Source organism: Aplidium turbinatum, chromosome 13, assembly GCF_918807975.1.
Source record: "Aplidium turbinatum chromosome 13, kaAplTurb1.1, whole genome shotgun sequence".
Classification (NCBI taxonomy): domain Eukaryota; kingdom Metazoa; phylum Chordata; class Ascidiacea; order Aplousobranchia; family Polyclinidae; genus Aplidium; species Aplidium turbinatum.
The window spans coordinates 11,632,620-11,751,460 of record NC_137484.1 but is presented as its reverse complement, the minus strand read 5'-3'; the positions used below and the strand labels follow the sequence as shown (position 1 = coordinate 11,751,460).

General features: G+C 38.5%; 5 protein-coding genes across 9 annotated transcripts; all 5 read right to left on the bottom strand.

Moving 5' to 3' along the window:
- Positions 1 to 6,978: 6,978 nt before the first annotated feature.
- Positions 6,979 to 43,143, bottom strand: LOC145782116 (kinesin-like protein KIF21A). Its single transcript, XM_082593865.1, has 40 exons — positions 42,966 to 43,143; positions 37,781 to 37,856; positions 36,985 to 37,131; positions 36,610 to 36,725; positions 36,201 to 36,324; positions 34,738 to 34,827; positions 29,195 to 29,332; positions 28,421 to 28,482; positions 27,721 to 27,853; positions 27,260 to 27,375; positions 26,259 to 26,454; positions 24,528 to 24,641; positions 23,929 to 24,068; positions 23,560 to 23,672; positions 22,961 to 23,084; positions 21,714 to 21,777; positions 21,541 to 21,625; positions 21,134 to 21,322; positions 20,609 to 20,706; positions 20,160 to 20,261; positions 19,742 to 19,849; positions 19,286 to 19,445; positions 18,858 to 18,916; positions 18,697 to 18,786; positions 18,030 to 18,167; positions 17,747 to 17,851; positions 17,235 to 17,375; positions 16,659 to 16,794; positions 16,009 to 16,190; positions 15,524 to 15,721; positions 15,197 to 15,321; positions 14,676 to 14,801; positions 13,914 to 14,053; positions 13,652 to 13,728; positions 13,331 to 13,434; positions 12,750 to 12,914; positions 12,393 to 12,504; positions 11,867 to 12,043; positions 11,184 to 11,392; positions 6,979 to 10,142 (listed from the first exon to the last, which is right to left on the bottom strand). Exons 1-40 carry the CDS (start codon positions 43,004 to 43,006, stop codon positions 10,100 to 10,102), a joined length of 4,863 nt encoding a protein of 1,620 aa, XP_082449991.1. The 5' UTR covers positions 43,007 to 43,143; the 3' UTR covers positions 6,979 to 10,099.
- LOC145782117 (uncharacterized) lies at positions 29,369 to 33,404 on the bottom strand. Of its 4 annotated transcripts, none has more exons than XM_082593866.1 (5): positions 32,684 to 33,397; positions 32,089 to 32,208; positions 31,606 to 31,767; positions 31,267 to 31,456; positions 29,377 to 30,944 (listed from the first exon to the last, which is right to left on the bottom strand). In XM_082593866.1, exons 3-5 carry the CDS (start codon positions 31,748 to 31,750, stop codon positions 30,923 to 30,925), a joined length of 357 nt encoding a protein of 118 aa, XP_082449992.1. In that variant the 5' UTR covers positions 31,751 to 31,767; positions 32,089 to 32,208; positions 32,684 to 33,397; the 3' UTR covers positions 29,377 to 30,922. The 4 variants fall into 4 exon arrangements, with proteins under 4 accessions (XP_082449994.1, XP_082449992.1, XP_082449993.1 ...); XM_082593867.1 differs by having other exon boundaries at positions 33,185 to 33,397; XM_082593868.1 differs by lacking the exon at positions 31,267 to 31,456 and having other exon boundaries at positions 29,369 to 30,944; positions 32,684 to 33,404.
- A 14,585-nt stretch (positions 43,144 to 57,728) lies between the features above and the next one.
- LOC145781860 (mannose-1-phosphate guanyltransferase beta-A-like) lies at positions 57,729 to 72,921 on the bottom strand. The gene is made up of 9 exons (XM_082593543.1): positions 72,765 to 72,921; positions 72,487 to 72,567; positions 71,959 to 72,007; positions 71,651 to 71,802; positions 67,773 to 67,843; positions 67,592 to 67,679; positions 66,089 to 66,295; positions 59,826 to 60,008; positions 57,729 to 59,342 (listed from the first exon to the last, which is right to left on the bottom strand). The coding sequence occupies exons 1-9, from the start codon at positions 72,891 to 72,893 to the stop codon at positions 59,211 to 59,213; spliced, it is 1,092 nt and encodes a 363-aa protein (XP_082449669.1). The 5' UTR covers positions 72,894 to 72,921; the 3' UTR covers positions 57,729 to 59,210.
- Positions 72,922 to 77,638: 4,717 nt separating this feature from the next.
- On the bottom strand, positions 77,639 to 95,867 carry LOC145781646 (sushi, von Willebrand factor type A, EGF and pentraxin domain-containing protein 1-like). The gene is made up of 9 exons (XM_082593321.1): positions 95,819 to 95,867; positions 93,614 to 93,793; positions 92,696 to 92,860; positions 92,193 to 92,358; positions 91,824 to 92,053; positions 80,912 to 81,103; positions 80,517 to 80,729; positions 79,637 to 79,867; positions 77,639 to 78,864 (listed from the first exon to the last, which is right to left on the bottom strand). Exons 1-9 carry the CDS (start codon positions 95,865 to 95,867, stop codon positions 78,329 to 78,331), a joined length of 1,962 nt encoding a protein of 653 aa, XP_082449447.1. The 3' UTR covers positions 77,639 to 78,328.
- Positions 95,868 to 108,606: 12,739 nt separating this feature from the next.
- On the bottom strand, positions 108,607 to 118,484 carry LOC145782047 (uncharacterized). Of its 2 annotated transcripts, none has more exons than XM_082593778.1 (6): positions 118,334 to 118,484; positions 118,167 to 118,259; positions 117,567 to 117,645; positions 112,221 to 112,317; positions 111,754 to 111,831; positions 108,607 to 111,579 (listed from the first exon to the last, which is right to left on the bottom strand). In XM_082593778.1, the coding sequence occupies exons 1-6, from the start codon at positions 118,413 to 118,415 to the stop codon at positions 111,484 to 111,486; spliced, it is 525 nt and encodes a 174-aa protein (XP_082449904.1). In that variant the 5' UTR covers positions 118,416 to 118,484; the 3' UTR covers positions 108,607 to 111,483. The 2 variants fall into 2 exon arrangements, with proteins under 2 accessions (XP_082449904.1, XP_082449905.1); XM_082593779.1 differs by having other exon boundaries at positions 118,176 to 118,259.
- Between the last annotated feature and the right edge of the window lie 357 nt (positions 118,485 to 118,841).

Genomic DNA, 118,841 nt, shown 5'->3' with positions numbered 1-118,841 from the left:
AACCACGTTTCTTTTCCAAGCCTTAGTTTATATTTAAAGTAATAATATCAATGTATGAAAACAGGTTAACAATTGTTCCAAGAGTCGCTCGTAACTCAATGTGCATATAAAATAATGAAGGTATTGCTACGGCATCCAAATAACACCATTTCATTATAGCTTGACCACGTTTATGAGCTTTTGTTGAGTTTTATGTAGTTCAAAGATATTTATTGGACCGTAAACAGACTTATTCAAAGGCTGCAATCTATGTAAGGTGTGTGGAGGTATCGTAAGCTTTGTTTGTTTATCTTTATCCTGCATTGCGGGAAAGCGGACTTGAACGCTATGCATCGGTGTACGCCTTCCGACATACACCTGACCCACGCTGCAGCCGACGGCAATGTCTGTTTCCGATTGTCTACTGTACTTATGACTTAAATTTGGTGCTACCCATTACTCGAAATCGATCACTAGGTAGAGGCAATTATCGTAAAGTTTCTTGCCCAGAGAAACAACAGCAAGTGCGGGTGGCTGGAGTCGAACATGCAGGCTCTCGACTGCGAGCCCAACGCGCTAACCACTCGGCCACGGCTGCCGACAATTATAACTCCCTTTATACACTGGCTCAACTAACACCGAAGGCAGTGGCTCAACTAACACCTTAACTATACTGCCATAAAAATGTTAAAACTACAGCAAAACTTCATGGCACACCATGCCGCTTTTTATTCAGAACGTAGCTTGTTTGGTAAGCTACACCAAACAAATTAAATGAAACTGTCTCAGTAACCAAGTATAAAAAAATATTATTGGACATACCTCTATTTTCAAAATCTATTTTCCAAGGCCAAAACACAACTTTTTAACTTCAGCACCACATGTAATATCAATCGTCAACTCAAACCAGACGGGAGACCACAAGATGAGAAACTTTAAGATCACGTGATGATAAAATGTGGTTACCTCACCACATTTAAGAATTAAAATGGGTGGATCAACTAACCCGAGCTTCCCCTACCTCCACTTATTCTTTTTTCCGGACGTGAACTATTGATCGTAGGCTATATTCGTATTATCGACAAGACATAGCGAGAAACAACCATTACTTTTCTACTGTAGTTGCAAGTCCAAATTTTGGAAAACCGCTGGAGAAATTTGGGGTACCGTTTCGGTCCATCAAAACATCTTAAACAAAACACTGCACATTAATACAGTGGTTATTGAAGCTAAACACAGATGACAGTTTTAAAAAATGCATTTTTTCTTTAAGCTATATTCACGTAACTGTTCGTTATGTCGTAGTTTTTATTCGATAAAGTTTGCTAAAATCAATTTCATGTTTGAAGTCACAGAAAACCTAACGGACGTTTGGATAACTCGTAAAATGAGAATAAACATTCCACATTGCATTCGCTTTTTCGCTACCACGCGTTTTGACTTTGAAGTTGCGCCTCACGCGTGGGAAGAAAAGCAGTGTGTGACTGTGAGCGTGCAATTCACTTTCCCAGAGAAAGCCTTGCGATCAGCGGACAAGAACAACGTAGGCTGTTTTTCGCTTTCGGCATTCTTTTAGTCCGTTTAAATGATCTAAATCTATTTAGAAAAATATTTTATCTTTAAAACACCAATTGTAATAGCAATTTTTTGTTGCCCCTCAATCATAAATTTACGGGGGGCACCGCCCCCCGGCCCCCCCCGGAAGTCGGCGCGTATGGTCTTATCCGTTGTGCAACCTGCACATTAAAGCTAATGTAATAAATAATAAAACACATTCCTGAGTTCGAAACTACTTCTGCTGATCCTTATTTTTGACGGTAAACATTAGCATGATCATTGATCATCAACAAAGAAGAAAAGAAGCATGAGCTGTGACGAAAAAAGAGTGCCATTTTTTCTGTTTATTTTTATATTTCTGAAACGATGATAGTTGCTCATTTTGTTTTCTGGTTTTCATCAACCACACTCTTTTCTTCCCAAAAACTTGTGTTTTTTGTTCTTCTTTATTAAATCTATGATTACGTTCTACGGCTACGTTACCATTTTTGACTGGGTCGCTCAAGTAGCCTCAAACAGCACAGCACATTGTACATAATTGTTTAATTTCCTGACCTATAGGACATGTGGAGCAAACAGAGGTGGGCACTGGGCAGTAGCTCGCTACTTTTGTAGAAGTAGCGCTGCTACATGTTTATTGGAGTACTGTAGCGGTGCTAGTTTTTTTCAATGTAGTGGTAGCGGAAAAGCGCTATGTTTCTTTCAGTTGCACTCTCGCGTTACCAGCTAGGCCTACTTTCCAACTTAAACCGAAAAAAATAACTCGTTTTTGCAGATTTTTTACGAAAACAAATCTAAAATAAATCAAAGCAGAAACCATTTCGCCTATTGTGGAAAACATCAAGCCACGCTGTTACTGACAAGAGGGACATCAACACTTAGAGATGGGCATTTTTAAATAGTTGAGGAATCGAATCCATTCCAGAATAGTTTTTTAATAGTTTAGAATATTTTTGTGAAAGAAAATGATTCAAATGCCAAGTAAAGTCAAAGTATAAAATAAATGCTGTGCTGTGTTGATAGCTTTTCCAAATCTTTTCCCGTTAAACGTTGTTTCAATTTGATGATGGTTATCACTCCGCATTGGAAACTATAATAATGTGGAGACTTACGCAATGCAGTCGCTGTACCAATACTCATGCGATTAACAGTGTGACATGCATTGACAAGATTTTATTTTGCTCTCATTGATATATTCAATCGCCATGTCTGCTTGAAGCAGATTGCACATCAACCATTGGCGTATTCTCTATGCAATCACTACATGCCTTACAATTCTGATGAAATCAGAAATCTTTCAGGAACAACGAATTTATGCGTAGAAATCGAAAAAGAACTGTTCGTTTTTCAAAATTTAGCAACTTTGCTGACCCTGCATGCTGAGGAAAGTTCAGCAATCAGCATGCGTTGATAATACGATTTGCCTATTCGCCGCTCTTTTACCACAGTGTGGCACAAATGGGACCAAGGCATGCTGCTGATTTGAAATTGCGTGCATCACAAAAATTGCTATCTGGGGATAACTCCATTATGAAAGTTGTAAGTTATTACTGACACTATTTTTTAGAATATTCCAGTATTAGGTTATAGATAAAAAACAGATAACCTAAAGGTGGCATTAACTAAGTAGAAATGGTCAACTGCCAGCTCATCTCATTTACTGATAAACTATTATTTAAGTGTTAAAAGGCAATCTATGATTCTATATCTATGTTATTATTCAGTTGTTGAGTAATTTTCAAACTTCATTTTTTCAAAACAGTTTAAATAATTATCAGCTAAGTAAGGCTCAGATTGCAAGAAAAGCTATAAAACCTGAGGCAAATTTGCAAAATTTTCTTGGGGGATCCCCCCTAGGCTGGCTATGACCCTCTCTCTATTGCATGCCTAGGAAAATCAACCAGGATACACCGCTGGCATCAACATGAATTAGTTTATCTGTTTCCATCAGTCACAGTTTTTAGCTAGTTCGCTCAGTGTCGTCAAATTGAGTTCGGTCCATGCCTGGATGTTGTCATGCCATTGCCATCATCTTGGTGGTCTGCCTCTTTCCGTTAACTTTACCTTCCATACAGATTTTGCTGACTCTGTATTTTGATATTTTAGTATAGCCCAGGAGTTTTCAACCTTTCTTCTACCGCAACCCCTTCAGAGAAATCATCGTAGCCTCCGCTACCCCCCATAGCCTACAATTAGCCTATTCAACAAATGCATATTCAATGCAAAATTTAATCAAATTCGATTTATCCAGATATGTTTATTTTTGCTGTTCCAATGTAAACTTCTGAAACCAAAAACGTTTTTTGTGATGTTATGATGGCTTTTATTACATTTCCTCCGATTGTTATTTCCATTTTCTATCAAGCTTGGTTAGATTACAGGAGAAAAAAATAATGAGAATAATCTACATTTTCACTGGTTGAATTTATTGCAATCTTTTATAGATTTATTCAAATAAGTTTCAGTGAGATGGTTGGTGCTGCATATTTTTAACTACCGGTACGTATTAAGTTTGTCAATGCGTAGTTGCGTAAGCTACACCTTGTTGCTGAAAGAACTTTCAAACTAAATAGCCGACACTAAATTTTGTTAATACCATTGGAAACGATAGGCCTACTGAGAAATCTATATTTTGCATAGATTCTAAACAATCTTGCTTTTTTGCTGTAGTTCAGTTACACAATACACATTTCTTGGTTCTTCTGCCGAGAGTGAGACTGTAAATGTCATGCATGAACGCATAGGTATTAAAAAATAAATTTTAATTCGCTTTTTAGAGAGAGAGAGAGAGAAACCTTTTATTTTGTCTGTTGCGAGAAAAGTATACGGTACAAAATATAGACAATGCAAATAAAATAGCACCATAACTAGAATCTACAACAGACAGGAAGCAGCGAAAGACTATATTAGTCATCGAGTCAGCTGCTTCCCGTGTTTTTAATGTGACAAATGTCAAACATCGGCATTACGTTGAAACCAAGATATGCGTTAAAATAGGATAAGCTTAAGTTCCGTAAAAAATGAAAACAAAAAGTTGTTTACTGCTGCGACAGTCAAGTGAATTGCTGTGATTTTATTCAAATATCAAAAAATATCATGCCCTACAAAAGTAGTAAGGTATGAGAAAAAAAACAAACAAAAAACTATGCATAAACAACAACTTCTAACTGCTAGCATTTTACCCTTTGCAAAAGTTTTTAAATTTAGTTTTGGGAAGAACCGAAACATTTCAAGTTATATAAAATGATAATCGCCAATTGATTAGGCCTACTGTAGGTGAAGAATGTGAATGCTCATTCTTCGAGAGTATCTGTCAGCGAGGCTTACTCTCAAAATTTTGATCTAAAAAAATTAGCCAAAAAATGTAAAATTCCATCAACTAAACGCAATAAAATTACTGCTAAGTGAAGAAATTCCAGCTCATATGGTGCCGAACTCGCGGGCAAATACTCGCAACTCCTAAATAATATTATCACAGTTTTGCCGGAAAGCTTTGAAACTGGCAACTACGATGCCAATCAGCGTGTGTGCGCTCTTCAATTAAATACAACTCCGTATTCCTTTTAGTGTTCCTGTGGAGAGTTCTATTTCTGTTGAAAAATACGTGAAGCCCAAGAGGGGCTCAGTGACTTGTAGCCTACTTCTAAATGCTCGTGTTTTTGTAAGATGCGTAGCCTAACAATAACTTTCACCTAGGACGAGTTTTCTATAACGATGTTGAAGTAACAGTGTAGGCTAGCCTACATGAATGTTATCATTTGTTTTCAAGGTCATGTTGACATCACAATAAAGTATTTTCTCTGTCAGTTAAAGGCAAAAGTAGCGGTATCATGCACTACTTTAGTCCGAGTAGAGGTAGCGCGCTACTTTTAAAGTGGTGGATGCTCACCTCAGGGACCTAATGATCTCAACACTGATACAGTGCACTGGTTGCAGCAGTTGAGATGCCGGAATTACTGCCTCACAAGTCTTAAAGAAGTTTCCCAATGAAAATTAAGTTTGCAGCAAAATCAGTTCGGTTTATTTTTATGTCGCAAAGTTTTGTTTTCCATCAGTTTGTGGGTTTGCCTATATTTTATCACTTTCGGACTGCAACTTTAGTGGTGTTGCTAATTAATGTTCAATCGCTGTAAGGGCGCAATTCACGTGGACGGCTAAAATAACAACCAAACTAAGAAGGCACATGATCTGCATGTTAAAGTTAGTATAGGCTACTCTAACTTAACCTAGTACGCTAACAGAGGTGGGCATCCGCTGCTTAAAAAGTAGCGTGCGCTACCTTCTGTGACGTCAAAATGACCTTGAAAACGAATAGGCTATCACAGGGCTACTCAACTAATGTTACCAAAGGTCCATTTTGACAAGTTGAATATTTCATATGCAACCACGAAAATTAAACAACCGGTAGCCTACAAGCACCGAAACACTTTTCAGGAAGTATGTAACACGACTTGGATTTTTGTTTTACACAAAGAAATAAAAAAGGAAAAAATATATTGTGTTTCTTTGTAGTGTAACTGTGTGGATCGCACATCAAAAAAGACGGCAAAGCTTTGGGGGGTCTGGGGGCGAAGCCCCCAGCTCCTTGGATAACCACAAAAAATTGCTTTTCCCTTATGGAAATCTGTTTAAAGGGGTCCTAAAATGTGGCAATGGGGTTATCCTTCCAGAAGCCCGAGGTCCACCTTCAACAGCCAGAAGGTCCGGATTCGGACCGCGGTCCGCCAGTTGAGTATAGCCCTGGGCTATCATTTTGTTCACACTGCCATTGCAACGTCGTTATAGTTCATGTTCTATGTGAAACTTATTGTTACGGTACGCATCTTTTAAAATGCGAGTCGCTGAATCCCTTTGCTTTGGCTTCAGCACGTCTTTTCCAACGGAGAAAAAAATCTCTCCAACGCAGCACTGGAAGGAATGGGGATGTTGTATTTAATAGAGACGTTATAAATAAGCACTAAAAAGGTCAAGGATCTGTTTTTGTCAAAAAAAGGCCTTCACAATTGACTTTTCTTTCGTTACCGACGAAAAGGAAAGTGATGTGATGACAACTTTCATGTGATGACACCAACAAATTTATCCTCGGAGTCGTGACTGGTGTTGGACTTGGTGTCACTCTTGTCGGTATCAATGTGGCTCGATGACTTCTGTTTCAATTTTTTTCACGCATTGTTTCCATGAAAAATTCCGAAAAGGGCCCTTTTTTTATTTTAAATTAGAAAGTAGCAAGGGTGAAACTGAACGAAATGTAGCGTTACTCTGCATAGGTAGCGTTACCTCTGCATTACCGCTACATTGGGGAAAAAAGTAGCCCCACTACTCTAACAGAAATGTAACGACGCTACAAAAGTAGGGCGCTACTGTCCACCTCTACTAGCAATAAGCACCTTGTAGCCTACTTCCGCTCAAATAGCGTTGAGACAAGCAGGACACATGTTTGGTTCATGCTTTTATCGTGACACGCTAAAGCATCAGCCCTTTCACAGGCAAGCATTGATAATAATAATACAGTAGTAGACAGTAAAAATAAACATACAGATAATATTTTGAGAGCTGCACCAACAAAAATCTGTCCATCTGTTAACACAAGGCTTCCAAAGACGTGAGAGTAAAAATTCAAGCAATTAAATATCACTGTTTATATAAGACGATAGTAAATTGTTTATTCCATTACTGAAAATTATCAAAAAGCTTTCAACAACTGTAGGCCTATACTGTCTGTGCAGGGGCTACTAACGTTTCCGACAAAAAATCCCACTGTGGGTAGATCTTGATGTTCGGCAACAGAGCAACATGGTTTCTGATGTGAACAAAAACTTGGTGAAACAAAAACCTCGGCACATATTCACAGTGAAGAAGACCCATATCAGAAACACAAGCATGAAAGAAAATATCGTTTGCGTTAAACCATGAGTTGCCATCTTTAACTAAAAATTACTAGATTCGGTACGCTTTCCGCTTATGTTCCAAGAATGCAAAGATATAGCAGTGAAACAATGTCATTGTCATCAATATATGATGAAAAGTTGTGCTATGTTGAAGCTGGACGCTAGTCACGACAAGCCAGCTGGCAAATCAGTCCTTTTTTACTGATTTGCTGTCTGGGAAGTGAAAAGGGTCTCGCAAGAATAAAAAAAGCGATATCAACTACAATGGGAATAAAGCTCAATGAAATATTCAAACTGCTTCAACAAAAGCAATGTGACATTATTGCACACAACAATACAACCAATGTGAATGGCAGTAAGACCAGAGATGTGACGATTCAATATTAAAGATACTTTTGGTCAGTGTTTTGTCAGGAAAGTAGCAAGCTGACACAATTCAGGTTATTATTGGCACATTAACCGGTCCCAAAATTGTAAGAACATAATACAGCAATTAGCAAACACATTGCGGTACGTTGTGAATCACTGTAATAGTGTAATATTTATCACCTTTTAGCAGTCGGCTTAGTGTATGTGAGTGCACAAATGCTTATGAAAGCCGCTACGTTATAAATTTTAAAAATTCAAATTGAAAAAAAACTTTTCAAATTAATGAAGTCGGCTTAATTCTACTAGCAGTATCAGTGCAAATCAAAGTGTCGTGATGTTCAACCAATCGAATAATTTTGAAATGAAAACCATAATAATTAGACAAAAAAATAATTCATTCACGTGCAAATGGCAACACTGACAAATAGCTTGCACCAACAGGTAACGTCTAGATTTAGAACATCACACAACTAAGGCGAAAGAGAAAATTGAAAAAAGAAAACTAATCGGGAAAAAATGATGGTTTGCGAAAGAGAGTTTTTTGGCGCTAAAAGTAACTACTTTCAATTCTCTCATTTTCGCAAACAATCATTTTTTCCCGATGCAAACTTCAATTCAATTTTCTCTTTCGCCTTAGTTGTGTGATGTTCTAGTCGTTACTGCACCAACAAGGCATTCGGCCAGTGCTGCACTTCAGCTACTTGTCCCATCCCATCGCTACACAAAGCAGAGCATGCAAGTGTCCGAACCTTCAGAAATTAATAAAATTAAGAAGCATTCGTCAGTTCTTTCCTGTGTACTTCCATACGCAGACGGAGCGGTCGCTGAAGAAAATATTAAAGGTTAGTGAAGCTGCTGCTGTATTACTCTAGTGGTGGATTGAATTGGGTCCATCAACGTTAATATGGCGTACATTGTTTTGTGACCAAATACAACATGTTTCGTGTAAGGCAGCGTTAGTTTGCATTTACAACGTTATTTAGGATGTTCAATCACCACAGTGAAAAAACACGGTGAATTCGTTACGAAGTAAATAGATGAACAATTTCTCCATTTGGAATGTGCTTTCTGGCGCCGCTAATGACGTTGAAGCCTATGTGGAAAAAGTCATCCACAATCAGAAAAAAAAACATCGCCTTGTCAGTCATGTGATATCGAAACAACTCTGAAAGAAGTTGATTTGAAAAATCATTTATAAACCTACTTGGTATCGATTCAACGGTTAACAGTGTAAAACTCAGTAGATATGTATGAGGCTACTGATATTCAACCGTGGTTGGCACCTTGCTAGATGACAGCGAGTAAAAAGACTCCCTAACTACATCTACTTTTCCATCTATAGCCAAGCATCAAAAACTTGGCTAGGAAACTGCAGTTTGATAGAAAAGACATCGAGTTTAATCAGCATCTAAACCATTTGAATCATTGTCGAGATTTAGCACGCTGAAGGTGTGTCAATGCGCACTGAAGGTCGGCATGCAGAAAAAAAAGACATGCAAAATAAATAAAACTAATTTTAAAGATAAAATTAAAACAAATAAATAAAATTATCGCATACTAAGCTACTGTTGACGATGAAAAGCGTTTTTAAATTCCCAGTGGGTATATGTGATGATTTGTTTGCCTGCGTGCAGTGTTCACCAATATCGGTGGATACATAGCAGTGTAGAAGGGGGTGCTGTGCCTGAAGATAAGTCTAACGATTGATAGCAAGCATAAAAGGTCAGTGTGTGAGTTTAATTTGGTTGGCGGGACAGTGAATTAAAGTGGAGATTAAACATTAGGTTTGTTGAGCCAACTGATTATCTTGTTAACATGGCCCAAAATCTTTGTTAAATTTTAATCGTTCAACCTCGTATTTTTACACCAATTAGTACGTAGTTACGATGAGAAGATTCAGTAGTGCAGGTAAAAACTACTTCCTCTTTGTTACATTGCCATCACTAAAAGCCACCTTCGAGCAGAAATCTACAAATTAGAAAATTGGCTGAAAGCAAGTTCCAAGATACCCCCAAAAGAGAAATTAACGGCAAAGCTGTTTGCTGCCAATCTTCTTCAAAATACGTTGGTATCATGTTAATGATAAAAATGCGTGGTGGCATTTTCAACTACTGTACTGATTGTTTTGACACCAAAAAAAAAAAAAAATTGAAATGAAGAAACCGTTGAACCACTTTGCGAATTACGTCATTCTTGACATCACCCTGTGTCACAATGAAGTAGCTCGCATCTCGGTTATAATACTGACAACGTGAAAATAAAACTAAAAGCACTTTGATCTAAACTACGACCACAACTTTACGGCGTCATCTTTCTGGCTTTCGCTTCCAAACTTTTACTTTCGAGTCGCTGTTCAGAAAGGAATCGGTTAGACATAAATATAGAAAGACTAGGATGAGCCCAAAAACCAGAACCCATATACATGTATACAATTTACACATATTAGCAAGATTATGTTTGTTTTGATGGACAGGGAGCCTGTATCGTTAAGTTAATTTACACAAACAGTTAGATAAAAGTAAGAGGTATGCGCTAATTTCAGTGGCCAGCGTGTACGATCAAGTATACTGGAAAAAACTGGACAGCACAAACGCAAGACGATTTTAATGTGCCACGGGAAGCTAAGTTTGGTTACAGACCGGGCAAGTGGAAAGATCTGGCTGACATGTAACAAGAATAAGATCACAAGGTCTCCATTTACAAAGAATGAGCCGATCCAAGGTGAGATTGCAGCATTATTTCCATCGCACTGTAACTTCACATTTGTGAGAACAGGCGTATTATGTACTACGGAGTATGTAAGCTACAGACAATTTTCAATTCCAACAATAAAGCCCAAACACGTTTCATACTTAAACGCTTCCAGATAGCACAAGTCAGTTTTAAAGGGAAACGTCGCATGTTGCAAGCTCGGTTGAAGTCAATCACGCAAATGTGTGTTTGTTAATCTGTCACCTTTACATAGAATCTTGTGCAAGAAAGATTTTCACCTCAACAGTTATCAAGATTTACAATTTAGTACTCAAATATTAATTGCACACCCCTGACTTAAAAATAGAAACAACGGCTTTGTATTTTTTTGATATACTGCAGCATATGGTCGCTGTGAACATATTTCATATTTAGATTCGTTCTTCAAAGTAATTTTGCTGCAATAAAAGACAACTTTAACTGTCATAACGACGACAAAGTTTGAATCACACTCTCCAGCGATAAAATTACTTTTTTTCACATGAATTTAACGTTTGCAGACACAAAATCAATGCAAAAAACGACTAACTTGCTGTCTGCATTAGTATATACCACATTACTCCGGTTTAAGTCTACGACATAAAAAGTATAATTTTAATATATTGTTTTCACATTAAAACAAGTGTAAGACATACGCACCTCGAGGCGGTGAAAATGTGCGTCTTGTTTGACGCAATGTAGTTGATTGTGTCGGAGTGGGCGCGGATGGAGCCGATCGAACCGAAACTGTGGAGATCCCAGAGCTTGAGGATCCCACCACGTCCTCCGGACACGAGGACTTCATCTCCGTCGTCGGAGTTGATGATGTCGAGAGCGCACACCCAGTTCGCGTGAGCCTGGTATTCCGACTAAAAGGAAGAAGCAACGTAAATTTTGTGAAGGAGAGCAACAAAACTGAAGTAAAGCTTGGAGATACAAAAAAACCTAGAGTATTTAGAATGACGTGTATGCTTTGTATATGCTGCTACCTGTACGCATTGCATAATGCATAGCCATTAGCCATGCAAGTAAAGTCATTTTGAAGGAAAAATAGCCAATCCTAATCTAATATTGTAGTCTTTCGTTCAGTGTGCCTGTATAAAGAAGAATGAAGAAAATGTATCATTATTCACTCGCCATCTCCGCTTGAACCAGATTGCGCATCAACATGGGTTATCTGTTTCCATAATCACCATGAAGCTATCTATCCTTCTTGAGACAATTAATTTCGAAAATTTAGATTATAACATTTCGTTTCCGCACTAATGCCGTTCCAAATACATCACAATGACAGCGCAAGCTAACATCCAACACAAACCAACAACGTATACAGTCCAATCTACCTTCAGCAATGCTTTTGTCGTCATGTCCCATTTCTTGATCGATTTGTCGCGGGAGCCAGAGAATAGAACATTCTCGGATGAGGAGAACGCGAAAGCCTCCACGCCATCCATGTGTGGTGGTTCCAGGGTCTTTGAAGGGCTCACTATGCCATGGACATCCCCCGGTATGTCGTATACCTAAAAGGTGGATTTCAGCCGAAAAAGCACGTTAAATGACGGTGAGAAGGCAAATGAATAGGTTTCTTAGGAATATCTCGCGTGGCTTATTGAAACAAAAGTATAACCACCGCGTGCACGCAAATGAAAGCTTACATTTTTCTTTATTTCTAATAAAATTAAACCATCTTTCAATTTTAGCTAAACGGTATGAAACATACACTTCCTAACAACCAAATCTATTAAATTTCTACACTTAAAACAATTACAGATGAAGAAGATTAAAAAAAACTTGATGTTAACAAGTGCAAGGCTTCATTCGGCCAAACCTGCGCAAAAAAGTTTGAGTTTTTAAGTGTATCCAACTGACCTTTACAAAGTGGTCTTTAGCGCCGGTTATCACAGTGTCGTTGTTGTTGCTTGGAACGGCCATTGTCATGATGTTGCCAGAATGTCCAGTCAGTTTACCGATGACAGAAAACCTGCGCAGTGGAACATGCGACTAAACAAAGTCAAAGATTGACCAAAACATCTTTCTACACCAAGCATCTTATTCTGATGATTGACAAATTTATGGTATCATGACAAGCATTGATTTCACTGAGTACTTTACCGGTATACTGATAAAAAAGCAGATTTTATCTGTTAATGGTTCAACAAAAGTTACCTCCTTATGTAGTAACTTAAATGCATTTTTTTCAGCGGAAAATAATATTGTATTTCGTACTTATTCAAATCCCATATTTTCACTTGAGTCGTGCTGGCGCAATACATGGTCTTTTTGTCTGTGCTCAGTTTGACGTCATTGATTTGAGATTCGTTGTCAGGCATGCGATTGGTTCGTGAGACATTGCTAAGGAAGTTGCTCGGGAGCTGATGACCACCAGAGGAGCTACAAAATAAAACAGTTTGTTTTCGAGTCTAGAAAACAGAAATAATAAAATTGATTCTTTTTGCATTGATTGGGGGTCTGGGACGTTGAATTAACGTAACAAAGAGCAATTTTTTAGCCAGAAATGTGCACCCGAATGTGAAGACGAACTTTCCAGCAATACGTTATTAATAAAACAACTTTCCACTGGTATGTTGCATAGAAACTTGTCAGCTTGAAATAAAGACATCCGAGGAGACATTCAACCAAGGCTGTGGACTTGGACCAAAAATAACCACCGACACTTTAAAACTCAATCATCATCCAGTGGAAACCCAGCTATGTTTAGATAGAAATATCCGTTACAGAAACTTTAGTGAATCTGACACATTTTAAGCTACAATGAACTCATGGAGTCATCACTGAATCAAGCTCACCTGAGCACTCGCACACATCTGGCGTGGCTTCGAATGTCCCATACTTTGATGTAGCACAAGGACACACTGTACACCAACCCCGTCAGCGGACAGTAACGGACAACCTGAAAAAGGTGACTTGGTTTTATCCCCTGTTGAGACACTATAAAAGTTCAAACATAAAAAATATTCAAGCTTTTTTGTTTGCCATGTAAAGCTTTTTACATCAAAGTACTTACAACATTTTGACCATTGCATCTGAAACATCGTTGTTATCGTGTATAACCGTCTATAACCGACCGAACTCAATAAGATTTTTAGAGTAGAACCACTGAAACTTACATTGACATTATTAGGATGTCCATCCAGCGACATAATTTCTTGTCCAGTGACCAGGTTCCACACCTTCACCGTTCGATCTGCAATGTTAGTTGATTAGATTGTTATAACGTGAAATCACATTGATATAACATAGGCAGTAAGCCAAAAATACATTCAAGATTTGTACAAACATGCATATTGCATAGGCAAAATAAATTGTAACAATATTCAAACAGGAATAAAAACAACCAAAAATTATGTCAGGAATAAAAAGAAACCAAACCTTTTGACCCCGAAAAAAGCAGATGATCACTGGCTTGTACGCACAGGACCGCCTTGTGGTGACCCTCGGCAACTTGAGTGCAGACGAGAGGTTCTGATCGAGGTGTCGCTGTTTTGCTTGTGTATGGATTCATTCGACCCCTGTCCAGTTAATCGTGGGTTAAAGTTGTTCTTCTCTATTCTATATTTCAGCGTAAACGCCAAGCTATCAAGTTGAAGTAAATACTAGACAGCAAAATTGCAACGACTGGCGGTAACGCAAACTTTGCATCCACACGTGCAGCGCTGAATTGATTTCCTGCATTATACAAGCAGATATACATAACATACATAGCAAGCAGAACACACATAAAATTACAAGAAACATGACGTTGACCAATAAGCGCAAGTTTTGCATAATTTTTTTAAGTTGACAGTATCAGGAAAAAAACGTTCAACAAGTCGACACAAACAAAACATCGCGAAACAAATCTTCACCTGAAATCCGGAATAATGCTCGCAGTGCAGCTAGCAATATAAAAAGGATGATTTTTTGGGGTTCAACATAAGTTTCGTGAAAATATAGGATTTGCAAAAATAAGATCTACAATCGTCAGCGCGATACGAATTATGGCAAAACGAGTTGGTAAAATCTATCAAGTGTCTATTTTCTCAAAACACGAACCTGTGATTTTTATAAGACGATTTTCGTGAAACGAAAGATCAGCACTTTCAGAGAATTTTCATTATGAAACCAAACCTTAAGCAACACAAAAGCACTCACTTGTCGCTTCTAGGTGAAGAGAACGCGTAAGTGGTGAGGCGAGAAAAGACATTCACAGGAATGGCGCCTTTCGACCGGCTAGATACTGGGGAACCGGGTGGTGTCTCTGTGCTTGGAGACTGTTGGCTGCCAGAAGACAAACGAAAGAAATATAAAGAGGCTAAATGTATTACTAATCCATGGATTAGTGGCAGAAGAACTACTTGTCTAAACTCGTGGTTAGTAACGAACTTGTAGTAGTAACATCGCAAAATGCTTTCCAAATTTGATTCGATTCGAATATAATACAACACCACCACAGGTCGGTCGCAATACATGCGAGAACAACCATTCTTCGCTTGTAAGATAATATAGTTTCATTTTATTTTCCTCCGTGTGGGACACAAAAATGTGAGTACTAGAACAACAAAGCAAAATCATTATCGATGAAGTAGAGGTAGATATATATGATGAGTTCTTTCATAAATTAAGCAAAAAAAAACAACACAGAAACGTTGCTTGTACGAAAACATTGCACGCACCTGGAACTGACAGGGGCACTATTTGATTTGGCAACTGTGGAATGGAGTGAGTTTTCAGCAACTGGCGCGGAGGAAGCAACATCCAGCGTGTAGGTATCACGTCGACTACGTAGAGAATCGTTCTCCTGAAAATGCAACAGGAAATGTTGCTTTTGTTTAACATCGTAGTACATCCAATCAATGTAAATCTGAAACTCAGCTTGTCAGTGTAATACTGCGAGATAATCAAACCATAGCACAAAGCAGATCGAATTGCGGAAAACAAACGTTGTATACATAACATTTTCTTTCAATGTCGCGTTTTGAAACAGAAGTATTGGCTCGAACCTGTTCCTCAGCTCTGGCAGCTGTCCTGCCCGCAGGAGATGAAACCGGAGTCAACGTTTTATCAGCAACAAGCTCTGGTGTTGAAGTGATTAGGCCAGTGTTGGGGGGGTCCTCGCAAACAAAGGTTTTCTCGCTGAGTGGGGAGTCGATGGGGGATAGTGCGGACCGTATGGGGCTCGTCATTCCATGGAGAAGTTCCTTAAAAAAAGTTTAAAGCAAAACTGACTTCTTTTTTCCTGTACCTTCATTACATCTTACAGCTAAGCGCACTGCTGAGATGCAACGCTTATGTAAATTTAAACTTTATCTTGTTCGCATATAAAAAATAAAATAAAATAAGACTGATGAAAAGTAGAGATGTTATAAAAAACAACCCTTCAGGTCCTCATTTTCAACTATCTTTTTGATTTTTTCTTGGCTTCTATAATATTTGCAATCATTTCATGCAGTTTAGAGATACGAAGAGAGTTATTTTAGTATCTCACTTGGGGTGTGGCAGTTCTCCGGCGAGCTTTGATTTCCTTCGCAGAAAGTCTTGAGCTGTCGCTGTTATTTAACTCTTCAAGCTGAGTAGAAAAAGCAAGGACCACGGTGGCATCTTGAAATCCATCCTCCTCTCTTCCAGGAGAAGACTCTCGAGAGCTGGAGCTACTTTCACTGTTTGTTGCTGCAACAAAGATGGTTAGATGAGGTGAAAAAGACTTCTTCACAAACTAAAGTGTTATCGTTTCGCGTAGAAGCATACATCGCTTCACGCATTATGTCCTCAGTAACTTCCTTGCTATGCATGAATGTTTTTTGACACATTGAAAGCATAATTAATTACATAAAGTATCGAAACGGAAATCTTGAGTAACTCTACTTTCAACGTTTCCTTTTTAATAACAATGTGATTTTATACAACGCAGCATCCATCGCAGATATACGTTGCTATCAGAGTTTCACAAAACAGACAGTGTCAGCCCAGCGGTGTGGAGACACAACCTAGTACAGCTACACCAATCACACTTTGAAAGCAAGATTTTTGTATCACTTTTGACATAACGTGAGTGAATGACTGCATACTTATCGACATTTCGCGTAGTGTCAGTAAATCATAAACACTCGCTTCATGCACAGAAACATTATCCTATACCTTTCATATAATCGTTGAGGCATTCGGCAATACTTGAGTCCAAGTTGGGTCGCTCTTGAAGAATATATCTCATTAAGTCGTGCGCCTGCTTGGCGGATTCCTCGCTTACTTCCAGACGAGATTCCGCATCTTTAAGCTTCAATGGAGAACAACAATGACCGATTAAAAATCGAGCATAAGTTTTCGTCTACGCGATGTAGGATAGAAGCATCACCTTCAGACAAGGCTGAAACTTTCAATATTCAGCGGAGTACAACAACAATGTAGAGATGTGAACTTCAAATCTAACAGATCTCCCTTGATGTAAAATGAATAACGCGGTACATTATATGACTCCTAAATTTGAGAAGGTACAGTGAAAAACATTTGCTGCGGTAGATTAGCTTTAGCTTAATATATCCCACTAAAAAAAATGATTTGCACAGTACCCGTTGAAAACAATATCACGGCAACGTACATCAACGACTTAATACACAGAAATTAGTTAACAGTTTTAAAATGCTGGCAAGATAAACAATAAATGTCAAGAATTTCTTGAAACCTTCCGGTTTTGTTCCAGCCCTACACAGCACTCACTCTGTTTTGAGTTTGCACATTGACGGCGGATTTACTGATCGCCGTTCCAATAAGGTTCTCCAACATGTAGCGAGCTTCGTTCACAGAGCAGTACTGGACTATGCTTGAGATGACGCCATTGTCCTCCATGGCTTCCTCGACCTGAATAATAAATTATTATCACATTTGAATAGCTTTTGAATAGTTATCACATTTGAATAGTTATCACATTTGAATAGTTATCACATTTGAATAGCTTGCTAACATGGTATGAGACTACTTTACTACTTTAAAGTCAAGAAATAATATTTTTTAATTAACAAAGCATTCTACTCTCATTTATTAATGAAATTATAGAACTCTATTTATACACAGTATATAAACTTTATTAGAAACTCTACATAGGAACTTATAGTGGACTTTTATTTATATTAGTTAGAATAAAACAAAACTTTAAGGTGGTTAAAAAAGAATTCAAGTCCGAGATATGAACTAAAGGCAGAAACATCGACTGTCAACCGTGGTATACTGACCTGCATAATCTCCAACTGGCATTCTTGAATCTGCTCGTTCACAAAGTCTATGTTTTCTTGCAAGCTGTCCTCTTCATCCTTCAGCTGATTGAGAGAAGTCGTATCCTGAGTCGGAGGAGCAAGATGAGCAAACAAAGCAGAAACTTTTATCAGATTAACGTTTAAAAACAGAAAATTAATTTCAACGCAAAAAAGTTTTATAAACCAAAATGGGTTAATAGAAGTAACAACGCTTCAGCATTGCTGATCGACGAATAGAATAATTCCAATCAACAGAACCTACTTTATTGACAAGAGCTTTTGTTTTCTTTCGATGTAAGCGCTCCAAGTCTCTTTGCATTCGTTCGCGATCTTTGAGTAATCGCTCCATTTGTCGATCGATTCTCGATATGGTCTCGCGCTGCACGACAGACTCGCCTATCTGTTAAAAGCACGTCATTCGTCATGTGATATTACGTCATTGGTTGCGTTTGACAAAAGTATAAGGAAACTGTAGTTTTGTAACTATCTTTGTCTGGGTGAGCGTTCATGTTTCTGTTTGAGAGAATCAAGACAGCGCAACATTGAACAAGTGTTGATCACCGGAGTCGTAGAACGAGAGTTCACGTTCACGAGAGAACGAAAGTTCAATACCCGACCACAGAACTACACCTGCATTGCTAGATATTTACCATTTTCTTCTTGAACTGCTTTCAGAGGTAGTTGCTTTGTTGTAGAAAACGGTTTTGGTCAAAATATTTCAAGTATCACATCGAATTATTGATGGTGTAGAATGAAATTTTTCAATTTTTTTTTTATTTGTAGTGACATTGAAAGAAAAATGGAGTAACCAAGCTTGAAACAAAGACACAAGTTGAAACAACTTTCTTTGTGAAATGGAAAATGCAAAGTTGCTTTGACGTTATGTTTAAATTTGTACATGTCCAATTTGTAACACAGACTGCACTTACTTTCTGTTGAATCTTTTGCATCTTGAGCCTCGCCGTCTTTGATGAGAATTCACTTGATGCCTTGCGCGTTCTCTTCGTGGCATTCTTGCTCTGGGGGAAATACTCGATATGCAAAAGATCGAAAAAGTGAAAAACAGTTTATAGCAATAAGTACCCCGTACCTGGTTGTCAGTCATTCCATTCTTATCCACAACGTACGTGGAATCGAGGGTGCGAGGACCTGGAAGGGAATTAAATTGTTTAATTAAAAACAATGGTACTGGGTAAGAAGTTAATCGACTGGCAAAAGCAGCGATCGAGAACTTTGCGGCAATAGATTAGTGGTGCGATACTGGTGAGCCCAGGCTCAGTGGCAAAACAGGTCTATATCGCTGTCAATTCTTGCTACACTTGGCTGCCAAAAAACAACATATTGTATTGTTACTTTGTGGTTATACATCAAAAGTCTTCACTTTTACATTGATTCAACGTCTACAGACGTAGAATCAACGTAAAAACAACAGATTTTTCTGCTTGGAAATGCATTACACTGTTGCTTTATGAGCAAGAAGTATTAAAATCAAAATCAGCCGTGGTGTCATTGCAGTACCTTCTTGTTGCGGTTGCTTGAGTTCCTTTACTTGTTGTCTTTTGCCGTACTTTCCCGATATCGGCTTGAGTTGTCTCCTGAGGATCAGTACTTCCTCCTGCTTCCTCTTCATCATTAGATCCTTTTGTTTGTTCTTGGAATTTAAAGTGCGGACCTCATTCTGCGGAAAAGGAGGAAGTGGATGAATCGAAAAGTTCAATTTGTCACCATGTGATCATACCATTTGCCTATCCTTAAACTGCAAAACGGCCAAAATACAAAAAACTTCAAACTTGCTTCAACCAATGGCATGGGTTAAGCGCATCCATCTAAAGCGTTTGTAATTTTAAAACGCAAAACTACTTTTAAAACACCATAAAGTTACAAGTTTTGGATGCCTTCATATTGCACAAGAGTGAATGAAATCAACACGGTGATTAACGCAATGTTCTGATGCGCTGCTTTTAAGTTTCTCACCGATTTCAATTTGAAGTCACGTTTGAGTTTCATGATCTCTTTGGCGTGTCTGGATTCGTGTTCTTTGCTTTTCTTCTGGTCTTCTTTCATCTGACGCATGAGCCGAACCTGTCGTGGAATGTTGTGATTAAAAAAGAAGCGGGAAATCAGATATCGTCATTAGTTGCCATCAGCAAAATCATATTTGTTAGTGATGTAAAACTGAGCCGTTTTGTCTAGACTTTGACTGTTTTCAATATTACACATCACAAAACCTTTCTCAAGTCTAAATTGTTATTTTTGAGAGCAAAATATAATTTCCCAAGCCAAGTTAATATCATTGAAATGCATTACAGCTCTAAACAGTAATCAACGTTAAGTTATCAAATGACTTCATGAGATATTCTAAGGAAAATTTGCAATCCAGAAGCAAGAATACTTTGGATTTCTTCAGTTGATCCAACTCAGAACGCAACGCCTTCAACTGGTTGGTGGACTTTGATTGTTCACGAACCAACCGGTCGTGGCTCCTCTTCGCTTCCTAAAACCGGAAGAATCTGGTTTATACTGGACGTACAAAAAGGAGTTAGTTGGTCTACAACCCTATTCACTAAACTTGGCTGCAGAAAATATCGTACGTCATATTTAAGCTCTTTATTGAATTTTAACATTTTTCTAAACTTGAAAAACATCCGATAGTAGAATCAACAATGTGGCAGAAAAAAGTGAAAAATACTCAAAAACCACTGATTGTTGATGTGTTTTCACTAATGCGCTAAACTTATTTCAGTTATTAACACCACGTATTAAGTATATAACTACTAATATAACCCACGCGTATAGTTCAAATTCGCTTGTCAAGAAAACTGAACAAATACGGATCCTGACCTGCAGCTTTCCCATGTCTTTTTTCATCCTGTCAATCTGCTTCTTGTACTCAGCTTTTATCTTGTTTGACTTCTCGACGCCCCCGCACGATTTCGAATCTTTGACAAAAGTATTTCCACTAAATTTCTGACTTTTTATTGAGAATTTAAATCCAACGATTTAATGCTTAAAGTCGATGATTTGAGATCAGCGCAACATGAAATATTGAATAAATAACGTAAATCAGAGGATTTCAGCTTCACACTCACTCGAAACCTACATTGCAAGTCACCGAAGATCATCAGCAAAAGTTATTAAAAATTGCAGACATTTCCATTAGTTCAGTTTAGTTATTTTTTCTGCTGGCAAATAAAAAAAAAAATACACGCAACACAATAATTAAAAATAATTCGCACAGCAAAGATGGCAGCGAAAGACCAAAAGGTCACCACAATCAGCTGCCACATATTTCTGCAGCAGGATAAGGTGGCAGAGTGAGAATGAAAATAGCGAATCTCTGCTATGCACAACCCATGGATTTCTTACCTAGATTCTTTAACACTTTGTCCCTCTCCATTTCCGTGGCTTTGATCGTCTCAGCCATCAATTTAAGTTTGTCTTCATATTGCCGCTGCATGGCAGCCATTCGCCTCTGCATGGCCTCCAATTCATTCACCAGACCTTGCTTCACATCAATCTCGTAAGTGATGGTCGCAAACTCCTCTTGGTGAGCGGCTAATGATTGATATAGAATCGTTATGCTTCTTAAAGATCAAGCTATTTTAAGTCGGCATAGCCCAGTTTTACCCTATTGCGTAAAGAATATTCCATCATCATTGGAAACCAAAGTCTCACGACCGAGTAACTAATTTAAAATCAATAGGACTAAGAACGTTCAAACCAGATGGTCGAGTTTTAATATCGAAGCGAAATAAAATTCATAAAAAACTCACCAGATACAGCATCGTCGCTTTCATCTTCGCTAGTGGTGACGTCAATGTCTTCCAGTTCGGATAAGTCGTCATCTTCTGATGCGCTCTAGGTAAACAAACGTCTTACGTTGGTTCAACGTTACGCCATATTGGAGTTAAGGTTACAAGACGTGCAGCAATGACGTCACTCTTACCTGTTCCGAAGCGTCCTCGTTGATATCTCCAGAACTCGCGTTTTCATCTTTAGTTTTATCCAATCTGTGACAAAAACACAAGAGTTCGCATAAGGTAACTTGTCAATTGAAGTGACGGGATTGGCTTTTGCGCTTCTTCACTTAATGGCAGGGTGGTATAACAGTGGACGTGTTTGTAAAACCTATCGCGGCACCATTAGGCTACTCTATCCCAGACAGCAAGATCCGTCACTTTCACATTGATTCAACGTCCGCAGAGGTTGAATCAATGTAAAAATGACGGATTTTGTCGTCTGGGATGTCACGCCAACCGTGGTCATGGAGTGAAGATGAGCATTTAACAAAGGCTTTTGTGGCGCCTTAACTTTAGTTAAGCTTTTAAGAATCTCAGTCAATATGACCAGGAAATAGTCATGCAGCTCACTCACAACAAAAAGACAGTCCAATGAATGCTATTTTTTCCCGAGGCACTTTCATTAAGATCAGTAATGAAGCAACAAGTCACGTGTGTGAAGTGATAATAATTGCAAAGTTATGATAATATTAATCAAGACATTGTCACTGATGCAAGTGTTCACTTCCGTTGCTTTATACAAAATAAGCAGCATTTGTAGAAAAATCACTAAGGAATTAAAGACAATGAAAAAAGCATGAACGGAAGTATCGACATTCTAGCGTTGTGTCGAACACCCAAACCGTAATTTATGAACGTATTTCACTATTTCACTCCACCACTGTCAAATGATGTTGATTCAACGCAAAACTTAAGACTTTTTCAGGCAAGAGAGAGAGAGTACTTTCAAATAACTTCCCGACACTTGTAGAGAGTATGTGCTCCTTGTGTCAATAAAATAATTCAAATAGCCAACACACGTCTACTTGTTGCAATGTTTGAACAAAACTACGGTGTATGTTTTAAAGCATTTGATGCAATGTCCATAAATCCAAACAGAAGAACAGGGGGGGAGCAAAAGTTATACTGCAGATGGTATATGGAACTAAACAAGCAGAAATTGAAATTTTACATCGTCTCTAGACATTGAAACGATGTAAAAAATTGCAACTTTGCTGGTGAAATAGTCTTTGAGGGCACTACCAGCATCATACAAGTATCCCAGACAGCAAATCAAACGTTTTTTACATTGATTCAACGTCTGCAGACGTTGAATCAATGTAAAAAATGGTTGATTTGCTTTCAGGGATAAGCCCTTCTGAAAAATGTTTAAGAAATATGAACAATTTCTCACGGTCGGGCGACTTTCCGCTTTTTTAAATCGTCTTTCTTGACTCCCAACTTTTCAATATCTTCCTTGGCAAGGTCGAGTACTGACTTGCCGTTGACCAGGGTTGTGCTCTCATAGGTGTACGAGCCTACAATAATAAATGATTGAAATTCATAACGCGGGCCGTAAACTGGACAAACCGTCTGCAGACGTTAAATTAATGTAAAAAGAACGACTTTTTGTCTAGTTAGGAGATGGACAGTCGGGCGCAAATAAATGACAACAAAAGGCCTCGTTGTTTTGAAACACACAAAGAAACATTTTACGACTAAAAAAATTGTAACTTGGTAGCATTACTACGTTCGAAGACGTTATAATGAGGTCGCCACCGCTACGGTATGACAGCGGAGCCAAGAAAAACATGAAGCTAATATCATAAAATTTGATAAAAAAACATTTACAATAACATCATTCGCAGCGGCGAAATCAAGGAAATAATAACATAAAATACAAAACACTGAAATCACTGAATAAAAACGAAAATTCACACAAACATTATGATAAAGGCTTCAATATAATTGACAGAATAATAGCGTTTACAGTAACTGGTGTTTGAAACCAACCTGCCATCATCATCGGTGTGGGGGATCGATGCAGCATTCCCCCGTACGGAGACATCCCATCGGATTTTCTTCGCAAACTCGAGCACATCGCTTCACTCTCGACCAGTTTCGATCTGGAGATTAATCGGTGATAGTAAAATTATGATAATTTAAAAGTCAACCTGGATTAAATACGACCCAAGCGAAATAATTTTACCACATATTAATACATAGAATAAACAAAATGAAAGATCATGTCTCAAGTGTTTCTGGCCGATTTTGTTGCCTGGGAAGTTAATTTATCCACCTTAGATTAGAAATCTAGTTTCTTGCAACAAGTAATCTACGGTACTTTATGGAGTTATTTTTCCACGTAGATGGCCCCCCCACCTCAGTTCTTCTATTTCTTTGATGTAATTTCCAATCATCGCTACAGCGTCTTCGCTGTTGTCTCCCGCGTTTCCTATTCTCGCTTGAACGAGTTCGGTTGTCAAAGTGATCACCTTCTGATTACGATTGTCCAGTGTTTCCTAAAAAAAAACATTCAATACATCACATGCTCTGCTCTGAACAAATGTACAACAATAACAACGATGATTGACCTACCAGCCGCAGTGGTTTGATGAACTCACAAATTCTACAAGAATATTTTGATGGCTTTGGACGTTTGTCTGCGTGTTTTTTTTTTGTTTTGTATAGGTGAAAGCTGCCAGTGAATATTTTTTACTCAGTTTGAGAAAAGAGCAAAACAAAACAGAACTAGTTTTTCTAATTGAAAATAGCAAAATGATAACATAGATTTGCTGAAGAAAATGATGCGGTTCTTAACAAAAACTGCTGGTAAAAGCAAAATGTTTCTATATACGATATGAGCTCTTTTAAAAAATGAATAATTTCCCAGTGAGAAAATCAGTGTAAAAAACGAATGATTTTCTGTCTGGGTAATAGCACAGTGAACACTGAACAGTGCACAACTGCACATGCCTCACCTGCATTGCTTTGATCTTCATACGAAAGTTGTTGTTTTCTTTCTGTAGCATACTGTTCTCTTGAAACATGTCGTTGTAAGCCTCTACGCCGTCCTCGCCAACTATGCGTTTGCCCTGAACGAGTTAGATCACTTTAAATGGCAAGTTAAATTCCATCATTAAGGCCATTATTTGTTAAATTTTGACGTAATTTTGAGATGGATTTTTTCTGCTAAGCATTGAAAATTTTGATGCAAAAATTTCGGTTAAATGTTACAGATAAGGCAATTTAATGACGTTTCGAAATATGATCACTAACACTTCATGGCACTATGCGCATTCATGCACCAAGAATGCAGTTTGAAGTCACTTTTATAGCGAAGACACACAAAGTGACATATTTAAAGTTAAATCACAGAATTTCATTGCGATAATAAAGTCAGCAATATTTTGATTTGAAAGACTTCTTGGATCAGAACTTATATACCGTAATTCCTTTGTAAGCAATTACCGAAGAACAAAGACATTCAATATTTTAACTTTACTTTGACCTACGGTATACAACTTTTCAAGTCCTGAGCAAACATTGGTACACGTTTGATGACGTAACAAAGCTCAAAGAATTTTTGACCTTATTGGTTTATTAGAAGTTTATTTGCTTCACTCACTGAACTTGTTTGACTTTTTATTTACATTGAATTAACGTTTGACAACGTTAATCGATGTAAAATCATTTAATTGCAGTCAATACGTAATTTTCCATTGATATAACTAAGCACTGAAGAATATCGCCCGTGTTTTCGTGAGTCGAGTACTGCTGTGGATTAAATGATAGTAAACGTTAGATTTTTATCAAAATACTGAGTATATTGCGCAAATGAGGAGTTAAAGCGCGTTTCCTAAACGACAAAAGAATTCGAGAGATATCATCACAGACCTCACATAATACTGGATGCAAAATTCAATAAAAAATCGTTCTATGTTGATAGTTGTACTTGCAAGAAAAGCAAGTGCAGGTCATAACAATGCATGGTCAAAAAAACAGTGAAGTAAACACAAGACCAGGGCTCAACGACTTATGTAATGAGCAGGGCGCATTTTGTAGATACAGATTTGTCACCATGCTGAACTTTGGCCTGGTGTATTTTTTAATTGGTATACATTCACTAACACGTCGCAACGACTTTGAAAGCTACACACCCGAAAACTGTACCAGGGGCACAAGGACTAAACGTTAATTGCGGAATTAAGTTTATACCGAAAAAAAACAAAACTTGTAATCATACTGTAATCCAAATCATCGCAAATCGCTTTCTCTGAAAGATACGGTTACAAAATTTTTCATCGGTTTATCTGGCCTGAAATTCTGAGATATTAAGTCGAACTGAAAGAAGATGCGATGGACAGAATGAGGTGGAGAATAGGAGTGAAGACAATCGCTACAAGGAAAGTATTGGCCGTTTAGACATAGAAAAACAGAAAATAGAAATCAAACATATTATTGAAAACTGACAATGCATTGGTCATTGGTCAAAATCTCGGCAAAACATGCATTCACAGTAGGTAAACCCTGAAGTAATATCATCGCGTTTGTATGGAGTTACAACCTTGCTTGAAAAAGGAATTAAATCAAGATATCGTTTCCCAGACATCAAAATCCGCCATTTTTACATTGATTCAACGTCAGCAGACGTTGAATCAAAAGGCGGATTTTGTTGTCTGGGATCCTATGTCACTAACGTCAGCCATTACCGTTTTATATTCAGTCAGTTCCAACTGGAGAGCAGCGATTTGTTGTCTGAAGAATTGCATTTGTTTGCTCGCTGAATCCTGGTTGGCCGTCACCTTGTTCTTGATGTTCTTCGCCCGGTTGGCGTACTTTAAAGTGCTCAACGTCTCCATGAAGTCGCTGTCAGAGGGACTGATGCAGGCAACCATTAAAGTACAGCTGGAAAAGAGATGCCAAAATGAACTCAGGGTTGACACTAAACGGTGGGGTTTTCAAAAGCTTATTCGCTGTGTAGGACAACAAAGATTAAGGAAAAAAGAATAGACGACGAACATGTCCGTATGAGCAATCACATTCACCAAAAACCTGATTAGATGCAGTTGTACGTCACGCGAGTGCCCACTCTGTGCAAAAAACAGTGCCCTAAGCTACACAACAAAAACCGTTCTAGATCAGAAGGAACTGAATATTTAGGATCATCAGAATACAAAAACGTAGCAAATACTAATTGACATTTGGTTTTCCGTGAAAAATATAACCTGACACATGGATTAAAGTTCTTTAAACGTTTCTTCGCATTGAAACAACTAGAATAGTAAACAACGGATTATATCGGTGCCAAAACACTCCTAATCTAATGGCTCTAAATAAACGTTTTGTTGTAATTACTTGAACACGCCCGAACCCAACTAGCAAAAGTTGCCAATTTTCATATCATTACAACGTTGGCTGAGGGTGGCATGGCAACTTTTGCTAGCGGGGAAGCTATTAACTCAGTGTATTTCATTCCTTTAATTGCTGCTCACAGAATAAAAGTTTTTTAAACTCATTATTTTGTAATTTACACCAAATTAATAGCTTAGTGTTAACTGCTTAAGAAGAAGTTAACAAAATATGCGTTCCAACGTCGTTCAAACGTCCCCAAATCGCCGTTCCAGTCGCAATTTGAGAAATGTCAAAACATGGCTTTTACTGGCGGACGCGGGAAAAAGAGAACGTATACACAAAAGCAACAGCACTGTACCTGTTGCCACCAAGAGAATCCTGAAGCAAACGTGTCAGCTTTGAATCGCGGTAAGGAACGTGCGATGACTTCTTGGTTGGATCGCCCAGTGCGCTGATGACGTTGCCAAGAGCGAGCTGAACATGAAGCAAGCTTATTCAATCAGTTCATGATTCTACATCTTCCCCAGACAGCAAAACTGTTATTTTTACATTGATTCAATGTTTGCAGACAAAATTTGCTGTTTGCGTAGTATCTTAGTCAGCAAACCTCCATCGTTCAAACGATGGTACTTGGCAACTTTTGCTTGCTGGAGTTATCTTTAAACAGCAAAAAATATCTCATTACTCAAGGCTTGTCCGTTTATTGTTGGTACAACAATAGCCAAAGCAAAAATAGGAGAATAGCCTACCTTTAAAAAGAATCTTATTTAAAAAAATAAAAAATCACAAAACAACCGTCACGCATTGGAAGTAAGTTACCAAACCACAGTTAATTGATATTCCCTCTTTAGCCCGGTCGCCAGTTGCTCCGGTTCGCTTGAGTCTCTCAGATCCAGCCAGGTCGGTGAAGTGGAATTTAGCCGATAACGTCTCAAACTCCAAGGGCTCATTGCTAACAATACGCAACACAAGCATGTTAGTTGCGTTTATGGAAGCTGCATCAACTCTATCTGGCATCAATATTCAATACCTATGGTGTTAGTTGTTTGGCCAGAAACACGTTTGCGCAATGAAATACAGGGTGACCCAAAAAGATTCGTACCCATGAAAACTTCAATTGTGACTTTTATTGAAAAGCCATTTATATCAAATTACAACCACACATTATTCAGTTTATGGAAGACCATTGACCAGAGTTTTAGCTTTTTCTGTCAATTTTTAGTCAATTTATGGCTTTCCCAAGATGTGTTCCAAATGTGAAAAAATCGAATAAAACATGGGTGCGTATCTTTTTGGGTCACCCTGTACAAAATTTAAAAATACACTCGGTGTCACGGCTGCGATCTTTCAAAAGTTTAGCTTGACGCGACAGTTTCACATCACTCATTTACTCACAAGCGTATGCAACTATGCGTCGTTGACAAGTACGACACAATTCCACTACTCACTCCACACATTTTTTTATGTGGATCGAATGCATCATAATGTAATTTAAACACCATTGGAAATCAAAACAGACCTTTGTGGTGATGGGGCCTTGCCTTCGGTTTCATTCTCCAAATTCTCTACAGCAGTGTTGCTCTAAAATAAGTATAAAAATTCTTGCGAGCTACGAAGTGATGATAAAAATTCTTAACGTTTAAAAATAAAATGAAACGGCTTAATATTTATTAACCGACTTATGGAACTTTAGGCCATGCTTGCTGTAAAATAAGCTTGGGTGGAAAAATACTGCAAAGTAACTATGGCCACCGGAAGAACAACTAATCCCCGTCTTATATCCTTTTTAAATTGTGCAGAGTATGCGAGTAGCAACGTTACTATACCAAGGAAGCATTTCATGTTGGCCTAGGTTTTGTTCGAGAAACTAGCTAAATTTTTTAGGCACAACTTTAGATTAAAAATTTACTATTTATTGGTGCATTTAACGTCTCAAAATATAAAGCTCAAATTATATCAAATATTCAGTTGTCCAACAAGCCTCAAAGTTACGTTGGCATAAAGCTTTCACTTTGTTAGATTTCAAATTTAATCATACGCATTACGCGACCTCCGGTAATTTTTCGTTTGTTGCAGAATGTCTTGGGTGTGGTGCTTAATCAGAATTTCATAAATGAGTTAGGGTAACAAAAACCAGTCGCTTGAAAACTCCAAACAAAATATTATTAAGTGATTCTAATCAGTAATGCACTAACTTTGGACAAAAACATTGATTAATTTTAAAGTGAATACAAAGAGTAAGTAGAAGAATAGCATGATGTCAACTGCAAAGTAACAAAGGAATGCACGGAACCTTAGAATCTTTAACTTTACGTGGCCTCGTCTGCTTGATGGTTACAGTGAAGATGGCGTGAGAGCGTGAGCTTTGCGAGTTCATTTGCGTTGCTGCAGTGGATCTGTTCAGCGCACCCGAGTGAAGGCATTGCAACGTCTGAGACAATAACAGATCGACAGTGAGTTATTGCGCCGTGCAAATGACGGCCGAAGGCTAAACATCACAACACAATGTCTTTGGAACACCAGTGCATTGAAATGCAACGAGGTACTGCGTTATTACGCCTTTTACAAGACAAATTGGTGCTTAAACTGCATAACTTGCAAAACGCGATTATCGAAGTCAGTTCATGAAGGAATGAATAGTGCTGGAAAAATTTCAACAAGCAAACTTCGCCACAAAATCAAGTGACTAATTAAATAAAGTTTTATTGTAATTTTAAAACGAACAAAAGTACTGCTTGCAAGTCAAAGCCTTTGAAAGAATCATGAATAGATGTAAAACTTGCTAGTTTTACATCGTGCTGAAAAAAGTTGTTGTCTGGGAAATAGGTATATATAGCTTTACACAATCTGTTGCATTGAAGTATTGTTTGACGACGATCTACATTTTAAACAAAGACAAATTCGTATACAAAAAATGGCCATCATTGAGACAAAACAACCATCGGTGATAGAAAAAATATTTAGGTCAGAAGACCTCAAATTATAAAACAATTTAAATTAAGCTTTGGTGGTCGAAACAGCACAGTATGGCAAACCCATTCAACCTACAAACAGTTGGTCACGTAAAGAAATCAGTTGGTCTAATTCGCATGCACAAACTTATGTTCTCAACCTGAAGCAACGTTCTATTGTTGTTAAAGTACTTAAAGTGCAACTGCACGATTGAATTAACATAGGCTAGAATCCATTGCCAAGACATCTGGAACCTGTTGAATAACTTACTTCCTTACAATTGAGGCCCACAGTCGAGAAACCGACCCTTTTCTCACGCTCTCTAGCGCTTCTCTCTCACGCTACCTGGAAGTAGCAAACTCGTCAACGCCACCTAGCGATATGACGTCAGTTGGAGTCGAGACCAAACTAGCTGAGATAGGCTTGGTTGCTACTGAATGCGCAAATTTATAAGGCATCCATAGTGAAGACGCATCTTTCAGCCAGCATTATACAAATTTAGTTGTTCATGCTTGTGTGCCAGGAGTGGTTTGCGAAGCCCATCGCCGAAGGCTAGTTTCGTAGATTACAACAGCCAAACTTGGTTATATCGAAAATATGTTGTATTGTACGGTATTGCAGGACATAGTAGCCTACAGTCGACTATCATGCGATAACGCTTTAGCATTCATTGGGACTGTCTTCGGCGGTGTTGACATCTCCGTTCTTTAAAAATAATCTAGATGAAGCTAAAAAAATACCAGAATAAGCCAAATTGAAGCAGAAATAAAGTAAAAGAATAAACCAACATACAATACTGATGATAAATCGCATTGCGACACACAAATCGAAAACAAACCAAACCAAAAAACACCAAATCGAAAAATAAAAATAAACGAAACGGTTGCAATAAACCAGGTTAAACCAAGACTAAAATGTTAACACTGGTCTTTGGAACCCAGCATAGTCTCCATCGTCACTGGGATACTTTCTGCGGATAAATGACACAATGCAGGATGGCAGCACGACTCTGTTGGATTTGCCCAGAACTTCTCCATCCAACAGCCACTCCAGCACCTGCCTATAGGCGTTAGGCGACCAGCCTGAATTGCCTGGGAAATGTAACAGCAAGTCGTTTAATAATGAATGGAACAATTACGCAACCAGCTCTTGAAAGGCTGTTGAACAATGAACAGTAAACAAGCTCAAGTGAACTCACTCATAAGAAAAAGAGATGTCAATAGAAATGTAAACCTAATAGCCTACAAGGCGATGAAGGAATATACTTTATATACTGGTTCCACCCATATGCAAATGGATATGTTTTAAGAGCATACTAGATATGCCGGTTATAACATGCAATTGTTACACTACTAAGGTAACTCTACAATACTCCACCAATCTTTTTGACTATTTTATTTCAAATATTGCTGCCCTTCAATTGTTGTGTCCCACGACTTCTCGGATAGTTCATATTCAGATGACAGATAGAAAAATGAAGAATGAGCAGATGCATCTCTAATTTTAAGTGGGGTAGAAGATGCAACTGGCTTAACCGGACTGGAAAGCAACATTGTTTCAGTGTTCGTGCCCACGGTATTTCGTCCAAACCACGTTTGGGTACCTGTTGAGAACTAATGCTGTAGTAGTGGCACAATAGACTGTTATGAGTAGTTGTAAATAAGCAAAAAGAAACATTTTAACATTGACTGCAGAATCAATCAAACTTTAAAAAAAAGATAGCAGATAAGCACTTATTGATAGGTGACTCACCAACAGATCGCTTTGTAGTCTGCTCCTGTTTTAATGAAACCTGACAAGCCTTGGATTGGAAAGATGCTGTTTCACACCGGGTGGAAACATCCGAATGACTCACTTGAAAACTCGCAGCTAACCATTTGTTTGTCAACATCCGCATTCCGCAACCTCCAATACCTAATATGTATTGTAAAGTACACTTTGCTTTATTAACAACCATTGAAGATTATAACGTTTTGAAATTGGTACCATGCCAGTATTAGATGCACTTGAATTGTACATAAGAGATTAATGCAACAGCATTATGCGGTGATTTTGACTACTGGGTAATTTACAAAAAAAGAATGAAATATGATAGAACGATAAACCCTTCGGCCACCACCAGAGATAAAGGAGGAGGACGTCACCCCTAACTGAATACAAGCAGCACATTAAATTGAACCTGTAGCCTATATTAATTATGTTGGTTCATCAATTCAACAATGCAAGGCTACATACTGTCATCTGATCATGCATAGCAACGTCAATGGAATCTTCAGCAGCAGTCGGCACAGCTTGTTGAGATGCAGTGGTTTTACTTTTCTTGGTCGAACCCGCACCCATTTCATCATTCATGGCCTACAAAAAATTGACAATTAATATCAGATTACTGTATGTCTCACACACCTCCTGAACACATATGAAGACCTGGGTAGCACAATTGTAGTTTGAGCAACATTGAATTATGATCAGATTATGAATCCCACTAGCTACATTCTGTAAAAGTTAGGAAAGAAAACAATCTGGGCATCAAATTTATATAAAAAATTGCTAAGCCACATATTCTGAGCCAAAATTTGTTAATCCCAATTGAGAGATAAAAGGTGTTATGTCAAAGTAAGTACCGTAAGCAACACAGTAAGTTTTGCAACCTTGCTGTTTTGCAAGGTTGTGATCTGTTGTAATTAGACTATAAGAGTGGTACCGGTATTACATAACTACTTAATCGTTTTGAGCAGATGGCACATTGTATGTTCATAAAATTTAAAACAAGTAGGCCTAAAAACATTACATAGGATATGCAGCCTATAGCTTCTATTGTGTAACTACAAACCTTCACAATTGTCCGCTTTTGCATTCGATGATCTCTATCCAGCTTAGATGCAGTAGCATCAGACGTACCGGTAGCAGAAGTACATTTTATGGTGGGAACAGCAGATTTCTTCAGAATGTAACGTTTGCAAAATCCCATATTAACTTCAAAATAATTTTCAAAATCCTGCTCAAGAAAGTGATTTGAGCAGATAACACTGGTAGGGAAGGGTCCATTCCATTTGCGGACTTGATGAGCAAACTTGCACCAGTTAATTTGCAAACGTTAATTGTTAGGGAAGGCAAAAAATGTCACCTTTGCACCAGAAACAAATTTTGTGTGATAGATAGAGCAAATTTTCACCATTTTAAATGTTTGGCTCAGAACTACAATAATCTAAGAAACGAAGTTGCAAGAGAAATGTTTTGTTTTAAAAGTTTTATATATTTGAACTAAAGACTTGAAGCTTACAAGAATGTCACATAACATTGGTTAAGATGTACCGTACGGTCCGTACCTTACCTTGCATGGCCTATGACAGCTTTGGTCTGTCCCTTCACCAACAATTTCAATGGATAAGTCAACAGACCTGGCTTATTTTTTTCAAACTCGAGATTGCAAAGAGCCTATACTACCTGTCTTCACATAAAAAGCACGTACAACAAGATCGAAGCAGCGAAAAAAAACTTCCTTCCTCTAGGTCTAGGACAAACACAACTAGCTAAACTAAAACTAGTAAAAGACTTGTAAAACCAGTTGTCGCTTCGATCTGACTGACTCCAACTGACGTCATAATCCGCGTGTTGCGCAATGCTGGCGGAACGTGGCCAAAAATACAAGCGCGTGGAAAACCATAGTTTTGATAATTTTTATTGAGATAATTATAGCCTTAAAAAGTAAGGGCGAGGTTGGTATTTATAGATTGAAACATGCTCTTTCAGATAAAGTGCGGTCAAAGTCATCGTGCAGTAGCACTTTAAGATTTGTGGTTAACAATACGAATCAACTGCCTTGTCTACCTCGTCTCTGCAACATCCAACTGGGGTTTAAACACATAAACACTAAACAGCTGTTGCCATAATCTATGATGTTTAAGATAAATGATCTTAAGTGGTTAATTATAGTGGGTTGATGCAAACCCAAATTGGGTCTTGTTTTACTCAATTACGACTGGATTGGGGTTTGTGACGATTTTTTGTCATTAGTTCAAAAAGGAAGCAAAAGCGCAGTCTCAGACAGTAAAACCCGTCATTGATTCATTCATTACAACGTCTGCAGACGCTGAATCAATGTAAAAGTGACGGATTTTATTGTTTGCCGTTCTACTTCAACACCAGCGATCAAATTCGACCAATGCAATCAGGCAATTTCTGCACCAATTTCTCAATGACAATCGACTAGTTATCGCTCTGCTCCACCCATGTCACGAGGTTCATGAAGCTACATATGAATTTGAAAACAAACGCCACCTTCTCGCAGCAACAACGTTAACTTAAAATTGCATCAGATTTTTTGCTTAAAAACTACATGTTGTAACTTCAATCACAACCCCACGCACAAGACACAACAAAAACGTATTGACCTCAAAGTGTTTTAATGATATCAAGAAGTTGTAAGAATGCAATTTAATGCTTTGGTTGCACAACACTTTACTTTAATATTTACGCATCTGATCTATCCCAATAGGGTAATTTTAGGACAAAAAATGACTGGTGTACAAAAAAGCTTTTACATCGAAACAGCTGTCAGTGGTAAATTTTTCCCCACAATCGATATGCAAAAGTATGCGTTGGCTATCACCAGCAATATAGATGGAAAAGTGGGAAATTGAACACTAGTCCTTCTAAAAAGCAAGAGATACACAAAAAATCACTCATATACAATTATACATCCATAAAACCGGCTGCGGATAAAATTCTTTACGTTAAGTTGTCTCTGTTATTCAAATGAAAGCAGTAGATTGTAGACTAAAGTGCTAAAAGTACATAAATGAACGTTTGGTATACAAGTCTGAGACATTTTCTTAAAAGACTTACCTTTGATAACTTTGACCATTGATAACCTTAAAGACTTACCTCTTCTGCACTAGCAACTTGTCTGCTCGTCACTCCAACCGTGTAAATATTTCCATTGGCATCTTCGTGGATGCGAATGTTTGAACGACCCTGATATGATTAAAGGACGTTTAATTTGATATAATTTTTTAAGTTTATAAGTCCATTGGCACTGGCAGACACCCAATGTCAGGGTTGATCGGTTTAAACCGCCCGGTTAAAACCGGTTAAAACTTGGTTTAAACCGGGCAGTTTTGACCACCTATGACTGGTCAAAACCCCTTTAGTGTATGAATCAAGTTGATTTTCAATTGAATTAAAAGTATTACCCTCCATGTTTAGTAATGATGTTCAACTATATTTTGTTTTGATCAACAATAACTTAAATGCTGGATTTGGAACAAAAAATATTCAATTTCTCTGTTTATTTTTGATATTTCAATCAGTTGGTTACCGTATTTTACGGACCATAAAGCGCATCCGATGATAAGGTGCACTGTCAATAAATTGCTTTGATTAGTTTTGTGTTCAGACATAAGACGCACCGGGCTATAGAACGCAACGTATTTTAAGGAGTATGGGTTACCGTATAAAGCTCATTAAACAAAAATACGTAATAAATGTAAGCAAGTCACAATAGTACAATGAGCAAAAAAAAAATGGGCCTAGTGAATATCACAGTTTCTAGTTGCTTTTACCGTAGTTTATTGTGTAAGACTAGTATCGGTACTGGTTTTGAGTGTAGGAAATAAAGCACTACTTGATCCATACATTAGGCGCACCGGCTTATAAGGCGCACAATCAATTTATAAGGAAAAAAAAGGATTTAAATTGCGTCTTTTGGTCCGTGGAAAAATACGGGTAGGCTATTTTAATTATTGAGAAAATTCAAATTCTAAACATACCTAAGTTTCTAATGAACCAAAAAATGCTTGGTAGAACAATGCAATTTGCACAGCCAACTGAAGTACAAGAATTAATTCCAACAATTTTTTTTTATGAAAAACATTTACCATCAAATTTTGCTTGACAGGTCGGTATTGGCGGCCATTAATGAAAGTTCAGGCAGCCATGGCCGCCAGCTGTTTCGACGCCTGCATATCAAAATGGTCGTAACTCACAACTGCTTTTATATTTCCTCAATAGCCCATAGCCCAGGTAGCCGACCTTTCACTACATACAAATATTTTTCTGGATTTTGACCGGTTTAAACCTAGTTTTCACCGGTTAAAACTAGGTTTAAACCGCTTAGTGGTCAAAACAAGTTTTGACCACTTAAAGATCAACCCTGCCCAATGTCACCCATCGACAACCGTTTCAAGTAATGCTTGAAGTATGAAGCAAATTGGAAATTAATTGTTTTCTGATGAAAACAGGAAAACTATCAAAGGAAAACAGGAACAGAGTTACCACGTTTTCTAAGACCAAGTGAGGTGTTGTTTTAAAATTTCAAAATTTGTAAAAATTTAATCAGAAAAACATACGCGATTATTCGGGTCTCTCGAGGTGTCAAATAAATCAATCAGTTCTTCATTATAAAGCTCCATAAACTGAGCAGTCACCACAAAATCGGGCTGAGGAAGACCATTTTCTATAGCTTCCTTTTTCCTGCAATAAAATGTTTTTAACAAAATTATTAACAAGAACCCTTTATTTGATTAAATTAATCAAAGTATTAGCTACTTCTGAACTAAAAGTAACTCAACTTGTGGGAACAGGTGAACTGCAACTTGTCAAATAGTAATAGTACAGAAGTGACGGAGAAGTGTAGTCCATCAAAATGATTTCAAGTATTGCAATTAAATACACGAGCTATGGGTTTCTGTTCGTGTCTGTTTGGACTTTGGTGAAAGAAGGTTAAGCGTTACAGGGTAAGTGGCAAGACGCACAAACCTTTTCATAATTCCGTTAAAAAGATGATCCATGGCTCTAGGAACAATCCCTAATTGCTCAGGAGAAGTAGTGACGTCAAATCCCGTACCCATTGTGTAGGTCTTTCCAGATCCAGTCTAAAGTGACCAAAACAATAGTCTTTGCAGCACAACAAGCTAACAAAATTTTAAAGCAAACTCAATATGAGTTTAAATTAATCAACTGTTGCTTACACTGTGATCTATACAGCAAACTTCAACGTCTGCAGACATTGAAACGGATGATTTTCTGTCTGGGGAGTAGCATGAAATGATATGCGTTGCCTTACATACTTGGCACAGAAACCTTTCTTTTAACTTTTTGATTACAAAAATTAAAACTTTAAAACTTCTTTACCTGACCATATGCCAACACAGTGGCATTGTATCCTTCGAAGCAGCCTTCAATTAAGGATGTTATGCAATCTTTGTAGATAGCATACTGCTCGGTTGGGGTATCAAATACATAATCATAAGTGAAGGACTTGTCTTTTCCCAAAGTAACCTTGAAAATGGTTTAGAAATTAGATCATGCTGATTACAGAGTATGAATAGTTGAATACGATCAAACATATATGCCTTCTAAAAGACAAAAATGACAACAATCTTCAAAATATAAAGTATTGCAAACAGTTTTCAAGACAAATCGAAAAGTAGACAAATTGTTTGTTTGTTCCATATACAACAACACCATTCATTCTTCCAGCAATTCACACTTTGAACTATAAAAAGTTGAAACAGCAACCACTCCAGGAATGCAATAATTGACACACACTTCATGCATGTATTATTGTGAATTCTTATAACAAATAAAGTTATTATTAAATTTCATGCTGTATTAAAGTAAGTTTGCTTTGGAATTCAAAATTTTTACAACAACAAATTTTTAAATAACAGTGAAAAAACATATATATATGCTGTACTTTTTAGAAAAACATATACAAGTTGTAAATACGGTAATCCATACAAATCTTATGTACTATGGTATCTATTGCAATAGAAACAAAATTAAAAAGGTGCACTAAAATTTAGTAGTTAATTAGTGTTAAAAAAAATTATGATACACATCATTAGTTTTAGGGCTATTGCATGTTTTAACTGCTTTCCCAAATTAAATATATGACAAAAAGCACTGACAGTGACATGACATTTACCTGTGGTTCACCAGGTGTAACATACGTGCAAATTCTGCAAGCTTCAATTTTTTCTCTTGCAAGCTGAGGCCGAATACTAAAAGTAAAAAAAAACTCTACAGTCATTATATTCATAAATATAAAATTATTTAAAATTTTACGATTTAGTCACACAAAGAGATGCTTTTTCAACTGATTTTGATTGCAACTAAGAATTCAGGAATGGTCACTCAATCTTATTCAAACATTTTTTTGGTTGTCCACTGAACAATAAGCATGTCTGCACAGCAAGCTATTTGCTGAAATAAACATTGTGCCAATGCGTGCAATAATCATTTTGACTTTATTTGTGTGAAATGGTAATAGGTCAGCACAAGGTGACTATTTCTTGTTCATAGTGCTCATCAAACATCAAAGTACGGCATTCCTCCAGATCCCATACTTCTCACAAGCAAGTTATCATGTCAATTGAGCTCTTCATAAAATTTTAAGTATTTGCATATTCTAAGATGCTAATGGTATAGCCTAGTCTTTAAGGCCCAGAACGAATAAAAATGGAAGACATCATGTACTCGAGTTTTAGCCTTGTTTGGAATCATCAGTGGTGCATATCGATGTGTCTTTGAGCTGGAGCAAGAATCAAACTTCCAACTTGATGGGTATTTTGGAATTTGGAATCATCAGTGGTGCATACCCATGTGTCTGAGCAAAAATCAAACTTCCAACTTGATGGGAATTTTGGAGTTTTGGGAACCAAAAGCAACTTAACTTGGGGGAACAAATGTGACGTCCTTGACTAGAGTGGGAATCGAATCTCCATAGAGATTGTACTATGCTGCCAGTATGCAGTGGTTAACTACTCGGCCACGTCTCAAGACAATGAAGCTGTTGTTAGTTGCAGCCATAGGCGCCGACTCCGGGGGGGCGGAGGGGCGGCGCCCCCCGTGAATTTAGCTCGGGGTGGCTGCCCCCCCGCAAATTATTAAAAAAATCCTAAATCAAATGTTTCTAAGTTCAGATTTGCATTAGTTTGACCTTCATTGCGGATCGATCTCATTTAAAAGATCTACTTGTTAACAAGAGCGCTGCTCCTAAGATAACAAAAGAAACAGAAGTACGGTAGCTGATAAACGCCAGCATGGTGACGTTGAAGCAAACAATGATTGAAAAACGTTTTTCTTGATTTCTTCCGCTTTTTTTTCTTGGGAGTGTCAATAACGAGGTGCAGTTTGCTCAGTTTAGTATCTACTCGTATTAAGAGCCAAAGTGATCAGCATATAATTCGAAGTAGCCTACAGGCCTCGAAATTCGTTTTTGTTGACGGCGAACAGACGTGTCCGATCTGAGCAGCTATCTCAGCGGACAAATTAAGTCTCACGGCGGACACACCAGTTTTAGCCGTCGATCGTTACACCGAACGAGGTCGTGTTGCTTATTGCGTCACAATGCTCTGGGCAGGAGTCGGAAAATTTCTACACCAACGCTATTTTCTGCTGTGCAAAGTTTTACAGGCTTTTTTCTTTAAGTTTATTTTTGCGTGTCATGTGAGCGAAAGTGAATTTTCTTTGGGTCTTTTCTTTCTTACTGTAATACCAAAACTTAACAAGTTTTGTTGCATCTTGCGGTTATAGCCTACTCGTATAATCTAATTTAGTAACCAACCTTGCCGTATCATTATTACTCGGAGATCAAAGCCAGACATTGTGACGTAAAACGTGAACTAAATTGCGCGTGATTAGTGTAGAAGTACCTGAACTCCTATCGATTCTTAGCGAAGAATTCACCTTTGTTACGCTGATTCAATGTCATCAATCGTTGAAGCAACGTAAGAATCGAAAGTTTTCCTCCTTGAATGGAAGCTAAGGGATACAGGATTCACATTTTCTAGATGCGCGCTAGAATGCGCTGGAAAATATATTATCGCAACAACTGTTCGAATGTTCGTGCTATGCAATGACGATTTGTATCGCTAGTTCTTGTGCTGTTTCTCTGCGGACAAATATGACCGATCTAGATGTTACTTCCCGCGGACATCACATGCTGTGACGGCGGACATGTCCGCTGTGAATTTCGAGGCCTGAGCCTACATTATAAAGCTTGGCGATATACAATGGCAGATAGACGCAAACAAACATCAATGCTGACAAACAAACATCAGCATTTTGAATGTAAGCAATCAGTCGGCTAGAAAGTTTGCCCCCCCGGCAATTTTCAAAACCCGGCGCCTATGGTTGCAGCCTTATTTGTTCAATGAAATATTCTTATTCTGTTCATTGTCAGCTTTGAGGAATGAGAATAGAGATGTACCGATACCAATATTGTGGCCGATACCGATCCCGATACCGATATCACTTTTTTAGGCCGATACCGATACTGATACCGATATTTTGGCCGATACTTTGGTGTTACAAAAAGATGCAATTTTGGTATTTGCAAGGTATTATATCAAATGCTTAGTTTTACCTTATTTGCATAAAACTATTAAAAAAAGCTTTTAATTGGTATAATTTATTAAAGATTCAAGAATCCAATCTCAACCGCATTTTTGTGTCATAATAGTAGGTTTTAGTAATGAAAGGCCACCATAATTGAGGACTAGGGTATAAGGGAAGAAACATTACATCATAATTGGGGTTTCTGAAAAATTAAATAAAGTGTTTGCGCAAACTCTCCAAATAGGCTATCATAATTGATAATAAGATGTAAAATGTAAACCAAGTGATTTGTGTAGTCGTACAAAAACTATTCGACAAGTAATATGCAACCTAAGGGCGCTTGTCGTTTGGTTGAAAAGCTTTTGCCAGGCCAAGACCACCCAGGCAGCAAAAATGCACAATCCCGCATCGCCCCCACGCTGCTAAACGTCCAAAAAAACTATGCAACCCGGCTGCCCCCAGCAAGCCGGCTCCACCAGTCCGCGACCCAACTTCCACCCCTCGCTGCAGCATACCCACCAAGCCCAAACAATTCTACGGCAGAACTAGCAGGCCCAACACGAAAGCAATGGGACCACAAATCCTCACCAAACCAATCAAAACGGTCCTGCCGCGCCCAAGACGACAACCCCACCGCAAAGAAAGGAGCGCCCCTCCCGGCCACCAGCACAAGGCCGAGCACCCACCAGCACAGCGAGCAGCTGCGACCCGCCAACCACAACGGTGCAGCTTCCACACTAGCCATTTCAATTCTTGCTGCAAAACGGCTGCCGAGAAACATATAGTTGATAGGATGGTCTAAATGGCTAGCGTGGAAGCCACACCGCTATGGCCAGCGAATTGCAACAGCCCGCCAGACCAGTGAGTGCCCAGCACCGCGCCGACAGCCGAGAAGAACGCTCCCCCCACAACGAGGCCGCCATCCCAGGTGCAACAAGACCACTTATTGACCAGCCCAGCGAGGACTCGCAGTCTCACCGCTCCCACCCACTCCGCCACGACATTGCCCAAGCTTGGCGAGTCCACCATAACTAAATGCGGAAACCAAATCACAAACCGACAGAACCAGCCCACCAAAAAGAACCAAGTTACACGGGTCCCCCAAACGTCCAGCAACGCAAAAACGATGCAAAATTATACACATTTCCGCCACCTGGGCAGTCCTGGCCTGGTTTTATCCTCTGTTGAGAGTAAAAACGAAACACAAATGATAAATATTGGAGAAATTGAGTCTCCTTCACAACTTAAGAATCGAACAACGCAAAACTTCTGAAACAAAACGTTTTGTTTGAGTGAAAGAATCACTGTAAGCAAACAATGCCAAAAGGTGTGCGCATGAAGTCATGGGAGTGTGAGGTATCAAAAATTTGAACAGGTTTTTATTTTTCTACATCAATGTGACGTTAGTTACTACTTTAAAAAATCTATATCTTTGCTTCTGCAGAAAATTCGCAGCAAACGCCTTTTTATTACATGTTTAGTATCGGCCACAGTATCGGCCAAATTTTGCCGATACCGATGCCGATACCGATACTCAAAAAATGGCCGATATCACCGATACCGATACCGATATATCGGTACATCTCTAAATGAGAAGATAAGATTTTCATCACACTCGGCCTTTGGCACTAATGAGTGTAGGGTGGTGGACAGTTCTTTTTCTCTCGGCCGCCTATCCTTCAGCAATTATGCTCACCCAATTTATTACACCATGGGTAGAGGTGAGCGATGTTTTCAACGACCAGCTGGAGCCGGGTGTCAAACCAATTAATCTTTACCATTAAATTTAAAACACTTTTCTGATAATTTCTGTATTTGGATTTTTTTTATCTACAAGTATCTATCATTGAGACAATGCAAACTCGGAGATGGTGTACAAGTCTCCGCCCTGGTTAAATTACCATGTCATTCATTGACATTGACCAAAACTATAAGGTGAAACTACTTTACCTTTGCTTTATTGTTTCTACACTTCACCCTATATATCTTGGTTGATTCCAATCTTTGACGTGCATTCACTTCATAGCATAAAATAACCAGGGCAAAGACTAGTACACTAGCTCCACAAACTCTGGCTGCTGGTAAGTGTGATCTTTCTTTTTATGCATTCTTTCGCTGTATAACAAAGTTTACCTATTCTATGATGGGATCTTGGTGACTTAATGTTTTGTGCATGAGATTCCAGTCACTCATTTTTCTTTTGACCACTTTAATCTGCGTAGTTGAGTGGTGAGAACGTCTGGGTGACGCTCGAAAGGCCGTGGGTTCGACACCGCTCCAGAGCACGTGGCTTTGTCTCGACAAAGAGTACTTAATGGCAAGGCAAAATAAGGGGAGCAGCTGACTCAAAAACTATATGTCACTTTGCTGCTTCCTGTCATCTGTTATATCGCATCTGTGATCGCAGTATACCGGTACTGTGTGCTATCGCAAAGGATGCAAATAGAACATGATTATTATTATTCTGATCTTATTTCCTTTACTTCGCTTTTACACATTGCAACAATAATATAAAAGAACAATGACAAATTATTGTACTCAGGGACTGAATTAGCTTGCACCCATGCAATGACATTGTTCAACTTAACATATATATGTTGACAAAATATAATAGCTTGACTATTTTGGTCATGCAGGTGTTTGACAATAAAACTGTATTTGCTTACAATTTTTTGAAATTTATGGAAAAAAAACAGCTAAAAATCACTTTTGTGATTATTTAATAGCCTAGGCTACAGACTTATAACTTTTTAAACCAAATCAAAACTTACCGCAAAGCAACTTTGACGCTAGTGGCTTCATCACCAGTCATTCTAGAGGGCGAACAACGATGGAAGTATAGACTTAGAAATTCCAGAATAGGCTTATCAAAGAGTTATACAAGAACAAGCAACATTTCTTTCAAAAGTAAGAATACAGAAACATTCTTAAATTTTGGGCATCAAGAAATATAAACTAGGCTATATCTAAATAACATGAAAAGCAGTTGCCGGCATGAAAAAATAACAGCTAGGATATTTGTTCTAATGTTTTAAAAAAGCATTGATAACAGCAAGAAGCGACAAGGCAGTTTTTGCCGTTTTTTCTACTTTAATCTAAGCTGATACAGGGACATAGGTAATAATATTAATATCTTTCATCTGACTTTGTTTAAATCTAACAAGCTAAGAAACATGCTTAATAGGGGCGTCTTCAAATGTTGCACACCTTGTACACTGTACAGTTGAATTGATAGCTATGACGTTCTTTTCAAGCTATGGTCTCAAGCATATCATTAACTTTATTATCTTTAATCTATAAAAAAAAATTATTTGCCCCAATAGTAGCCTTTTACAATCATAACTGCAGCCTAGCCTATCTATTCTATCTTTTATGCAGGCTGAGAAAACTTCAATGCTGCCACAATAGGAGCCTTTTACAATCACCAATACAGCCTAGCATATCTAGGCTATTCAATGTAGGCTGAGAAAACCTCATAGCTATCAATTCAACTGTACAAGGTTTGCGATATTTGAAGACGCCCCTTAATAAATAATACACGTATGATTTTACTTCAACCTAAAATATGAAGAAAGTCAAATTTCATGTAAAATACTTCAACCTCACTGACATTTTTTACAAATTCACAATTTCAATAATATCATTCAACTGAAATGATATTTACTTGAATTACTTCCCGACTTTACTTTTTCACTTTCCGCTCTTCACAGATAGAAGTTGCCGACTTCTTTTTAGCAATTGGCCGCACAGCAGGAAAACGAGGAAGGGTGAGAGTTTTGTAGGACTCAGTAGGAGCATAGGCTCAGGGCCGGATTAAGGGTTTATGGGGCCCCGGGCTGAGCTGAAAGTGGGGGCCCTTATCAAGTGACATTTTCCGCTAAAAATTAATGGTGCAGTGGGGCTACGACACGGCCCCAGTTGCATGTATCCGTGGCACCGAGCCCCAAACAGCGGACCAGTGGCGTAGCCAGAAAAAAATTTTGGGGGGCCAAATATTTGATGAATTGAAGAGAACAACAAAGTGTTTGATTTAAAGCCATCGCCACTTGATGTGCAGTGGCGTATCCTGGTGGGTTGAAGCAATAAAAGTGGTAGGGTTAGGGTTAGAGCGTGCCGAAGGCACGCGTATTTTAGGGGGGTCCGGGGGCATGCTCCCCCGGAAATTTTTTGAAAAATTACACTCAAATAATGAATTATAGCGCTTTCTAAAAACACTTTTAGGGTAATATTTGTATGAAATTTATTAGCAAATAAACAGCTATTAACTTATTAAAGATAGCTCTTACACACGAACAGGCAAAAACTGCGGCTAAAATTAGAGAACACTAAAAACTCAGCTACACAAAAACTCAATAACTGCACAAAACCCCAACAGAGTAAGCAATTCTGAAATTGCTTCCACAAATTAGTTCAAAGAAACGTAAATCGCGTAAATTTTGCGCGATTTACACTTTGCAAAATTTATTGGTGTCTTTCTGTGTGTCTAAAACAAGTCCTTGGGGATGTTAGGCTAATAGCCAGATGTCTTGAAAAACGATATAAATTTCTACAAACTTTATTATATTTTCAACAAAGGGCTCAACTTTGGAATCCAAACTTGGAAAATTTGGAGAGGGGCATAGCCCTTTTCGCCCCCCTCTGGCTACGCCTATGCAGCGGATCACCTTCTTGTTTGCCCTCGGCTTGCCACCCGGTGCAGTAGGTGGGACCTGTCAGTGTATAACTCCGTTGCGGAAGAATGTGTCAATCTGTGGTGTATCAACGAACTTTAGAAGACTCGATAGAAGAAGAAGAACTGCATCATATCTAACTGACCATCTTGTATCAGATAATGTCTTCAAAACAGGCAAACCATCTAGGAATTTTCGATGGACTTGCCAACGATGAGTAAACGAGACGAGCCATGAATAAAGGCTTTGCAACAATTTAAAAAACTCAGCGGCAGAACGGCATGTTTCTACAGGACATTTAGGCTACCGATTAAATTAAGTGAATGTGCTGTGCAAAGGACATAATGAGCATCACTACATTTCTCGCGCAGAAGAGCTTGAAGACCGTTATACTTGCTACTCATATTGGCAGCATTATCATAACTTTGACCCGTAATCCGTACCATTTTCGAATATTAAAGTATCAAATAAATATGTTTTTTGTTAAAAAAACGAAGAAAAATTGAATAACTGGGGTTGGGCAGGGGTGCTGCAGCACCGCAGCCAGTGATGGGCATTATCGGCGATAATTCATCGGCGATAATCATCGGCGATAAATTTTTATCGCTTATCGTTATCGCTCAATTATTTTTTCAGTTATCGTTTATCGTTATCGCCAAAAGCAATATTTGATTATCGCCGATAATTAATCGCCGATAAATTTTATTTTGGATCAACACACAAGTGGAAAGATCATGAAAAGTGGAAAAATCATATTTTTACTAGCCACCTAGTTAATGAAACTAAAATTAAAATCAGTTCTTCTTCAGTGCCTGAAGTGTGTGTGCACAGGTCGTTATCAAGGGAGGGGGCACGCCCCCCTGCAGCGACGGCCCTGACAACACAATAATTTTTAGAGTTGCAAATTGCAATGCAATGAAATGCATGCAACAAGTCTCTTGTTGTTTTGCTGCAATGGGCAATCGCGAGTGAGTTATACAATTAAAATGTAAGCGCACAGGCGGTACAGATTCCTTTGAAGCGAAGCGAAAGAAATTGGCAAGTGGTTTGTGAAAGTGTCGCAATACGAGGCCGCTTTTACATTGGAAACATGGTCTTTCACGCCACCTCACGATCAACTATTTTATTCTTGTGTTTTCTTTTTTCGTTGGAAGTGTTAGTTTTTAGTAATTGTCGTAAAAAAATAAAATCTCTCTCGTCAAAAAATATCTCTCTCGTCAAAACATGAAACTTATTGTTTTAAGCGCATGAAATCTTTAGATGAGTAGATTAACTAAAATTGCAAGAACTTGCCTTGAGACGTGCGGTTACGTCACAAACTCAGTTTAAAAGACAAAATTCACACACAACAACAACAACACAAGGTCGGTTATAGACTGTGAGATCGATTGTTTTCTAGCTTGGCGATATAACTTTAATCTAAAAATAATAACCGAATGCGTAAGTGCCGTTTAACTTAAAAAGTTAACTTATTTGTGCCGCAAGTGAAAGTACTTAAAAAAATTTTCGGAAAATTTAAATATTGCATAATTATGACCCAGGGATTCAGCCTATAGGGATCGCCGACTCGGCTGGAAATCCGACAATCGTAGTGTACAAGTGTTGCCAGATATTTTTTATATTTTTAGAAAAAATATTATTTTGGCATTTTTAAAGTAGTAGTTGCCCAAAACTTGCCCGTAAATAAATATTTTAAAACTAATCTAAAGTAATTTTATTATTCACTTATCAAACTATTATATTTTTAGCAAATTTAACCTCTGTTGTACATAAAACATATTACTTGAAAAATAATTACCAGCTTCAACACTTGAAACATGAAGCCTTTTATTCCTGAGGTGTATTTTAATTTTTTCAAATTTTTTTTGTTCTTAACTGGTTAGTAATAAATATTTTTAAACCTCAAAGTTTTATTTAAGTCTTGTACATAAATTCAGCACATTCTTATTGCAAAGTAACACAACTACAAACTACTTTAACTCAATCTTGTGCGACTTTAAACTTCAGGTTAGTTTTAAACGGACAAGCTTTGGGCGACCAATACTCTTTAAAAATGCCAAAATAATATTTTTTTCTAAAAATATAAAAAATATCTGGCAAAACTATTACACTCCGATTTCTAGCCGAGTTGGCGATCCCTATAGGCTGAATCCCTGGGTCATAATTATGCAATATTTAAATTTTCCGAAAATTTTTTTAAGTACTTTCACTTGCGGCACAAATAAGTTAACTTTTTAAGTTAAACGGCACTTACGCATTCGGTTATTATTTTTAGATTAAAGTTATATCGCCAAGCTAGAAAACAATCGATCTCACAGTCTATAACCGACCTTGTGTTGTTGTTGTTGTGTTGTTGTTATAACCGACCTTGTGTTGTTGTAAAAACTAACACTTCCAACGAAAAAAGAAAACACAAGAATAAAATAGTTGATCGTGAGGTGGCGTGAAAGACCATGTTTCCAATGTAAAAGCGGCCTCGTATTGCGACACTTTCACAAACCACTTTAACAAGTCAAAATTCTGCCACTGAAATTGACTACAATGCAACCGCCAACCAATCAGAACGTGTTATAAGAGGCTACCGTCCAATTGTGACCCTTCTAGCACTCATCCAGAGAGTTAATGCTTGTTTTGAACTTTATTTGGTAAGTACAGAAGAAAAAGAGCAATAGCAGTGGTGAGAATCGAACACGCGTCAATGAACTGACTACTTTCTAGCCCGAACCCTAACCCCTAAGCCAACCAGCTAACAAAAAATCCATCACTTAATTTGCTTTCTATGATCACCTTTTCGCCATTTTTTACGTCACTTAAACCGTAGCTTATGATTGGTTGGCGGTTTCATTCTAGTCAATTTCAGTGGCAGAATTTCGACTTGTTAAAGTGGCTACCGTTGGCGATCCCTATACTATGAATCCCTGTTATGACCTAAAAAACATATCACAAATATTTTTTTCCTAATTGTGTTTGTACTTTTTGAGAAAAAAGTCGTCCTATATATAAGACGCTAGACAAATCCGTTATCAAATTTCACAAGTTTCTTGTGCGTAATGCTTAAGCGTTATTACATTTTACTTATCGCTCAAAGTGATAAATGGGAAATGTCTTGTTCATGTCTTGTCATGTCATTATTGTCATCGAGCATTTTATTGAAATGAAAGTTCAAAAAATATGAAGATGAAAATTAGCAAAGTAACACAACATCACTGAAACAAGTCATTGCGGAATATGATATTGCTTGAAGCATTTAACATGCAGACCGACATCACATTTTTTGCATCTTGTAGTAGTTTTTGCATGACAATAGGCAAATCGAGTTGCGTGGTAAAATTATGCTAAATACAGTAGGCTATAACCTTTCTCATTTACTGTAGCCTACCTATGCGACACAGCCTACCTCAATCAAATATTTTTATTCCCACTAATACAGTGCCTACATTGTAATTTTCATCTCAACAACTCAGCGTTCCGCCATTGCTTTAATGATGGTGTTCACAAAGAAAACAAAAAAAAATTATCTGAAATTATCAGTAGCCTAAATTACGATAATTATGTTTTTGTTCTTAAACAAACACGACTAATTTGACAAGCTTGATGGATTTCACAGTATGCACATTTTTACTACCAATAACGCTTAAGATTACTGATAAATTTTCAAGCATTTTGCGTTTTTGGGAATTTTTTCAATTATTGCTGACTTTGCTGTAAACAGCCCTTTAAGCAGAAAGCAAAATACAAAGTTTGGAATTTTTTTATGGTATTTTCATTTGATTTAATTATTTTGCCTACTGCACGGAAGCGGCAGTGTAACTCAATTGATAAAAGCATCCAACTGGTATCTGAAGGTATAATTATAAGCACAGCGGTTACCTCAGTGGTTTGATTCTGGATCAAGAGGTTGAAGATTCGATACCCACTGCCGCTATTGCGATTCTATTTATGCATAACTTACAAAAAGTTTTGTCCCTTTACAGTATATTATGTTCAATTTTTCGTCATGTTGATGAAAACAGTTCGTGCTGCATGGGATGGGGCAGCGCTAATCAAGAAAAAAAAAATTTATCGTTATCGGACATTATCGGCGATAATTTATCGTTTATCGTTATCGCTTAACTTTTTTTTGATTTATCGTTTATCGTTATCGCTTTAGGCATTTTTCGTTTATCGATTATCGTTATCGCTTAACTGAAAAATGAGTTATCGCGCCCAACACTGACCGCAGCACATATGGGTGAGCCGCCCTTGCTTGTTTGAGATACGAATTAAAGCAGTAATCTCCAGCTGTGCAACTAAAAAAATTAGTAGATTTTTTTCTTTGAGGTGGGGCCCCCAAAAGTGGGGGCCCTGGGCTTCAGCCCAGTCCGCCCCCCCCCCCTTAATCCGGCACTGCATAGGCTATTTTATTAAAAACATAGTTGTAAACAGTGGCGTACGTAGGGGGAGCATTGGACCATGTCCCCTTGTTCCCGAGGCTCATTTGCTTAATTGTTTCTGCGCAACGCGTCACTTAATTCGTTAGCGCTTTACCTGCAGAAGGCGCCTGCACAAAGGTAGAGCCAGTAGCCTATTGTTTCACTGTTTACTTTCAATCACTTCAGATTTTTGTTAATGCCGTCGGGTTGGCTGAGATCTTTTGGTGTTGATATTGCTTGGTGTTTGTAAAGAACTATTTTTAATTCTTCAAAATAAAAAATAAAATAAGCTTCAAAAAGTTGTGCGTTGAAGGAAGTTTTAGAAAATGATAGGGACATTTGTGACATAGGCCAACAGAATTTTTTTTTCATAAAGGCACGACATGTGAAAGTCATTTTAGAGTATTTCGAGGCCTCTGATCCCGAAAATGCACTTGTTTTTTTTGAATTGGCTCTAGTTTTTGAAATACAGCAAACATATTTTTTTTGCAATTTGGAGCCCCTAGGCTACAGGTTTAACTTCGTGTCGTTTATTACATAGACAAAACTGGAAGTAATCCCAGGCACATTTCTGAGTCGTATAAACGCTTTTGGAACTAATCACGTTGATTACAACCCAACGTTTTGGCCATTGCCTGTTAATCAAACTATTACAGTTTTTACGTAGCCTATCCGTTTAGTAGGGTCAGTGGAATAACGGGACGACTCGCTTTATTGATTTTTTTTGCGATATGGACAGCTGGAGGGTCACTGCAAAATTTAAAAATTGGCAGAACAGCAAAAAATTTTGTTTGCTTTTACGCTAATTCATTTTTAACAAATGAAATGCTATATTTTGCGCGAGGTTTAGGATGCTAAAACATCGACAGAACCTTGCTACAGTAGTGCGAGGTTAACTGCTGTTACCACTGTAGCGTGAAATCTATTGCTGCATTATTATGACTAGTATAGCATTGTTACGGCCAATCTCTGTACAAATCAAACGTCATATAAAACCGTTCAAGTCTACTGAATATTACGTCATGGAAATTCCTAAAGCATGTGCCAAAATTGCACCATCGTTCATAAGACCTGTTTGGGCCTGTTTAAACAGGAAATATTACATCAGCTTAAACACCTGTTGGAATGACTTCATAATTGTCTTTCATTTATTGCGTCACAGTTACTTTCTACGTGAATTTGAGATATTGATATCTATTCTGGTCATTCGTAAAATGATTGTTTGAAAGTTGGCCGCACATTTAACTGTTGGCTTAGTGCTTGCTAGCTGGACAAAGGTTCCGTCTTTTATCCAAGTAATCTGTTCTGTAGTGACAGTTTTCAGTGGTGTACGCGTTGCACCCCCTCGTTTTTGGTAGCCGTGGGCTAATCTTTACAGAAATACACTGTTTGAAAAGAAGTTCAAGTGTGTGTTTCTTCGGTCATTATATGCAGACGAAAGGATCCGGGAACTTTAAGTTACAATTTTCCCAAGAAGAAATTATGGTTTACCGCTGTGACCATAAAAAATAAAAGACGAAGTTAGTTAGTTGGTAGGCCAAGAAGCACTTAGAAGCAAAGAAATAATAAAAGAAGATCTTGTTGGTTGGTAGTCTAAAGAAGCAAAGAAAATTAAAGACATTTCTTCTCAGTTTGGTACAGAAAAAAAATAACTTTGACATTCATTGGCAAGAAAGAAGATTAAAGGCAATCCATCTGTGCTTGAAGATTCAAGTGGAAGAATCCAAGCAAGTTTTGTGGACGTTTGGACTTCACATACTCGTACAGCTACGGTATCGTGCATTTAAATTCTTTTTTGTATTTTTACGGTCTTTGCAGTTAAGTTTTTTATAACTACTGTAATTTTGTGTGTTTGTGTAACTTAATTTTTTAATTGTTAAATTTAGCCCTAACATTTAATATGTCTACACTCGGTGGTGACAGGGACTCGACCGCCGTCGACTCGACTGAGTTTAAGCCTGATGATGTTCTTTGCGGTCGGGCAGGCCATTCTGGGGAGGGACCCATTAACGATGAGGCTAAGTCAGTTCGAGAGGCCCGGCATCTTAGACGGGATATTTTGACTCAAATTGGGAAACTTTCTGTAGCCCTAGGTTCTTTGAGTGATAAGCAGGAACTGTTAATTTTTAGATCTAAGTTATCTACTTTAGAAGAGGAATTACGGCATTTCCATGCTCTTTTGAGTAAAATTGTTAACTCTGCAATCTTGGCAGAACTTCGTGATAGGGTAGATCCCGAATTTAACTCGTTAAAAAATAACTTCGAACAAAAAGAAAGTGAGTTCTCAGATAGGTTGGATGCTGACATACATCCTGAGGATAGCGCCTCAAATGTAAGCACTAGGATGTCTGAGAGCTCGTCACGGATAGTTGCACAAATTAACCTACAGTTAAGACGAGAGGAGCTCCAGATCCAAGCTGAGGCCGAAGCAAGAGCTGCTGAGGCCATCGCAAGAGCTGAAGCCATACGAGCTGAGGCTGCCGCGAGAGCTGAGGCCGACGCGAGAGCTGCTGAAGCCATTCAAGCTGAGGCTGCCGCGAGAGCTGAGGCCGACGCGAGAGCTGCTGAGGCCGCACGAGCAGAGGCTGCCGCGAGAGCTGAGGCCGAAGCGAGAGCTGCTGAGGCCGCCGCGAGAGCCGAAGCTAGAGCTGCTGAGTTCGCACTCAAAGACGCTCAGTTGAGGGCCGAACAACGAAAAGAGGTAGTTTTAGCTGAATATCGTTCTGAGTTGGGCTCCCGGCGTAGTTCTAGGAAGGGCTCTTCTAGGCATTCCAGAAGTGAACATCAATCACAGTTTAATTTACCTAACCTTTTCCAGACGCCTGTTCAATCCGTAAGTGGACCTGTACAATCCACATGTTTTCCAGCTGTTTCAGGAGGTCTCGGGGCCGCGGCTAAGGGTCTTCCGAAGGCTGTAGAGCCAAGGCCTGCAAATTACAACCGAACTCCTCCCCCAGAGCGTACAGGTCACGGGGCCGCCATTAGCAGTAATGCTTTGCCCCCTTCACAGTTTTCAGCGCCGCTAGTTTTTGATCGCCCAGCTACACGTAATTTGGGTGGTTGTGAGAGGCGTATCGCGTCTCTTGATTTTAACGTGTGTGAGGATCGTGATCGGGCTGTGCATGTGACTGAGCCCACTCAGCCCCTTAAGGGATATAGCTTGTCTTCTCCCGCTAAATCGAGTTCTCAACAGCAGGATTGCTTTTTTGAATACCAAAATAGTAGGACGTTCTTCGATAAGGCGGCCTTGATTGGTTACGATGGTAATAATATGCCATTTGTCTTCTTTAAAAATCGTGTTATGGCCTTGATGGCAGCTTCGCCTTTTAAGGGAACTCGTTTGACTTTGTTGCAAGCAGCTTGTGTTAGAACAGCTGCACAAACGATTGCTAATTTGGTTTCTGACACTCCTGGCTTGTCAGAGGAAGACAGGATAGAAATGTCGTTAGCTCGCTTGTCCCAACGTTTTGGAGTTCGTGGAGGTCTTTTCGCAGAACCAGAAATTAGAAAGTATCGCTATGGTAGCAAATTGACTTCTATCTCTTCCAGTGATTTGAAAGAGTTTAAAGATGAATTGTCGCAGTGTTTGCTTTACGCGAAAGCTTATGGTCAGCGTGATAAATTAGAAGGACGTTTTGTTTTGGATTTGGCTAAGCGACTCCCGTTTGACGCTAAGCAGCGTTATCTTGACTTTTTAGGTGATCAGTATGGTAGCACTGAGGAACCTACTTTTCAGAGTTTGTTTGATTTTGTAGTACGGGAGGAAACGCGCAAGTCGACTGATTTTAGCATTATGCTAATGGGCGATTCTGGTGAGTCGCAGCATTTTAAAAAGTTTGGCAAAGGAAAATTGCCTTCTTGTCCGGTTAGGCAGACGTCGGTAAAACCCCATGATAATGTGATTTCAGGGAGTTCGCAGTACTCGACTGCTGTTGGCGCACCGCGCGGCGGTGTGGCCAGACATAGTGACATACCGGCGTGTTTTTGTTGTTCGTCACGTGGTCAAGTTGAATATCATTTTTTGTCTAATTGTAAAGAATTTTTGCGCTTGACACCTAAAGATCGGAGAGATGTCATTGTGAAAGCTGGCAAATGCTTGAATTGTTTGCGCCAGCATATGGTTAGAGACTGTAATCATGCAAATAACTGTCGTAAGTGTGGACCTACCAACGATAGGAAACACTATTTTCTTCTGCATGATTTTTATGTGACGTCACGTGATTCTCTGGATTCGGTCGGTAAAGATGATGCTGGTGCCAGAGTTCCTGTGCGTAATGTTAAGATTGGAAATGTTAAAGCAGCCTTTAACCGCGTTACTGCTGCTCGTGTTTTGACTCCAATGACTGGCAAATCGAAGTTGGTGTATTGTCAGCATGATCCTGGTTCGCAGTTGACCTTTGTTTCGAGTGACTTGGTGTGCGAACTTGGTCTTAAACCGTATGATAAAGCGTCGTTTAAAATAGATACTCTGGCTGGTCAGAAACCTACTTGTGCTGACCTTGTTAAACTCAACATCCAGTCGTTAGAGACTGATGAACTGTTTTGTGATATAACCTCGGTGGTTAACCCAGCTTGGGCTGACGATGTTAAAACTTTACCTCATAAACAAGATTTAAGTGGTTTCCGTCATTTTCATGACGTGAATATGTTTCATTTGAATGATTGTAGTACTGTAGATGTACTGATTGGCAATGACAACGCTTATTTGATGTGGGCAAAAGAAGAACGTGTTGGTGAAAATCGCAGTGAACCGCATGCTTTACTCACTCCTCTCGGTTGGTTGGCTTGTGGTGGTAAGTCACCCTTAGTTGAAAGCGTTGCTAAAGTGTGCAGAGTGCAGACGTCTTCAGAGTCGGATGTCATCTCTGGCTTTCAGCGTAAAATTGAGTCTCGCGATATGGAAATAGCAGACCTGAATAAAGTCATTCAGGATTTGACTTTGCAAAATGAAACCTGTGAATTGTCTCGCAATGATATTTTGGCTAGAGAACTTGTCGAACCGAATATTGAGTTGAAAGATGGTCGATTTGAGATACCTGTTCCGTTGAAGGAAGTTATTGATTTACCTAACAATTTTGTGTTGGCGTCAGATAGAGCTGCTGATTTAAAGAAGAAGGCTTTAAAACAATCTGAATTCCGAGGAACTTGTGTAAATGATGTAATGTCTTCTTGTCCTGAATTGTCTGACTTGTTAAACCCTCTGGCAGATGTCTTGGCTAGATTTCGGCTTGAAAGATTTGGTTTCATGGCTGATGTGACCAAATACTTTTTTCACATTTTGGACTCTTCAATTCGTAAGCCCAATTTTATTGAACTGCTTACGTACACAGGCAGTGCCGTTCGGATCGTGAACGAACGCCCTTTGGTACCTTTGAGTGACGACCCTAGGGATTTTACTGTCATCACCCCTGCCTCACTTTTGACCCCATACTTAGACCCATACTGTGCTGTTGGGCAACCACATGATCGTGACCAATTAAGAAGGGATTATCGGTTCAATTTGTCACTTTCTCAGCAGTTTTGGAATAAATGGATCGATTTTTACTTGCCAGGTCTTCAGGGCCGGAAAAAATGGCTAAAAATGGCCGAGAATTTGGAGCCTGGTCAACTTGTAGTGGTAGGTTCTCTCCAAGACATTGGTAAACGTGGGAAGTATCAACTTGGGAGGGTGCATGAGGTAGTTCCACAAATTAGGAAAGGGAAGCCTGTGGTTCGTAGAGCCAAAGTTGCCGTCTGCAACTATGATGAGAGTACGGGGAAAGTAAAAGTAGACTACGTGTTGAGGGATATTTCGTGCCTCGCCCCCGTAAAGAACACCTAAGTGTTAGGGTTTGAGCTTGGTTTTGTCTGCGGTGGCCGACCCTTGTCTGAGCCCAGAACAGTCGGTTATTATCGCAACCATTGTATATAGCGTCATTTTTTGCGTGTACCTATGGTACCAATTTCATGTATCGTCGTGTTTATTCTTATTGCTGTTCATTCTTTGCATGCCCTTTGTAGTTACGTATTAACTTAAACGAGAGTGATTCAAACAATTTGTGTATCGTGTGTTTTATTCATTGGCTCACGATTGTCCTTCAATTCTTTTTTAGTTATGCCATGTTAGACTGTCATAACTAGGGGCCGCTATGTTACGGCCAATCTCTGTACAAATCAAACGTCATATAAAACCGTTCAAGTCTACTGAATATTACGTCATGGAAATTCCTAAAGCATGTGCCAAAATTGCACCATCGTTCATAAGACCTGTTTGGGCCTGTTTAAACAGGAAATATTACATCAGCTTAAACACCTGTTGGAATGACTTCATAATTGTCTTTCATTTATTGCGTCACAGTTACTTTCTACGTGAATTTGAGATATTGATATCTATTCTGGTCATTCGTAAAATGATTGTTTGAAAGTTGGCCGCACATTTAACTGTTGGCTTAGTGCTTGCTAGCTGGACAAAGGTTCCGTCTTTTATCCAAGTAATCTGTTCTGTAGTGACAGTTTTCAGTGGTGTACGCGTTGCACCCCCTCGTTTTTGGTAGCCGTGGGCTAATCTTTACAGAAATACACTGTTTGAAAAGAAGTTCAAGTGTGTGTTTCTTCGGTCATTATATGCAGACGAAAGGATCCGGGAACTTTAAGTTACAATTTTCCCAAGAAGAAATTATGGTTTACCGCTGTGACCAAGCATTACATAAGCATGATATCACATATTTTCATACATTTATTTTGACAATACACACTTTGTACACTTGGAGACAGGTCAAACACGCTGCATCTGGGAATGCGACATATGGCGGTAGACCTTAAGCTGTAGTTGCACCAAATTTTGTCATAACACTATGACCCTCCAGTTGTCCACCTTCTTTTTGAGTGAGCAATCCCCTACTTCTACTATCCCTACCGTTTAGGCCTAGCCTATGACCTATATCATGCTTTTCATCTTTAGTCTACATAATAATTCAATCGGAAAGTAGCCTACAGTGACATACGCAAAGACCGTGAGAGTTTATTTCACCAACAGATAGCCTCGACTTCAGCTACCAACCTTGGTCGGACTATAAAGTTGCATTATAGGGCTACTCTTGAAAAAAAAAGTCAAGTTGTATCGAACGCTCTGCTTTCCCAGTAAAAAATTCTGCGTAAGTCACTGAACGTAGCCTACTCTCAACTTATGGTTCATTGGGTCGAGTAAACTAACTATGTTGTCTAACCATAGTCTGATATTAGCTAGGCTATATGCGACGTCAAGAGTGTTATATCGCTTTTTTTTCTATACGGTGAAAGATCTTTTTAAATGAGTAAAGTGGTTGCTGCAAACTAAAAAATTATCGTCAATGCAAAATGAGTATGGTAGGCTAATCTTACACAGTAAGACTTAGACTACTAGATAAGCAAATGGGTGTTTTTTCAATTTGTTTCGATTCGAAAACATTTCGAACTGCCCTCCCTTTGAGAAAATCCTGCGTAGTTACACCACTGGTTGTAAAAAAATATCATATAATCCTGCTGAATGCTGACATAAAAAATACGCAATGCTTCGAAACCAATTATTCAGTTTTCATAATTTGTTTTCGATACGGGGACTTCTCTTGTCAACGACTTATTCTTCCATAAAGTTTACAAAGCCAACGTAAAAGTTAAAAAACCAACAGGTAGCTTAACCCTAAGCTATCTAAACTCTCGACAGCATAAAATAGATTAAACCACAGATGTATTGCCAATGCAACGGAGTTGCTGAAATGAACGTCTGAACGTTAAAGAGGTCTGGCTTCTGAGAGACTTATTAGCTTACCACTAATCATCGCATTAGAATTTAGAAAATCTTGGTCACAAATTTTTAAGTGCCTTTTTCTCTTTATTTTTTGTTAACTTTACTCTTCCCGCTTTGCTTCAAAAAGGTTTCTAACGTTCTTTTGTCTTTGATCTTTAGCTCAGTTGGTTAGTTTTAAGAGCCTGACTTTATGCAAACGAAAAAACTGCAAGATCAAGAAACGCTGGTCGGACTTGCGGGGTGTAGTTTGCATTTTAAGGACAACCCTCCATTCAGCGGCACCTAGTGGATGGAATAATTCAGACAACAACACTTCTACATCGGTAACTTCACTCTGTCAAACTCGGTGAACGCACCTGCGTCAGTGGTTTAAAGCCTCTGTAATATGCAAAACTGCCAGGACTAAGTTCTGCTAGAACCTTTCCCAGTCCGATAAAGATTTCATTGAGTCAAAAGCGTTTCCATAGTCTAGAAAACATAAATAGGTCGAGAAGTTGTTCCGTTATCTATCAGCATTTTAAGATTGAATAATTAGCCAACACTACGTTGGCAAAAATAGGCTACTCGTGGGTCACGTTATATACAGGAGGAGGTAAAAATGCAAGAACATAGCGTTTATCATGAGACTGCATCTGAACAATCCCCACCAAGAGGCATCAGTGGTTCCATTAGGACATCGATTCTGCAGACGATGAGCTGTACCTTTTATTGCATAAAAGAACCAGTGATACCAACAATTTCAGTCAAATTATCAAATATAAACTGCACTACTTCATCAAAACTACGTTTAGTTACTTTCGGCTCGCATTCCTAAGCAATCTGACATGCCGTTGTTTCATACGACACTCTAGTCAACACAAACAGGAAAGTATAATAATCGCAAATAATATTATAGCGTTTTGATAAAATCACTGCAAAACACACTGTAAACTTTTAAGCTGCAAGTGCATAATTAGAGCTATAAATATTATGACAGTCACACACAGCTTGAAAAGTCTTCACACTATACAGAAGAAACATCTAAGAGTAATAGAATAATTCAGGTAAAGTATTTCTAAGAAACAATACATTCATCATACACATCTGCGCTTCCTAGTGGGCTGTGGCCATCGAGAGAAACTAAATAATAAGATTTGTTACTATTTAACTGCAAGCAACTCAAAGTAAGCATGTGCATTAATTGCAAGATTGCAATAACGTAAAATAAGGCTATAATCAGAAGGCAACTTTTATAAGGTTTCAATCTGCTCAGTAAATGTAGATTTTGATACTTTCATGTGCGTACTCGTTTGCAATGGATCACAAAAATGAATGTTACCCAGACATGAAAGTGACGTTAGTCTGACGCTTTCACGCGCAAGGGTTGCAAACTGAAAACACGGGCTTGCGATATACGGGGCTCGAAAAGAGAAATCAGTTCGAAGTACCCCAGACAGCAAAATCTGTCATTTTTACGTTGGCGGATTTAGCTGTCTGGGTATACTGTACTACCATCAGTGTCGTAGAGCGGTCATTTTTAGGTCTTCCCTTTTTCTAAGCAAAATTTAGTCCACTTGTATTTAAAACAGCCCTGAGTGCGATTCAACCAAGTCAGCTTTTAAGTACAAGTAAACTAAATGTTTAAAGTTTATGAAAAAAGTGAACACTCAAAACATAGTTACGCCAGGCCACGGACTATCATATTTTGGTTTCAAAACTGCACTTTGGCTGGGCAGACGAAAACGACATTTTTCATCATAACGATGTGGAATGTGACACAGAAACGTATCTTTGGCCTTACAAAGCAGCCAAGGAGGAAAACTAAAAAGCTTCGGTCGTCAAACCAGTGCAATTACTTGGAAGGCTGAATATAATCGCTACTATCTACTGCACAACATACAGTCTGCTGATATAAATATATTGCGCAGCAACACAAAAAGATGTTTGCGCACCATTGACTAATTTAAAAATATTAAACAACTTCAAACGGGATAAAGTTCTTAATGTATAATTCAATTCTTTCCATGTAAAAGTTTTATAAGAAATAGTAAAAATATTATGAAAAAAAAACATGATGTCGCTGTGAGATAATAAAAACATACATAGAGTATTTGAACAACTCTGGCTTTGGAATAAAACGTTTCCCTACTGCTTATTGAAATCACATTAAATGCGTTGAAATTAAAATTTTCACATGATGATCTGTGGCTCTGGAACAGAATTGCTGATGCTTTTGTGCGGCAAGATACGAACGCCATTGAGATAAAGCTCATCTTTGACATGTACATCTTTGCCAAGAACAGTAACATTCTCCAGACGAGCCTGAAATACAAAAAAAATATTATGTGAACAGACACTAGAAGGCAACATGTAACAAGTAAGAAAAAGTTGCAAGGAAAAGCATTTTATTACCATCCAACTATTTCATTATACTGTCGCCATTCGATTACTTTGAATTGAATAAACTTGACATAAATTATAAAAAAAAATAAGCGTTATAAGGCGAAACAGATCCAATACGAAAAGTGATGAATAAAGAAGGAGCGTAGCTATGACGGGAGCTTGGGGAGCAACCGCCTCTCTCAAATAAGTTTCTAATATTATTACAACGTTTTAATGACATTGTATTATATGCTGAATGACGTTTTATTAACGTTAGGCTGCATTCAGTAGCTATATTTTTAAACAAATCTTCATTTCAAACAATCAAAAATTTGCACAGTTTCCCCTCTCAAATTTCTTTCTAGCTGCGTCGCTGAATAAAGCAAGAGACTCAGCTAGAGTCACTAATTACCAACAACACACCCATTTTCCGACTTTTGATTTCCAGCCGATGATGCAGGACTCAAGCCACGAGTGCGACTTTATAATAGAGCCTCTCATGATGGTGCAACGTTGTATTCGAACTCCATCTTCTACCACGACGTCAGGACCAATTACAACGTTAGGTCCAATCTTGCAGTTATCTCCTATCTTCACAGTAGGATCCTGTTACAACAACAACTGTATATGCAGCGATCGCAAACAACCGATTTGAGAAGACAAGCGTCATACATACATGTTCAAACCGAAAAAAAGTTGTAAAAGTCAGTAAACAAGTACATAGTTTAAAGAGACCCAAGCGATTACAGCAGATTGCTACATAAGGCTTGTATCACGCTATCTTATGGTCTTCCATAATATCAACCCTTTCCTTTATAATGTTGTGCAAGACCAGAAAGTAAAATGAAGTAAAAACTTCCCAACTGTTTTTCAATCAATCGGCAATGTGACGATTTAATGCCAGACATTCCTGACCATAATTACGTAGTGCGCTGAAGCAACATATTCCATGCAAGCTGGGTTTTTTTTTCGGTCATTTATCGGTCATTGACCGATTTTTTAGCAAAATGTCCGAAAAAAATATAGTCAATTCGGTCAAAATGTCCGAAAAAATACGTACGCGCTCAAATCGATTTCAGTGATTGCAAAGAAGCTTCTTGCGCCACTGTACGATTTCTTGTCAATCGGAAATACAAGACGTAGACTTAGTGTTTAAACGTTGATCCAATGTCTTATTATATGTGATAACGCAAATACGGAAGTCAGTCTTCGAAATTAGCGTGGGCAATCGGCACTTGCTGAGGTGATTGCCGACGCAGATGCGTGAATGGCGCATTAGCGTTGGCAATAAAAATGCTGAGGCCACAGGAGCGCTTGTAAGGACCAAAAGATTACAAAAAAAAAATAATTTTCTTGGACGACACCAGACTCTTACTATTGCTGGATGTTTTATTTGGGTTACTTCCTACTTCGCCGGCGCTTAGACACGTGCCCAGCTGAGAGAATTGAATCTTTCATAAAAATATCATCCTATTTGCATTGATTCAACGATGGTAGACGTCAAATTAGTCTAAGCATCTACTCCTTATCGCGCCTCGCGACTTTGTGTTGCTCGCAGTATCTCAATTGTGCCGAAATTATGTTAGTGTAAACGTAAATCGAGGCAATCTTTTCGCAGGAAGCTATTAATTTGTTACTGGTACCTGGTTGAGCAATTAACGTTATTTTATGATAATTCAACGCCACTAGATGTCGAATTAATGTAAAACAAACGTAAATTTCTTATTGGGTACTGTTGTCACGCATTATAACCCGCCGGGAAAATTAAATCGATTTGTGTTGCCTCGAACATTGAATCAATCCAAAATTAACTTACTTTCCCCCCGTCAGTTATATAACGTTTATTACTTAACAGCGTGCGTATCGCGTTGCTCGCTTTATCGCTAGTTTTTGGTATTATTACTTCACAATAAATCAAACAGTGCGGTCGTGATAGACTACTCTAGTATATATTTTGCTTTTCGCTTTACATGTTTTGGTACAATTTTTTCGTAATAAACGTTCACATGCAATTGCCGAGGCAATTTCAACTTTTGCCGTTTGACCTTGACAATGATTTTGCAAAAATAAAAATATGTTAATTTCGAAGACTGAAAGTAACGTTTGTCTGTTCTAACTTTTCTCAGATAAAACACGACAACGTTTCTCAGCGAAACTTAATGTTGTAGCTAGTCAGGAAGTGCAAATTTTCGTTTGTATCAGCTACTTCAAAGGAAATATTTTCATCAGAAAAAATGACCGAAATAAATAAAAAATGACCGAATTTTTTCAAGTCATTTCGGACAAATGACCGAAAAGTCTCAGCGAAAAAAAAAAAACCCAGCGATGCAAGGGCAATGTAGCAATAAAATAAACCTTAGACGAAAATTCTCATCGCAGATTACCCAGTGGTGAGGTATGAAGAACTGGCAAATATCGCAGAGCTAGGTAGTCTACAGTGGGCCCACTGTATAGCCTATATTGGAGTGGATCGGACTAAGAAGAGGATGGAAGATTAAAATTTATAATATTAGTTATGTACATCAGTCATGCCCCAAAGTGTGCTTTTGGGAGTTTTTCAAGTGAACACTGAACAGATGCAGCAACCAAGGTTATTTTTACAAACGTTTATTTCTATCTGCTGAACTAGCAATGTCCGTTGGAGAAATTAGTGTACTTTTCAAACAAATCAACTTTAAAGTCTGGAACCCGGCAATTTCTATTTCATTGAGTGAAAAAACACCACTGTATTAACAACTCAATGGTTTCATCATCTTAAAAAACACGCAGGCTTTTCGCTTGGTTAAATGACTGGAAAGTCAATGATAACAATGGAATCACCGGTGTATGACAACGACAGCCTAATAAAAAAACTGCCTAAGTCATTTTCCTAAATCAAAAATTGAATGACTTAGGCAAGAAATTAAATTGCCTATGTCCATCTCATGACTTAGGCAGTTTAATTTTTTGAGCATGCTATACTCTGTAGTGAAAATCTGAAAAGGTGACTTAGTCAAAACAACCGCTCTGCGTTTCCGATCATTTTCGCACAAATATCTCATTTTTGCAAAAAAATGAGTTAGGCAGTTATTTTATTAGGTTGACGACAAGCTTCTTGTGTGAAAAGAAGCTTATGCAAGTCTAAGGTACAACCGTGATCAAAGAATGCAATAATACGCAAATTTGTTTGCGCACACATGCAAGGATAATGTAGTTCACTCCACAGAGCTTTCTATCACCGATGCGTGCATTCAATACCACAAGCATTGCAAGCAAGAGTGCATCCCTCCATACGAATAATCAGTACAGGTACTTCTTGCATCTCAAGATCAAACATGCAAAGAAAAGTAGTTGCACGCCAGTACTAGCACATGACATCCGTCAAAATCTTATTGGAAAGTGTGTTGTGTTTTACTGACAAGTTGTTGTCTTTTCTTGAGGAGATATTCACGTCTAGGCTCGTCGTCGTCGTTCGTATGAAGCAAAAAGTTTGTGGTCAGCCAAATGGAAGGACTTGTAGCCAACTTTTCGCCAGATCGTCAAGTGTGCGGAGGCCTGTTATTCCATTGGGAGGGGAATAGATGGGACACCCAAAGATGATGTGGTTAGCTGTTTGCTCTGTCGCACCGCACTGACAAGCAGCAAAGTCCCTTATGCCCCAGCGTGTCAAGCAAGCATTGAAGCGGCCAACTCCCGTTCTTATTCGGTTCAGTGTCACCCACTCTCTTCTCTGAAGTTCAGAACCAAGTGGGAGTGAAGAGGCAGGAGAGATATCGAATAGAACGAGGCGAGACTTTATTTTTGGCACAGTGCTCAATTCCTCGGACCAGGCATCTGACCTATGACGTGCTGAAATCAGCGAGCTGGAGTTTTGCAGCATGCCTTACAAAAGGGCGCCGTGATGGTAGGCGTTGTATGATTGGGACATAGGGAGTGGATACGCAATCGTGTACTATGTGGTTCGGATCAGCACAGGCTTTATTTACCAACGAAGACACCAGCGCTTCTCTGCGTACATTAGCGGGTAGGATACCTGACAGCACTGGAAGGTATTGCTGTGGTGTTGGTTTTAAGCATCCAGTAATAATGCGCATTGTCTCGTTCAGGCAGGCGTCTAATTTTTTGGTGTGCTTGCTGCGACACCATGCCGGAGCTGCGTATTCCGCAGCACTGTAGGCAAGCGCCAGGCCACCTATGCGAAGGGTAGATGGTTTTGCCCCCCATGTTGTGCCGGCCAAGCACCTCAAAAGTCCATTGCGTGCAGTTACTTTTGCACGCATGCCTTAAATGTGCTGCTTGTACGTCAGTTGCCTATCCAGTTTCACCCCGAGATAAGCTGGTTGACTCTTGAACGGTAACTGACAACCATTGACTTCGACCTTCAATTTCCTGTCGACTTGGTGATTATTGAGATGAAAAGTACTGACGGTAGTCTTTGTAGCACTGAGTTGCAGTCTCCACGTATCTAAGTAATCCGAAATTCTTTTCATATCTGACTCCAGTGAGTGCTCTACATTGGACCAGATTCTATTAGTGGCTAGTAGGGGTAAATCGTCGGCATAACCATATTGCTTTGACTTGGTGCAGGGGAGGTCGCTGATGTAAACATTGAATAGCAGTGGTGACAAGGTTGATCCTTGAGGCACGCCGTTTTTCAAAGAGCGAGGTCGACTACTCCGTCCATCACTGGTGTAAAGTGTGAAGCGTCTATTAGAGATCATCTCCAAAATGAATCGAACTGTGTGACGGCTAGGGATAAAACGAAAAAGCTTGAGAGTCAGTCCACGATGCCATACCGTATTATAGGCTGCAGTTAGGTCAACCAGTACCAGGCAAGCTTTCTCTCGATGTTCGAATGCATCTTCAATGTCGTCAGTGAGTTTCACAACTTGATCAACTGTAGATCGTCCATGACGGAAACCAGCTTGTTCCTTCGGTAGTTGAGGTTCAATGATAGGTTCAAGACGTAAAAGAAGCAGTCGTTCTAGGAGTTTAAATGGGACACAAAGGAGAGATCTAGGCTAACCCGCTTCTATTCACGTAGGCTTACTCGCTTCCAAGCACAACCTTATATTATGCTTGATAAAGCAAAACATTGCTTTATAAAATCATCGGAATGGCCGGTTTCGGCGAGTCCGATTCGGGGAGTCCGAGAGTTCCCTATTCGGAGACAGCCTTTTTCAGAGAGTTCCCTATTCGGAGATTTTTTGAATTTTTTTTTGAAAATTATCGGGTACCGTAGCCTAATTATCATTGCCGTTTTTACATCGTTTTAACGTCGCTAAACGTTGAAATCGTGCAGAAAAAAAATAGAAATAAAATGTTTGAACAATTAAATGAAAATTCGTCATGTCAGTTCAGTTGAATTGTTTTTATTTGTGACCATCATAACAAAAGCAATACACGTCAACATAGCAAAGGTCGAGAAAAAGGTAGAAGCGACAAAACGCGAACGTTAAAACGTGCTTGTGACCGAAGTAAGTGATTGAGTTGAAAGAAATTTGGCACGGCCGCAACACCTTCAGAAAAATTTAAGATATGAAAAGGAAAATAAAAAAAAGATGTTACAAAAAAAAATCATGTTTATGTCTACAAGTTAGTACTTTTGAATAGTTAAAATGATTACCGGTAGTTTGGATCAACAAATGTGTGGCCTACAGCTTGGATTGAAAGGAAATTATCGGGTACCGTAGCCTAGTTATTCTGACCAGTAAAAATTTGTTCCAAGAACCCAGTTAGCCTTAACAGTTCATTTTTACATTGTAGTAACAGATAACCAAATGTATGGCCTATCGTTTTAACGTCGCTAAACGTTGAAATACCGTAGCCTAGTTATCCCAACCAGCAGAAATTGCCGTTTCTACATCGTTTTAACGTCGCTAAACGTCGAAATCGTGTAGAAAAGAGAACTTTAGCTGACTAGGTAATTCCACAATATCGTTTCTTTTATAGTTGAAATTATCGAAGCTTTAGATGAGTGGGGTTTAAACCTAACCATTTAGATCTTAAAACTAAAAAGAGAATTAAATTTATTTTTGAATTATTAATGTTTGCTCAGATAAAATTGACATGTATCCTGCGTTTTCAAAAAAATTTCAAAAAATCTCCGAATAGGGAACTCTCCGAAAAAGGCTGTCTCCGAATAGGGAACTCTTCAAATCGGACTCTCCGAATAGTAGCAGACGCATAAAATCATACAAAGTATAATACTTTCATGCCTTGTATGAAAGTATCTAAAAACAAAGTTTTTCAAAAATTACTCCAAATTTTTTTGTCCCTTTCATCATGAAGTTGTTTATAAACAACATTTTGTGAATACATTATAACGCCATCATGACGTAAATCCAGTGACGAAATATTATTTCTTATGCAGTACGGTAAGCGTTACATTTTGGTAAAATATATATATATATATTGCTCGCTTAAAAAAATTCATAAATGAAAGGGTTTACGGTTAGCTAGCAAATCAGCTTCTTTATATATATATTAATTCAACATCTGCGGATGTTAAATTCATGTAAAAAAGAAATAATTTACTGGTTTGAAAAGCAAAGCAACTATTTAAAAAAGAGGAATAATCGAAAAAAAAACAAATCTAAACAACAAATAAAAATATTCGATATGGTAACTTAAATATTTAAAAATAATTTGATTTGTTATCATTAAAAGCAACACTGTAAAATTTAGAAAAACTATGCAAATCTTACAATGAGAACAGGATCCACGATATCTTGCCCTTTGTGAAGCTTGTCAGGAGTCTTTTTGTTTAAGGATCTCAAATACATGCACATTCCTGTCAAAAAGTCTTTAGGTTGGCCAATATCCATCCAAAAATCTTCGAGTTCCATACAGTACAATTGTTGTTCATCAGCCATGAAAGGGAAAACTTCACGCTCAATTGACATGGGTTTGGCCTGTGTTAAAAAAAGTCAGCGCTGTAAACTTTTCTTTAAGTGATGTAGAATACTTTTCACAAGTTGCTGGTGAAAACTGATAATCTACTGCCACAGCTTAAAAAAAAAAAAAACTGATGAAAAGATTAGAGCTCGACCGATATATCGGTCAGCCGATATGTATCGGCCGATATCAGGGGTAGCCGATATATTGTATCGGCTATTTTTCGCCGATAAACATCGGCCACCAAAAGTACACTCAAAACCAGCCATACATGCTTTTAGAAGAAACACAAGTTGCTCAAACGTGCTTGCATAGCACGAACAATTGTTGCGAGAATATAATTTCCGCCCATTCTAGTGCGCGCATCTAGAAAATGTTAATACTGTTATATTGCTTAGCTTCCATTCAAGCAGGAAACCTTTCGAGTTTTACGTTGCTTCAACGATTGATGACATTGAATCAACGTAACAAAGGTGAATTCTTCGCTAAGAATCGATGGGAGCACGCGCAACTTAGTTCAAGTCTTACGTCACGATGTCTGGCTTTGATCTCCGAGTAATATCGGTAAGGCAAGGTTGATTACAAAATTAGATTAATTATACGAGTAGGCTATTACAGCAAGATGCAGCAAAATTTGTTAAGTTTTGGTATTACAGTAAGAAAGAAAAGGCCCATGGAAAATCTACTTTCGCTCACATAACACGCAAAAATATACCTAAAGAAAAATGGCCAGTGAAACTTTGCACAGCAGAAAATAGTAGCGGTAGTGTAGAAGTTTTCCGACTCGTGCCCAGAGCATTGTGACGCAAAAATCCACACGACCTCGTTCGGTGAAAGTTAATCAGTTATGCGGCGCATTGCAGCTTGCGCTACACGGCGCTTTGACTCTCCAAGCGCACCTCGTTGGTCTGATGAAAGCCTTCGCTGAAATTTTAAAAAGCCTTCCAAACCGTAGCCATAGCTCTTAAATGGCGAAGAATTCAGACCGGACACGTTTGTCTTCCGTCAGCAAAAACGAATTTCGAGTCCTGAGTTGTTGTTTAAGAATGATTTTTCCATTACAGCAACTAATGCATAAACTTTCTTGGACTGGTTTGTTGCTTAATAACTTTGTTGGTAACAAATTTTTCGTAGCTGATATATATCGGCCGATATATATCGGTATCGGCCTAAAAATTTCATAAATATCGGTATCGGCCTGAAAAAGTGATATCGATCGAGCTCTAGAAAAGATGCTTTAAATATGCAAAATGTAGTTAATTTTTTTCTTAAGAAAGTGAAATTTTTGCAACAAATCACATTAAATAACTAACCTCAATTCGATTGAGAATTGAAGGGTTGAAAATATACATTCCCGCATTAATTTTGTTAGAGACGAATTCCTGTGGCTTTTCAACAAACCTGAAATATATTTTCACCACTATTTAGAACTAACAAGTTTCTAAATCTTTCATAGGCCACTTCCATTTTTCTAAAATACTATACAACACATACCTTTGAATTTTCCCGGTTGCTTTTTCATACACGACAACACCATACTTAGAAGGTTCTTCCACTTTGGCTACCTGTAAGTAATATAAACAAAATATGGTAGATTGGTAGGCCTATACTGTATTACTTCCATGCTTTAAAAAATAATATTGACACCTCAAACACAAGCTAAGATGCCTTAAATATATCTACACAGAATACTTTCTTTCAGTTTTTATTCTACTGCTTTTTAATACTGTACATTGTCAGAATGGCCCGTTTCGGTGAGTCCGATCCCTTAACGGGGGATTTTTTCAATTTTTTTTTTTAATTATTGGGTACCGTAGCCTAATTATCATTGCCGTTTTAGGGTTATGGGTTAGAGGTTAGGAACTCACCGAATCGGACTCACCGAATAGTAGCAGACCAGTACAGTGTACCCTAGGGTGCGGCTGATGCCCCGTAAAATTTAAAACTTGATTGTAGCAACCCTAACTTTTTTTTGGAAGTGAGGCTTGGTCTACAAAGCTTAAATATGAAGTTTCAGCAAAATTGAATAAGGTCTAGGGGGTCCAGATTGCAATCAAACTTTTATAGGATTATCGATTTTCCCAAATTTCAATTTTGACATTAAATTGAGTGATTTATGTTTAAAAAAAAATTTGAGTGATTTTTGTATGTTCATTGCTCATGTGATACCAGCTAATTTTTTGTAAATTATTGCAAATTATAGTTTTTATGCTGTGAACAGAAGCTTAGGTTTCACTTAGAACAAGTGTGTCAATTTAGGGGTAATTTTGCATACTTTGTGCAATGGAATTTCTGAAATTTTTGCAGAATTATGGCAAACGTTCTAAGTTTAGGCAAAATCTGTGAAGCATACTTTGCAAAAAGTTTCAAAAATGGTGTCTTTGGATTGCAAATTCTTTGAATGAATACCCTGTTCAGAACATACCATAACTGACACTAGAAAATCAGTGTTTTATACTTTTAATGCCGTTTACCACAGCGCTGTGTAGGCTTTAACCATAATAAATTTAATATAAACACTCCTTTATTGCTTTTGAGTTAAACTTTAGATATTACAAAGTGACATTCTAACATTTGTGTTTCAGTACTCTATGATACATAATTGCATATCATTTCACCACAGGTTTTCACCTTAAAAAGAATTACTTCACCCACATGGTGCCTACACGCAGCCTAAAGTAAGGGGCGACCTATATCTTCTTGAAGTTGTATACAAGCACCAGTTTTAATGCCCTGTATTACAGCTTGTTGTGTCAAAATCAAGAGATGTAAGAAAATCTTTGCAATTCCAATCTTCAAGCAACTGCATAGTAACTTTGGACACAAGTGCTCCAGCTGTTTCTGTTGAATGGGTTGGAATTATTGGAACACCCAACAGTTTAATGCCACTGATGCCAGATATCAAAACTCGGAGATTTTCATCTTGCTTCTACTTGCTGGTTAAAGTCTCCAGAAGCTTTCCATCCCAATGTACAGCACCAACAGCAGGTGGTGACCATGCGGAGAGAATTTTTTATGAGATATGTTGCACTGTTTCAACTCTGTGTCTGTGTGACTGAGATGGATGGAGATTTAGCTTCAAAGCATCTCCAGAACAGGCTTGAACCATAGAATGGAGAGTAAGAGATAAGGCAGTTGGTGTAATGCTGTTTGTGATTGCTGCAGAGACTAATCCTGGAGATTTCATTATGTCATGAGAAATGAACATTGCTGTTCCTGTTTTTGATCTTCTTTCATGAGAGTGTTTTTCCTCTACCTCACAAATCATTGAATATGTGCATGGCTCGTTGTCCACGTCATCCTCATCTTCTAAATGAATGGCATTATTTATACCATTAACTCGGGTCTCCTCCTTTGCTACTCATCTATTTTGTTGTTGTGGCCTGGTACTGATCTTTTTAACTTTTGCTTCTAACACTTTATCTTTTCCAGCCATACTTGCTTACCGGTTGCCTTGTATACTGATAAGGAATAGCATGTCTTCTTCATTGCTATTTTTTTCATTACATTGCGTGGCCAGAAAGGAAAGGTTTTGCTAAGCTTTTTCTGAAATTCTTGTATATTTTTAGTGGTTTGCCTTTGTCTCTTTCACACTTCATTTGAAATTCTTGCTTGTAAAAAGAAATTATTTTTTTCTGACATTTTTTGCTTTGCAACTGTAGAAATGTTAGCTCACAAGTAAAACGTAAAAACTTGCTCAACTGTACTGTAATTACCTGCCTTCCTGATAAAATTGTTTGAATTAATTTGAAAATCACTTGCTTGTAGGTTGGTAACTTGCTACGTTTGATACCTTGATCTGCTTTTGTGGTAACCGTAGCGAGTAGAACATACCGAGGGTCATGTTGTGCATAAGAAGACATAGCCTAGCAAACTTTTTTTTGATTAAATAGCCTACCAACTGAATACAAACTACACGTATTGATTCTGGACTGCATTCTGCAATTGATCAATATGAATCTATGCATGTTTCACCACAAAGCATACTAAATGTCTAAGGTAATTCACCATTCCTAAGTTGTCACAATTAAAATGGTTAGGAGCCTTGTCTTGATATAGGAGAAGTGCTCTGTAACGACTCCTTACATTTAACCTTATTCTGAACCTGGGAACAATGCCTTAGAAATGATCTGCACTTAATAGACTGAAACTGGAGGTATTTGACTGAGCTAAACAGTGGTAAGTCATTTTGAAGGTATTATGACATCACATAGGCATGTTTTCGCTTTTAGCGATTCACAAGGTAAAGCTGACAATAGTGACCAGGAAGATTTCAGTCACTCACATTTAATAAAAGTTGTGTATTGTACTGGCTAATAGTAATACACAGACTATGTTGTTCTACTGCTTAATACTTGCATTCTCCAGCAATTACATATCAAGCATATTTTGCAATAGGTTGTCACGTAACTTCTCAAATTAGTGTTTGGCTGTCTGCTTGCAAAACCTTACTTGTTAAAAAATAGTATGGAACATAATAATAGCCTACTGTGTGAAACATTGCAACTGTGGAGCCTAGATGACCTTAAATACAGAATTTACCATGATAAATGAAGGACTATGTAGCACTGTAAAACTACACGATTATGGCAATTAAGTACCAAATTTCTCAATTTTCAATTCAAATCTGGACCCCCTAAACATTTATAGATTGGTCTTAAACTTCATAAATATTGTTTTTGTACCAAGTGTCACCTATAAAAAAAAGTTAGGGTGTTTTGCTTCAGGTCGGGGCATCAGCCGCACCCTAGTGTACCCCTTTCATCAAGTTTATACGTTCTCATGGCACTTCAATAAGTGCCATTGTGCAAGCAACATTTAACCATTTATCAGTAGCAGCGGAATGGTCCGTTTCGGTGAGTCTGATTCGGTGAGTCCGATCCCTTAAAGGGGAATTTTTTAATTTTTTTTTAAAATTATTGGGTACCGTAGCCTAATTATCATTGCCGTTTTAGGGTTTGGGGTTAGGAACTCACCGAATCGGACTCACCGAATAGTAGCAGACCCAGTAGCAGAGACCCTGTATTGAAGTGTTTCTCAAACTATGAGTCACAAATGTGGTCACAATCCATCAGCAGGGTTGCTAATAGGGTGCCAAACAAATTTAAAATAAGCCTACAGAGGGTGGTTTACACTGTTAATTTCCCACCAAAGGGTCACATAGACAATTATTTTCTGAACTAGGGTTATATTATACAATAAAAATGTTTTTAAGCCCTGATGTACTGCAAATTATAAATGATGTTATAAATACAGAAATGAATCTGTACGAACAATTGATCACAAATTGAAGGTCTAGAACACATTTACTCACTAAAAACAAAATTTAAAAACAATTATATATATATACAGTAATAAATCCATATACATACGCATATGGTTCCTTCATTGCCATGTTCCTTGTGAAATTCAATTAACTTGGCAAAAGGGTAATCGCTAATGACATCACTATTAAGCACAAAAAATGGCTCATTGGATTCTTCGGTACACTCCAAGTACTTCCGGGCAAGAGCTAAAGGTCCAGCTACAACAAAATTGTAAATGAATTGAACTCAGATATATGGTGTGTTAGGAAATGACCAATTGCAGTGATGTAGCCTATGCTTTCTTATTTTCTAAATCTAGTATATACCTGTTTATCTATAGTATTTACAGTAAATGTGTACAATTCAATACATACCTGTACCAAGTGGTTCTTTTTCTTGTGAAAAAATAACGTCAATTCCAAGCTAAAACATAATAATATATGAACTTCTTACTAACAGAAATTTACAACTTTTTAACATCAGTTATGATAATTGTAACATAATAGGTTACTAGTATTTTTGACAAAAACTTTATAGAAACAGTCGGCTGCGTAGCCTAGTGGTGAGAATGTCTGTGCGACGTTCGAAAGGACGTGTATTCGACACTGCTCAAGAGCACGCGGCTGTGTCTCGGCAAAGACACTTAATGGCAAGCCAAAATAAAAGGAGCAGTTGACTCGAAGACTATATGTCACTTCGCTGATTCCTGTCGTCTGTTGTATCACATATGTGATCGCAGTGTACTGTATGTTATCGCAATGGGCGCAAATAAAAACACGATTATTATTAAAAAAATGATCATGTTATAAATAATATCTTGTGTAAAGTGATTAATACAGTAAGCTACTATATTTGATCATAATAAATGGCATGTATAAATGTCACAAAAATGTCTAACTTACTCTTTTTGCATGCTTGTGCATTTCTTTTTCCAAGTCTTCAGACATATAACTAACAGCTAATATGACAGTTGTAACACCAGCCTAAAAAAGTACAGTTAAAATACAATTAATACACTCTCAATTGTCATCTTCATAAAGTAAAAAAGATAGTTTGATAGGTAAATTAGGTTATGTTGAGTTATACTGATAGGCTATGTTGAGTGTTCAAAACTTTGTTGATGCCTAGCCTACAGTATGTAGACATCACAAAAAATCTTTCAGTTCAGAAATAAACTTACTTCAACCAGAGCTTCAACTTGGTGAAGCATGATGGGTTTGTTGCCAAATTCCACCAATGGCTTTGGTACATCTAAGGTCAATGGTCTCAAACGAGTTCCATATCCTCCAACAAGAATTAATGCTTTCATTCTTTTACAATATTTAGACTATGACACCTTAATTCCCTGTTTAAAGCATAGAAACAAGTCTAATTAAAAATAATAAGGAAGATTAACAAGCCTTTTTTGATGTAAACATCAAACTTACCATATATGGTAACTTGAAAACATTTTGCCATGATAGGCTACAACCAACTTTTATCAGAAAAATGTTTATTACTTGGCGAAAGCGAATGGAGTGAGATGGTATGGGCATGTTTTGAGAAAAGCGCTGGAGTTGCATGTTGCACTGCATGTTGCCACAATGAGTGCAAAATAAAACAGTCTATTGTTATTATACTACTACAACTACACAAAACAGTCTGGTAGGAAACCGATGAAATTCGACTTATTGGCTTCAGCATACTTGAATAGCCTACAGTTTTGGTATAAACAAGCAAATAAAATTTGAAAATCTAAGGTAAGCCTTTTCTAAAATAAAAGATCTTGATTTAATATGTTGAAGCATCATTGCAATACAGACTGGTGGATACTGCCTACAATCCGGTAGCGTCATTACTCATTAGCAGGTCAACATTCAGGGCCCAGTACCAAGGAGAGACTGGAGCCCCAAATCAAGACACTTTATAGAAAAACGCCTTATATCCAAAGCATATGCGGTGGTTTCTCGGCCCGGGACCAAAAGTACTTCCTGGACCCCCCTGTCAACGCTACTGTTCAAGATTCTAGCAGCAGCAGGCAAAACCAAATCCAATTCCAACCAGTCGGCTTGATTTGTTGTTGCCACGTGACCAAAAACTACGCAAGTGTACAACAACCAGAGTTTTCCTTTGGATTTTGCAGTTTCATCATTTCAACATATTTCTTTTTCATTGTCGGAAAGTAAAAACCAGTTTCAGTAAGTTTGCTTTTATTTCTAACAATCACAACAACAAAAATATATATGCCAAACATACCAAAGATTTGTAAAAATGTAGAAGTGACAAAACGCCGACGCTATAACGTGCATGACACCAAAGCAAGGCAATCAGTTTAAACTATAGCACGTTCGCAACACCTTAGTAGAATTTTAAAAATTTAGACAAAAACGAAGAGAAAGAATGGATAAGTGAAACTTTTTAAAAATTTATATCAGTAAAAAAAAATAATAAAAAACAAGAAAAAGTAAACAGTTGCTATGTTGATCGACCGGGGTGCGTTATAAAAAGTGCTGATGGTCTTGAGGAAAACACTCTTGGCCACAATGTAAAGACAAAAGTTTTGCGTCAAAATCAACAAACAGCAGTTCAGTTCAGTTGTTTTTATTTCTGATCATCTAAGCGAAAACAATACGTCAAAATAGCGACATAGCATTGCAAAAGTCATAATTATAAACATAGGCCTAGTCATAATCAAAAACAAACTGAACTGATAATTATAACTTTTTAACTTGGACTGTAGCCTACATCATAGTGACAACTGACAATTTGTATTTGGAAGTAGCCTAGATGTAGGCTTGTTATTATCTTATTGATGTGAAATGTTTTTCTGTATAGAGTATTGTATTTTTGTGGTGCTTTCTCATTATTTGAGCGATAGTAGCGGTGGGAATGTAGTTGCTGAAGGAAAGGCGGCCGAGGGAACTGCTGGCCACCTTATAGCCTACTCCTGTTAGTGCCAAAGGCTTAGTACAAGTAGCCAGAAGTGGGAAAAAAGTAGCGCCTCTCCCGCTACCGCTACTTTGAAAAAAAGTAGCGCCGCTACTGCAGACGTTACTCCAACTAAAAAGTAGCGCCGCTAGCGCTACTTTCACCAAAAAAGTAGCGCCGCTACAAAAGTAGCGCGCTATTGCCTACCTCTGCAAGTAGCCTATGATGAGAACCTTCAAGTAGGCTATCTTCTTCTTCATTGTGTGTCACACGGCCGTAGCCCAGAGCATTTAGCAAGTAGTCTATGGTAGGCTACTCAGTACTCACCTTTACATTTTACCTTAAAAGGCTACGGTACTGGTAGTTGACAAAATATATTCAAAGTTCATACTGCACCAGACTATTGGTAGCAGTGTAGAATTGTTAATCGGGTGATCTATGCTTTGTCGCAAAAATGTTTGGGCGCAATTAATTATAGGCGGTTTGAAAAAAAACTTTTCTCAACCCCGAAAATTATAACGCTTCCCTACGCCTATGCCATTATTGTCTACTGTTTCACACAATAAATGTAGGCTAGTTTGTTTGTTTTTTCTGAAACATCATGAAACTTTGCATCACATTTAAGAACATTTTGCATATGCAGTGATGGGCATTATCGGCGATAATTTACCGGCGATAATTATCGGCGATAAATTTTTATCGCTTATCGTTATCGCTCAATTATTTTTTCAGTTATTGTTTATCGTTATCGCCAAAGGCAATATTTGATTATCGCCGATAATCGCCGATAAATTTTATTTCGGATCAACACACAAGTGGAAGGACCATGAAAAGTAATATTTTTACTAGCCACCTAGTTGATGAAACTAAAATTGAAACCAGTTCTTCTTCAGTGCCTGAAGTGTGTGTGCGCAGGTTGTTGTCAGGAGAGGGGGCACGCCCCCCCCTGCAGCGACGGCCCTGACAACACAATAATTTTTAAAGTTGCTAATTGCAATGCAATGAAATGCATGCAACAAGTCTCTTGTTGTTTTGATCCAATCGGCAATCCCGAGTGAATTTTACAATTAAAATGTAAGCGCACAGGCTGGACAGATTTCTTTGAAGCAAAGCGAAAGAAATTAGCAAGTGGTTTGGGAAAGTGTCGCAATACGAGCAATGGTGTAGCTAGAAAAAAATTTTGGGGGGAGGTCAAACATTTGATGAATTGAAGAGAACAACAAAGTGTTTGATTTCAGCCATCGCCACTTGATGTGCAGTGGCGTATCCTGGTGGGTTGAGCAAGGCAAGCAAAAAAAACTGGTGGGGGGTTAGAGCGTGCCTGAGGTACGCGTATTCTACGGGGGTCCGAGAGCATGCTCCCCCGAAAATTTTTTGAAAAATTACACTCAAATAATGGATTATAGCGCTTTCTGGAAACACTTTTAGGATAATATTTGTATAAAATTTATTAGCAGATTAACAACTATTAACTTATTAAAGGTAGCTCTTACACACAAACGGGCAAAACTGCGGCTAAAATTAGAGAACACCAAAAAACTCAGCTACACAAAAGCTCAATAACTATTCTGAAAATTGCTTCCACAAATTAGTTCAAAGAAACGTAAATCGCGTAAATTTTGCGCGATTTACGATTTGCAAAATTTATTGGTGTCTTTCTGTGTGTCTAAAACAAGTCCTTGGAGGTGTTAATAGCCAGATGTCTTGGAAAACGTAATAAATTTCTACAAATTTTATTACGTTTTCAACAAAGTGCTCAACTTCGGAATTCAAACTTAGAAAATTTGGGGGGCATGGCCCCTTTCGCCCCCCTGGCTACGCCTATGAATACGAGGCCACTTTCAAGTAAGCATTGCAGCAGAAAGAGAACTCTGATTGCAGCATCGTGCATTTTACCGCACTTTTCAAGATCAAGACTCTGGAGAGTGAGATTTTATTGCAAAGCCTAGGCTTAGATTAGGGGCGTAGCAAGTTAAAAGTTGTTCCTGTTTAAAGTTAAAGAAAATTAGCCATGCAGTAAGTATGAAGTAGATAGGCTATGTAGGCTATGACCGTCGAGAAAAGATGCAAGAACAATACAGTAGGCCTATAGTTCAGTGCTCTCGCCAGAGCGAAAAAAGTAGGGAGGGGGGGCACCTGCCCAAAGTGAAAAAGCACCAAAATGTTAACCTAATGAACAAGTCATAAAAAAGCCGGTCACATAATAAACGCCATAAGTATTCGTGCGGCAACAATATTATGAATGCTGAATGGTAATTTTGCAAATCAGAGTTAACAAATTATTAATCAACATAATGAGAAATCGGTTTATAAAGAGAGGCCACAGAGACAAAAACGTAACCAATAATAGTCGGCTGCGTAGCCGAGTGGTGAGAACGTCTGCGCGACGTTCGAAAGGACGTGGGTTCGACACCGCTCCAGAGCACGCGGCTGTGTCTCGGCGAAAGACACTTAAAGGCAAGCCAAAATAAGGGGAGCAGCTGACTCGAAGACTATATGTCACTTCGCTGCTTCCTGTCGTCTGTTGTATCGCATCTGTGATCGCAGTGTACTGTATGTTATCGCAATGGGCGCAAATAAAAGCATGATTATTATTATTATTATTAGGCCTATAATAGCCTGGTGAATTTGAATGAAAAATCATTTAAAATTCAGCCAGAGAACTGGGGAAGTGCTGCAAACTCACTCAGTGGAATCCGAGGTTCCGAAGCTCAGGGAGTTTATCAGAGAGTTTTTGGCATTATAAATAGCTAATTTTAACTTTGAAAAATCCAATATTGTTGTTCCGATATAAATCTCGTTTGATTTTGCGTTTTTTGAAATTTTTTCAATTATTGCTGACTTTGCTGTAAACAGCCCTTTAAGCAGAAAGCAAAATGCAAAGTTTGCATTTTTTTTATAGTATTTTCATTTGATTTAATTATTTTGCCTACTGCACGTAAGCGGCAGTGTAACTCAATTGATAAAAGCATCCAACTGGTATCTGAAGGTATAATTATAAGCACGGCGGTTACCTCAGTGGTTTGATTCTGGATCAAGAGGTTGAAGATTCGATACCCACTGCCGCTGCTGTTGCGATTCTATTCATGCATAACTTACAAAAAGTTTTGTCCCTTTACAATATATTATGTTCAATTTTTCGTCATGTTGATAAAAACAGTTCGTGCTGCATGGGAAATATAGCAATAGAAAGGTCTGGCAGTACAGAACAACCTTGCGGTTAACCAGTCAAGGTGCTGCCTGACATCAGGCATCGTACATTGCAGCGTCAGACATTACAAATTTTACATCAGCTGAATCAATAATTGCTTTATTAGCTTTTTTTTTATATTAGCTTTATTGTCCAGACAGCAGTAGCCTATTATTTAAAAGATAGGCACAGTGTTTGGCTAAATTAAAGTTAAAATAAAGAAATGAAGTAGCATATTGACCGTTAAACCCATTTTGTCAACGTATTTTTGCTATTTCATTTAAAGTGTGATTGGTACACTGATCTGACTGAATTTTACATATCTCTAACTAACGTACAGCCACGCAAGTCCATCAAAATTGTAATCTGGCCCTGATGACCGTTATAGCATTAACCTGCCGTAAAATTATGGATATCACTGTTTTAAGTGTCTATTTGACATGCGTTTAGAATTTAATACAAACAAAAACAATTCAATTTACGACCATTCACTTCAGCAAATGCAATAACGATTATTGAAACTTCAGAAGGCAGACAGCCGAGACAGCCTACGCAAGTTTGTCGTCTTGTTTAAGCGCGTATAGGCAACTTAAGCGAAGCAGAACACTCATTCGTAGGTAGTTAATGTTTCTTTATGTGCTCACTGCTCACCTTTCATGAGGTACATAGTCACTTTTACGAGAATAGTGCTTTTTTTGTGAAACTTTGTGCCCTTGACAATTTGCTTTAGGGCGTCTGTTTTGACTTAGGCCTGATTTAGGGGCAACAGCCGGGCCTCCTTGTCTTGCTCCAGACCATGTAGGTGGTGTTGATTTTACTACTGTTGGTAGCATGTAAGGTCTGCTGTGCGCATACTTTTTCTGTTGTTGTAGTTGAAAATCCAAAGAAGAGGTTTTAATGTAAGATTTAGAGGTATGTGTTGATATTTTACTGCGATTTGAATGTTGTTTTCTTCTATTTGTTTCAGGGACGTATGATTTTGAATTCCAAGTAGGATTGCCGTGATATTTTGCAGCAGTCATTTGCCTGTGACGGTATTCTTTTTCTTCTCTTGAGCGCTTCTTTTTTCTTTGTTTCATACAATAATAAACCAACGCAACTGCAACCACCAGAACAACTACTCCGGCAACGATTGCAGCGATGATTGTAATTTGAATCTTGGTGAGCCCAGGAATCTCATTGTCTAGAATAGAAAGATCTGAATTACGATGGCCCAACTCATTGCAGCTAAGCCTATGTACCAATACTAAATAAACCGACTTAAATAAATCTACAAGGACAAGGAGGAATGAGATTGTTCACAAATACAGCAGTCTGTATACTGCAGTAAAAGTAGCAAAAGGTCTCAAATTCACTAACTGCGCATTGTTGCCTACGTGTTGTTTTCGCATTATATATACTGGTGCATTGTAGTGTTTATTCATTCGCTATTTAAGCTGTACTGAAGAGAGTTTAATACTCGAAATCTAGATATACAGCAATTCATGTTGTGTATAGAATGGAATTAAAAGCGGATTTGGTATTAGAAGTCTTGTCTCAGATTTCATAGAATTTAGACATACGAAGGCGAAGGCGAAGGGGAACAAGAAAACCAGTTCTGTTGCATTGGCTTATTTTCCTTCAGCTACTATACGCTCAACAAACTTATTTACACCCTAGGCAGACGGAAAGAGGTAAGCAATGTTTAGCAGCGGCTTATTTGCTGCGCCATCTCATTTGATATTGTCACCTCATAATCTAACAACACAGAGATATACGGTAGCCTAATGTATGGTTTAACACATCGTTTATAGTTTTTATATTTACTGTATTTTCATGCCAATGGATCTGATAAAACTTTTGTTTGTCCTGCGCAGATTTTAAACAGTAGCACGATCGCAAGACAACCTTTTCACAACAAGAGCATCATAATAAAAATAAACAAAAACTAAAAATTAACCAAAGATACTTCTCACCTTTTTCACATACAATGGCTCTTCCGGTCCATTTGTTATCCTGGAACGCGCTACAAGTTCGTTTTGCATCACCAACCATCGTATAACCTTTTGAGCAAGAGTATTCTATAAAAGACTGATAGGCGACTGAGCGTCCCACAGTTGGAGTTATTTGATTGCCATCTTTGTCAAACATGACCCAAAAGGCATGTTGTGGTGGTGATAAGGCTGAAGTTATTTCGCAAACCACAGCTGAAAAACAACAGAGAAAATTTGATTATTTCGAATAGGAGTAACTTCGAACGACACAAATCAGTAACAGCCAGCGATCATAGCCACGATGGATTTTGGTCAGAGTTAGATCTATAACTTCCACATTTGCAAACGAAATTTCTGATTTTACATTTGGAAATGAGATAAGTTTCAGAATGATGCAGCTGAGCTTGTTGTTCCAAGTGTTATTCACCAGCTTTCAGAAAAACACTACTTCGACTTATAGACTGATGAACATGTTAAATGCTAAATGTATTTTTTATTGGTTTGTGAAGTCAAAAGAAAAAGTAGGCTACAGTAGTTCATATAGGGTCATAGCCTTAAGAATTTAATTTCATTTCTCACTAGACTAGTGTAGGCCTACTGTTCATGATCATGAGAAATCAACGGCCATAGTTGAAAAGGCACCACTCTGCAATCGACGGTGTGCTCTTAACGTTCTTACCAACGACGTAGCCAGATGCTCTTGAGGGGTGTCGAACCGCGCCCCATCGAACGTCTCACCACTCGGCTATGCAGCTTGCCATACATAGCCTAATTCAAATCAAAATAGTCCTAAAAGCTGGTCTGCCCGAGCTGTAGAAATGAGTGATACGATTTTCAAGGTAAAACAGAATAAGCTACTCACGCAAACATTGCGGAAAATCTGTGTCTCCATCGTTGCTCCAAAGACCTAGCTGATTACAAAAAATCAACTTTTGCACTCCTGGAGCTGCGGCAAGAAAATATCCCATTTTACATTGGTACATCAAAGGTTTGCTGTTGTAAAAGTAATGGTCGGATGTTCCATTCAATACAAGACTTTTGTTTGGAAACTGGATTGGTTCTTCACATTGAACAGCTGTAAAATGCATCAATGCCCTTCTAAAAATTGTTGCTTTAATTAAGACCTACGCTTAGGATAGAGGCATTATTTGTACAGACGTTGGATTAATTTTCTGAACGGAAATTTTCTAGCTCAAAAAGGAAGATAGATTATTATGCAGTATAGTCTGTTAGTAGCCTACAAGCTGGAACTTTTACCTTCGCAAGGATCTGAAAGGTCATCCCAAGTGTTGTCGTTCTGGCAAACCCGAGTTAAAACAGATCCCGACGTCACATTATATCCTGGCATGCATCCAAGTACCACGACGTCACCAGCTCCTGCTGTATCGTTCTTATTTCCTTCAATGATCACAACTCCTGGATACTTGTTTTTCATAAAATTTTCGCAAACTGGAAAATAGGATTTGAGTTAAAAATGGTAGATTAAGCTATACTCATGCAACATTAAAAGTGCATAACACACAAACAGAAAATTATTGTCGCGTGAATATCGAATTCAAAGAGGACACTTTGTCACATGCTCCGCTAAAACCAGGGATGGAGGAACCACGTGGGCTTCGTGGGCCTCGTGGGCCTGGGCCCGCCTACTTTATATTCTGGGTGGGCTTGGCCCACCCACTTTTGAAAACCAAATTTCTATGAAAAGATAGCGAAAACGACAAATCAGAGAGGGAGTTCCAAAAAAAAGGTCTTCACTCATTTGATACACAGTAGTTTGATTAATATATTTGATAGCTCAATGATGAAATCCAATCTTCAAATTTTTCTGTTGAGCCCAGCACTATGTTGATGGGCAGCACGTGTGGACGGTGTGGGTGTGGTTGCGTGTGACTGGTGGAGCAACCTATCAATCAATACAATTATTCTCTATGCTCTCTGACGTGTTATTGCTTTAAGTTGCATTGTAATTTACGTTGTTGCTGATTGCTTCGTTGCTGATTGCTTTGTTACGTTGCCTTAAGTTCCTTTGTCGTTTTTACTGGTGTTTATTTTCAGTCTCAATTCAGTTTGCAGTTTATGTCGTCAGAACAACCTAGTTGCATTTTAGCGTAATAAACTTCTTAATAGAGGAATTGTAGATGGTTTCACTACATTTTATTACGCTAATAAAGTATGGATCTAAAAGACTTGCGCCCTAGACTCTTAGCTGCGGACCCGCAAAGTAAAGACGCTAAACGACAATGGGTGCATTGGTACAAGTCTTTTACAATTTATCTAGAAAAGCTCGGAGAAGTTTCAGCTGAAGACAAGTTGAATTTGCTTATAAATCATATAGACGCTTCAATATATGAACTGGTGTGTGAGACAACAAATTATGATGAAGCTATCGAACAACTGAAGCGCCTTTTTGAAAAGGTTTCTAACCCCATGTTTTCTCGATTTGTTTTAAAAACTAGGAAGCAGAAGCCAGATGAATCACTAGACGAGTACATGCAGACCTTAAAGCGATTGAGCCTCTCCTGTGACTTTCGGGCCGTATCGGCAGTTGCGCATAAAGAGGAAGCTATACGTGACTCGTTTATCGCTGGGATTTCGTCAACTCACATTAAACAACGCTTGCTAGAGGACAAAAATGCTTCGCTACAACAAACTTTTGATAAAGCTCGATCCTTAGATGATGCCCAAACGTTTTGCAATCGTGTCGAAATGACTGCGAGCCAGACTCCGTCTTCACTTGATTGTGGCGCAACAGCTTTTGAACCAGCTTTTGAACTTCGCTGGAAATTATTGCAATTAAAATCGAACACCTAACTGTATGCAGTATATATAACCCACCCACAAACTCATTTGCAGGTGACCAAATAAACTATATTTTCACTAACCATAATAAATTATTAATTTGCGGTGATTTCAATGCCCACCATGTCATGTGGGGGTGCAACAACAATAATAATAGAGGGAATGCTCTACTTGAAGTAGTTGAAAATCATGACGCAGTAATCCTCAACACCACTGTTCCCACCCACATGTCTTTAAATAAGCCGGAAATCCGATGGAACACTCTAGACCTCACTATTGCTTCTACTTCCCTTGGTCACAAATGCATCACCGATGTCACCAATGAATTTTTGGGTAGTGACCACTGCATAGTCGCTACTACAGTCAATGTTTCTTCCCCAGATAATGCAGAGTTTGTACCATCATGGGCATTCCAAAGAGCTGATTGGGCAAAGTATTCCAAATTATGCCAAGAAAAGCTAAATTCTTCTGTTGTCTCAAATGATATAAATACATTTAACCAAAACCTCTCCGAAACTATCCAACTCTGCGCGTCTATAGCAATTCCTAAAACCAAACCATTCAAATCAAGTGGCGTTCCATGGTGGAATGACAATTGTAAACGAGCAGTAAGGAACAAAAAAATAGCACTACAACGTCTTCATCGTACCAGACACCCAACAGACATCCAAGCCTTTAAGCGCCTCCGGGCAATTGCCAGAAAAACCATCATTCAAGCAAAAAAAGAAAGCTGGAACAATTTCTGCTGTTCCCTCGATAGTAAAACAAAGCTTGACAAAGTGTGGAAAATTATTAAAAAATTTTCAGGCATAAAGGAAACCAAAAGAATTCCCACTCTTGCCACTAAAGCAGAAAGTGATATCAACAAAGCCAACATCCTTGCAGATCAATTTCTCTCAGTTAGCAGCTCAACCAACTATTCAAAAAAATTCCGTGAAAATTCCAGTCTTTCAATTTCGAACAATCTACAATCAAAACTGGCGACCCATTTCTACAATAAATCTTACAATTCACCCCTGCAAATGAACGAGTTGAAGACAGTCCTTAAAGGTAATAAAAACACTGCTGCAGGTGCGGACGGCATTTATTATCAAATGTTATGTCATCTACCCCCTTGCAGTTTGAATATCCTCCTCGACTTGTTTAACTACGTCTGGTCGACAGGTACACTGCCACTCAAATGGAAACATTCAATCATCATTCCAATTCATAAGCCAAACAAACCAACGGGTATACCCTCCTCCTACAGACCAATTTCTTTAACCAGCACCCTTTGCAAAACTATGGAGAAAATAGTAACTAATCGCCTCAGATGGTTTCTAGAACAAAACAATCTACTTCATCTTCAACAGTCTGGATTCAGAAAAAGACGTCGAACGACAGATCATATTATCAGACTCCACGACACCATCCAAAAATCCTTATCTTACGGTGAATCAGTACAAACTGTATTTCTTGACCTTGAGAAAGCTTATGATATGGTCTATCACGACGCAGTCCTCCTAAAACTATATGACCTAGGGATCAAAGGAGCCATGCTATCTTGGATCAAATCTTTCCTGTCAAATCGTACTTTTCAAGTCAAGGTTGTCAAAGCTTTATCTACCACAAGAAAACTAGAAAACGGAATTCCTCAAGGCAGCGTTATTAGTCCATTACTATTCAACGTAGCGATCAACGATCTACCAAACTTAATTACCTCTTCTACAGCACTTTTTGCAGATGACTTCTGTTTTTGGAAAACTGGAGAAGACATCTCAACTCTGACTAATATAATCAAATCTGACTTTTCAAAAACCAAAGACTGGTGTGATAAATGGGGCTTCAAGATCTCCGCAAACAAATCAGCGGTTGTGCTGTTTACAAACAAACGTAAATATGATCCGTGTACACTCGAAATAAAAAATTCGTTAATCCCCATCAAAAAAGACTACAAATACCTTGGAATCACATTTCAGTCAAATGGAAAGTATAGCATCCATGCTAAACATGTTGCAGAAAAATCCAAATCAAGACTAAATGTCCTCCGTGTACTGAAGGGCACAAACTGGGGAGCAGGAAAATCAGCACTGCTTTGCATCTACAGAGCCATAATACGATCGGTTATTGAATATGGTATGGAAGCATATTTTGCCACAAACAAAACCACACTCCAACCAATTCTGACATTACAAAATGAAGCTCTAAGAATATGCTCCAGAGCAATGAAAAGTACCCCAATTTCAAACCTACAACACTACTGCAATGAATTACCCTTGTCACTTAGATACGAGCAACTTTGTCTAAACTACAAAGCCCACATTCTGACATTTTTACGCCACCCAGCACATGACATCCTCGAGGAAAGTTTGCCAAGAAATTTGATCAGCACAAGTAACTACCAACCATTCCATTCCCTCACCGAGACAATAGACACGAATATTACCGTAAACCTCATCCAAGAACCATCTATCCCACCCTGGGAAGTCTATATACCCATAACTGACTACACCCTTGTACCTGAAACCTTCCAGCTTGACCATCCAAATGCCATCTCTGGAATAGTCGCTGAGCATCTCACAAAAAATTACTCAGAATTTCTCAACATATATACAGACGGATCCAAGACCAACACGAAAACCGGATCTTCCTTTTTTGTAAACCGCTATGGAATAAAACGCTGTTTCACAATTAATAGATCCGCATCTGTGTTCAGTGCCGAACTGTTTGCAATAAAGGCTGCACTTATTTGGATAAAAGAGACCAAACAAAGTAAGTCGGTCATCATTAGCGACTGCTTAAGTGCACTACGGACGATTTCAAATCCAACCTGGACAAAACACAGCTTAATCAATGACATACTTCTGCTTCATTCCAGCATTATATCAAATACAACAAAAGTAAAGTTTTTATGGGTTCCTAGTCATGTAGGCATTCCTGGAAACGAAACTGCTGATTTCTTAGCAAAACTTGCTTCAGGAGCCATACCAGCAATACCAACATCAGCCATTACCCCCATCTCCGCAAACACAAAACTCAGCCTAAGTGAAGTCAAAAACCTCACCAAAGATCTAGCTCTGCAAAAATGGAATAATCACTATATAAACAGTACCACAGGCCAACTCTACAAATCTATATATCCTGACATCAAAAGTGCAGGAACAAACAAAGTACCTGACCATCCAACCGTCTTTAGACTCATCACCGGTCACTGCCGTTTAAACCAACACCTCCTCAAGATCGGATGCCACACTTCTGGACTATGCGACACATGTATGAGCCCTGAGACTGTGAATCATTTTCTATCTCATTGCAGTAAATATGCAACTCAAAGGAAGTGTCTTGAACAAAATCTGAGCACGTATGGAATAAACATATCGGTGAAAAATTTTGCTGAAAATCGTCCAACTACTACACATCTGCTGGCTTTTATAAACTCCTGCAATAAGCTTATTTAAATTATTATTTTAATCACTGTAATCGTCCATGTTGTACTGTAGTGCACCCGTGTCGTGTCTGCTCCCAGCCAGAAATCGATCGTTTTTTACATTGATTCAGCGTCTTTGGACATTGAATCGGTGTGGAAGGCGATTGATTTGCTGGCTGGGCTTTCCTTATTTTGTTTCAGTATGTAACACCAAGCGTGCAATTCCAAAGAAGTACCTGCCTTTCGTGGGCCTAACCTCCTACAAGAATTTCTTTTCCACTAATGATGTATTTAAACTACTGTATCGTATTATGTTGTGTTGTGTCGTATTGCACCCTTCACTATGCCCTGTTGTGCTCTAACTGTGCTAAATAGCTATTATAATAATGAATGTCGCTAAAAGACCTTAGATGTTGTAAAGCGACATAAAACAAACCTTTACAATCAATCAATCAATCAAGTTTGCAGTTTATGTCGTCAGAACAACCTAGTTGCATTTTAGCGTAATAAACTTCTTAATAGAGGAATTGTAGATGGTTTCACTACATTTTATTACGCTAATAAAGTATGGATCTAAAAGACTTGCGCCCTAGACTCTTAGCTGCGGACCCGCAAAGTAAAGACGCTAAACGACAATGGGTGCATTGGTACAAGTCTTTTACAATTTATCTAGAAAAGCTCGGAGAAGTTTCAGCTGAAGACAAGTTGAATTTGCTTATAAATCATATAGACGCTTCAATATATGAACTGGTGTGTGAGACAACAAATTATGATGAAGCTATCGAACAACTGAAGCGCCTTTTTGAAAAGGTTTCTAACCCCATGTTTTCTCGATTTGTTTTAAAAACTAGGAAGCAGAAGCCAGATGAATCACTAGACGAGTACATGCAGACCTTAAAGCGATTGAGCCTCTCCTGTGACTTTCGGGCCGTATCGGCAGTTGCGCATAAAGAGGAAGCTATACGTGACTCGTTTATCGCTGGGATTTCGTCAAATCACATTAAACAACGCTTGCTAGAGGACAAAAATGCTTCGCTACAACAAACTTTTGATAAAGCTCGATCCTTAGATGATGCCCAAACGTTTTGCAATCGTGTCGAAATGACTGCGAGCCAGACTCCGTCTTCACTTGATTGTGGCGCAACAGCTTTTGAACCACGTCCTACCTTTAAAATTGAAGATTCTTCAGATAAGGAAGAAAGCTCAGATGTTAGCGCCGCGTTGGTTGAAAAGTGTAACTATTGCGGAAATAGGCGACATAGTAGAAGATATTGCCCTGCTCGTGAAGTTATTTGTTTCAAATGTTCTAAAAAAGGTCATTTCTCAAAAGTTTGTCGTCTTTCCAGGGTAAATCGAAAACCTATTTATTCATCTGCTTCTACTCCACGAGATGTCATTATGAATATGACAACCGAATCTTTCGACACCCACGCAAAGGTCAACGTCCCTGTTACAGTTAACGGAGTTCAAGCCAATGCTCTCATCGACACTGGCTCTACCCTTTGTCACATGAGCGACCGTTTAAGAAAGCGTCTAAAACTAAATCTTGAAGAAAGTGAATGCCGCATTGGTTTAGCCGTGAAAGGATGTTCATCGCAAAGTTTAGGAATCTGTAACGTAAAAGTCGCGCTTTTTGGACAAGAGTATGATAATGTAGGAGTCACTGTTTTGAAAAATTTGCTCACCGACCTAATTATCGGACAAACTTTTATGAAACAGCACAAAAGCGTGAACATTCAATTTGGAGGGCCCATGCCAACGTTACAGATCGGAGCATTAGAAGCTATTAAAACGTCTACTTCAATACAGCTTTTCAAACACTGAAGGAAAGAGTGCCATCCGATTGCTACAAAGCCTAGAAAGTATTCTCAAGCCGATAGAAGTTTTATCTCTTCAGAGGTGCAGCGACTTTATAAGGAAGGTTTAATTGAGCCGAGTCGTTCGCCATGGCGAGCACAACCTCTTGTGGTCACTCAAGAAAATCACAAAAAGCGTATGGTCATCGATTTTAGCCAAACCATAAACAAATTCACTTGTTTGGACGCGTATCCTTTACCTCTTATGTCAGACGTAGTGAACAATGTTGCTAGGAACAGCATCTATACAACGCTAGATTTAAAAAGTGCGTACCACCAGGTAGAAGTTCCTCTGCAAGATCGAAATTACACTGCTTTCGAAGCCGATGGAAGCTTGTGGCAATACTCTCTATGGTTAGAACAGTGATATGATTACATATGCACGTACTGTATAATGCTGCATATTATTACACCCAGGTGGTATTATAGCTGTGTGTGTATTGTTGCCTTTTTATTTGTGTGTACATCGCCACATTTTGTACAGCGCTATAGAGCAATTCAAAAAATTTACAATTTTTTGATCAAATCCGGCCCAAAAATGGAAAATTTTGCCTGTTGGCACGAAAAGCAATTATGAAAACGCAATGTGTAAACCAGGGGTCGGCAACCCTTTTCTAACAGCGGGCCAAAGCCAAACTTTACATGGTCTTGGCGGGCCATAGCTTATTAATACCAGTTTTGATAGATTCAGAGGCATGATTTCAAGGCGTTGACGTAGCCTAATGCCTTCAGAATATCGGCTAGTGATATCCTTGACGGGAATCAGTTGAACAAATTCTTAAACATCAAAATGTTTGTTTACTGCACGCACAAATGCTGCCCGCTCAGCTTTTGGCTTATCTGTCGTGTTTATGCTCTCATCTATTGCCATTGCGAAATACTGTAGATATACAACAACTTTTTGCTAGATGTTACGTTCTCCGATATCTCTTCTTTTCGTCGAGTTACGGTTCTTGTTGAAAGACTTAGGCCTATATCTGAAAAGTAGTTTTTTTTTTCTCTGGTTCTATGTTTTCTATAACACCCACCTTACATCTTATCCCAAATTCTCCATCACTATACGATTTCTTGTCTTTTGCTATTGATTGTGCTATACCTTGTAGCTATAGCAAAAGAATTTTCTGATTCACTGGTTTTCCTTTCCTTTGTAACAGAGAAATTTGCTGTTTTAAAGCTATTTTTGATTAGATTAACTTTGCCTTTTCTTGTTTGACCCATTAACGTGGAAAAAATAATATGTTTTGTATCATATTGGCGCTTTATGTTGAGTTCTTTGCTTATACAAATAGAAACGCTGCAAATCTGGGACTTGGGCCTACTAAAATGATTAATGAAAAGTACTTGTTCTTCCATTCGATTATACTGTAATAAACCACTGGCCTGGCAATTTATAAAGGAGCGGCGGGCCGGATGATTTTTGCTGGCGGGCCGTAGGTTTGCCGACTCCTCGTGTAAACGATTTCAAGTATTATGAATGCAACAATGTTATGGGGAGTCTGGGGGGCATCGTCCCCCAGAAGTTGGTTTGACTTTGACTGCTGCGCCTCTGGGCCCACCTACTTTTAAAATGGTTCCTCCATGCCTGGCTAAAACCAAAAAAAAGCATGTCATTTTTTTCTGTTTTTGAAAAGTTTTTTGCTCGTTCAAACATATTTCATTAACGTAATCAGTTACATCAGACGCATGTGCTTTGAGTAGTAAATTCTGATGGTAAGACGTTTTTCTTTTTCCTTAAAACACTGAGCAGTATAGGGTGATGCAATCACATGTTTCGAAGTAAACACATTACTCTCTCAACCATAACAGGGTAGTTTATAGTCAATAAAACTATACCGTTGTCAATATTGTAGCCTAGCGGTGTGAAACTTGCTTTGTACATTATAAAGGAAGTTAGGGACACCTCGAACGGAATTTCAAAATTTCACGGAAAGATAATAAAAAACCTTTGTCAAGAAATAGAAGTTATTAAATAAAATCATTCTGTGACAATAAAACAATAATTCGAAGAGTAACTTCTTTTTTGCATAAATTGAAATTTGGCAACCAATATCAATATAGGCTACTTTTAATCTGTTGAACTTAGGCCTACAAAGTTTACGTCTTAAACAAGCAACATTGGGTTAAAAAACACGAAAGAAAATTAACCAAAACAAAAACAAATTGTCAAAACTTTCAGGGTAAACAAGCCCCTGGGGCCTCTGGTAAACTGTTTGCTTCCTAAGACCACAATATGTAGGCTACATTGCTCATCAGGGCCTCTAAAAGAAATTTTCACTTGGGGTACAAAAAGTCATTCCGGGCCCCCTATCTCACTCCGGGCTCCCTTAGTCTTGGGCAAAAAGTGTGATGTTTGCGTAGGCGTATTGCACACCACATAACATTTTACTGCATAATTGGACATCTGTGCGCAATAATAGTAGGCCTATCAGGCTGCAATAAAACTATTATTTTGTGCATATCATGTGATCTGTCCCTCGTCAATTTGTGTATCCTGCATTGAATTCGTGCGTCAGTTGTTGATGGTGCTGTTGAGAGGTGTCGCTTGTAGCTACATCTTTAATGTAAAATTTTTAAATTTATTTTTTTATTTCTCTTAGATGTAGCATATAATTATTTCTGAAGAGGACACTATGTGGTGTCGAAAATGTTGCTTTTCATGTTTTTGTGTGTGTTTAATTTTAGATCTATTAACGTTACTGAGTGTTATATGTATCTGGTACAAGCCAAGCTCTCTACCAAGGCTCAAACAAAACATCTTATTAAAACATAATCAAGTTAATTATCTGACCAATCCTAACCCTTCTTCATTAACTTTTGTATTCACCACATGCCCAGCACTAGCAGAGGTGAACGAAAGAAGTAACTTTTTTTGACCCCGGCTCCAGTCCTGCTCCGAAAGTATTCTCCGGCTCCTGCTCTAACTCTGAAATTCATTTTGAAGTGGCATAAGCGTGAAACTACCTTTTTCAAATAGTTTTTAAAAACAAAAAAACACCCGGTTTTTTTTCCCGGGTTTTTCTTAAACCTGCTTTGCTACACTATGCCCCTCCCCTCTCCCAGACGCGAATTTTTTTTCCCCACGAACTTTTTGTCTCATTTGCATATTTTTGTAAGTGTAGCCGCATTACTGGTTACCACGCTGCGCGCGTAACTGTTTTTACCTATTTTCGCCCTCACAGCAGCCGACACTCACGTTCCAGGTACAAATCTAAACATTGAACTTGAAAAAAAAAAACGTAGCCTGGAGACACACTTAGTCTATTCAAGTTTAAAAATGTTGAGAAAAGAAATTGATTTTGTTCACTAGTCTACAAGTAAGATTTTCCGAATTGATGAAGAATTAACCTTAACCCATTAACCCTAACCTTACTTTTTTTGAAAAGCTTTTGTGCACCGCAAAAATTAATGTAAAGAAAAAAAAATTGACTTTGATGGGCGTCGAACCATTGCCCTCACGAACATAAGACAAAAGACAAAACCACTGAACCAAACATGCCATGGAAAATTTTTGCATTCACACGGTATAAATACAAACTCTATGCAAAGTAACAAAAAGTTTGTGGGAAAAAGGAGCCCCACGGACAGGAGAATAACTAACTTTTATAATTTAATTTAGGGTGCTTTTAACATAACATTTTTCCACGTAAAGCATTAAATTACCACTTTGGGCCCCTAATTTGCTCGCAAAGCACTCAATTACCTTTCTGAGCTCTTTTGCTAGATTACGGGCCCCCAGGACTAAAGAATAAGAACTTTTATGCTTGAAATCAGTCGTTTAGGATGGTTTTAACCAAACATTTTTGTGCGTAAACTATAAAACCACAATTTTGGGCCCCCCAACAAACACAGGCCTGGGCCTTCAAGGGTACGCCGCACCCTCCGTACCCTCCTCTCATAGGTCTTGTTGCTCATTCCCTTTGAACTTTTATTTTGATGGAATTCTTGTAGGCTACCCCCCCCCCCAAATGAAATATTTCACAGGCTTCTTTTTATTGTGAAAATAAGTAGAGTCTAATCGTAGTAGGCTACAGAGTAGGCCTATTATATCGAAAGAAAATGCATCAGAATTCTGTATCAAATTATACGTAGGCTGTTCTAAGTTGCGTACTTGCCAATGGATCGAAACTTTTAAAGGACGCGCGAAACCCACTGAAGGAAGCTTCTTGATCAGTTTTAAATTCAACTCTGACTTGGTTTGACACTGATCGAATTGTTTCGGGAATTTCGCTTCCACAACTTGTGGACAACCAGCGACTTGAGCTTCTGTATGGTCCATCGTATATCGACAGGTGATCTCGAGAGCATCCTTTTCCCCTCGTTCTTTCTTCTAGTTGGAAACTAAAACAACAATAGTATAAAACGAGTGTAATTATGTAGGGTACAAGGCGAGAGCTTTTGGAAATGAAGAAACATATTTATTTTTTATGTAGAAACAACGTTATCATCTTTGTGATTGTACAAAATACCGAACACTTACTTTAGAAATTCTATTTCAATAACCTTCGATGGCATTGCAGTTATCACCCACTCGCAATTAGCGCTATTGGGATAAAAGGAAGGAAAGTTCGGGGAATGAAATATTCCGTTGTTCTTGTAAATTTTCCCTCCGCAGTTTGAATCAGTTACGATGTTATAAGTTTCATCTGAAAATTGCAGCTGTGTAACTATTGAATATTTCAAAAGTAGGCTTTAGCTGGGTTATAGTGCAGTCAAAAATGAACTAACTAAAATTTCAAACAATGAAGTTAGGCAGCATTTCTGCTTCAACATGTAGCTACTTCGAACTGTAGAGTTCAAAAGTCTAAAAACACAATGTATTTTCTACCTCAACAACCTAACATATTTCTATCTTTTTTGTTGAAAGAGTATCCGGTATTTGTAAAAAAAAGGTTTCAAGCTTCATAAAAACTGGTGAAAAATATGTTTAACTTGCATAGCCTATGTTAGGCTATCCTTAGAAAACCCTTTTTTTTATTTTACCTTTAGTTGATTCTATCCACGATCTGTTAACACCAGCTGCATCACATGTAAATCCGTCTCCCAAATATCCTTCAGCACATATGCATATGTAGCTTCCCAATGTGTTGGTGCAGTCAGCGTGCCGATCGCATTTATTGGACACTTTGTCCGCACACTCATCAATATCTATGTTTAGTAAAGTAAAACAATAATGTGCATACACAACATAAATAAACGAGTTTTCGAACGTTTTCAACACATTTTTGTGTCCTCATGAGGAATAGTATAAAAATAATGACATCGCAGTTAGCGTAGGCCTACAATAAAAATTGAATTTCTAATAGTGGGCTGTAGAGTCGGAGTCGTGGAATCGAATTCGAAGGAATTTTGATTTGTCTGGAGTCTGAGTCGGCCAATTATAAGCTGAAGAGTAGGAGTCGTATATTTTTTTGCCCGGTTCCACAACCTGTTTCCAATAGCGATTCCTGATGAAAACACAACGATGTGTGGAAAAAATAGCCAACATAATTTTTTTTTTATTTGTTTATGTCTGTTATGTGGGCTACATGTGTTTTCCCCGCATAAAAAAATGTGTTAAAATTATCGACGTCACTACGTTTTGTATGTTTGCGGGACTGCAGAGTAAACTCTCTTCCAAAGTTCTAAAATATAGTGATTTTTATGGTGTATCTACAAAACTTAGGCTATAAATTATCAATTCAGCATTTTTCAACAATTAGATTAGAATAAAAGTAACTCATACACAGTGCTTTTAGAAATGCTAAATAGGCTTAAACATTACGCAACTCAGAATGCTACTGTTCAATGCTTCACGTTGAACAATAGCATTTCTGAAACTAGGTATATTAGATATGTTGCAATGCCTGGACAATTTTATCTTTGTATCTTCCGAAGATTATAAAGTAAACGCTTTGAAACCTTTGCATATGATAGATCCTCCAGACCACGATCCATTTAAGTGACAAGTTATTTCATTTAGACGAATTCCGTTAGAGGAAGGCTCCAAACCATCTCGACATTGAAGAGTGACCTTAGAACTAACAGAAAATTTATTTCCAATTACAGCCACCCCGCTACCAAGTCTTGGAGGATTACAACCTGGAAAAAATAGTATAACTTTGGAGAGGTAGCCTTAGTAATGTTGCAATGATATTCGCCCTTCATTTCCGAAAATGGCCAACGAATCTGTAGCAGGCTTTAGTCCTAAAACTACCGGAAAATCATTATACCTAGAACGACCGCATCAGTCAATTGACCGATAGATAAGGATAGCGCTGTTTAAAAATGTTCCCGAGACAAACTATCTTGTTTGTAATTGGTTCTTCTTCGACGTATGAGCTTTCTTCCGGACTATATGTTTGGGCATGAGGTCATCAGCCACTCGACAGTCTCATCATCCAAGACCTTCAGTCCAAGTGTTCCAAGTGGTGATTGATAGATTGAGCTGTCATGGACGACATGGTCTACTGTCTGGTCTGTGGCACCACACTCGCATCCCGGTGAGGGAGCCAGGCCCCATCTGCACATGTCTGAACGAAAGCGACCGACACCGGTTCGTTGGCGGTTAAGCCGGACCCACGCAAGTCTTGCGAGGAACATTCCCGGAGAGTGGGGATCGACGTCGGGTAGGAAATCACGGAGTCGGGAGGTGTTGTTTTGCCACTCCGTGTTTCATGTGTAGTTTGTCCAGTGTGCCGCACTTATTTCAAGATCTTCAACGTTGTTCAGAAGCTGTCGTGCGGCGGGCACAAATGGGCCTCTTGATTTCAGTCGCTGCTGTTCTCCAGGTAGGCGCTGGAATGTACTATGGAGGAGGTGGTCGGGGTCCAGTGCGCGACGTGCAAGAGAAATCATGGCTCCTTTACGGCTAAGCTCAGCAGGTTGGATGCCTGCAAGGATGCGAAGGCAGTCCGTTGGAGTGGGACACAGGCATCCAGTCACAGTGCGTAGTGCGTCGTTGATGGCGGTGTCAATGTGGCGGGTGTGAGAGCTGCGGCACCAGACTGGTGCGCAGTACTCGGCGGTAGAATGGACGAGGGCCAAGGTAGCTGTGCGAAGGGTTTTCGCGTCAGCTCCCCAACCGGAACCCGCCAGCCTCCTCAAAAGTGTAACGCGCGCAGATAGTTTTTGCGCAGTGACTCCAGGTGTCGTCGGTACGTGAGTGACCTGCCCAGGGTTACGCCGAGGTAGGTGGGTTCGGCGCAGTATGGCAGGCGTTCGTCATTGGTGGTAATGTTTATCTCACGTTTTGCTTCCTTGTTGTTTAGGTGGAAGGCCGCCGACACTCTCTTTGCCTTGCTGAGCTGTAGCTTCCATTTCTGGAGATATGTTAATATAGTTGACATGTCCTGGCTTAGGTTCCTCTCCATTGGCTGCCAATCTCCGGCTGGATGTAGGAGGACCAGGTCGTCTGCGTAAGCGTACTTTATGGAGATGGTGTCAGGCAGGTCATAGATGTAAGTGTTAAAGAGGAGGGGGGGCAGCACAGAGCCCTGTGGGACGCCGTTCCTGAGTCGACGTATAGTCTACTTCGTCGGCCGCTACCGCTGGAAAGAGTAAAGCTGCGGTTTTGCACAAGTTCCATAATCATATGGACCATGTGCCTGTCAGGAAGGAGACGGAGTAGTTTGCAGGTAAGGCCGCTGTGCCATACAGTGTCGTTGGCAGCCGTGAGATCGACAAACACGGCGCCAGGCTTCTTTTTTGCCGAGAAACTGTCCTCGATGTCTTGGGTCATCAGAGTGACCTGGTCTACGGTTGATCTTCCGTGGCGAAAGCCGGCTTGTTCCCGAGGGAGCTGAGGGTCAATTATCGGTTCGACACGGGCGTAGATAAGTCTCTCGAGTATCTTGAAGGAGATACAGAGCAGAGTAGTAGGACGGTTGGACGATCCTCTGGGCCATGGGGGCTTCTTCGGCTTTGGGACTGCAACCACTAGGGCTCTTCTCCAGATTCTTGGGATGCGCAGGTGACGCAAGCAGCAGGAAAGGAAGTCTTTTAACCAGGACCTCATAGTGGGGGCAGCTTGGAGTATTAGTTCCGACCATAGGTGGTCAAGGCCCGGGGATTTGCCTGACTTTAGGTGCTGAAGGGCGGAGGCAAATTCCTCTGGTGTTAACTCACCAGAGATGTTGCTCTCGACAGGAGTTGGGACCTTCCAAAGGACCGTCATTTCCTTGAGGACGAACTTACGTTTGATTCACTGATTCACGGTCTCTTCTCTTCACGGAACTTTCTGATTCACGGTCTTTCGTTCTGTGCACTCCATTTTTCACAAGTTGTGAAGCGATGGCATTTGCTGAAATGGGGCATTGACGACGAGGGGCACGTGATCTGCCAGTGAGGTTGTTGAGTGTACTCCATGCTATGCGGCTGGAGTGCATGAAGTCGATTGAGTCGATAGCTTCTGTCCAGCGCTCCTTTCTCTTTGAATCCAATCTTGCCAGCAGGGCTGTTGTTGAGTTGGAGGTGGCGGTGCCCTGAGGAGAACGGAGGAAGTCGTGGTAGAGCCTGTCGCACTCCACATCCCAGCAAGGTATGTAGCTTTTCCGTCGACCTCGCGGGATGGAGTCTTTTGCCGCAGATATGATTGCATCACAGAAGTCCTGGTAGGCTTTGTCCACTTTGATGGTGTGTGGGGATGGGAGGTACTGCGTAGCTTCGTTTGTGAGGAAGCTGTAGTATTCCCAATCTGCCTTTCTGAAGTTCCATCGCTTGACAGGCTTGCTCGGAATAGGTGTGGCGAGCAAGGGGACGTGATAAACGAAGGTCGATGTTGAGACCTTATGGGAACTTCTCTAGCACACGTCTATCCGGCTGGCGATCATCGGGGTCATCACTTGCGAATCGGGGTCATCACTTTGTAATTGGTAACAGACCTAATGATAGAGTTGACATCAACGAAGTTTAATTATTCGATATATTATTCGATATAGTATTAGAAAAAACAACAACAAAAATCTAAACTCCAAAACTTCTGGAAACTCGATATAGGCTACCTACACCGACCACATCGGTCAATTGACCGGTAAATAACAGATAAGAATAACGTTAATTGTAAATGTTTCCGAAATAAAATATTTGATTAGGATAGAAAACCATGCCTATTTCAAAGCTTTTGTGGAATAAGGTTGATTAGCCTATTCGATATCTACAAGAAAAATTTTATCCAATATTTCCACTTACTGGTCAATTGTTCGGTGTGGTAGCTCAAGGTAGCTATATTTACGATCTTTTTTGGAGGTTTTTGAATGTAAAGCGATTATCTTCGCAGAGCACATAGTTTATAGGGGAGACTCGGGTAAGTTGGCCCAGCAAAATGAAAAATTGAATTTGTGAGCTAATAAAAAAACATATGTTAAAGCGAATGCTATTGAAGAGTAGAGAATTCATCACTCTAGAAGTGGACATATTCTTGCATCAAACAAACATTCTTAGGTATATAATTTTTTAAGTTTTCCGAAAAAAATAAAATGGACCATCTTGCCTTCCTGTGCGGGTAATTTGGCCCAACATGGAAGGTAAGTTGGCCACGTGGGCAACATGTCCATCTACTACGGTATATTAAACACTTAAACAGTGGAAAGTTCTCTTTCTCCCCAATTTTATTTTCTTTCTAATTATTTCTTGGTTTTATAGAGGCATACATACCGTACATAATTTCTTCTATGTATGCATTCATGCATGGTTTATAATATAATATATTATTAGGCTATAATGCTGTATTTTACCTCAGTAAACTTTTTTTACGAGTAACCTACACCAAATAAGCTTTCGAAAATAACAAAGGTTGTAGGACCTTGTTTGCAATAGGCTACAAATCCCATTTTTGCATGGGTAGCCTACCAATATCGGAGCATTTTTTAATCTATCTCCAAAACGAGGTACGTTTTAGACCGTCGTTTGAGAAGTGGTTGATAGACCTACACATTTCCGCGATTGGTTTTCTTGATTACTTACTAATATTCTATTATTACCATATGGGTTAGGAATAAGTTGTCGCAATTTGTGGCATAAAAACGATGTTAGGAAGTGTATTATTGATCGTTTAAAGCCGATGTAAAGCCGCGATTTATTTACTGTGGATACTTGATGATAGGCGACTTCAATCTTGCAAAAATAAGTCATCGTATTAATTAGTCCATTATCATTCTATGTAATACCTCATGAAGGCAAGTTGGCCATGGTGGCCAACGTACCCACCCACAAAATGGGCCAACTTTCCTGCATGGCAACCATATTGTAAAAACTAAAATTTTTGTCAAACTATCGAGCTTCTAACAACGGTTTCACCGTCAACGTGAGCCTTAATAACCACTTTAGCGCTGCACTCACTAAATAATAACCTTTCTTATATAGTAAGAAAAAACTCACTCGACATCTAAAAAATTCTAAAATCCAAAAATTTCAAAAATCATAATTTTTCATACAAAAATTGTCCTCACATTTTTATACTGCTTGCTAGAGCCTCCCAACTTGGTGATAAGGTAGTTTCAACAGCACTTTCTCAGTATGCGTACGATACGTAACAATAACTATTGTAGTAAAAAAATTATTTAGAGTGGGCCAACTTGCCTATTGGGCCAACTTACTTGAGTCTCCCCTACCTCACTCGAGAATTAACCGTAATACCAGCCGCATGTAGCCTATGCCAGTGCCGGTCTTAGGGTATTTTGTGCCCTGTGCGGAATATGCTTTGCGGGCTTCAATGACAATGATCCAATTCAGCAGCGTAGCTAGGTATTTTGAAAGGGGAGGAGTTTTGACGGCCGGTGGACGAAGCCTGACGGCGTGTTTGCCGAAGGCGACACCCAGCGACGGGGATCTGGGGGGCCTCCACCAGAAATTGTTGTAAAATTACTTTGAATTTGGTGCATTCTGAGAGCAAGTTCAACAAAAATTTGTGTATGAATATTATATTTGAATTTCCTAACCACAAGTAGGTAAAAAAACCTGAAACATGAAGTTCAAAATAAACAGTCTAATGTTTATTTAAACTCAAAAACTGAAATGGTACAAGTAAGAAAATAGCTATAACTATTTCCAGGGCCGTTGACAGGATTTCTCAGGCCCGGTACCAATTTAGTTTCGGGCCCCCTTCATCGACAAAGCTATAGGCTAAATATAAAGGTTGTGTGCAAACTTTTATTGATGTCGTTTAAGCATGGTTATACTTATTCAACAAATATTGCGCAATCTTAAAATTTCTTGAACCGCAAAATTTACTATCTCTATCTAGCGCAGTGGCGTATCCTGGTTGATTTTTGTAGGGCTGCAATGGAAGGAGGGTTATAGCCAGTGTAAGGTGGTCTGGGGGCATGCCCCCCCAGGAAAATTTTGCAAATTTGCCTTAGGTTTTATAGCTTTTTTTGCAATCTGAGCCTTACTTAGCTGATAATTGTTTGAGCTGTTTTGCAAAAAACGAGGTTTGGAACGTACCATGAATCCAATGTCTTAATTTTATATCTTTATCCTGCATGGCAGGAAAGCGGACTTGAAGCGCTATGCAGCGGTGTATGGCCTTCAGCATACACCCGACTCGTTTTCTTGATGATCTTTTTGAACTACTCTGCTTCGGTCTCAAGTAGGCTAGGTTATATCATACTATCTACAGTAAACAACCGCAAGGACTTAAAGTATGAGGACCAAAAGAAAAAAGGCCAAACAAATGCCAAGCGTAAAACAAAAAAGACTAAGCGTCCAAACAAAAATAGTCCGGCCAAACACTATTTAAAAACCCGAATTTCTGAAATTTGGCCTTAAAAAGACCAATCTGGCAACCCTGTCTCGAGATCGTGATTTTTGTTTTGCATACAAATCTGCATGCCTTGGTTCCATTTGCACCACGGTGTTGAAAAAGTGCGGCGAATAGGCAAATTGTATTATCAACGCATGCTGACTGCTGAGCTCTTCTCAGCATGCAGGGTTGTCAGGGTCAGCAAAGTTGCCAAATTTTGAAAACAAACAGTTGTTTCGAATATTGAAATTAAGAGAGCAAGGAGGTTCTGGTATTAACATTTTCAATTTCTACAAATAAATTCGTTGTTTCTGAAAGATTTCTGATTTCATCAGAATTGTAAGGCATGCAGTGCATGCCTTGCATGCATGAAGACTACGCCACTGATCTAGCACGTTGCTTTTTTGAACTTTTATTTGTCACATGGCGCTAGAGTTTTACTTCCCGATTCCATTGATGTTTCACTGGTCATTAGGGTGGAGTGAAAAAAATTTTTTTTTTCAAATCAAAAAGTCTAGTTTACCAAAATTCGGAGTTGACCCCAAAAACACCTTCAAACATAATTTTGGGTCGGTGCCCCCCAGGGGGTGCAGGCACACCCCCCTAAAGTTCGAAAAACCCCAATTTTATAAAAAAAAATTAATATCTCATTAACCACAGACGATAGAAAGTCGGTTGATGGCTCAAAATCATCAGAAGGTACAAATTTATATTACTTTTAAGAGAAATGTTTTTACTAAAAGCACTACAAAGTGATCATTTTTGCAATAATGTAATTTTAGTCGTAAATTTACGTCAAATTTGATCGATTTTGTAAATTAAGTTAATCTTTGTGCTTAGTATGTGTCATAGAAGTGAAAAATCAAGCAGATTCATTGTCATTTAACAATATGAAGATCATAAAATGGTAACTGTAATGCAGTGTTCGCTCTAAGGTGCAAAGTTGAGAAATTATTTGAGCAATTTTTTCCTTGATTTGAAAAATGTGAAGATAGATTTGTGTGAAATAATTTTGGCATATTACTTAAAAAATTCGTGTGTTGAAGTAAAAGTATGGGCAAAATTTTTTTAAAGCAGAAAAAAATACGTTGGGCAAACTTGTACTTTAATCTACTTTGGGCAAATACTTACTTTACAATTTTCTTAGCGAAGAAAACTGCTGTAAGAAATGCACTTAACTACAGTGAGCTGATGTAAAAATGTTCAATTACGTGTAAGTTATACGACCAAGTTCAAATTTATCATAAATCAAATTTCAGCAAATTGTTCATCAGACATTAAATTGATTTTTGGTATTGAAGCACGGCATTAGCATACGAGACTTAATTTTTTGTCTGATCATGCCATCTCGTCTGTGAAAACCTTCAACGCTTGCAGCAGCTTCACTTACCAAGTGCACATGCCTTTACACTGCCTGGTTATGGCAGAGATGGTTTAGCTCATGGTTTAGCTCAAGTTCATCTGTCATAATTTGTTGCACAGCTTCATTCGTCATGTTCCTGACTGCAAGCGGCTCGTGAAAATCGGAAAGGTCTAAACTTGACATATCGTAATAGGCTTTGGCTCCGCATCTAACTTCGGAAGAATGAACATTCGTATCTTAGCAGAACCACTTTCTTGATGGATGCTTTGACTTCTGCTTTGAAGAATTTTGTTTATTGCAGTGATACGAACGCCTCGGTCATCATCTCCCAGCATTGCCAAAATTATGTTTTCATGGTGGGCAAAAAAAGCATTGTTTTGCAAAACTTTAAGTCCAACGTTGTTTACCAGTACATTTGGAAAATGAGAAATGACATTTAGCATAAAGAAAAAAATTTTGGACCCGTCTGTAATTCTATGATGATATTTGATGCGGAACCAACAGGGAAAATAGACTCGAACAAGGTATTCAGTCAAAGTGCGCAAATTCTTTGAATGCATCTTCCTTGAAACGTAATAACGTAGGAATCGACATCCTAAGGTCAACCAACGGGAATGGCATAATCCACCAACTTCAAGGTATTTCAAATCCTGTGTAACAACGCCTGTCATAACAGCTTGACACATTTGCATAGCATAATATTGATCACTGCTGAGACTTTCAATTACTTCATCAAGAAGAATAGGAAATTCGTCATTTAAGATAGGCAGAAAATTCGCCACAGCCCAAGCTGACACTTTTCCATTCAATTGCTTGCCAATTGTTCCAGAAAACGATTCTGGACCACTTGTTGAACCATCTAATTCTTGAAATATATGCCTTTAGAGGGAGCTCATTGAGATGCAGCAAGCACACCACCCATTACAATGGACGCCCAAGCTTTTTTTCAAGGAAAGTAATGAAACCAGATTTTTTTCCTTGTCATAGTTGCTGTTCCGTCTGTCCCAATGATGTTTAGCTTGCTTTCCATTGCTGTGCCTTCAATTGCACCATACACGGCTTGAGCAATTTGTTGACCAGTTCCATTTTCTGGTGTGATATGCGTGATGTAAAATTCAAAGGGTTCACCGACAACTACATAGTGCTCTTCAATGATTCTGGTTCGATGATAGTTGCTCCCTTGTTTCACACTATTAATGGTGGCCTCCTTTCGCCCATCAACAATAAAGTCCATCCAAAATATCGAACTGCGATTCTTCTTCCTTCTGAATTTCTTCTCTGTACTTTTGTCGTTCTCTCCTTAATTTACTTCGGTCAATAACTTGTGATTTATCAATGTCAGTTACTATACCAAATGCTTTGAGAGTGGCAGTAGCAATAGCAGCACCTGTTCTATCCGTCATTAACAATGCGGTTTTGTAGCCAAGCGCCACTGTACGCATTTACACCATACTAAGCATAAAATATCAACTGAATATACAAAAATCGATCAAATTTGAAGTAAATTTACGACTAAAATTACATTATTGCAAAAATGACCACTTTGTAGTGCTTTTAGTAAAAATACTTTTCTTAAAGGTAATATAAACTTGTACCTTCTGATAATTTTGAGCCATCAACCGACTTTCTATCGTCTGTGGTTAATGAGATATTAATTTTTTTTATAAAATTGGGGTTTTTCGAACTTTAGGGGGGTGTGCCTGCACCCCCTGGGGGACACCGACCCAAAATTGTGTTTGAAGGTGTTTTTGGGGTAAACTCCGAATTTTAATAAACTAGAATTTTTGATTTGAAAGAAAAAAAATTTTTCACTCCACCCTACTGGTCATGCTAAGCTCACCAGAAGAGAATTTACAGCACTACAAACGGTCAGAAAGTTTTCAATTTAATTTGGGAAAGGTGTTTGGGCCTAGGTCAAACATTTGCTGATTGCTGCAATCTGAAAAACGGTTTTAGTCTAATTTTTAGTGCAGAAATAGGGATAGCAATCTTCTTACCTGTGCCATTTCAGTTTTTGAGTTTGAACAAATATTAGTCTGTTTATTTTGAAATTCGTGTTTCAGGTAATATTCGTGGTTATGGAAATCACTATATACTAGACTAAATTTTTTAATTTTTCTGTTTGGTCGTAGAAGTGGCTATTTTACCACCAGAAATCTGAAGTGGGCCCGTACCCAGAGGGGGGCCCGATACTTTGCCATCTGACGGCTGAAATGGCTGTTTTAACCTCTGATGGCAATTTCTTTAGATCTGATTATATTCAGATCTTGATAATGTTTGAAGTCGCGGGGAATTTTTTAAATCCGGGCCCTTTAAATATTCCGGGCCCGGGTCCAAAAGTACCACCTAGACCCCCCTGTCAACGCCCCTGACTATTTCTGCGCTACAAATTAGACCAAAATCGCTTTTCAGATTTAAACAATCAGCAAATGTTTGACCTATTCCCAAAAACCTTTTGCAAATCAAATTGAAAACTTTCTGACCGTCTGCACTTCAGAACTTTGCTGTAAATTCTCTTCTGGTGAGCCTGGAATGACCAGTGAAGCATCAACGGAATCGGGAAGTAATACTTTAGCGCCATGTGACAAACAAAAGTTCAAAAAAGCAACCGCTAGATGGAAATATTAAGTTTTGCGGTTAGGAAAATTTTAAGATTGCCCAAGACAACCAACCATTCTAGTAAATAAACTTCAACTTTAAAGTTATCTTGATCTTATTGTTCTTCAAGATCAACATCACACAAAAGATGATCTTAGATCAAGATCAATATCACCAAAATAAAAGTGATCTTGACCATCAAGATCACCAGTAGCCTAATCTTCAAGATCATGCCCATCTCTGCCAATTCGTCGAATGATTGGTCTAGAAAATTTCTTCGCAGCATAATTATTACCGTATTTATTAATTACTATTTGTTTGCATCAAACATGAATGTCTATATTTAAGTTACACTAAAAAAGAAAAACTCAAAAATAAAGGCATTACAGTCTCCCATTTCTGTATTTTTATAACTTACAGCAACATTTTCAAATTACAATTATCGTTGAAATAGTAGGCTACAAGGCCGGTAGGCTATAGATCTATTAATTTAGCTTAGAACAGTAGCTAAGCCGATCACATAATAAGCACTGTAACAATTTGGAAAAAAAATCTGATCTGTTTAAGGCAGGGGTGGGGAACCTTTTTAGTATTGCGGGCCACTAAAAATTTCAAAATTTTATTTACAGATAAAAATGCAGCGAAGACAGTTAGTAGACAATGATTTATTTCACTTTCACAGCTAGTGGGATGGCTGAAAGTTTTTATTTTTGGTGAGTCGTGTGATGTCTGCTGACACGGAAGATGTTGCAACTCTTAACTGCATCTCCACGTTTTTATCAGTCAGTCTGGAGCGAAGCCGACTTTTTGTTAGATCCAATTTGGAAACAAAACTGCTCGCAACGGTAGGTGCTTCTAAACAGAGACACATATTTCAAAGCATGTTTCCGCATAACTGGAAAATCATCAATATTTATGTAGCGTTGATAAAAGTTGAGCAGTGAAATTTTTTGGTACATTGTTATCAACGTACCTTCACTCTGGAGCTCTACTGTTTCATGTTAGAAGTTACTAGGAATATCAGTTGCAACCACATTGAAAGGAGAGGCAAAAATATCTAACTCCATTTCTTTACTTGTTATGTCCACAAATCTTGCATTAAATGTCTCCATAAGATTGACACATTCACCTACATGGGCATATTTGGCTGTTGTAGAAGGCCTTTGCTCTTGCAAGGTAGGGAAATGTGCGGTGTTATTGTTTTCAAGTTGTACTTTCCACAGATGGAGTTTAGCTTCAAATGATTTCACTTTTTCAAACAAGGAGTTTAAAAGTTGACTCGGTCCCTGCAACTTGACGTTGAGCTCTGAGAGGTGCTTGCTAATGTCAACCATAAGCGCTAGGTCACACAACCATTGGCTATCAGTGAGTTCAACGACATGGTTTTCCTGATTATTCATAGAAGGCCATTCGCAATATACCGAGAATGTAAAGCCTACTCGGGCCACATGGAACAGTCACGCGGGCCGCATTTGGCCCGCGGACCGCAGGTACCCCACCCCTGGTTTAAGGCAATAAATAAAACGTTTACCTGGTACACATTGATATTCCAATTTCAGATATTTATGAGTATTGGTGCATAAATCTCCTGTAAGGGTAAGGGGCGTTCCAAGATTATTTTCATTTACTTCGACGATGCATTGGTTTTTACCAAGGCAGTGGGATGAAATTCTCTCAAAAGTTTTAGTCGATGTGCATAACTTTTGTTCTTCAAGCTGTGTTCCTCTTACACAAAGGAAGTTGCGCTCAGTGCGACCATAAACGGCCAGCACAATATAAACTGATGCCCCAGGGTTACATTGAATTATTGCACGGCCACCATCGCAAGCCAGTTTACTTCCACCGCTTGGCAGCAGTACAGGAACATCTAAAACAGAACTTCTCTACTTAAGTCTCAGGACAGTAACAACAAGAGCTTGCGTTCTACTGTAGTTCATGAGTCTTCTCGCGTGTTAGCCTAGCTCATAAAGTGTTGTGACTGTGCCAAATCTTAAACTGATTGTCTTGTATTAGTATCATGTAGCCTACTGTACGTTATAGCCTATAACGTCAGCGTTTTGTCACTTCTACCTTTTTCTAGACCTGGTTTGGTTTTGAATCTTCATCCTCGGACTGACAAAGCCTTGATAGGTTTTTCCTGGTAGTTTCGCATAGGCTACTTGTAGAGGCTCTTGACGCAGGGCCGGTTACCGAGATTGGCAGAGTGAAGTTTTCCGATTGTTGAAGTGTTGTTGCCGGGGAATTATTCCATTCACTAGGTGTCGTTGAATAGAGAGCATTCCTTAGAATGCGTTGCTCAAGCGCACATCCCGAGAGTCGGACCAGGGCCGCTTGATCTTGAAGCTTTTTCGTTCACGAAGTCACACGCCAACTGAGCTATCGGGGCGGACGGCTGCTATGTTTCATGTTTGGCGTGTGTTGTTTTGAGTTGGGATGGTCAAAAATAAAAACAACTGAACTAAAATCATTGGACTCAAGTTGTTAAGTGAAAAGAAAAGCCAGCAACCAGTCAAACACATAAACATCTTTGCATCAAATTTTTTTAAAAGCATAGCCTAGCCTAGCCTACTCGGCGATACGAAGTTCTCTGTTAGTTTATTTTCGCTCCGTTAGTTCAGTTGGTTTTCGCGTGACTTTTTGAACGAAGAAGCTTTAAGATCAAGCGGCGCTGGTTCGACTCTCGGGGTGTGCGCTTGAGCAACGCATTCTAAGGACTGCTCTCCATTCAGCAGCACCTAGTGGATGGAATAATTCCCCGGCAACAACACTTCAACTATCGAAAACTTCATTCTGTCAATTTCGGTAACCCGTTCTGCCGCCTGCATCAAAAAGCCTCTGCAAGTAGGCTATGCGAAAGTACCACAATAACGTACGGTATCTAGACTTTTTCAGTCAGAGGATAAAGATTCAAAACCAACCGAACCTAGGCTACTGCTAGAAAATTCATTAGGCAAAATTTGTTTCTACAACAAATAAAGGATACTTTTGGATAGAATTTGGTCAAAAATATTGTCTTAAAAAAAATAGACACCAGCAAACTTGATTTCAAAACAATGTAAAACAAACTTAAAAATGCAGAAAAGTTGGTTTTATTAAGTGACTCACAAACACATGTGGACTATTGCCGACGGCGTAAGTTTGTGGTGTTCATACCACATTATATTGACACGACTACGCATAACAAAGCAATTTAAACAAGACAGCACACTTTATTACACTATGTTTACCTTGTTTTACAGATCGCTTCCATATCTTCTTACTTTCTAGAGATGGAAAAATCAGGCTTGCCATCAGTAAGCCCACAATATATAAGTGTAGTTTCATTTCACTTGCTCTAAATTAATAGCCTATGCTTCAAGGCAAGTGTACAATAGAGTAGCAGATTGATGCAGTCAGTGAATAAATTATTATTTTCTTTCTGGTGGGCTGCAGCCCCATGGCACGAGCCGCCACTGCAAACTAGTGCTTTCGTTTTATTACTGGGTAGCCTAAATGCGTATAAGACTGTTTATGCCAGTGTAAGCTATTTGTAGGCATTAATTCGTTTATTCTTTGACCGCGAAAGCGTTTTGGAAGCTTAATTCTAGCGGTTAGGTAGATGCATCGCCTACTTGTAGGCTACTGCAGGCTGTAGGCCTACATTACTACTGAACTAAACCTTCTCACGCAAATTTACATTAGCCTATGTAGTTTTTAGATATTGAGAATGTATTATTGTCTGTATCCTGCATGCTACAGTTGCCTGTTCCGTCTTGAGTTGACTCTGAACAGAAAGCTGTTGAGAATGTAAAAAAAGGTTGAATTACTGCCTGGGTGCCTATTCACTATCATCCTCATTAAGTTCCTTCCTCTCGTCCAGGGTTGGAGGCAATGAGACGCCAAGCTTCTCTGTTGTAAAATTTTTCTACTGCAGTTTTGTAGTTAAGTCCTGACCAGTCTTCCACATCGTTAGTCCAAATTTTTGGTGGTCTGCCCCTATTTCGTTTGCCGTTCATTTTTCCTTCTAGTAGTTGTCTTTGAACAGAATTATTGCGAATCATGTGGCCAAAATATTTCAATTTTCTTGACTTAATTGTTTCTAGAACTTCCATATTGGTTTGTATTCTGGATAGTACATGTTTGTTTGTGATTTTATTCACTATAGTAGACGTTTAATCTAGCTAAGTTTAATTAGACAGAAAGTTATTGCAAAAGCACCCTGACAATGTTCCATGAAACAATCAAATCTAGAGCTTACCTTCAGTAGGCTATACGGAACCTTCAGAAACAGTTTTTGGCCCATTGCTATAAGTTTACTGCCTACATTTGTACAATCCATGTGTTACGAGTGAGGGTTGACAAGGGGGTACGATTGAACTAGGGATCATTTTGAGGGCTCGGAACATTTCCACATACGGTAACCAGAAAACATAGTCTTTCAAGTCCTATTGTAGTCTTGGACTAACGTCCTTGTCTGGACACACAGGGCTTATCATTGTTATCCGGTCCAGATTATCTTTTTAATACCTGCGTACTACGTTAACATCTCCAAAAGCTTGAAATGCTAGGCTTACAACTTACAATGCCGCACACGCAAAACCAAGCTTGGGCGAACTCCAAAGTTGAAAACGATGCTTTTTCTCAAAATGTACGTTTTTCATATAAAAGTTATTTTGTCAACTGATACAGTACTACTGTCTTTGTTCTTACACTTATGCTACCTTTGTTGCCGAGCCGAGAAATGAAACTGCATCTAAAAAACCTTCTAGCTTAACGTACGAGTTAAGAATGAACAGAAGAAAGTCCGGTTTTTGAAAATCTTTTTTTTCTTCATACCCGGAGGCGATTGGTAAATTACGTTCAGGTTCAACTCGTTGACCTGCCTAGTTAAACTCCAGTCCATACCGCATGCAAATATACTGCATACGATTACGAAGATATTGGCAACATCAATGCAAATAAATTATCATGCTTGTGCCAGTTGTGGCGCAGATCAAGTGGGCTATAGCGACAGGGCAGCATAATTAAATAACATGATAATATTGATATACGTTCTTCTGATGCAAACTAAGCTGAATTACAAGATGTATAAAATGATAATCTACTTTTATTTTGACATTTTGTCAACTACCCGACCTAGCCCCCTGAAGAATGTATATCATGCTATTTAACTACATGACTGGTGAACAGCCTCATTCAATTTTTAGGGTAGCATAATGTTATATTACCAAAACGTGATCTGCAAATGCGAATGCTGTATTTTACATGTCAACTCACAACTTGGTTTCCACGACATACAGCAGACACGAATACAATTGCAGTACAAGAACAGTATTACAACACAGTGTTAACAACATTGCGTGTAGTGACACGATAATTAATTATTGTATTCGTCACTTGCACATAACTAGGGGGAACTGTGTTCCGAAAGCTCGTGTAAAACCGCCAATTTTCAGAGAAACCGCAGCATTAGGCTGAAAAAGAATGTCCAATCGCCACTTGTGAAATGATTAACCATCATACTGCTAAAAGCGAAACTCAATCTATTGTGAATCAGATATACCAACAAGCTCTGCTGTGTGCTCATGTGGTTCAATGCATTACGTGTAATGTTACAAGTAATCCAATAAAAAACTAGTAGACTACGATAACGTAAAAAAATATAGCAAGGCTACAAAATAGAAAAAATAAATACAAAAACTTTGCCCAACTGATTTCTCCAAAAAGAATTAATACGAGTGAAAACAAACGTCTTGTGTGTAAACAAATGCTACTTACAATTGAATAGCCTACATGAAATTAAATGGTTATAGGCAAATTGTTCGTAAGCAACTGTTCGTAAGCAATATTGTTCGTAAAACAATTGTTCGTAAACTGTTTTTTCGTAAAATGAAATCAGTAAAACAATTCTTCGTAAAGCATTTCTTCGTATACATCAAATTTTAACCGCACGCACGAAAAAATGCATTAGAAATAATTGTTTTACGAAGAATTAATTTTACGAACAATATTGTTTTACGAACAATTGCTTACAAACAATTTGTCGGACACCAAATTAAATAGGGCCCAACTAATTTGTTTTCTAAACTTTGCTTTTTGTGTTTTGCCCATTCCTTTCAATGTTTTCTAAATGATGCTTGGAAAAAAACTGCCAAAATTTTTTAGAGTTTAAACATGAAAAATGCTTCCTCAATATTTCCATTGATTTTAAAAACGGCCAATTCCAGCAATTAGGCTTCAACTTTTTAGAATTTTACCACAGAGTCTTCACCGATTGAAATTTTCAAGCACAATATTTTTTCCGGTATGTCTAAGCATATAATCGTTATCGAAATTCCACCATAACAGCAAATGATCGAAATATTTAAAACACATTTGTGGGAATTGGGCCTTTCTTGATTTCACGTAAGTTATTCAATTACTAACAAGACGTTTGTTATTCACACGTATTGATCATAATAATAATTATAGTACTTTTCCAATACACAGAGCAACTACTTTCAGTTTGTTTTTTATTTCTGACCATCACAATTTGGAAAAACAATATATACCAAACATAGCAGAGGTCTAGAAAAAAGGTAGAAGCGACAAAACGCGGACGTTATAAGATGCCTGATACCAAAGCAGAAAATTCAGTTTAAAATATGGCACGGTCGCAACACCTTAATAGATTTTTTTTGTGCAGAAGAGAGGAAAAAAATAGCTAGTAATTTTTTTTTGTTTTAACAATTTAAATAAGTAAAAAAAAACAAGACAAAAAGACAGTTGCTATGTTGATCGGCCTTGGTGGGTAGCAACCAACCTAACTTGGACAGGAAAATCCGTCATTTTTAATGCAAAAAGTTTAACTGCAAGTAAGGTTAAAACTATTAGGCTTGATCAATTAAATTGCAATGATTAGAACATTACGAAAGCCACAATAGTTCGCTACTTGAAGTGATCGCAGAATGAAAACAGCTGCGTTATGTAAATGAGAAAAAGGCGAGTGAAGCCAGTACGTTTTAAATGTTGTCACTTTGTAAAACACGAAAGACTCTTAAATTCATTCAGAGTAAGCGCGAATGCAGAGAATTCCATGCTAAGCTCTTATACAGTGACGAAAGAATTTTTCAACCTATTTTTAAAGGCCTACTAAATGAAATTTTCAAACGGGAATTAAGCATTAAAATGCGTAAACTGAACACTCAAGAATACATTTTATAAAAAAATGACTGAAAACAAAATGTTTTCAATGGCGCTGGCAAGGCGCAAAGTCCAATGTTTCATTTAGTTTTTGGAAAATGACCAAAAAGTGAAAACGCTGCTCGAGAATACGTCACCAGCGACCAGCAGTAGCAATATCAAAAGTATTTTCGCGCGTTGGGTTGGAAAGTACAGACGTGTTGCGTTCCAAGAATTTTCACATTGATTCAATGCCTGGACTCGTTAAATCCATGTAAAAAATGCTGATTACTCCACGCCTGCTGAATTGTCTAGCTGAAATCGTTTCACATGAGTTCACATGCCTATGTGGAGTTTGCCTTCAAAAACTTGTTAGTTACATTGTCATTTTACTTTAATTGAAGGCCTGAATACGTTGAATCTACGTAAAAGAGACTGATTTACTGTTTGAAGAACAAGATTTGTCATTTGAAACTCTGGTTAATGAGAAAATACATACAATTAAATCGCACGCAGTAAAAACTATTGCCCGATCAGCTGATAGCTAGTCGCTGGTGACGTAGACTGTATAATCGCACGCTTCGCTGCTCACGCCCATTCCCGTTTTGAAAGCTCTGACAAAAGCACTGGCGGAATGGTGATCAGACCGCATGGGGCCAATTTTTTTTCAAAATCGTTTTATGGCAGCATGTTAAACACAAAGAACGTGTATAATCGCTAAGTCGGGTTTTTCATTTAGTATGACTTTGTTATCATGCAATTCACGTCAAAACGTGTTATCATTAAACATATCATTCACTTTTTCGTTTACTTGCAACGTTAACTTAGCGTTGAAACTACAAAACTAACTATTTCTTTGGCTACATGCAATTATCAGTACTAGGAAACAAACAACATCAGCCAAAGCTTCAGCGGTGGTTTAGTTGGTTCAAATGAGATTCAGCAACCGGGTCATTCTGTCCTCGGCAGAGTGAGGAGAGGTGGATTCGATTCCATTGTCTGGATGACAATGTAAGCAAAGAAGACGAGCAGCAAAGCCAAGACAATCTGAAACAAAACGGATCATGAGCAAATGAAATGGTCTGTCAACCAGCAATGAACCAATCGTTTCTATTGCTGAATTGCTGAGTGTGTTCCAAGATAGCACTCAAACTATTTTAGCAACTCGGCTAAGTTTGATTTAGAACCATAAAGTCACACGCTTGAATCAGCAGTCAGCACCTGAACCCAAATAGGAATCCATCTTTTACTTGGTCCAACCGTTTTATTGCTTGTTGCTCCTGCGGATGCGTTAACTCGCTGCAAAAATGCACAAAATGTTCGCTAAAGTTACGTTCGAACGATGTTGTTTATTGTGCATCGATATTGAGATCCGACTGTCAACTCAGGTTGCTAAACCCATCTTGTTTGCATTGATGGATTAAAAGTAGGCAAACCATTGAATCAATATAAAAATGGAAAATTCTGCTGGGTAGGAAATGAGTTTAACAAAATGTTCTAAAATGATAAATAATTCTCAAATTTAACCCTGGTCAGCATTCCTATGCATCTTATGCAGAAAAAAATGGGACACTATACGTGTGGCTTGTTTACGAAGACATGTAACCGTACAGTAAATCACAGCTTTCACAAACATGATAGGTAATCGACAGTTAAGTTGATGCAGATTTCTTTTCTTTCCAGATTACCTTCAATGTATTGTCTTGACCCTCAACAGCAGCATGAGGTTTGTACGACGTGGAAGCAGCTTGTGGCCGGAGAGGGCGCCGTCGGGTGGCGCTCGAACTGTTGGAATGACAAAAAGATTGTTTTAATTCAGCCAGCAAATCAGACAACGCCTGCTGACATCGCATCAATGTAAAAAAAAAATTTCTTTATTACTTTTCTGGGTGGAAAAAGAAGCAATCTACGTAAATGGCGATACGTATATGCCAGCTCGTGAACGTTGTAAAAAGCATAAAAATTTTACTCCGCTTATCAACGTGTCGTGCTTAAATTATACAGTATCAAATTTAGGCGATTAGGCTTTAAAAATGGATCTATATTTTGTTCTTTCTGTGAGTCGGCTATTGAGTAAACTAGCTTACTAAAACAGCACTAGCAGTAGAGTATTATTAGGACAATATCAAAAAGTCGTACATGTTCATAAAAATCTTCAAACACAAAAATATTTTTCCAGAACCAAAAACACTTTAACAAACAAAATGTCACACAAAACAACTAAACAAACAGTAACACAAATCCTCAGTGACAAGTTCAAACAGACCACAGTGACATAAACTTGAGTGCAACAAGCAACATAAAAGAAGCATGCCAGAGTGAAAACAGAAACGCCCACAAACAACCATGTCAGTGTCAAAGCGGTTTGCATGCATTCGATGCAAACAAGGATCAGGTTGACATCGAAATTGTGCTGAAAGTGTAACTACGTCCATTCTCAATCCATACCATATCAAACGGGCACGATCTGTAAAGCCTTGCACAGGAGAAAAGCAGGATCCCATTTTTTTCTCCGGATCTTGAGCCATTTTTTCATCAAATGACGTCGGAAAGATAAATGATTGGGATGGCTGAGCAAGTTCAGTTTTTTCAAAATTTTCTGCCACATATGATTTTGAAAAAAGAGAATGGGAATGTCTCCGGGAAGCAGAATCAATGTCATTATTTTCATCATCACGTGTCGTGTTCATGACTTTTTTCCTTGCCATGATTTCCAAATCACCCACAATACGCATCATAGTTTCTCCATGATGTTGGCACGATGGATCTGATATTGGTGTAACTTTGTTTCTGAATCCATCACTGTTGGGTTCAAAATCTTGTTCGCTGTCAATAAATAGTCCCGAGTTGAAAATATTGTGGGCAGACAAAACAGGTGATGATGATACACATTCGTCTGGTGCCAATCCGCTCTTCCAAGATGAATCATAAAGCAAGTTGCCTAAAGTTGAACTTCCTGCATGGAGCAATGGGGTATTTGGTTGTTGTTTAGGCACACCAATCGGAGTTGACTGATTTGATTTTCTCCATGGCACACCGTCCAGATAATCCATAAAAGCAGCAGTTGAGTTAGACAGAAAAGTGGGACTAAAAAATACGAAAAACACAAGCATAACACTGTCACCAAACATAGCCTTTCAAGTTTTCAAGCGCGTGACGCCAGAGAGAAAGCTCTCGGCGCTACACAAACAACAGAGTATAGTATACAGTATAATAACAGTGTATACAACAAACAGCTATATATGTATTGGATGGTTCAAAATGATCAACTTTTGAAATGTTTACGGGCTGCCTACTAAAACCGTCTAAGTGCTGAAAAAACACCTTGTGTGAAATATTTATTTATTTTAACAACAGCAATGTTTGCTTGAAATTTCTTTATTTGTACTGGGACCCACCAGGCATCCCCATTAGTCACAAAAATAACTTAAACATACAGAAGCTTTGTGAAGCTGGGAATACATGTCACTTCAAAAAGTTTGTATCTAGAATTGATAACACAATGCTCCAGATTCAGCCTTGTTGCATTGGCCATACATGATTGTAACTGTGTCCAACCATATTGGAAAGTTTTTATACCACATTGTAAGCAGATTTAATTCCTACATTGAGTAGCTTAAATATAAAAAGGCTAAATGAGACAAAAATAGCTATTAGTGCAGTTAGTAGTTTACAAGACCGGTTAATTTTGAAATCTCTACCACTACTACTACTACTGTCTACTATTACACTATTGCATTATTAACTTAGTCCAATTACAATTATCGAGTGATGAACATCTTTGTTACTGTTTGTGGTGGGACTATATTTCATGTGGAACCAGTAATAAAAAAAGATACAGTGTGTTCTTTCTTTCATAAAAAAAAGTCCAAATAAACCACCCAGCATGTCCACAATAATAAAATAATTACAACAACACACAGCAGCTAAAAGACCTGGGCGGCTTGAACAAAGAAACAAAACTGAGGAGGAAAACTATTGATAGTTTATATGAGAAACAGTTCAATGCTGCTTCACTATATGCTACAAAATGGCCTCAACAAACGTAATATATTTGCTTGTCACAAACTATTTCTAGAGTAGTGCTTCCCAAACGGGGAGACCGGGGTATTACGAACCACGGGGTATTATGAACCAGGCCATTTTCTGGAAAACTGTTGGAAATCCTAAGATTTCATTTGCATATTTTAGTCACAGAATCACCATGCTTTTTTTGGTACCATCATTTTTGGTCAGCACTTCTTTGTTCTCAGTAGAACCGGAAAAATGTAGTTTTAGAGGTCAAAAGTAAATTCAGTTTTCCATTTTGGTAGGCCTGGCATGGTTAGTACAGGGACTCTAGAAATCTAGATTTTTATTCAGGGATAGGTTATATGTATGAAAGACTGATGCAATCTGATTTTAAGATTTATGTTGATTTCGTTTTGTTAGGCAATAGCTTGAATAAGAACACTCTAGCCGGGGTATTATGAACCAGATGGTTTCTACCGCAAAAGTGAAAATTCACTTTCAAAAAGCCCCCATCTGGTGATGTGGAAATATGTAGAAACTAGCCAAATTCAGCAGGTTCTCCCTTATCCCACCTACACAGAGCAGACAACCAGAACATTTGGCTCAATCCGATTTGAATGCCACTTCAACACTGAACATGAAGTTAACTGATTAAGTAAACCGAACATTAACCAATGTGACTAAGTGAACTGTTGTGATTTCATAATCTGCATGTCTTTAAAAAATGTAAAAATAAATTTTGTGTGCTAGCTTTCTTTACCAGTGGTTGGTCATGAGTTTTTTGTCTGAATCCATTGCTAAGTTTTTGCATGCAACCACACAACCATTGTTGTTAGGAGACCAGTTGTGTAGATTACTATGCAAGTGAAGACTTGCTGACTGCATTGGAACCTCATAACTTCAGCTTTTCCTATTCAAATAATGCAAATAGTCAGACCTGAAAGGCAAAAACTTCCTAAAAATCTTCTTAACCCCACTCTACTAATTTCCGGGTTGACAATCACTGCTTTGAAGCATTTTATGGAAAGTTGTTTATATTGGTGCATAATGCCCCGGCAAGGTTCATAATACCCCAGGCCATTTTTTCATGAAAAACTGTAATAATTCAAATTTTGGAGAAGTTAGTGAATTGTGCTTGTGATATGTTATATAAATTTCATAATTCTACATCAATTAGGGGGCGAATGAGAGCATCCCGAATTTTTGTGGTTCATATTGCCCCGGTCTCCCTATAGGTCGAGACCAAGACATGGGTTGCAAAGTTTCAAAATATGGATCGTTTAGAGACAATCTAAGCCTGTCAAAATGGGGGTGTTGTAAATTGATTTAAAAATAAACCTTGTTCTTCTATTAATTTGCTTTACTCCCAACATTGACTGGATGATTGCATCATGCATATTTCTATAGCATCATGCATATTTCATCAAAATCAATCATTGGTTCATTAGCAGTTTTGCTGCATTCAAGTCAGTTTCTTTAACAAAGTACGGTAAATGTGAACTATATTGAAACTTCACAATTCAAGGTTTCTATTTTTTTAATTTGGAGTTCATTTTTATTTGCGATCCTAGTGCTTTGAAGCCGCAATGTGAGCTGTGCTATGAAATGTTGTCAAACGAAGTCAAAGACACAATCATATGAAGACGAAGCACCCGGAGCATAAGAAAAACGAGCGTATTAGTTCAAATTTTAAGAAGCAGCATTAAAGCTAAGCAGGTTTGACTCAGCAATGAATCCAGTGTCTCTAAGTACGTAGTCTCTAAGCAAGTTGAGCAAAAGTGGACCATCTCTAACTGGTTGTCTGTGCCCTGTCTACAGCAGGCATCATCATATGCCGTCTCGGAGCTAAAGGCTGGCTGTCATTTGCTTTTACACGCAAAGTTCCTCTGCTATTCATAGCTGATAGCAGTCATAGGATTGAAAAAAATAGTAGAGTACTAGAAGACTACTGAAATTTCCTGTACAGATGGTCTGTGTCTTGGTCGCAAGATGTTCACAAAACTCAGATTTGGGTCGTGCTTAAAAAACTTTGGGAACCTCTGCTCTAGAGCAGAGGTCACCAAACTTTTTTCTCTGAGGGCCGGAATGCTGCGAGATTAACAGCTGCGGACCGGATGCAAATTGCGAAAAGATATAGAACTATTTAGAATCTCCATTGACTTGAATTGAGCACAATAAATAACAAAGTCAGCGGTGGAATAGCAAAGTTGTGATGAAAATCAAAAGGTTGCTGGAAAAGTTATCCCCTGCTGTGATACACTACAGGGCATCGTGCTCTTGAAAAAACATTACATCTTTCCAAATTTGGCCTATGCTGTCCCCATTTGTGGTGGCCTAATGATAAAAACAGAACACCAACATGTAGGCTGCCTGGTGGTGCTGCCATGTAGCTCAACAGCAACGTCAGTCCTTTACAAAAAGTTTGGTAAGTTTTTTCCTTAACAGTTCTAGTGCAGCTGTTATTTTCGCAGCACGTGGCGGGCCGGATGAAATCAGTTTGCGGGCCGGTTCTGGCCCGCGGGCCGTAGTTTGGTGACCCCTGCTCTAGAGGATGGTCACTGTCAAAAAGAATGTGGAAAGAACATGTGAAAGATGAGGCATAAAAGATTAGACTGAAGCAGGAAGATGTGATTGACAGAATGAGATAGAAAACAGCATTGAAAACAATCACCGAAAGTAAAGAATCGACTCCCCCCATTGGTGGAGTGGTGGGGTCGAAACAAAACTTGGATGATGAATGATGATAGTTGCAGGAATGTGGAAAGCACAAGGTGTGAAATATAGATGCCATAAAGTGCACTTAAAATTTTGTCATCTGTTTGATCATCAACACATAAAATTTACAGCGTACGCCCGTACGGTAATAGGAATGTTTGACAATATTATTATTGAATTTAAAAAATATTGTATGAAAACTTGTCAAGTTAAATTGCACGGTCATATTGGTGTAAAATTTTGTTTCAAGTAGAATCACGCCAATAAGCAAAACATGAACACAATAAAAAGATTAGTGTTTTTTGCACCTTTCACTTGATTGTTTGTCTCCTTTCTGTATGGGCATTTGCCGGGTTGAATAAATCGCTTCAGAGGACTTTTTTAAATCTTTGGAAAAAGAAAGAGTTATCAAGTCATGCTTTAAAAATGCTGGTTCAATTTCAATCAGATATTTCATCGTAAATAGCTCAGTAACAGAAACTTTAGGCTAGAAAAAAATTAACATTCCATAACTCCTTGTTTAAATTTCATTGTTTTATAAAAAAAATCTTGAAGAATTGCAGACAATGTGATAGATATGGAGAAAACTGCAGCGTTTCATGTTTACATTACTAGCAACAAAAACAATAGGTTTGCACCATAAAATTGCCTACTGGTAGAAGAATTCAGTTTATACTCACATGTAGTATGCATATGGTTGGCAAGTTTAGAAACTTTTTGTGACACTGACATAGGCTAGGCTACCGAGTACCGTAACCAATCAGAACACAAACTAGCAACTGAAAAACAGTGCAACTAGCATAAGGGAACCTTCAACAGGCCTTGTGACTTGTGAATACCATGACTTCGCAAAATAATTTGCACGTCTGTCCAACTTAGGAGTCTAACTAAATTCAACAATAATTTACCTTTACCACCTTGCTGTGTAGGTATGGTGGCTTGAAAATCTCCAGATTCTAGAAGTTTGGCTAGCTTTCGCAAATACACTCTTCTTGTAGAAGCTGCAAGTAGTATTAGGTATTTTAAACTATAATCACATAGCCTAAGTTGGCAACACAAATTTTCACATACTTACGTACAACAGGTCCAATTGATATTCCTAAACTTTTGAAACGAACAGCAATTTCTGAATTAGAAAGTTTGTCAAGTTGAGACATTGCAAAAGCAGTCTTTACTGTGAGTGGGATTTAAAAGACCAAAAAAAATGACTTTTAAATTGCTATATAACCTATCAGTATCTGCAAAACAACCTGATAATAAATTATAACAAACGGTAATGAGATGTTGCAAAGCAGAGTCTTTCAATTACATACAGTAAACAAACAAAGATATTAACTATATTGAAGTTAGCTGTTGGTATCAACAGTGATAAGCAAAAGTAAACACTAAACAGTAAACAGCCATATAATATCAGTGAGGTTAGATAAAAAGACACACAAAAACAATATCATGTTGTTGCAGTTTGTAAAAGTTTTGCTTTAGTCCAAACTCTGATGACTATTGTTATATTTGAAATTATATTTCGTTTTCTTTGTGTATTTGTATCCTATGGACCAATTCTACTTGTGTCTGAAACAAAATCC

What these genes read in the sequence shown, in the direction of transcription:
- LOC145782117 (XM_082593866.1), bottom strand. Translation starts at nt 31,750, where the DNA reads ATGCGGATGTTGACAAACAAATGGTTAGCTGCGAGTTTTCAAGTGAGT. An exon ending in GACTACAAAGCGATCTGTTG is followed by an intron (nt 31,457 to 31,605) that starts GTGAGTCACCTA and finishes AGTTCTCAACAG; the next exon opens with GTACCCAAACGTGGTTTGGA. An exon ending in TGGGACACAACAATTGAAGG is followed by an intron (nt 30,945 to 31,266) that starts GCAGCAATATTT and finishes TACATTTCCCAG; the next exon opens with GCAATTCAGGCTGGTCGCCT.
- LOC145782116 (XM_082593865.1), bottom strand. Translation starts at nt 43,006, where the DNA reads ATGACTGGTGATGAAGCCACTAGCGTCAAAGTTGCTTTGCG. An exon ending in CTGCCAGAGCTGAGGAACAG is followed by an intron (nt 15,322 to 15,523) that starts GTTCGAGCCAAT and finishes TTGCATTTTCAG; the next exon opens with GAGAACGATTCTCTACGTAG. An exon ending in CACATTTTCACCGCCTCGAG is followed by an intron (nt 10,143 to 11,183) that starts GTGCGTATGTCT and finishes CTTTCTGAACAG; the next exon opens with CGACTCGAAAGTAAAAGTTT.
- LOC145781860 (XM_082593543.1), bottom strand. Translation starts at nt 72,893, where the DNA reads ATGAAAGCATTAATTCTTGTTGGAGGATATGGAACTCGTTTGAGACCA. An exon ending in GCAACCGGGAAAATTCAAAG is followed by an intron (nt 67,680 to 67,772) that starts GTATGTGTTGTA and finishes AATATATTTCAG; the next exon opens with GTTTGTTGAAAAGCCACAGG. An exon ending in AATCAAAAGTCGGAAAATGG is followed by an intron (nt 59,343 to 59,825) that starts GTGTGTTGTTGG and finishes TTTGTATTTCAG; the next exon opens with GCTCGTCTGGAGAATGTTAC.
- LOC145781646 (XM_082593321.1), bottom strand. Translation starts at nt 95,867, where the DNA reads ATGACGGTCCTTTGGAAGGTCCCAACTCCTGTCGAGAGCAACATCTCT. An exon ending in ATTGAAATAGAATTTCTAAA is followed by an intron (nt 92,054 to 92,192) that starts GTAAGTGTTCGG and finishes TTGTTGTTTTAG; the next exon opens with TTTCCAACTAGAAGAAAGAA. An exon ending in AAGTTTCGATCCATTGGCAA is followed by an intron (nt 81,104 to 91,823) that starts GTACGCAACTTA and finishes CCTATTTTCCAG; the next exon opens with TTTGCGAAAATTTTATGAAA.
- LOC145782047 (XM_082593778.1), bottom strand. Translation starts at nt 118,415, where the DNA reads ATGTCTCAACTTGACAAACTTTCTAATTCAGAAATTGCTGTTCGTTTC. An exon ending in GACAAACAATCAAGTGAAAG is followed by an intron (nt 112,318 to 117,566) that starts GTGCAAAAAACA and finishes TCATTCCAACAG; the next exon opens with TTCGAGCGCCACCCGACGGC. An exon ending in GGATTCCTATTTGGGTTCAG is followed by an intron (nt 111,580 to 111,753) that starts GTGCTGACTGCT and finishes GTTTTGTTTCAG; the next exon opens with ATTGTCTTGGCTTTGCTGCT.